This window comes from Emys orbicularis, chromosome 11 (genome assembly GCF_028017835.1).
Source record: "Emys orbicularis isolate rEmyOrb1 chromosome 11, rEmyOrb1.hap1, whole genome shotgun sequence".
NCBI classification, from domain to species: Eukaryota; Metazoa; Chordata; order Testudines; family Emydidae; genus Emys; species Emys orbicularis.
In genome coordinates, this window is record NC_088693.1 from 35,780,009 (window position 1) to 35,924,187 (window position 144,179).

At 41.8% G+C, this 144,179-nt stretch overlaps 2 protein-coding genes across 2 annotated transcripts in view; one reads left to right on the forward strand and one right to left on the reverse strand.

Moving 5' to 3' along the window:
• The first annotated feature begins 49,092 nt into the window (after nt 1-49,092).
• CSRNP3 (cysteine and serine rich nuclear protein 3) lies at nt 49,093-95,482 on the forward strand. Its single transcript, XM_065413757.1, has 4 exons — nt 49,093-49,240; nt 78,950-79,209; nt 92,591-92,887; nt 94,448-95,482. The coding sequence occupies exons 1-4, from the start codon at nt 49,093-49,095 to the stop codon at nt 95,480-95,482; spliced, it is 1,740 nt and encodes a 579-aa protein (XP_065269829.1).
• Nucleotides 95,483-123,075: 27,593 nt separating this feature from the next.
• Nucleotides 123,076-144,179, reverse strand: part of GALNT3 (polypeptide N-acetylgalactosaminyltransferase 3) — a 21,632-nt gene continuing 528 nt past the window's right edge. Inside the window, exons 2-10 of the mRNA XM_065413258.1 lie at nt 141,511-141,683; nt 139,702-139,851; nt 136,392-136,626; nt 134,181-134,298; nt 133,526-133,726; nt 128,924-129,055; nt 127,829-127,930; nt 123,797-123,949; nt 123,076-123,198 (exon numbers count right to left, since the gene is read on the reverse strand). Of these exons, the coding sequence (XP_065269330.1) occupies nt 123,076-123,198; nt 123,797-123,949; nt 127,829-127,930; nt 128,924-129,055; nt 133,526-133,726; nt 134,181-134,298; nt 136,392-136,626; nt 139,702-139,851; nt 141,511-141,683 (1,387 nt within the window). The remainder of the gene's footprint in view (nt 123,199-123,796; nt 123,950-127,828; nt 127,931-128,923; nt 129,056-133,525; nt 133,727-134,180; nt 134,299-136,391; nt 136,627-139,701; nt 139,852-141,510; nt 141,684-144,179) is intronic.

The following is a 144,179-nucleotide window of genomic DNA, read 5'->3' on the forward strand; positions in this document are numbered from 1 at the left end:
AAACTGGCATTAAGCTTAAATGTGCAGGCTTCATACTGAAATCCACATTTTTTTTATAGTAATGCAAAAGAATTCATGACTTCTCTCCTTGTCTCTATTTTTGGCTAGTTTGCCTTATCCAGTAAGAGTGATTATTAGGGATCCTTCGTATAGCCCCTTTCATCTGAGGATCTCAAATCACTTAATACATTTTAATTAACTAAGCATAAGACCACAACAGTGACCTAGGTAACAGAGGGTGGTGGTATTTGCCATTTTACAGTTGGCAGAACTAGGGTACAGAGAAGTTAGTAACTTGCTAAAGGTCAGACAACAAGTCAGTCATTAAAGACAGGAACAGAATCGGCTCCCAAGCCCACTCAATAAGCTTCCTCCCTCTTATACTCAGAAGTAATATTTTGAACTGTAACCACTGTTAAAGTGTTAATGAAATCTGTGTAACAAAAGTAAATATTGTGCTGGGATTCACAGTAAAGGCATGGCCCATACTTTACGGTTCAAAACTTGTTTGCAAGAATACTTAACACAGTTCTCAACCTCCATTCCCAGTCCCATTCTCTTTCAGAACTTAAGGTTATAGAAGGACAGTGTAATTCTCTTTTGACACATACTACAAGGAAGAGTTAGAAATTATTGAAACAGATATACTTGTTCTCTCCAAACTTTACTGAGTGGCATGAACCAAAGATTCAATGCCTTGACCCCACTATCTTAGTTTCTTTTTGTCAAAATCAGAGCACAATACCAAATTATGCATAACAAGGATTTGTCCCCCACCTTTACCCATTTAACATATGGTTATGACAGACATTGGGCCAGATCCTCAGCTAGTATAAACTCCATTTAATTTGATTTATACCTGCTTAGGATCTACTGTAGTTCATTAAGTTAATGATCTGGGTTCAAATTAACTTGTCAGTCCTTTGCTTCTTGAATATGCCCTTTTTACATTCACAGTGAGATTTGACTCTCACATTTCAGTTTTTCTGGTATGCTATGAAGTGCACACACTGAAAATGTGTTAATATTGCCTCAACACTGCACAGTGATAAATGCTCATGTGATTTTACAAGCATGTTGGTTTAGTCTGCCAGACACAAGTTATATCCTTGCTTAACTAGAACCTGGAATTCTCTTGAAAACTCTATTATGAACATAAAGCAGGTTAAGAACAGCGGCTAGAACTGCTCCCTGCACTGTTTCCAAAACAGTCTGCATGTATGTGTAGCCTCTTCTCCATGCACTCTTCAGTCTTGACTGACAGCTCTCTAACTGTTGGAAGCTCAGACAGCTTAGGGAAAGGATCTTAATTCTGATTCTTTATTAGAGTTTATAACAACTTCTGCGTTCAAATTGTATGTACATGTTTTACCCTTTAGATGGGTAATAGTACAGACAAAATGTACAAATATAAAAAAGATTGATTTGATAGAGCAATCAATGCATACAAGGTTCAAAATTAATTCAGTACTTGAAACTTCTATACAAACCACAGAGATTACTTGTTGAAATCAAAGGGGTTCTATGTGGCCGCAGGAATCCCTCTGCACATAGCAGTTTGCAGGATCAGACTTAATGCCACAAGTTAATAATAATAAATATTTCTAACTTTGGGAGCTTAAAACTTATGAGACAGACCAGAAAAAAATGTGAATTGGTTTTTAAATCATAGGATTATTTAAAACAAAAACAAAAAACACATTTCACTTCTGGTTTCTCTCTGGATTTTTTAATTCTTAAGAAAGAATACATATTCGTGTTTTGGTTGAAAATTCAGAGTGAAATGCACACAAATGAAGGGGGCCTCTTCCTTATTTCCTGACTGATTGGTATGGGCCTTTCCTCCCCTCATTCATTTCCCCTAGACTCGCTCTCTTTCTGCGCATCCTTCTCCATCTTTCTTTCCACTATAGTAGCAGCTGATGGGAGAGTAGGGGGGCAGATGGTCCTGCAAGATGCTGCTTTCTTTGAAGGAACTGTTTATAGAGATGCTCTTGGGATAATTTTCCCCTGACAGGGTTGGAAGTCCATTTTGCTAGACACTAGACAAACCATAAGAAGTCATGGGGAGAGAGTGGCCTCTGATTGGGGGAAGTTGGAATTGTGTCCCAAACAAATATATCCAAGATGCCAGCAGCTGTTAGTGTGGACACAAGTAGCCTGGAGAAATAGCTCAAAATATTAATAATTTCCTACTTTTCCAAATATATATTATCTTTATAAGCTTTCAATAAACAAAGTAAAGCATTCAGTATATATTATGTATGTTTTTAAAAGTATGTGTCTTGCTCACAATTCCCACCCTAACTCACTATTTCACTTGCAGAATATAGGATTGTATTTCCTAAAATATATTTAATACAGTAACTCCTCACTTAACGTTATCCCGGTTAATGTTGTTTCATTGTTACATTGCTGATCCATTAGAGGACATACTTGTTTAAAGTTTCGCAATGTCAGTTATAATGTTGTTTGACCCCTCCCTGCTAGTACAGTACTTTGTCCACTACTTGTGGGATTCGCTGGAAGAGCAGCCTGTTGGAGCTAGTGGGTGGGGGCTTGGAACCAGGGTGGGCCAGCAGCCCCCCTATCAGCTCCCCTCCACACACACACCCAGCACCTCCTGCCCGCTGGCGGGCCCCGCGGATCAGCGCCTCCCCCCTCCCTCCCCACGCCTCCAGAGAGACTGGAGAGGAGCAAGGATGCAGCACGCTCAGGGGAGGAGCGGGGGCAGGAAGAGGCGGGGCAGGGGCAGGAAGGGGCGGGGGAGGGATGGGGCTTTCGGGGAAGGGGTGGGGGCAGGTCTGGGGCAGAGCCGGGGGTTGAGCACCCCCCAGCACTTTGAAAAGTCGGTGCCTGTGCAGCCGTGCAAGCGCTGTCTGGAGGAGGGAGTGGTGCACTCCAGCGGAATAGCGTGGGTTCATCATCGCATTCAGTTTCTGCAGGGAAGTGTTTGCAGCCGCTGTCATGCGTTTATTGTGTCTCCTCCCTCCTGCCTCCATTGGTGCTGCCTTGTAGAGTGTGTGGCTACATTAACAATGTGTTAACCCTTGAGGGCTCAGCTGAGTGCTAGTTCATCATTTAGCAGCAAGGCATTCCCTGGAAAAAAATTTCCCTGGAACCTAACTCCGCCCCCCCTCCTTCCCCCATTTACATTAATTCTTATGGGGAAATTGGATTTGCTTAACATAGTTTCGCTTAAAGTTGCATTTTTCAAGAACGTAACTACAGTGTTAAGCAAGGAGTTAGTGTAGAGTGGCAGGAACTGTTCTGTGCAAGCGCCTGAGGGGAGTTGTATGCACAATGCATGTGTCTTTCTGTCACTTCATGTGTTCACTGAAGGTCTAGCCTGTCTTATTTTAAGTCCATGGCAAATCTCCTATTGGGTTCAGTGGAACAGGATCAAGTCTAATCAACAGAGGGGAGAGGAGGAACTTCCTGACAAACATACACAATCACAGAGATGAGTTTTTACTGAGATTTAGTATTCTGTAGTTCCTGCTACAGGTCCCTCTTGACATGAGTTCACTAAGCAATAAAGATTATGTTTACAAGGGAGGACAGGATTAAACAGAAATACTATGAAAAGGAAAAACAATACAGTGATAAGATGGGAGAAGATGCTATTCTATAACGCCACAGCCAATGAGCAAGAGCATAGTAATCTGTAGTGAACTTTGGCACTGTCTGCAACAAGGATTTACCATCAATATCTGTGTGCGTGCGCACAGAGGCACTGGGAAACAGAGGCGAGAATCTAAAGTGTGTAGACTTTCTGTGGGGATTATTATTTTCTGTATTTTATTATTATCTATGGTGACCTTGTAAGTCATAAGGAGGATGAAAGGTTGCATCAGACAGGCTTTTATGGTTGCTTTTTCATGATGGTTACTTAATGCAGTTTTCACTGTATTCATCAATAGATGGTGTTTTGGTAGGCTTGATTCTGTGCTCCTTTACTCCACTGTAACGCCATCTAATTCAATGTAGTCTGCCTGGATTTACACCAATGTAGAGATCAGAACTGGTTCCTTTGTCTCCAGTTTGTAATTTTCTGGCACCAAGCTTCTGACAGCACAAACAATGCGTTAGATTTTTGTTAAGTGATGTAGCCACTCTATCATGGCAGCATTGTCCAGAGATGTCAAATGCATCTATCCACCATCAAGATGATAAAGAAGGCAGTCCTTAACCAGATGTTCTTGAGCTCTACAGGGATAGGACAGGGAGCTCAAGAAGCCGCAACTGTGAAGATGTTATTTAAGCCACCCATGATCACAGTGTATCCTATTATAACAAAGAAGGATCTTTCAGTTCATATGGTGGTTCTGAGCTATGTGAGACCTGATCCAGAGAGACTAGGGATGCAATTCTGAGTTGTCTGTCTGCCAAGAAATGCGCCATCAATCCAAAATGTAGTCCTGCACCACTAGTTGCCACTGTTCCTTAGAAAGGCAGTGTCTGATGTACTGTTTTAGCTGGTGTTTTTGATGTGACTTGGAGAGGAAATTGTGAACTAAGCTGTCTTGATAGTTGGTTGCACAAGTAATGTGATCATGGCCCTGCCTTCATGCCTAATCTGGTTTGTAATGTACTTTTTTAATATTAAAAGTACTTCTGGTTAACAATATTTCATTAATGCATTGTGCAAATAGCACTCATTAATATCCTCATTCCTCAACCTGCCCTTCCCCTTTGTAAATATCACTGTGCTGTTGATAAAGCAGCCTTACAGGGCTAATACATTTTATATAAACAGAAAAACTAAGATACTGAATGCGAGAGGACAATATGGATGAATTTTATGTTTTATATACAATAGATGCTTGTTAGTAGCAACAGATCAGTGACCTTTTGCTATGTTGCTCTTATGCAGCTGTTGCTGTTATGGGGAATGTCATCTGACCAAAGAGAGCCTGCAGTACACACTGCCAATGTATAATGATAACAGTGTGATGTATGTTTATTATTATTGCTACTGTATTACATTAGTATAGGTACTGTACATTTAAAACGTGCTCTGTTCTGCATTTGTAGCCTACTACCATATTGTATAAAGAAAGCGATATTAATAGTTAGTGTTATAAAAGTATCATTTTATTTTTGTTTTAAAAAGAAACAAACATCAGCCATGACAACAAACACAACCTCTTGCTCTTGTAAACATATTTTTTTATACTTGCAGTTAACTGTAATACTTTGTATGCCCTGGATAAGCACGTATGCTAGGCAAATAAAGAATACTGTAATAACATACATTTAAGTATTATTCCATATCAAGGTGTATTCTATTTATACAGTGAGTATCAACTTGTAAATTAATTAAGAATGGATAAACTCACTCATTTTGGGTGAAATAACTCTGTTAATTGGCTCTGCTTTTTCTCAGTAACAATTTTGTTTTGCAGATGGGATTCAGTGTCCCAAAGAGACCTGTAGACCCTATCACCAAGTCCCTCTAGCTGTGAAAAGTGCCTACTTGTGTTCAAAGCCTTCAACAGCTTGGAGTTTGTTAGAGGGGGAACTTCATCAAAATCACCCTCACTTTCTTGATATGTTTCATCAACACAAGCCCATTTTTCTGGCCCTGCAGCACTCAGTAATTTCTCATGGCGTACCTCTCCGAAAGTGAGTGTAGCGAGGTGACGACTCACCGGCGCGGCGCCTCCTGCTGGTCGTCCTGGGAATTAGCTCTCCAGCTCCGGAGCATCCTCTGTTGGCTGATGTTGCCTTCCACTGGCCCCCATGTCCCTCCCGGACCTCGGTGCCCCTTTTGTTGGGGTTCTGCCCACCACAGCACCCCCACAGTCTCTGGGTCTCCCCTCACAGGGGAACCCCCAACTCTCTATCCCACCTTGCCTCAGTGGCTACTGCCAGTCATCATCTAGCCCCCGTTCACTGGGGCGGGCTGCAGTCTAAACCACTCATCATCTGCAAGGGGGTTTGGACCTGCTGCCTTTGCCTAACCCTGGGCTGCATCTCTTCAACCCCAGTACCTGCTTTGAGCCTTTAGCAAGGCCTGCACCCGGGGAATTGTCAGGCTGGAGCTCCCCGCTCCTTTGCCTTTCCCCAGCACTGCTCTACCTCAGGCACTCTGCTCAGCTCCCAGGCAGCCAAGTCCTTCTCTCTCCACCGCTAGAGAGAGACTGCCTGAGCTGCTGCCTCACAGCCCTTTTATAGGGCCAGCTGTGGCCTGATTGGGGCATAGCCCCAGCTGTGGCTGCTTCCCCAATCAGCCTACTCTATTGGCTCCCTGGAGCAGCCCTTTCCCAGGGCTGTTTTAGCCCCTTCGGGGCCGGATTGGGGTAACCGCCCCGCTACAGTGAGCAAATCCTTATCCATAACCACAGCAGCTACTAAGTTCTCTTTTTCCATGTTGACGGAAGGGGAACATCTTCAGGGGGTCATCAAACTCTTCAATATCCTTGCTTGCACACCTTCCACTGATACAACAAATTTACTTTTCCTGAAACAGTTGGAAATTGTTGTTGGCTTTACATCTTGCCATGCCTCAGCAACAAGATGAATGCAATCTAGCAAATATACAGTTTTCAGAACTTTCTGAACATCTGCGTTGGAATCCTCTTAATAGGCAGCAGGTTTAAAACAAATAAAAGGAAGTTCTTCACACAGCACACAGTCAACTTGTGGAACTCCTTGCCTGAGGAGGTTGTGAAGGCTAGGACTATAACAGCGTTTAAAAGAGAACTGGATAAATTCATGGAGGTTAAGTCCATTAATGGCTATTAGCAAGGATGGGTAAGGAATGGTGTCCCTAGACTCTATTTGTCAGAGGGTGGAGATGGATGGCAGGAGAGTGATCACTTGATCATTACCTGTTAGGTTCACTCCCTCTGAGGCACCTGGCATTGGCCACTGTCAGTAGACAGGATACTGGGCTAGATGGACCTTTGGTCTGACCCAGTACGGCTGTTCTTATGTTAATCCACATCAAGAACAACAATAATCCAGTTTGCAATTTTTGATTGGTAATGTCCCTTCATGTTCTTAATCACACCTTGTTCTGTAGGTTGCATCAAAGATGTAGTGTTATGGGGTAAGAATTCAAGCTGAATGCTAGTGAGAACCATTCCTTGGGGATGTGGGAGCAGTTATCCAGTAAGAGGCATATGTTATGGCTCTGCAAGTGAAGCTGACAATCCCACTTTTTTAGCCAGTTGATGAAAAACTTACCTGTCATCCAGGCATTCGCTGAACTGACATAACTGAGGGGAATTTTCCTGAAATCCTTTGGAATGCATGTGGTCATTTTGACTTCCCGATCATGAACAGCGATTGTTTGTCACTCCCATCCATGTTGGCACAGACGAGCAGTTGCCCTATCCTTTGAAGCTTTCCTTCCTTCTAGCTTTTCATTTTTTTCTACATGTCCTCTCACAGAGTCCTTTCAGATAAAGTCCTGTTTCATCAGCATTGTAGGTATTAGCTGGGGAAAACCTTTCAAGAATGTGAGGAAGTTTTTTGCACTGCCACTACTCAGCTGCTGGCTTGTGCACCGGCTGGTTTTTGCCATATTCTTTTTTGTAAGCAACATTGAAGCGTTTCTTCCATCTGGTAAACCTGCCATCACTTGCCTTAAAATCATTCAATCCAAGTGAAGCAGCAAGCTGAAGGGCTTTTTTCCTTGATTTTCAGGTCCAGCAAGCAGTGCTCCCTGCGCCCTCTTCTCCTGGAACCATATAAAGAGAGCCTGGTCAACATGAGGGAATTTTCCTTCATGCCCACGCTTACAGCAGCTATTCGACTGTCCATCTTCATATTTAGTCAAAAGCTTATCCTTCAGCTTCCACATTCTGCGTACAACCAACCTGTGCAACTCCCACTTGACTGTAACTTGGATTTGAGTAGCCCCTGGAGTTTGACAGACTTGGATAATATGTACTTTTTCTTTAAGTAAGAGACTTCTTGGAATTTTGTCTGTTTTTGCCACCAAAAATTATGCAAGTAAGCAGAGTATGTGATGTCACAATATCACAAATATTGCTCTTATGCGGTGGCTATGTTGCTGTTACTAAGTGGACAATTCAGGATAGGGAGGATATTCCCAAGGGAAATTGGGTCGTATTCTGGTTCTGTAAATATAGCCAAATTTTGTAATGTCGTGCTATGTAACAGGGTTTTCATTAAGCATTATTAGCCTTCTATAACCAAATGTTACACACAAAAAGGCAGTTTCTAAGATTATGTGAACTAAATGCAACAAATTAATTTTAAAATATAAATATGACCAGTCATATTCCCATTCTAACTATGCTGCCTTCAGCCATCTAGACATTCCCCTTTGGGAATCTGTAGCTGCCTTGTTAGAGAAATAAGAAAAAACAAGAGAAATAAGGGAGAAAAGGCCTATCATGTAGACGGGAAGTACGTGCCAGAACACAACAAAAAGCAAAACCCTGTGCCCTTGAAGGCACCTGGATTCCACTAGTTCCTTTTGGTGACAGGTAACACCTAGGCTGACTAGCTGAGTTGATAGGACCTAATGTCAGTGGCATCTAAACACAGATGTTTATGATTCTCTGGTTCTGTGTTCAGCTTGGCCTGTCTCCATCTGTCTACCTGGCGGTAGACTGGTTTGCAATGAGGTTAGTGGCCACCTGAACAGTTCACTTGGCAAATTACAGCCAGAAACAAACTAAGTTAGATCCTTCCTCCCTTGCCCTGTTGCAGAAAATTCTGAAGACCGCTACAGGAGGTGGGAAATCATCTTTTTAATCCTAGTTTTAATCTGGGTACTCTTTTGTTTGTTTGCGTTCAGAACAGCTGCATCAAATCCCATTTCTATCCAATAGTCTGATCATTTTCTTGTTCTCGCTAGATTGTATTTGATTTTTGTTAGTAGTATTTTACACAGTGCCGTAAGAGCGGACTGTTTAGTTATCTCACCATCGGGGCCATCTAGAAGTTAACCTTTCAAGGGGATTGCTTGAATAGGGGCCATGCAGAACAGATCTGAGGCACACTGGTAGGGAAATGTGAGAGGTTTGCACTGCCACTGACTATGCTGCATGTCCTGCCACAGAATTTGAAGTAGTGTTCTAGAGGTTCTGTACCTCATTGTATAGGCGGCTGGCCCTTTACGGGGAGACAGGCCCAGCATTACGTGTGACATTCAGCTACCCTCCCAGCTGATTTTGATTGGTAGGTAGGAAATGGCCCTGTTCAGTTAACAGACCTAGTTAGAAAGGGATCATGGGATGCCTACATAGGATGACAGAGCTCATTTATCAGGGGAAACTGCAGATGGATGATTGGCTCCTCTAATAGGTGCTGGAGAAGGGTAGCTCCCAGGCTGATGGTCTGAAGGATGACTGAGGAACAGCAAGAGGGAGACAGTGGGCCCTGAAGCAAAAGAGACTGAGAATTGCAAAGGGAAAAAGTAGGGTTACCATATTTCCTCATTAAAAAAAGAGGACGCTCCACGGGGCCCCTTCCCCGCCCCAACTCCGCCCCCTCCCCTGAGCGCCCCGCATTCCCCCTCCTTCCTCCCAGCCGTGAAACAGCTGCCCGAGCGCTACCGGCTTCATGGTTTGCCGGGCAGCCCCCAGACCTCCAGACCCTGCCCCCGGGCCGGGCGCTTCCCCAGCGCAGCCGGAGCCCGGGAGGGGAAGCACCATCCTAACTGGCCCCCTAGGATCCTACCCCCTACCTGTCCCCTGACTGCCCCAACCCTTATCCACACCCCCACCCCCAGACAGATACCTGGGACTCCCACGCCCCATCCAACCACTCCCCACCCCCTGACAGCCCCCCCCCCCGAACTCCCGACCCATCTAAACCCCTCTGCTCCCTGTCCCCTGACTGCCCCCTCCTGGGACCCCTGCTCCTAACTGCCCTCCAGAACCCCACCCCCTACCTAAGCCTCCCTGTTCCTTGTCCCCTAACTGCCCCCTCCTGAGACCTCCCCACCCTAACTGCCCCCCTAGGACCCTACCCCCTACCTGTACCCTGACTGCCCAAAACCTTACACGCCCAACCCCCAGACAGCCCCCCCCCGAACTCCCGACCCATCCAACCCTCCCCCTGCTCCCTGTCTCTTGACTGCCCCCTCCAGAACCTCCCTGCCCCTTCTCCGACCCTCTGGCCCCCTTACCGTGCCGCTCAGAACAGCGTGTCGGGCTCCACGTGCAGCCTGACACGCTGCCGCGCTCCCCCACGGAGCGCATAGCCCGGTTCTCGCCCTCGCAGAGTGCTGCTGGGCAGGGGGAGGAGCTCCAGACTGCCGGAGGCCCATTGCGAACGGCCGGCCGGCTGCGAACGCAGGGGGGGGGGGGCAGGGAGGGAGAGAGAGGAGGGGAGTGATCTCAACTGCAGGGGAGAGCAGGGGGAAGCGGAGGAGGGGTTCTCTCTGGCTGCCGGAGCCCCATGCAAGTGGCACCATCCGGCCGGCTGCCCTGTCAGCCGCACGTGCTCTGCATTTACAAATTCCCCCCGGACGCTATTTTTAACTGAGAAAAGCCGGACATGTCCGGGGGAATCTGGACGAATGGTAACCCTAGAAAAAGCCTCATGGAGCTCTAGCTCAATATGGGTGGAAGAACTGTTTTATGATTGAGTTTTTGCCTAAGTTTTATGTTTGGAGCATAAAACTGTAGATGGAAAAAGACTCTGGGTGTGACAATCAGTCCTTCATGGGCTGGGGAGACAGGTCCAGCAGCCTTACATCTATGATCAGTCCACCCGATCTTATCTCCAATCTGAAATACTTAGCTTTTTGAAGCTTTTTTCCATTGCCACATTAAACAGACCTCAGTAAAGAGCAACCATGCTCCCAATGCGACCTTTCATTAATATTTATTAATAGGAAGGGATGGTGTAAGCCTGTTTATATTCAAATTTTGACTTAGTATAAAGCTGATATAATCAGGTGTGAAATTTACTTTAGATTCTAAATGAACATATACCATGATCCTGCTCCCCTTGAAGTTAATAGAAGCTCTGCCTTTGACTCCAAAGGGAGCAGGATCACGACCATGTTTTTACGGGTCGGGAGGAGATCTTCTTTGCTGTTGTTGAGAAATAATCCCCTTACTTCAAAACTACACTCATTGGGCATATGACAAAAAAGCAGTGGTTTTTGTGCTCTGCTTGTAAAGAAAGCTCAATGTAAGTCCCAGAGCTGTTCTGACATTATTGATATTGCTGGCACACAAACAAGGATGTAAATTAAAATTTGTGCTAATTTCAATCTCTGTTGAAAACACATTGGGGGGGAGAGGGGGGCGGAAACAATTTCAGCCAAATGGAAATGGACAGAATTATTAAGGGAAAATCTTTTGTTTTCAAGATTCTAAGAGGGTATTAGAAACAATGAAGTTGTAAAAACAAAGGACTTGAAAGTACCAGTGTCAGTGTCCTTTTAAACTTTAAGTGATTGCTTTTAACAGGGTATGTGGGACACACAGTGACATGGAGAAGTACAGTGATATAGTCAGTACTTTTCCAGTATAATGGTATCATAAACAAACCTTAAGCAACTAATTTAAGACCAACCACTTTCAATATGAGACATTTTCTTACTTGTAGAAATAAAATTTCCACGCTTTGTGTACTTTGTAATACAAAAGTGTGTTGACAATTTGCTTGCATTATTACTAGAACTCTTCAGTAAACTAATGCCTTGCTGTGTAACATTAAGTCTACATTGTTATTCCACTCTATCTTTATGCATGTCGCTTTATATTTATCTGTATTTAGACTTTTGTGCTTGGGCATGTGATAGAGACGGACACAAATTCACATGAATGGTGATGAAAGATTTGTTCTTTGGTGGAAGGAGTTTCTAGCCTCTCACAAAAATCAGAGATGTTTCCTACTTTAACTATATTGTGATCATCTGGAAGTAAGGAGATCATGTTATAATGTTAACAATGGTTACAGTACAGCTGCTGATGCCAGAGATAGAGGGAAGCAAGTTTCAAAAAGTCCTATTGGGAATAAGGGTCAGTGATACAGACACTGTGGACCTGATTCCACTTGCACCAGTTTTCCCCATGTAACTCTATTGATGTCAAAGGATTTCCTTCTGGTTTAGTATAGTGTAAGTGAGATCAGAACCAATATATATTTGTCTGCCCTTTCTACGGCTGTCAAGCGATTAAAAAAATTAATTGCAATTAATTGCACTGTTAAACAATAATAGAATACCATTTATTTAAATATTTTTGGATGTTTTCTACATTTTCAAATATATTGCTTTCAATTACAACACAGAATACAAAGTGTACAGTGCTCACTTTATATTTATTTGTAAGTATTTGCAAGTGCAAGTATTTGCACTGTAAAAAAACAAAAGAAATACAGTAACTCTTCACTTAACCTTGTCCCGGTTAACGTTGTTTTATTATGTTGCTGATCTATTAGAGGACATGCTCGTTTAAAGTTGTGCAATGTTCGGTTATACATTGTTTGGCCGCTGCTTGCTAGTACAGTACTTTATCCACTACTTGCGGGATTCTCTGGAAGAGCAGCCTGTTGGAGCTAGTGGGTGGGGACTTGGAACCAGGGTGGATCGGCAGCCCCCCTGTCAGCTCCCCTAAGTTCCCTGTGCGGCAGCCGCTCAGCAGGCTATCAATTGCCAGGCAGTTCAGCTGTCTCTCCCCCACATTGTCCTGTGCTGCTCCTGCCCTCTGCCTTGGAGCTGCTCCCGGGAGCCTCCTGCTTGCTGTGCAGGGGGAGGGGAGTAAGATGGGTGCTAATCTCAGGATGCCTCCCTCTCCCCGCTCCTGCTCCCCGCTCCTGCCCCCCATCTCCACAGAGTGTAGGGGGGAGGACACGACAGGGCTCAGGACAGAGGGAGCTTGCTGGCAGCAGCTGCTGTCTCAACTTGCTGATCTACTTAAAAAGACAGTGTACTTAGCATGGGGTCAGCATACTTAAAGGGGCAATGCTTGTCTGTCTCTCTCTCACACTCACACTCATTCTCACACACACACATGGTGCGTGTCTCTGTCTCTCTCTGCCATGCTGTGTCTCCTACCGCCATTTGTGCTGCCTTATAGAGTGTGAGGCTACATTAACAACAATGTGTTAACCCTTGATGTCTTAGCCGAGTGCTAGTTCATCATTTAGCCATAAGGCATTCCCCGGGAAATATCCCACCCTCCGACTCTACCACCTCAACCAAGCTTCATAATCATCATCGCTGTGTACAGTATTAAATTGTTTGTTTAAAACTTATACTGTGTGTATGTGTATATATGAAATTCTTTTACACTATGCTAGAAGAATAAAGCTACATGACTTTAAAAATCATATTAATAATAAATTAACATCTGTTAATAATCTGTAGGGATTTGGGATTCTATATAAAAATTAAAAGTCTAGAACTAAAATTGGAACCAATGATACAGAAAAGATAACTACACAAACAAAAGAAATTGGTTTACAAAAAAAAAGGGGGAAAACATTGGAAAAAAAAGGTCTTAATGGTTAAAATAAATAAATATAAAATAGTGCATACTGAACTGAAGTTTCATTTCTATTGCCCCACGAATGTCCAGTGGTACTTTAAGGAACATAGAATTAGGCATGGTTCCTGTTGAGAGGAATTATAATCTAATACAAACAAGACTAAACACAGGACAGCAGTTCAAGAAAGAAAGGTTGCAGAGAGATCATTAAAAGAACAGGAGTACTTATGGCACCTTAGAGACTAACAAATTTATTAGAGCATAAGCTTTCGTGGGCTACAACCCACTTCTTCGGATGCATATAGAGTGAAACATATATTGAGGAGATGTATATATACACACACATACAGAGAGCATGAACAGGTGGGAGTTGTCTTACCAACTCTGAGAGGCCAATTAAGTAAGAGAAAAAAAACTTTTGAAGTCATAATCAAGATGGCTCAGTACAGACAGTTTGATAAGAAGCAAGTGTGAAAATACTTACAAGGGGAGATAGATTCAATGTTTGTAATGGCTCAGCCATTCCCAGTCTTTATTTAATCCTGTGTTGATTGTGTCTAGTTTGCATATCAATTCCAGCTCAGCAGTCTCTCGTTGGAGTCTGTTTTTGAAGTTTTTCTGTTTTAAGATAGCCACCCGCAGGTCTGTCATAGAATGGCCAGACAGGTTAAAGTGTTCTCCCACTGGTTTTTGAGTATTATGATTCCTGATGTCAGATTTGTGTCCATTAATTCTTTTGCGTAGAGACTGTCCGGTTTGGCCAATGTACATGGCAGAGGGACATTGCTGGCACATGATGGCATATATCACATTGGTAGATGTGCAGGTGAACGAGCCCCTGATGGTATGGCTGATGTGATTAGGCCCTATGATGATGTCACTTGAATAGATATGTGGACAGAGTTGGCATCGGGCTTTGTTACAAGGATAGGTTCCTGGGTCAGTGTTTTTGTTCAGTGATGTGTGGTTGCTGGTGAGTATTTGCTTTAGGTTGGGGGGTTGTCTGTAAGCGAGGACAGGTCTGTCTCCCAAGATCTGTGAGAGTAAAGGATCATCTTTCAGGATAGGTTGTAGATCTCTGATGATGCGCTGGAGAGGTTTTATTTGGGGGCTGAAGGTGACAGCTAGTGGTGTTCTGTTATTTTCTTTGTTGGCCCTGTCTTGTAGGAGGTGACTTCTGGGTACTCGTCTGGCTCTGTCAATCTGTTTTTTCACTTCAGCAGGTGGGTATTGTAGTTTTAAGAATGCTTGATAGAGATCTTGTAGGTGCTTGTCTCTGTCTGAGGGATTGGAGCAAATGCGGTTATATCTTAGAGCTTGGCTGTAGACAATGGATCGTGTGGTGTGTCCTGGGTGGAAGCTGGAGGCATGTAGGTAAGTGTAGCGGTCAGTAGGTTTCCGGTATAGGTTGGTATTTATGTGACCATCGCTTATAAGCACAGTAGTGTCCAGGAAATGGACCGCTTGTGTGGATTGCTCTAGGCTGAGGTTGATGGTGGGATGGAAATTATTGAAATCATGGTGGAATTCCTCAAGGGCTTCTTTTCCATGGGTCCAGATGATGAAGATGTCATCAATGTAGCGCAAGTAGAGTAGGGGCGTTAGGGGACGAGAGCTAAGGAAGCGTTGTTCTAAGTCAGCCATAAAAATGTTGGCATACTGTGGGGCCATTCGGGTACCCATAGCAGTGCCGCTGACTTGAAGGTATATATTGTCCCCAAATGTGAAATAGTTGTGGGTGAGGACAAAGTCACAGAGTTCAGCCACCAGGTTAGCTGTGACATTATCGGGGATACTGTTCCTGATAGCTTGTAGTCCATCTTTGTGTGGAATATTGGTGTAGAGGGCTTCTACGTCCATAGTGGCCAGGATGGTGTTTTCTGGAAGATCACCGATGGATTGTAGTTTCCTCAGGAAGTCAGTGGTGTCTCGAAGATAGCTAGGAGTGCTGGTAGCGTAGGGTCTGAGGAGAGAGTCCACATAACCAGACAAGCCTGATGTTAGGGTGCCAATGCCTGAGATGATGGGGCGTCCAGGATTTCCAGGTTTATGGATCTTGGGTAGCAAATAGAATGTCCCTGGTCGGGGTTCTAGGCATGTGTCTGTACAGATTTGTTCCTGTGCTTTGTCAGGGAGTTTTTTTAGCAGATGGTGTAGTTTCTTTAGGTAATCCTCAGTGGGATCAGAGGATAATGGCCTGTAGAATGTAGAGAGATCATTGGAGAGGAACTCTTTATAAGAAGGATTCATAGCAGAAATTAGTTTTGATGTGGTGATTTGAAAGAGATGGATGGCATTTGGTGAACAAGATGTGTTCAGTAGCCAGGCTAAGAGGGGGCCATCAGTACATTATTAACTGAAAACTGCCTTTATAGTTCCTCCTTTCTCCATCCCTGCTGTGTAGCTCTGAATGATGCCCCAGCATGCATTATACTCTGATATCTGAGCTGTCATGGAAACTAGCTGGAGCATGGAGCTGGCTTATGAAGTGGATACAGGGATGTGTCAGGCAGACCCTGTTTTAAATGTATTTGGCTTTTTTCAAAGTCTCTCTTTAAACAAAACAACATCTTATCTTTAAAACAACATGATCCATTGTAAACAGACACCATGCTCCATTGAGATTCATGAAGGCACAAGAGTCATATCTGGCTGGCTCTGAAGGGGGTGGATGTGGTTGTACCTTTTATCTCCTTCATGCCTGATTTATGTAATTTTTAGACATGGTCTGTTCAGGTGATTGCATAATGACTGGAGAAGGCATAAACCTCCACATTTTTTCTCCTGGTCACATTACAGTCAGAATTTGTTAATTCATTTAAGTACGGCAATTAATTTTATTTTCTGATGCTGCAGCAGTTAGTAGCTTCTTTGTCACCTACTCCATGTCACTCAGTACAATAGTACACCTGCCACATTGCTAATGTGCACTATTCTGGTAGTCTAACCACCTGTGTTTAGGAAGCATGTGAGAGAAAACAGAAAGTGTGCTTACAGAAGAGTATCTGTTCATTGTCTGAGTATGCTAGCTCTTCAAGCTCATACAGCTTCCCCTGCAGTATGCTGGATTAGGGTGCGCGGTTCTTATCTCCCTTTACATTTGTCTCTCAGAAATCAGACTGGCGGGAAGAGCAGTTTCATTTTGATTTATGGTACCTGAATTGATCTGAGGTAAGAAATAGCACACCCTTTTTGATAAGTAAATATAATGAAAATTTTGTTGTGTTCAGGAATCATAGTATAAACAACAACAAAAGAAACTGTGATAGTGCATAACTTATTTTTAATGTTTAATTCAATTAATATTAAGAGTATCTGTTCATTGAGTATGCTAGCTCTTCAAGCTCATACAGTTTCCCCTGCAGTATGCTGGATTAGGGTGTGCAGTTCTTATCTCCCTTTACACTTGAAAGGTCCTTTCCAGTTCTAGGAGATATAATTTATTTGGGGGGGGGGGGTGGAAGGGATAGCTCAGTGGTTTGAGCATTGGCTTGCTAAACCCAGGGTTGTGAGTTCAATCCTTGAGGGGGCCATTTAGGAATTTGGGAATTTATTTGGAGATTGGTCCTGCTTTGAGCAGGGGGTTGGACTAGATGACTTCCTGAGGTCCCATCCAACCCTGATATTCTATGATTCTAGAGGGGATGTCCTGTGTAGTGGACAAAAATGGAGTCAGCCTTCGCTTCCATGACTGCCTAATCTAGGCCAGGTTTTAGGGAGACCATGTGACATTATTTAAACAGCATAGTGTCAGGACCAGGATGTGTGCAACCTGAACCTAGTGATTGGATCAGGGTCAGAGTCTCTGTGCTGGGGTCAGAGCCAGAATCAGAATCCAGCGATCAAACAAGAGTCGGGTCTGGAGCAGCAGCCAGTCAGAAAATCTCTCAGTTGCTCAGACCACTTCCTGTGCCTCCTTCTGGCTTAGATAATATGGAAGTGTCAATCAATAGGGCCAGTCATCATCCCCAGTCAGGATCCTCGTGGTTTGTGCTAGCCCCTCACTTTCAGTAGTTCTGGATGAGCGGGCCAGAGGTGGCCAGAGTATGGAGGGCTGCTTAGGAACCTGTAGGGCCTGGATTTGAGATCCATGAGCCCTTACACATAGATTAGAAAGATTCATCCCTATACCAGTGCTAGCTCTGGGACAGAAGGGAGGAAGTTTACACCTTCCTTTTTCAGATGCTCCCAGAGACTGGTGCAGCCCCTGGCACACATTAGCACTTTTCTAACTTGTGCCCCTGCTGCAGTGGCCTCTATGGGTCATTGCAGTGGCGCAGAATTGTTGGACCATAGGCCCTGGCCACTGTTAGTCCTGCTCTTGACACTGCCTTGACATGTACCTAGTGCCAGGGCCTCTTGCAGGGGATCATGGACCCAGTGGAGCTGCCTCTGTGACTCTTGCAAAGATCTCTTGCACCAGGGATTACTCCCCCAAAGGGTCCTGTAGCCCCTTTGTACTGGTTATCTGGCCATAGAGCAAGAGTCAGCTCTCCAAGCTGTGTTCAGAGAACCACGAAAGATGGAGAGATACACATGGTCTTAACAAAGAATCTTTCAATATATTCATTATAACCAAGCCCTGCCTCTTGTCTACCATGAAGGACACTGCAGAGACTACTGGAATTGTTAACTTGCTTAGTGACAGAGTAGAGACTGACAATAGGCCCAAAAAACAATAGCTATGTAAATATATTAATTGAATTAAACATTAAAAATAAGTTATGCACTATCACAGTTTCTTTTGTTGTTGTTTATACTATGGGTATGTCTACACTACGAAATTAGGTCGAATTAATAGAAGCCGGTTTTATAGAAATCGGTTGTATACAGCCGATTGTGTGTGTCCCCAGATAAAATGCTCTAAGTGCTCTAGTCGGCGGACCGCGTCCACAGTACCGAGGCTAGCGTCGACTTCCGGAGCATTGCAGTATGGGTAGCTATCCCACAGTTCCCGCAGTCTCCGCCGCCCATTGGAATTCTGGGTTGAGATCCCAATGCCCGAATGATGCAAAACAGTGTTGCGGGGGGTTCTGGGTACATGTCGTCAGGCCCCTCCCCCTCGGTCAGAGCAACGGCAGACAATAGATTCGCGCCTTTTTACCTGGGTTACCTGTGCTGACAACATACCACGGCAAGCATGGAGCCCGCTCAGCTCAGCTCACCGTCACCATATGTCATCTGGGTGCCGGCAGACGTGGGACTGCATTGCTACACAGCAGCAGCAGCTAACTGCCTTTTGGCGGTAGACGGTGCAGCATGACTGGTAGCCTTCATCGGCGATCTGGGTGCTGGCAGCCGTGGGGCTGGCAGCCGTAGGGCTGCATTGCACCAGCCTTTTGCCTTTTGGCAGTAGATGGTGTATTACGACTGGTAACCGTAGTCTTTTCCTGTTACAAGTTGGATCATCGCACATTAGCAGAGTCTTCCCTGAGCAGCAGATCGTGCAATAGGCCTGAAGGCCATCGTCATCATACAGGAAAAATGTGGCTATCAGTCTTAGTACACTAACTGCCAAGCGCCCAGTATTTGCTGCCAAGCACCCAGAAGATGCCGAGGGCTATCAGTCATGCTGCACCGTCGTCTTAAGATGTAAAAAATAGATTTGTTCTGTATTCATTTGCTTCCCCCTCCCTCCGTCAAATCAACGGCCTCCTAAACCCAGGCTTTTGAGTTCAATCTTTGGGGGGGGCCATTCTGTGTGACAGTTGTTTGTGTTTCTCCCTGATGCACAGCCACCTTTGTTGATTTTAATTCCCTGTACCTGTACGCCATGTTGTCACTCGCCCCTCCCTCCCTCCCTCCCCTGGTCCGTCAGATACTAGTTTCGTGCCTTTTTTCAGACCAGACGCCATAGCTAGCACTGGGATCATGGAGCCCGCTCAGATCACCGCGGCAATTATGAGCACTATGAACAGCACGCGCATTGTCCTGGAGTATATGCAGAGCCAGAACATGCCAAAGCTAAACCAGGACCAGCCGAGGAGGCGATTGCAGCGCGGCGACGAGAGTGATGAGGAAATTGACATGGACATAGACCTCTCACAAGGCACAGGCCCCAGCAATGTGGAAATCATGGTGTTACAGGGGCAGGTTCATGCCGTGGAACGCCGATTCTGGGCCCGGGAAACAAGCACAGACTGGTGGGACCGCATCGTGCTGCAGATGTGGGACGATTCCCAGTGGCTGCGAAACTTTCGCATGCGTAAGGGCACTTTCATGGAACTTTGTGACTTGCTTTCCCCTGCCCTGAAGCGCCAGAATACCAGGATGAGAGCAGCCCTCACAGTTGAGAAGCGAGTGGCGATAGCCCTGTGGAAGCTTGCAACGCCAGACAGCTACCGGTCAGTCGGGAATCAATTTGGAGTGGGCAAATCTACTGTGGGGGCTGCTGTGATCCAAGTTGCCAGGGCAATGAAAGACCTGGTGATATCAAGGGTAGTGACTCTGGGAAACGTGCAGGCCATAGTGGATGGCTTTGCTGCAATGGGATTCCCAAACTGTGGTGGGGCGATAGACGGAACCCATATCCCTATCTTGTCACCGGAGCACTAAGCCACCGAGTACATAAACCGCAAGGGGTACTTTTCAATGCTGCTGCAAGCCCTGGTGGATCACAAGGGACGTTTCACCAACATCAACGTGGGATGGCCGGGAAAGGTACATGATGCTCGCGTTTTCAGGCACTCTGGTCTGTTTCGAAAGCTGGAGGAAGGGACTTTCTTCCCGGACCAGAAAATAACCGTTGGGGATGTTGAAATGCCTATCGTGATCCTTGGGGACCCAGCCTACCCCTTAATGCCATGGCTCATGAAGCCGTACACAGGCAGCCTGGACAGGAGTCAGGACCTGTTCAACTACAGGCTGAGCAAGTGCCGAATGGTGATGGAATGTGCATTTGGACGTTTAAAAGCGCGCTGGCGCAGCTTACTGACTCGCTCAGACCTTAGCGAAAAGAATATCCCCATTGTTATTGCTGCTTGCTGTGCGCTCCACAATATCTGTGAGAGTAAGGGGGAGACATTTATGGCGGGGTGGGAGGTTGAGGCAAATCGCCTGGCCGCTGATTACGCGCAGCCAGACACCAGGGCGGTTAGAGGAGCACAGCATGGCGCGGTGTGCATCAGAGAAGCTTTGAAAACAAGTTTTGTGACTGGCCAGGCTACGGTGTGAAACTTCTGTTTTTCTCCTTGATGAACCCTCCGCCGCCCCCAGTGCCAGGCCACAGATTTCAGCTTGCAGGCAGCCATGGTAAGACAGTCTTTTGGCTTTTTTAACCTTCTTAACATGTGGGAATGGTTTCAAACAGTAGTGCTCTCATTTCCTATACCAAGCACCCGTTGGGTTGGCCATTTAAAATGGGTTTGCAATGTAAAAGGAGGGGCTGCGGTTTCAGGGTTAACATGCAGCACAAACCCAACTAACTCCCCTCCCCCACACACCCAATTCTCTGGGATGATCACTTCACCCCTCCCCCCCACCGCGTGGCTAACAGCGGGGAATATTTCTGTTCATCAGAGCAGGAACGGGCACCTCTGAATGTCCCCTTAATAAAATTGCCCCATTTCAACCAGGTGACCGTGAATGATATCACTCTCCTGAGGATAACAAAGAGCGATAAGGAATGGATGTTGTCTGCATGCCAGCAAACACTGGGACCATACGCTGCCATGCTTTGTTATGCAATGATTCCAGACTACGTGCTACTGGCCTGGCGTGGTAAAGTGTCCTACCATGGCGGACGGGATAAGGCAGCTCTCCCCAGAAACCTTTTGCAAAGGCTTTGGGAGTACATGAAGGAGAGTTTTCTGGAGATGTCCCTGGAGGATTTCCGCTCCATCCCCATACACGTTAACAGACTTTTCCAGTAGCTGTACTGGCCGCGATTGCCAGGGCAAATTAATCATTAATCATTAAACACGCTTGCTTTTAAACCATGTGTAATATTTACAAAGGTACACTCACCAGAGGTCCCCTGTGTGCCCTCAGGGTCTGGGAGCACGCCTTGGGTGAGTTCGGGGGTTACTGGTTCCAGGTCCAGGGTGATAAACATATCCTGGCTGTTGGGGAAACCAGTTTCTCCGCTTCCTTGCGGCTGTGAGCTATCTACATTTTCTCCATCCTCATCTTCCTCGTACCCCGAACCCGCTTCCCTGTGTGTTTCTCCAGTGAAGGAGTCATAGCACACGGTTGGGGTAGTGGTGGCTGCACCCCCTAGAATGGCATGCAGCTCCGCGTAGAAGCGGCCTGTTTGCGGCTCTGCCCCGGACCTTCCGTTTGCTTCTCTGGCTTTGTGGTAGGCTTGCCTTAGCTCCTTAATTTTCACGCGGCACTGCTGTGCGTCCCTGTTATGGCCTCTGTCCTTCATGGCCTTGGAGACCTTTTCTAATATTTTGTCATTTCGTTTACTGCTTCGGAGTTCAGCTAGCACTGATTCGTCTCCCCATATGGCGAGCAGATCCCGTACCTCCCGTTCAGTCCATGATGGAGCTCTTTTGCAATCCTGGGACTCCATCACGGTTACCTGTGCTGATGAGCTCTGCGTGAGGGAGAGAGGGTACGGGGGTCTCTGTATGGAACTGTGACTCGCCGCCGCCGGGCAGCTTGGTATCCTTTGCTGCCTGTGCCCTCTCCTGCAGGCTGCAAGCCTGGGCTGCCACAGCATCTGCTGCCTACGAAGCTCGGTATGTGTCAGCAATGGTGGGGGGGGGGGGCGCGTCTTCTGGGGGTCCGCAGTCACCAGTTTAATAATACTGCGTATGGCCACATAAATCCTAAGGACGGCCCTGCCCAGCTCATATATTTTTACTGTGGGAGGGAGAGTTTTTAGCATCTTGATTGTAATTTAACCTTTTGAGAAATCCCAGTGTTGAGCATAAAGGGATAAAACATTTTTTGGAACGGGACAGGAAGGGTTGACTGATGTTATGTATTTTGTGTGGGGTTAAGACAGGTTGCTGCTATTGTCTCTTTGCAGAACCAAAATTTTCTTGTTAAACTATTTAACTGTTTATGTTGCTTAATAATTTTTGCTCTAACCTCCTATTAGGTTTTGTTTTTTTTTTTATTTTTTTTATTTTCCATTTTCTGTAATGGTCTCCAGGAAATGTGACAATAACTTTCCTTTTTCTTGCTTTCCTATTGTTCTTCTCCATCTGGTAAACCTTTTTATTTTTCTGTTTTCCTACTGCTGCAGCAGCAAAAATGTCTGCCTTTTGTTTATTTCTCTCTACACTAGCATCATGACATCATCAATTGTATTAGCAGGGGGAAAAATAGGCATAGCTGTAGCTAAACCAGCTGTTCGTTAGCAACCTGTCTAGTCTGCCTTCATTGCTACTTATTAATGTATACAGCTATAGTGTTTCCTGCTTAAGAGCTCCTGAAGGGTCCTCGGCCATGAGCCATCTGCTCAGCCACTGTCTTTAGGTATGTTGTGTGACCATATCAGAATGGTGGCATTTTAAAAAAAATTGCTGACAATGGAATTCTGAGTTTAAAGAAAATAAATGTTTAGAATCTGGACAAGATTCATCACCAGATTAATCTTTTAGTTGTGAGTAAATTTGGGTCATATCCTAGCAAATCTTATCTTTCAAACTGCTAATCAGTTTGGTAGTAAAATTTCTGTATGTGGAAGCTTTTTATTAAACTAGATAGCCAGGTTATTTTATTTGCGTCTTTAAACATTATTCTGATTGAGTTTTCATTATAACTCACAAACAGAGACTGCCCCTTGGTTGTATTACTTCAGGTGTGTGTTTGTCACAGGATGAGCCTGTTTCTGATGCCAGTGAAGTCAATGGGAGCTTCACCATTGACTTCATTGACTTGAGTGGCAGGAGGATCAGATCCATGGTTCTCAGTGTTCATAGGGTCCGGTCCTATTTCCACAGAAGTACATCACAAAACTTCCATTGATTTCAGTGAGAACAGGATTGGGCCCTTAATGAGCAACAAGCTGATAATTATGTATTCTAAAGAGGGAGTTGTTGAAAAGGATAACAAGTGGGTATTTTTCATTTGTAGATTGTTAATGAATAAACAGCATTCCTGTTTACTCAAAGTGCAATAAATAATTCTAGAGTTAATTAACTACTTTTATAGAAAACCTGTACCTCTGCCCTGTAAATATCATGATTAATTATTTATGAGTTACTAGTTTTCAGAGAAATAGAGAGGAATTCTGTTATCACCAGCACTGTGTTAAAATTTTAAATAAGAATGTCTCATGCACTCTTTTTGAAGAAGAAATTAGGCTGTCTCAAAATGTTCTGAAATTAATCATCTGTAATAATAATGTTAAGAATAGTCATTAACCATGTATCCTTTTTTATGTATGTGCTTTTAAAATGTAATTATCAGCCCCACGTAAAATACCTTAGGTGAATGGCAAAGGAAGTTAACAAACACAAATAAATTGATTTTATTTCTTTGTATAATTGTAACTAAAATACAGTAACTGGATATCATCATAAAAAGTAGATTACAATCTTCATGGTAGAGTACAATTTATCATTTAGATTCAGGGCCTGATTCTGAAAACTTTATTTAAATCCTTACTCACCTGAGTAGTCCTATTTGAAATCATTCAGACTAGTTGCATGAGTAAGGGTTGCCAGATCAGGCCCTTGATTGCTAACACAAGTCTGAATTATGATGTTTCTTTTGGGGGGAAATAATCATTCAGTAGCTCTGGTCTCCATAAAGGGATACATATTGGCAGCCTAAGTGTTTTGATAAAATAACAGTTAACAGGAATATTATCTCTTTAGAATATTAATAGAAATGTATGTTATATGAGGAATAACATAGTGCAAATTATCACCACAAAAATTATAATTCACTTTTAAAAACTCCTCTGAATTCCACCTTTTCTGTAATGGAAAAAAAAAGGTTATGAGGGGATTTCCATAATTTTTGCTGCCTTAATGAGTTAAAGCAGCTTTATAATTTGTTATTCCTTCCTCATAGTAGACCTCAGCTGATAAAAATATCCATAGATAGTGAAATCAGTGGCATGCCTGGCTTTCTCAGACAAAACTCCCATGTGATCATATAGGCAGCCTCAGTGAGACTGAAGCTGCTCAGCAAGCAGTAGGTAATGAGTCTTTGTGCAGAGTGAAGCTCTTGTCGCTGAACAATAAAGCATATGGTACCAGCAATAAAACACAGTGCTGGGAAATTTAAGAAGATTCTGTTGGAAGTAGGAAGACAGTGAATATGTCACACGTTATAAAATGATGATCAATCTATTTTGGTTCCTAATTAATAAAAAGAGTGCATGGATTGGAAAAACAACAATTTGAACAGGTCAGTTATTTTATAGATTATTAAAATGTTTCTGTGTTTTGAATTTAATCAGTGCTTTCCTACGTTTGCTTTTTTTTAAAATAATTTTTTTTTGCATTTGGAAAGGTGTGGCTTGAGTGATGCACATCATTTTGATATCTAGCTAAATAAATTGGTTAAGTACTATAATCAGATTTGTTCTACAAATATTTTTACTATAACTCCACATCAGACTTCATTTAGTCATGAAATACTGAATAGTCAGTAAAAAATAAAATTAATGCTAAAATGGATCTGTTGCCAGTATAGAAATATAAAATATTAAATAGCAACATCCATTATTCTTCTATGTCTTCAAGCTCAATATTTTCTTGATAGGAAATGTGTTGCATCATTGTTATTTATTTTATTTTAAAAATGATTAATTTTGGAACATAAATAACAATGAACTTAGATTTTTCACGTTGTTTTTTCTGGAGTATCTTGAAAATGGCCCTTATAGAAATATAAGTATCTATACACACATGAATGATTCATTATGAAACTGCATTCAACAAATTCAGACAGTGTTAGCAAGATGGATTATATTTTACTTTGTATTTTTCAAACAGGTATTACTTTCAGTTAGTAATTCATATAGTTGATGTACTTTTTATTTTTAAAAACGGTCCCAATGATCCTAATGGCCTATGATCACCTTAATACACAGTATAGATATAGAGTTTCTCTGCCACATTAGTGGTCTAGAGATTAGTCTTATTAAAACTTCTTTGTTTTTAAATGATTTTACAGTAGCGTTTTTCTCATTGCACCAGCACTTTAAAAGACACAAGATGCATATACTGGCAAATCTGAAAGAATTTGAATTGCTAATTTTTAGAGAGCGTTTCAGCAATAGGGAAGTTGAATGTTTGAATAGGGAGGATGCTGTCTGTAGGAAAAGAAGTAGAAAATAAAACATTGAATCTCTTCCTAAAGCCAGATCAGCATTTTTACATTCTTTGATATAATTGTAATGATCTAAACTAAAATATGTATTTCTAAAAATAACATCTCAAATGGTTTAAAAATTTAAAATACTTAATATCCATGCATCCACAGTTTTGGCACATTATTTGATTGTGATTTATACTTGGGAGGATTAGCAGTCATTTTATTGCTGATTATTAATTATAGTAATGATCAATAAATGTAAATCAATCTGTATATTGCCTCCTTACATTAATACAGTTTTACTATTGTATCTGTAACTGATGCTAATTCATATCAAGGCATCTGAATCAAGGTGAGTATGCATTAAACTCATGAATTTCAAAATACAATATTGAAATAGATCCTTTTAAAAATAAAACATCTGGTGAGCTATATTTAAAAAAGCAGAGGGTAGTTGCTGAGACTTGCATATCAGCCTTCTACATGTATTTAAATGAAGTATTTGACTGTTCTGGTCACCTTGGAAACTAGCTGCTGCAGACTGACTGTTTTTTGGTGGGTGCTTAATATACTTGAATTAAAATATCTGCCTCCTAATAATCACAATAGGAGATATGCTTTTGACTTATCAGTATGTAGTGGCAATAGCTTTTTCTCTCCACCATCTCCTCCCCACCCCCAGCTCTCCAGTGATTCAGGTATTCCGGCTGAACTGCAGCTCTACAATTTCTTACCCAGCATTCCCTTTTTGTTGCTGGCAGGCCTTCACCAGCCTTATGTAAATGAGACAAGCACAGTAGCTTTAACTGCAGAGGGGGGAGAAATGAGTTCAAAGGTCACGGGGCTGGTGGAAGGCTGTAACAGTTGACTGAAAAAAATATACTGGATACTGCAGCAGTCTGTAGCTGCTATAAAATGAAGCAGACTTTTTGTTTTCTGTGTTAGGAAGTTCTTACAGCTTTTCTGCAACAATTGTAGTACACTGTCTACAGGTATGGGTTGAAAGATTATATGTTCTGCATCATTTGCTTTGATTCATACATGAAGTTTTTTTAAAGTTTTAATTGGTTTGCATTTGTTGCTTTGGCTTTGGAGTTGTATTTCTTCTGCTGTGCTGCTTTCAGGTGAAATGCTCATACTTTGTTGCCTTAAATATCTTCTGGTTTTCTCCTAATTTGAAAAACAAGGTTTTAAAAATGTTAAATGTAATACACTCTAATTTGATTTAATGGTATTTAATTATGTATAAAATATTTCCTTACCGTTTGAACCTCTTGGATGAGCGGGGGGAGGGAAAACCATTCCTTAACTGGATGTGCAGTTTTTTAATCATAAGACAAATAAATCAAAGTACCTGTGAATGGTTCTCATTTGGCAGGAATTTTTTAATACCTTATTGTTTGTTTTTAAATTAGGGGAAAAAATTCTAATTGGTATTTCTTTTAAAAATATAGAATTCCCTTGTATACATCATCATTATTATTGATAGAATTTAAGTGCAGATGCTGTGAAGTCATCAAAGAAATCATGGTTTTCTTTTGCTTCATATAAAATCAGATTTTTTTAATTTAAAAATTTCCTTAGACAAACATCTTAATTTTGGGAAGAGTTTTCTGTATGATATGTATATTGCTTTTAATTATACAATGTAGAGAGAAATGCCATTTTATTTATGTTATGCTGTCTACCTTATTAGTGAAACCCTTTTTAACTTTGAAAGACTGTTAGTGGTTTCTTGATAACCATTTATTTATTCTCTGAGCAGAGACCTTGTTTTCATCTTAACATATTAAACTTATCATGACTTTTTAATTTATCTTTGAGCTCTGATATGTTTGCTTTGATTAAAAACAGGTGAACTCTCATGGTTAATTTTGTGTGGTATGCTAACAGAACATTTAGTGCCAAATCCTGCCGTCCTGACTCAGTCAGCTTCAATAGGATTCAGACAGAGTCTTTCTTGTATGTCTTGTAAACTGTAGCCATACAAGTAGTCCTTATTCAGTGGTCCCAGCGTAAGGTGGTTGTATGACTAAGCACTGCAAGATTAGAATCTACTTGCCTGAGTAAAGTGAGGAAAATCCTGCCTGAAACGTAACTTTTCATAAAATATCTGACTAAATTTTACTTAATATGTGCCACATCCTGTAAAGTGCTTATCAGTCTGGCCCTGACCCAGGAAAGTCATGTGTTTGATTAAGTGCTTTCCTGGATCAGGACCAGAGTAATCAGCACCTTACAGCATCAAAATATATGTCCTGTACATCATTTAGAATCCAATCCTGCAAGCATTTTCACTAGGATCTTCAAAGATGCTTTAGGAAGGTAGATGCCCAACTCCCATTAAATTTCAGTGGAAGTTGGGAACCTGAGTCCCTGAGGTGTCTTTGAAAATCCCAGCATCTACATCTGGAGTGCCTATCAAAGCCAGTTTGGAACCCATGCAGGATCAGGCCCTGAAATTTCTTTCTCTTTTGTACTACATCTTACATTTCAAATAATCTTTGGGAGGAGGGCATATATTTTAATGAACAGAACTGAATGAGAAAAAATGCTCTAAAGAACTGTCTCAAAATATATTGTGTATATTCAACCATCACTTTATATGAAGCATAATACTAATGAACAAATAGGAGTGTTATCTGCCCTGTTCACTGGCAAATTTTATTGTACAAGATTGAAAGAATCTGTTGCACAAGAAGTAACAGAAAAAATAAAGCTATATCTAGCCATGTAATTACCATATTTGTAATTACCATATTTGTGTAAAACAAACCTGATAAATTTTAAGATTAGATTTATGAGGTTGTTAAGTACTTACAGTAAACATACACTCATAAATTTAACTGCTTCTTCTAAAATTACAAGAAAAGCATCACTGTAGAACAGCATCCCCGTAGTTCTAATGAAATCATAACATTTGGGTATGTGTCTCCTTTATATATATATATGGAAACAGATGCAGAACAGTCTTCCTTTGGATACAATCTAAAGAAATTGTTGTGTTGTATGTTCTAATAGACTGGGTCTTTTATTCCTGTTCTGGATGTTAGCTTAGAAAATGAAAGAACTGATTTCAGATTTTGTTCCGTTTTTGTTTTGTTCTGTGACTAGAGCACACAGATGTGCCATGTTTTGCTGACAATTTCTGATAGTTTCCAAAACATCCTACATTAATAATTTGGGCCTAATGAAAGATAAATAGAGTATCTATATTTTGAATGCTAGCTAATAAGATTTTTTTTAAATCATGATAAAATACAATATTTTGTTCACCATAGTACAACATTAGTGTGAATACAGAGGTTTGATTCTAATCACAATTACTGTTTACACTGTAATACCATTGACTTCAGTGGTTTTATTCATGATGTACACCATGTGCAAGAGGTCAGAATCTGGCCCAGAATGTCTTAGACTGGGTATTCATAAACCAAGAAAATAATCTAATCTTGTCCAATGGCCTCAAGAAATTTGGCCTAGTTTATTTAACAAAAGGAGAAAAGCACCATTGTTTAGAACTATCTATCTTATTTGGTCAGATAGATGGATTAATCAAAAATAATTTACAGTTTCATGATTAATTCAGAGGCTAAAAGCCAAATTTTAAGGTGCATCATAATTACATTTTTCCATATTTTTAAATACACTTCGTTTGCAATAATATTTACTGAAGAATGTCCCTACTTGTTGGAAGGCTCACCCCCTCAAAAATGGACATTTTCTCCTTAACAAAGCAGTAAATGAATTTGCTGTGTATAAAACTCTTATTTGTTCTCAAAAGATACTTCTAATAACTGAACCTTGAAGTTTAAGCACTTATCTCTTTAAAGGAACAGATGGCAGATCATGCTGAAGTGAGACAGGTGTAATCTTTTGTGAGATTGGTAAAGGTTTTTGAAAGATAAATTGTCTCGTTGTCTGTCAGCCATCTATCTTTGTCATCACTCTGAACCAGTTACAAAGTTGAGACAAATTGTGCCATCCTCTCAGCAAAATATCACGGAACACCATAAAATCTATACAATTTTGTTTCCATTTGAACAGTTTTGCTAAGTGAGCTTACATTATTGTTATCTCACTTCTGCTATGTTGCTCTTGGTTCTGAAGAATGGTTGAAAATAGCTAGAAGACAAAAATGACCTATTTACAAGAATACACAAATAGCAAAAATGATGTACCAGGTTAAAATGGATCCTGCAAAAATGATGTGGCTTTTATTTCTCCTGCTCCCTGTCATATTTTAGGGTTCAACCCACATCTGTGACAGATTGTATCACCACTTGTCCTGCGTGCCTTAAAATGCTCTGCTGCTGTAGCTCCTTGTCCGGATGCTCCCAGCCAGCAGACAAGCATCCACTGAGTGTCTGTGTTGAGCAACCTAAATTTAGCAAATCTGACTCCAGCAGCCTGTTTGTTACACCACTGCTGCACTCTGGTCTCCACCAGCTTTGGTTATTACTAGCCAAGTGACCCCAACACACTCCCAGTCCTGAATTTCCCCAAACCATCTGTCCTGAAATGTCCAGCACTCTCCTGGAACATTTAGAGGAGTAATAAGGTCAATTGCTCCTTTAAGGAGACAAAAGCACAGCAGCTTGTTGTTTTAACTGGAAATAATAATCACTTCAAGTTAAACACAGCACTGGGTTGATTTAGAGTAAAAGTAAAATAAGTTTACTTCATCAAAAAGAGATTTTAAGTGAGTTCAGGTATAAGGGGTAAAGTCAGAAATGGTTACAAACATATAAAAGTGAAAAACTTTCTAGTGACTAAGACTAAACAAAACTACAGTATTGGGTCACGGTAAGATTTTTACCACACTTCCTTTGACCAAGATGACTGACCCCTGCTGTGATCAGGATCTCCCACAAAGTCCAAAGTGCTCAGTTCCTTTGTCATCTTAGGTGAAAGATAACTTGGGGTTCTCTGCCCCTGTTTTATGGTCCAATGAACTTTTGAAATGTATTCTCAATGTCCAGTGGCACAGTTGTGAGGAAAGGTGCCATGGAGTCTGATGGAGATGGTTCTATGCTGGTTTCTTCCCTGCTGTTGCTTTCTATAATGCAAATTGATTTGCCCCTGCAGCCTCCAATATGTCAATGAATGTCCTCTTGACTGTGATTGCCAGTTGTCTGTGATTGCACCTCGATGAAGGCATCAGCCTTTCCTTTGTCTGGAAAAAAAGCTGTTTACCCACTCCCCAGATTTGTCTGGTTCAAACACATAAGAATGACCATACTGAGTCAGACCAATGGCCGGTGCCAGATGCTTCCATGGGAGTAAACAGAACAGGACACTTTATTAGATAATCCATCCCCTGTTGTCCAGTCCCAGCTTCTAGAGGTACCCAAAGCATAGTAGTGCGTCCCTGACCATCTTGACTAATAGCCATTTCCGTGAATTTATCTAATTCTTTTTTGAGTCCTGTTATACTTCTGGACTTTACAGAATCCCCTGGCAAGGAGTTCCTCAGGTTCACTGTGCGTTGTGTGAAGAAGTACTTCCTTATGTTAGTTTTAAACTTGCTGCCTGTTATTTTCATTAGGTGACCCCTGGTTCATGTGTTATGTGGAGGGGTAAACAACACTTCCTTATTCACTTTCTCCATACTGTTCATGATTTTATAGACCTCTATCATATTCCCCCTTAGCCTTCTCTTTTCCAAGCTGAACAGTCCCAGTCTTTGTAATCACTCCACATATGGAAGCTGTTCTATACTGGTTTTCCAATGATACCTTGCATGATGCTTATTAGATACAGATTATAACATAAGTGAATTGGGGTACAATGAACTAGTCAGGCCAGTTGAAACTCACTACCTGACACCAGTGAACCTCTTGCACTTGGGATGCTCTTAGAGTCACACTTCCCCTAAAATAGCTGTATCATACTAATGAGACCTATGATTAACATAACTTGTGAATAATTAAAAAAAGCAAACTCTGGAAAATAGCCATTAATTTCCTACTCCAGGCTTGGATGTAATTCTTCCCTGCACCTCTTCCCACCACTCTTACCCTCAAAAGAAAGCTGTAATTCCAGTGCGTCTGCTTCTCTCTTTCCTATCACTTCATACCAGTTTTACACAAGGAAACAGTGCAAAAAGAAAGAGAGGCAAATAAATCTGGGTCAGCATAAAATTTGTGATGAAACATGCCCAAAATGTAAGTTAGAGGGCATCTACAAGGGAAATGTGGATGTACCCATCAAAAGATACTCAACTTGTTTAGCTAAGTTTCACAAATAGTTTCATAAACTTTTTAACTAGGTTTCTTGACTTAATTTGGGGCTGGGTTGTAGTCTCTTCCCCCAAGCAGAGAAGCTAGGGAGTCGATCATCCTTACTGGCTGGTGTGAAATAGGGAATGCTAGTTCCAGAGTATTGACTATGGAAATCTGATGGAGAGCTGTTGCTTCTTAAAGTACTACCCAATTGAAGCAGCAGGAACTTCCCACTAGGCTCCATTGCCTCTGCTGCCACACAGCAAAGAGGGAGTCAGAAAATGAGTTGTGTTATCGGCAGGGCCAGCTCTAGGCACCAGCCTAGCAAGCATGTGCCTGGGGCGGCAAATGGGAAAGGGCGGCTTCCCGGGCGGTCTTAGGGCGGCAGCTCCTCCGGCGGTCCCCTCTTTGGCGGCACGCCGGTGGCAGCTCCTCCGGCGATTCCCTCGGCGGCGGCATGACGGCGGCAGCTCCTTCTCTGGTTCCGGCGGCGGTGGCACGACGGAAGCAGCTTTTTTTTTTTTTCCCTTCGCTGCTTGGGACGGCAAAAAAGGTAGAGCTGGCCCTGGTTATCGGGAAGAAAAGGGGCCAGAAGAGTAGCACAGCAGGCCCCAGCCTCCATATTGCTGCCTAGTTCAGCATGTGACTGGGGCTGCATTTTTGAGCAGATCCCCAGGATCCTCGGGACTTTGGAGCCTCTACATACTACCCACTGTGCAACCTTAATTCTTGGAAGCTCTGTGGGTTCTTGCTGGCCCAGCTGTGGGTTTCTCTGTGGGAGCAGATTATTCCTTTAATAGGAAAGGCAGTTTTCAAAGCTTAACATATCTGGTTACGGTTCTGTGATTTTTAGACAATTATTTTAGATTAATTTTCTTTTTAGAAATAAATAGTGCTGTCTAACTTTTTAAAGAACAAAAATATTTTTAAAAAATCAGTTTTGATTGATTGCAAACATTTTCTGTTTCTTTGGCTGTGGGATAGCGCTTCTTAGCAAATTTCATTTCTTTACAAATAAAGAAAAATATAAATAATTGTTTTTTACTTTTCACATCCACAGAGAAATGTTAGTCCTGGCAGACTTTCAAGGAACAATTCCTTGAGAGTCATGGTGAAAAGGAAAAAAGTCATGGACTATAATAAAAGAAAGTCAAAGCAGTAAGCTTTGTCTTATGCCAGTTTCTTTTTTTAAATCTTTTTCACTTCATTAGTGCAAATGACAAAATCAAAGATACCCTTTCCAATGTGAGGTTTGACAGCTGATCGCTATAATCTAAAAGTAACCCTCTGTATTTTCAAAATATTTTCTTGGGAGAGGGGGGACTCTCATGACCCCTTGGGAAATTAAAGTTCTCACAGAAATTCCATTCATGTGCTCTTTTGTGTTGCCAGAATCATTGCGAAGCTCCTGCTGGTTATTAACTTCCAAATCAGCCCAGGGTTTAACTTTGTGGCTTTCAGTTAAGTTGATTCAACTGCTTATCATCACATCCTCCCACAAACACATTACTTGTCATATGGGAATCGCATTTCTTGTCATAGATCTTTCTTTGTAAAAGCAAAATGAAACATGAAAATTACAGACTATTTAACATGCATGACAAAGTTGAGCCCTTTAAAGGTAAAATTGACATGGGAATTTGAGAGAGAGAATACAGAAAAATAAATATGAACAAAATATCTAGTGAGAGACTTAAAAGTACAGCTTCTATAACTTGGCATGACAGAATTTTATTTTTCATAATTTCAACAAATATTATTTTTAAGCTTTTTATTTTATTTAAATTTGCATAGTTGCACAAAAGTAAGCGTTTTAAGCATTTTAAATTTTTTTATCAATTTAAATTTTCTCAGTTTTGGGAAATTATGAGGGGGGGTGAGACAAACGAAGTCAGACAATTATTTAATAACAGCAGAGATTAAGATTCAAAAAGTTAAAGTTTTATAACCATTAAAACACAAATTGTCAACATCACAAGTCAAAACATACAAAGTAAATATCCTTAAATCAACTCTGAACTTCTCAAGCAGCATTTTTCTTACTTTGCCTATATGTAAATTTCAGCTATTATCAATGGAAATATTTTTTTACTTGTGTATGTACAGTGAAATCAATGTTTACCGACATTTACCAATAAAATATCTAATCCTTCCAAGAGTACCCTACATACTTCCACAGTAATGCTTTTCACCATGACATGGTGTAGATAATTAATTTTGTCCCAGCAGACTCCTCTGAATAAGATGATGTTGGACGGTCATAAGGCAGTTATAAGTCAGCTAGCACAGTAGGAAATGGGTTAGTGTTTAGTTTCTATTCATCCCTGGTGAAAACACTGTTTTTTAGGAATTGGGTGAATGCACACTTCTTATTCAAACTGAGCCTCCTCTGTAAGCCCTCTGAAAAGGTTTTCAGCTTTGAGTTTTAAAACACAGTGAAAAGGATTGTAAGACATTTCATTTTCGAGCTGCCAGCTCATTTGAGCTACAAATGTAAGATTTTGCTCTTTATTGCAACAAGGAGGATCTCCTCAACATTCACGTTCAAAACAATTTGGGTCTACAGTACTTCTAAGTCAATCTCATCCTGGTCTCTAACTTTGCACATGCACATCAGGCAAATACCCGTTTGTACATGCAGTTGCATGTCAAAATGGGAATTTTACTCTCCTTTCTATACAGTAACTTTTCTGGCAGTCATGGGAGATTAAAACAGATGCATACACTACATCTTACCCCTGAAACCTGAGGGTCATCTCATTAATCTGTGAGTCCCGTAGCCCAAATCAACTCAAGAGGCTGTAGTCACTAAATATAACAATTCATTATGCTACCATTTGAAACCTTAATGTAGCTGATAAAATGTTTTTTTTTATTTGAAACTTAAATTGTGCTGGTGATTTTTGTATAGTTAGAAGAGTCACTAAACATCATATGTTTAATACACAAGGGGAGGCTTATTTTCAGTAATAGTTTCAGATAAACCCAGTGTTGTTAACTCTTGTGATTTTTAGTCTTTTTCTTAAAGCCTGAGCTGATGAAATTATGCTATTGCATGAAACTCACAGCCTTCATTTAAAAAATAACTTTTCAGCCTTTGTGGTTGCAGAGAAAAGTTTGAACATGCGAAGTAAGTGCACCCTAAAAGTTAAAAAAAAAAAAAAAAATAACGGAAGGCAAATAAAAAGAACTCCACGTTTATTAATTTTAAAACCTTCTATTTTTAAGCCACTCATGATTTTTTGGGGTCTGGACTCATGATTCTTGAACATTTTGGGTTGGCGATAAAACTGTGAGTTGGAATATTACATGTTGGTTGTATGTTGTCTTTGATTTGGACATGAAAACTTGTGCACATAAAGCCACTTTTAAATTTTGAGCCTATTATTAAAAAAAAAACCTCATGATCTTCCAGTAGACTTAAAAAATTATATTTTCCATTATGAATAGTTTTTATTGGATTCATCCTCTGAGGACAAACTAACCCCATTCACTTAAATATCTTTTTACTAATTGCTGTTTAATATGGTAAGCTCTAGTTGGAAAAATAACTTTTCTCAGATTCAGAGGTAAATAATAATACTTCCTCTCTACTGATAGAAGTGTGTGTGTACTCTAAAGTTTTGAACTCCAGTTTCCAGTTACTTCTGTTCACAAAATCATGCCTAGCATTTTCCTCAATCATTGCTTGGCATTTCAGAGGAATGTAGTCCAAAATCCTGAATGGAAATGCCTTCTAACAGTTGATTTCTGGATCCATACCTCAATTTTGCAAGGTGCGTAGTAGTTTGACCTCATGCAAAATCAACCCCCTACTGATCATTTTAGATTTGTTTATGGGGAACCTGAAAGTAATTCTTTTGGTTCAGATACCATTCCTCAAATATTTCTGCTAAGGACAAGAACAATTCATAATGTATCTCTGAGCTACTATTTCATCTCTTCCATTTTTGGTGGCTAACCCATATAATTTCCCAGTAGGACATCATCCAAGACAACCCTACAAGTCATAGTAGAGCTACTAAAGAAACAGTGACCACTGACCAAATATGTAATAATAACTGTGCAGAATATTTCTTCTCTGTCTCAAAAAATGGGGACAGGTCTGCCCTATGTACTAAAGAACTGGGCTATATCAGTGTTCTTGTCTATTTAACAATTTGTACAAAGATACAAATGTTAGGTTTTAGTATTTCAGAAGATGACCTTTTCCTTTGTTTAAGAAAACTAACTTCATTGCCCTTATATTTCAAAACACAAAGAGAAAAAACCACATTATCAGTTTAAAGTATATAGTATTTTAAATTAAGGAAAACAAAGAACAAACAAAAGTTTCATGAGAAAACACCCTGAGTGTATATCCTCTTTAACAGATTGCAGCAGCTCTGAGCGCACAATGTCTGCTGTCTGTGCAAAGAGACAGCTCTTAGGAATTTAAAGGTACGGTACACAAAAAATAAAAGCTCATTTTCAAGATACATGCATTACAAGTTGCCAGAACAAAATCCATTTAGGCCCTTTAAATAATGTATATATTAAATGTATATATACTGAAACTATATAATACATCCAAAAATCTATTTTAAAAGACAATTAAAGTTGCAAGGTCATGCTCTCAGAAGTTAAGAAATGCCAGAATTAAGCTGGCCGATGCTATCTTAATTCAGCTCCTTTCTGCATATTCATTATGATACCATCTTTATTTACATGATCACGTGCTATTTTTTCCACCTGCCTCATTCAGTGAACAGAAAGGTTGGTGCTCACTGAATGGGTTGCTATTCCATATTTCTCTTTATCTTCATCTTTCAACCTGTAATCCCATGCATTATTTATTGTGCACCATATAAATCCTACACTGAATACAGAAATATTAATTTCTTCCTGGGTTTTTCTATGATGCTATCATCATAGCATCTCAGTGCTTTACAACTAATTAATTTATTTTCACAACAGCCCCAAAAGGTGAGGTGGTGGTATCCCCATTTTACACATGGGCACTGAGGCAGAGATTAAGGGGGAAATTGTCAAAAGTCTTGATTAATTTTGAGTGATCAATTTGAGACATCTGGGCCCTGATTTTTCAGAGAACTTTGCATTTTATAGCACTTTATATGTTCAGACCAGAGCTCCCATTGACCTATGTTCCAGTTGTGAATGCTGAGCACTTCTGCAAATCAGCCCCCAGGTGTCTCAAGTTCAGTATTCAGAAAATAAGAAACACCTCTGAAAAGTTTAGTTTGTGACTTGTTCATCATCACATGGGAACTCTATAAGGAGTGGGGGGAGGGGTGTAGAATCAAATTCTGCAGGATGACATTAAACTGCCTTAACTACAAGGCTATCCTTTATCTTACTGCAATTCCCTTCTGTATTCACTACACACTTTCCAGTTTATCTTCTATATCGGGGTTCTCAAACTGGGGGTCGGGAACCCTCAGGGGGTCATGAGGTTATTACATGGGGGGATCGTGAGCTTTCAGTCTCCACCCCAAACCCTGCTTTGCCTCCAGCATTTATAATAGTGTTAAATATATTAAAAAGTGTTTTTAATTTATAAGGGGGTCGCACTCAGAGGCTTGCTATGTGAAAGGGGTCACCAGTACAAAAGTTTGAGGACCACTGTTCTATATGGACCTGCCTCTAGAGGAGGGTGGAGATGCATTTTGCCAGTGAGCTTCATGCCTATTTGTCAAACAGTGAATGTTGAGACTCGGGACTCCTGTGTTGAATTCCAGGATCCGTAGGGGAGTATTCCCAAGTGGTCATAAACCATTAATAAAATAAATAATATATAAATCTGTTAGTCTTTAAGGTGCCACCAGACTCCTCATTTTTATAAACCATTAATCCTCTCCTTGTCCCCTTTTGCTCTGAATCCCTTCTCTCCAGCTCCTGCCCTTGTTCTCCCCCCACTATTATCTCCCCCTCCTGTCTCCTCTGTTCCCAATCCCACTACTGTCTTACATCTGACTCCTGCCACCCCTGACCCTTCAGCCCCTGCCCCTGTTCCCCCTTCCCTGGCTGTTGTCATCATTTCCCTTCTTCCAGTGCCATATCCTGCTCCTCTCCTCCCTTTTCCTTCATGTTCCTACCCCGTCCCCATCTTTTACTTCCCTCTGTGCTTGTCCCTTCTCCCCACTCCTGCTCCTAATCATCCCATCCATCCTGAGCGCTGCCTCTCTTCACATTTTACATTTTTTCCCTTTCCTGCCACTGTTTCTTGCTCCTCTGCATTTGAGTCAGGCCACATCCTTCTCTTCTTCACTTCTCAGATGCCAGTAGTGGGAGAATTGAAAGCACAAGAGACACTGTTCTGGTACCTTACACCAGAGTCCCCCTTACAGGGAAGGTCTGTCTGCAGTCACAGAATGGAGCATGCTCAGTTGCTCTGTGGGGATCAGCACTTAGGAGCTGTGAGGAGATGGAGCATGCTCAGTGCAGACAGAATCTTCAGAGAATTCAGCTGCCAAACTCTAACAATTCTCTAGTAAGCATGTGCAAACTGCAGTTTTTCAGAGGCTTATAACTTGGCCAAAGGGGGTGAATTTTCACATCAACAGCAAAAGACACATCCTTGACACCAGGGAGATGTCCCTGCCAAATTTCAAGTCCCTGCTGCAAAGCATGAAGTCCTAGAGCTTTATAATGAAACAATTGTAAGATTTTTTTCCTTAAATTATGTGCAAAACAACTTTTTCCCTAACCTTGATCTTGGAAATGGTTGAACCGTTTTAGCTGAAACTTCCTCCCCTCCCCCCCCCCCCCCCCCAAAAAAAAAATTAAGCTTGAGGCAGACACCCAGTGTGGTAAATATCAACCTGAATGGTTTAAATTTGGCAGAGTACAAACATTCCTTGGCACTGAAGTAATCCCCTGCTTGAATTCTTAACTTCTTGAATTTAGCCATCAGGTTTTTAAACCCGTATGAACAGACTTCTGTGGAGTACAACCTATGCAAATGTGATGTGAGTGAAAAGAAAATGAAAGAATAGAAGAGGAAGTTCCTTATGTTCTCCTTTCTAGTTAAGCATATTTAGAGTCCAGAATGGCCAGCATAATTGCCAGAGGCAGTGGTAATTTATATCTTTACCCTTGGCTTGACTTTTAGCCTGCTTCTGTGTCTATTTCTCCTGATTTCCTCCTTAATATTTTCCTCCCATTCTCCCACTAACTGCTTGTTCTCTATAGCTTTACAGTCACAAGAGTTTGAAATTTTTTTGAAAAGCAAATGTAACATACATCTACCACTCTGCAGCCCTTTAACCTACATTTTTAATTCTTTTTTTCTTTGAATTAAGTCTAGCTTTGCTTAAATATATATTTTCTTCCAGGGGAAAGTGCCAACTAATTATTTTAAATTGTAATAATGATTATATGGTAACTGTATGTTATATACAAATCTAATCTTCTACAGACTTGGGTAAGGAAGTTACGGATAACACATTTATTTCAAGTTGATCAGGGATTTCAATTAACTTTTATCAAAGCAAAACAAAATCAGTGTTTTAGAAAAAGAATTATAAAATGAACAAGGCAGTAAATGTTACTGTGGAGATACTATTATTTAATACAGCTGCTTTGTTTTCAAACTTTCTTTTATACTGTTATCAAATTTATCTGGGATCATTTTCTTCTGAATAAAACTGCCAGATTGGGCGTCTTGGATATAGCTCTCATTAGTTCTATGTAGGGTACCACTGGTTAAGAATTAACTAAATTCCTATGTTTTGTAATGTAACAATACTAAAGATTTTCCAAATGCAGTACAGTTTCAGTGGAAGTCTTGGGCATCCGCTGTATTATGGTTACGATGCAAAATACTGTCAGAGGGTGGACATTGTAATGGCTTTGAAGGCTCTGTTGATGTGATATGCTGTAATTGAAAGGTCATTTTTTATTTTATAAAGTACTATGGAATTAGCTGCCTTAGGAGGCCATTGAATCAAATGCTTAGTTGATTCAGGGAAGGAGAACATCCAACTGGAGCAGAGGGAAATGATCCCATAGTTGGTAGCCTCCTTCCAGATGATGTTGTGGTATCCTCTCACACTGAGGATACCTCTCGGGGGGGAGGGAACTCCAGTTATTAGGAAGAGACAGGTATTAGTAATGGGCGATTTGATCATTAGAAACATAGATAGCTGGGTTTGCAATGACCAGGAGAACCGAATGATGACTTGCCTGCCTGGTGTGAAGGTTGCAGATCTCTCGAGACATCTAGATAGGCTTCTGTGTAGTGCTGGGGAGGAGTCAGTGGTTGTGGTACATGTAGGTACCAATGACATAGGGAAGGATAGGAGAGAGGTCCTGGAGGACAAATTTAGGCTGCTAGGTAAGAAATTGAAGTCCAGGACCTCCATGGTAGCATTCTCTGAAATGCTTCCAGTTCCACGTTCAGGGCCAGTTAGACAGGCAGAACTGCAGGGTCTCAATGTATGGATTGGATGATAGTGTAGGGAGGAGGGGTTTAGATTTATTAGGAACTGGGGAAACTTGGGAAAGGGAGAGACTATACTGGAAGGATGGGCTCCACCTAAACCAAAATGGAACCAGATTGCTGGTGCTTAAAATTAAAAAGGTCGTAGAGCAGTTTTTAAACTAAGGGCTGGGGAAAGCCGACAGGTGCAGAAGAGCATGCGGTTCGGACATCCTTTAGGGGCGGATCTATAAATGGAGATTCCCTATGTCCTAATAAGGAGGAGAGGATGGAAGATTATAAAATACAGGTAGGATCTGATGAGAAACAGTCAAATGCAAAAAAAGCCCCATTCAATTACATCATGTAATGGCAGACAGCTAAAAAGTGACAAGTTTTTAAAGTGCTTATATACCAATGCTAGAACTCTAAATAATAAGATGGGTGAACTAGAGTGCCTCATATTAAATGAGGATATTGATATAATAGGCATTACCGAAACTTGATGTAATGAGGATAATCAATGGGACAGTAATACCAGGGTACAAAATATATTGGAAGGACAGAACAGGTCGTGCTGGTGGGGAAGTGGCACTATATGTGAAAGAGAGCATAGAATCAAAGTAAAAATATTAAATGAACCAAACTGTACCCTGGAATCTCTATGGATAGTAATTCAGTGCTTGAATAATAAGAATATAGCAGTAGGGATATATTACAGACTACTTGACCAGGAAGGTGATAGTGACTGAAATGCTCATGGAGTAATAAGTCACCAGGACCAGATGGTATTCACCAAAAGTTCTGAAGGAACTCAAATGTGAAATTGTAGGACTACTAACTGTCATCTATAACCTATCATTTAAATCAGCTTCTGTACCAAATGACTGGAGGATAGCTAATGTGATGCCAATTTTTAAAAAGGGCTCCAGAGGAGACCCCGGCAATTAAGGCCGGTAAACTTGACTTCAGTACCAGGCATACTGGTTGAAACTATAGTAAAGAACAAAATTGTAAGACACATAGATGAACTAATTTGTTGGGGAACAGCCAACATGGTTTTTGTAAAGGGAAATCATGCCTCACCAATCTAATAGAATTATTTGAGGGGGTCAACAAGCATGTCAACAAGGGGGATCCAGTGGATATAGTGTATTTAGATTTTCAGAAAGCCTTTGACAAGGTCCCTCACCAAAGGCTCTTAAGCAAAGAAAGCAGTCATGGGATACGAGGGAAGGTTCTCTCATGGATTGGTAACTGGTTAAAAGATAGGAAACAAAGGATAGGAATAAATGGTCAGTTTTCAGAATGGAGAGAGGTAAATAGTGATGTCCCCCAGGGGTCTGTACTGGGCCGAGTCCTATTTTACATATTCATAAATGATCTGGAAAAAGGGGTAAACAGTGAGGTGGGAAAATTTTCAGACGATACAAAACTGCTCAAGCTAGTTAAGTCCCAGGCAGACTGTGAAGAGCTACAAAAGGATCTATCAAAACTGGGTGACTGGGCAACAAAATGGCAGATGAAATTCAATGTTGATAAATGCAAAGTAATGCACATTGGAAAACATAATCCCAATTATACATATAAAATGATGGGTCTAAATTAGCTGTTACCACTCAAGAAAGAATCTTGGAGTCATTGTGGATAGTTCCCTGAAAACATCCACTCAATGTGCAGTGGCAGTCAAAAAAGCAAACGGAATGTTGGGAATCATTAAAAAAGGGATAGATAAGACAGAAAATATCATATTGCTTCTATATAAATCCATGGTACGCCCGTGTCTTGAATACTGCATGCAGATCTGGTTGCCCCATCTCAAAAAAGATATATTGGACTTGGAAAAGTTTCAGAAAAGGGCAACAAAAACGATTAGGGGTATGGAACGGCTGCCGTATGAGGAGAGATTAATAAAACTGTGACTTTTCAGATTGGAAAAGAGACGACTAAGGGGGGAATATGATAGAGGTCTATAAAATCATGACTGGTGTGGAGAAAGTAAATAAGGAAGTGTTATTTACTCCTTCTCATAACACAAGAACTAGGGGTCACCAAATGAAATTAATAGGCAGCACGTTTAAAACAAACAAAATAAGTATTTTTTCACACAATGCAAAGTCAACTGAGGAACTCCTTGCCAGAGGATGTGTTGAAGGCCAAGACTATAACAGGGTTCAAAAAAGAACTAGATACATTCATGGAGGATAGGTCCATCAATGGCTATTAGCCAGGATGGGCAGGGATGGTGTCCCTAGCCTCTGTTTGCCAGAAGCTGGGAATGGGCGACAGGGGCTGGATCACTTGATAATTACCTGTTCCGTTTATTACCTCTGGGGCACCTGGCATTGGCTACTGTCGGAAGACAGGATACTGGCTAGATGGACCTATGGTTTGAGCCAATATGGCTGTTCTTATGTTCTTTAGAGGTACTCTAGTCTCATGCTTCAGGTGAAAACCGATTTCTAGGATGAGGTAGCATTGCATAGCAAGCAAAGAGCATTATGTAAGCTATGTTGGGTGTGTTTCACTGCACCTTATCCTGCAGTAGTTCCAAAGTCGTGAGAGGAGCTGCCGCATGGAACATTTCAATGTCCTTCAAGCAGCCCTGCTGGAAGCCATAGAATGAAACAATTCCCGGTTGCTGCTGGCAGTCCCGCAGCAGCTGAACACGGTGGAGACCTGCTCTGACAGTGGAGAAGCAAGTGGTGATCACTGTGTGGAAGCTTGCAATGCCAAACTGCTATTGGTCAGTGAGGAATCAATTTGGAGACTGGTAAATCTACCATGCAGGATGTTGTGATCCAAGTATGCAGGGACATTAATCTCCTTTTGCTAAGAAGGGTTGTGACTCTGGGCAATGTGCAGGAGATACTGAATGGTTTTGCTGCATTGGGGTTCCCTAACTGCGGTGGGGTGATAGATGGCACCTATATTCCTTGGCACCAGACCACCTTGCCAAAGAGTACATCAATAGAAAGGGATACTTTACAATGGTGCTGCAAGTACTGGTGGATCACTGGGGGCGTTTTACCAACATCCATGTGGGATGATCAGGGAATGTGCATGTCGCATTCATCTTTAAGAACACAGGTCTGTTCAGAAAGCTACAAGGAGGGACTTTCTTTCCTGAACACAGAATAACCATTGGTGAGGTTGAAATGCCAGTAGTGCTCTTGGGAGACCCAGCCTACCCCTCCCATAACTCATGAAGCCGTACACTGAACATTTGGACAGCAGCAAGGATCGGTTCAACAATAGGCTCAGCTAGTGCAAAATGGTGGCTGAATGTGCCTTTGGCCATTTAAAGGGTCGTTGGTGCATTAGCCCCATGGTTATAGCTGCCTGCTGTGTGCCTCATAATATCTGTGAGTCAAAGGGAGAGAAGTTTCCACAGGGGTGGGGCTAATTTTGAGCAGCCAGATACCAGGGCTATAAGAAGAGCTCAGCATGGAGCATTGCATCTCAGGGAGGCTTTGAAAATCCATTTCAGTAATGACTTAGAGTACTGTGTGCTGCTTCTCTGTATTGTGCCTTCCCATAGTGTGAACCTTGCTGTGACTGCTGGGTTTTTGTCTCCAGAACATCCTGTCCATTGCCTCAGTTTCCTTGTCCTTCCCTACCCACCATTTTAAATTAATAAAGATGATTTCATTCTCAAGACATGGACTTTTATTGAACAAACATACTGAAACTAAAGATCACAATAAGAATTTAACCTTGGACATACAGTGGAATAAAATTGTGAGTGGAAACACACATTGATCTTGTCTTTAAAAGCTTGCCTGTCACACATCGTCATATGTGCGGCTTTTATTCTTAGGACCCTTCCCCAGGGTTGCGTGAAAGAGATATTGCATTTTTCCCCCTTGCCTCCTGAAAGTTCGGTAGAGGGGAGGGGAAATATGTCGATGTTGGAATGACGTTCTGCAGGGGCTGCAGAGGGAGGCTAGCCTCAAGTTGTTTCTCCTGAAGGTCAGCCAGACGCCTCTACATGTCTGTTTGGTCCTTCAGAATCCCCAACATCTCCTGCTCATTCTCCTGGGTTGGTCTCCTGCTCACAATGTCGATGTCCAGTTTTTCAGAGAAATCCTCCATGCTCTCTGCTCAGTGTCTCCTGTCCCAGGGGCATTCATAATCTCATTAAACATGTCATCATGCAGTCTCTTTTGCCTTCTTCTAATCTGGGACAACCTCTCCGCCAGTGTGGAGGAAGAGCTGAAGGCCATACTTGCAGCTGTAAGCCATGGAAAGCACAAAGCAACCATTGTCAGTGCAGACCCAAGGTCTAGTGGAGACTTGCAATATAAAAATCACTCCCCTTATTTCAAAGAAGTTTAAGGCAGAACATTTTCATTTACACAAGGTATTGATTGAACTGGTTTGCTGTCCAATGTTGAGTATGGCCCTGGGGCATGGGCACTGGACCATCAGCAGCATTGGGTGGGCAACCTGTGATGGGACCAGAGGTGGGCAGAGGGCCATGCCACCTCCCCTTTGTAACATGGACATTGTCTAGAGATCGGGGAGTAGTGTTCACCCTTCCAAACTGCAAGCATTGGGAGAGGCTGTGCAGGGGGTGGGGGGAGCGTCGTGCTTGCAGTGGCAAGTGGGCACCACAAAATATCCTTTTCCCCCCAACCTCCCTGGTGCTGCTGCTGCTAGCTGTTGCCTGAGGCTTGCAGTTACTAAGGTCAGCCCCGACCACTGTCACCCAAATTACAGCCATATTTTGGAACCCTTGGGTAAAGGGGCAGAAAATCACAATGGGGAGAGCACACAGGCACTATTGTTTGTGGTCCGACCAGTTAAAGTGAAGACTACCACCGTTTTCCCCTAGGTGATCCTAGCTGATATCACTCTCCTGAGGGTACCAGAGGTGGCAAAGGAACAGATTCGGCAAGCGTCCAAGTACAGACTGGGTCCTTATGCTGCCATGCTATGTACTTTGACGATTCCAGACGAATTAATAATTGAGTGGCATGGGAAAGTGTCCTACCGTGGTAGAAGAAATAAGGCAGCCCTCCACAGAAACCTTCTGCAATGGATTGCAGAGTACCTCTATGAAAGTTTTCTGGGGATCTCTATGGAGACTTCCCGAGCCATCCCTGCATACATAAACAATCTCTTTCATGGGGCAACCTCTGCCTAGCTGCTGCAGCCACTGGGAAGCAGATAGCCACTCTCTACCTCACCTTGTTAATTTTAATTAAAAATAGACTATAAGAACATGTGACCCCAAAATATTACTTGGAATTGCATAATCACCAGAGGTTCCTTCCCCAACGTCACACTCGGCTGCAAAGCTGTTCTGCAACTGGGTGGACTGTTCCAGGGTTACAAACAGCTCCTGACTCTCTGGGCGAATGGAATCACATTCTCCTCCTCTTCCTCATCCAAGACAACCTCCTCAGTGTTGCCTGTGCTGGCCCGGGACTGACTCCTCAGAGGTATCCATGCTGCTCTTGGAGTTTGTGGTGGGGTTGCCACTGAGAATCTCATGCACCTCCTTGTAGAAGCAGCATGTCTGCGGTGGTGCACCAGAGTTGCTGTTCGCCTCCCTTGCCTTCTGGTACGCCTTCTGCAGTTCCTTGATTTTCACTTAGCGCTGCTGAGTGTCCCCGATGTAGCTCTTCTTCTCCATGCCCCATGCGATTTGCTCATAGATGTCTATGTTTCTATGGCTGGATCGGAGCTGTGCCTGCATAGCCTCTTCTCTCCACAGACCAAGAAGATCCACCACCTTCTGTGTACTCCAGGCTGGAGTGCATTTGGAGTGTGGAACTGTCATGATCAGCTCTCCACACTGAAAAAACAGGACATGGAAATTCATAAGTTCCTTGTCCTTTGACGGGGAGGGTCTGTTTCCTGTGTACAGTAACTCCTCACTTAAAGTCATCCCCGTTAACGTTGTTTCGTTGTTACGTTGCTGATCAATTAGGGAACATGCTCGTTTAAAGTTGTGCAATGCTCCCTTCTAACATCATTTGGCAGCCGCCTGCTTTGTCTACTGCTTGCAGGAAGAGCAGCCCGTTGCAGCTAGGTGGTGGGGGCTTGTAACCAGGGTAGACCGGCAGCCCCGCTATCAGCTCCCCCTATGAGCTCCCCGCTCCCCTAAGTTCCCTGTGCTGCAGCCACCCAGCAGGCTATCAATTGGCAGTTCAGCTGTCCCTCCCCCCACTGCCATGTGCTGCTCCTGCCCTCTGCCTTGGAGCTGCTCCCCGAGACTCCTGCTTGCTGTGCGGGGGGAAGGTAAGGAAGAGGGGGGCTAATGTCAGGGTGTCCGCCTCCCCCTGCTGCTGCACCCCGCTTACCCCGTCTCCCATAGAGCAGGGGGGACACACCAGGGCTCAGGACGGAGGGAGCTTGCAGCAGCTGGTCTCAGCAAGCTGATCTAATTAACAAGGCAGTGTACTTAAAAGGGGAAATGTGCATCTCCCTCTCACACATACCCCCTCCCTCCATTCCTGCTGCCTTGTAGAGTGAGAGAATTAACCCTTGAGGGCTCAGCCAATTGCTAGTTCATCATTTAGCAGTAAGGGAAATATCCCACCCTCTTACTCCTCCACCTCAACCAAGCTTCACAATCATCATCACTGTGTGCCAGTATTAAATTGTTTGTTTAAAACTTATACTGTGTGTGTGTGTGTGTGTGTGTGTGTGTGTGTGTGTGTGTGTGTGTGTGTGTGTGTGTGTGTGTGTAAAATATAGTCTTTTGTCTGGTGAAAAAAATTTCCCTGGAAGCTAACACCCTTATTTACATTAATTCTTATGGGGAAATTGGATTCGTTTAACATCGTTTCGCTTAAAGGCGCATTTTTCAGGAACATAACTACAACGTTAAGTGAGGAGTTACTGTACCTGGCTGCTGTGCAGTGGAGTTGAAAACATTTACCAGCATGGTCATAGTGGAGCTTTGTGAGAAACCTCCTGGAGGCCAGTTAAGTTGATGCAAGCAATACAGTGTGTACACTGCCTCTGTGTTGACCTGACAACATCGAATTAAGCACTCTGCCTCTTGTGGAGGTGGAATAATTAAGTCAACGTAGCAGGCGAGTTACATTGGTGGAAGGGGCCTGGTAGTGAAGACACATGCATTATTAGGTAGATGTAAGGCAGCTTACATCGACCTGACTATAGTGTAGACCAAGCCTTAATAGGCAAACAATCCATTATAGCAAATCCTAATTCTTACCATTAAATAAAGCAGAAAACAAAAAAAACCTCTTATAATAAAATAATGTCCATGTCTACAGTTTCTGCTTTACACTTATAAAGGCAAGGTTATGTAGAGCTGCTGTGCTAAAATTTATCTATAACTCATTCCTAGGTGTTGGCTTTGTGCAATGCTTTGAAGCAAGGCAGAGCAGAGAAGCAGGTCTAACTCTCTATTTTGTCACTTTGGTTCATTGAAATCGGATTCACGGGCCCTGTTCCTGCAATGTACTGCAGATGTGTGGAGTGCCATTGAAGTCAATGGGTTCTGTACAGGTGTAGGGGGTCTACCCAAGTGCAGCACACTACAGGATCAAAGCCTTAGTGGTTACACAGCTGATGTGCTGTACTGATGTCTTGCCCCCACTACCTTCTTTTAAACTGGAGGAATGTGTTTTTTTTCCCTTAATTTTTTGAATAAACCCTAAAAACTGCTTGTCCTCATATTTTATGTGAAAACTCTATTCAAAAAGGATTATTTGTTTATATGGCAAAGTACAGTCCTGTTGGTATGCAAAGGGCACATGTCCTCTGAGCCAACTCTGGGTATCCTTGCCTCTCCCACCTCCAACTGTACAACATGGGAGCCAGGGCAGACTTTCCCTTAAAATGATTCATTTTATAATACCTGTTAAAATTATTATGTGACTAGTTAACTTCCTGGTTTTCTGTACAAAATCTTATCTCATGAGACTGGAACGTATTAGGCTTCCCACCATTTCTTACCATGTGGAAAGGTGAGGTATGTCCTATTAAAAATAAGACCGTATTCTTTAGTGATTAGTGTAAGTGACTGGGAGCAAGGAATTCCTGAATCCTAAATCTGACTTAACTACTGATTTGTTAAATAGCCTTTGGAAAGGCATTGAACCTCCCTGTAAAATGGCAATAATTGTCATTTCTCAACTGTATCACACAGGAGCAATGTGAGAATTGATTAATTAGTTAATTTATGTAGACCACTTTGAGAACATGAGTGCTAAATACTATTTCCTCCCTTTTGAATCCCTTTGCCCTGTGCTGCAGTGAACTTCTCTCTGTTGAGAGAGGTTAGCGGCATCTCCCCCCAGAGCCTGTCAAGGCCACTCATTCAGTCAGCCTGAGGAATTCTGAAGAGAAACTCAAGGCCCAATCCTAAAAGGTACTAAAATCAGTGGACGTTTACGGTGCTCAACACCTGAGAATCAGGCCCTTAATGAGATGCTTTCGCATTTCTGTGTATCTCTGTTGGCCTGAGAACAGCCTGTTTTCAAATTAGATTTTAGTGCTTTCCATAAAAGGGGTAACTGTTGTAACAAAAGATACCTCTCATCGTGAAAAGCAATCTGTTGTATCTCTTCTTCATGAATAGCAAATTACTACTGGGTTTGGTTTTGTGTTTCTTTCTTTTTACTTTCCTATAACATATACAATACATCCCAATAAACAGTCATTCAGGAACAAAAGTGATAGTCTATCTTGTGTATAAAAATCCCCATAAAATTACATTGTAGACCTTGATTGTATGGTCAGTGGTCAAATTTTTCAATGCTTCATTGCTCTTGTTCCTGTTACAGGTACATGTGACAGCGTTGCAACTATGAGTGGAATTTTAAAGAGGAAATTTGAAGAAGTTGATGGCTCCTCACCCTGCTCCTCTGTGCGGGAATCTGATGATGACATTTCTAGCAGTGAAAGTGCGGACAGTGGTGATAGTGTCAATCCATCCACTTCTAATCATTTTACCCGTAAGTACTAAAGTTGTATATAAGACCCATTATTTGCTCTACAAGAGAAACCATATTACGTGGTGACAGGTTTCAGTGGTAGCCGTGTTAGTCTGTATTAGCAAAAAAACGGAGGAGTCCTTGTGGCACCTTAGAGACTAACAAATTTATTTGGGCATAAGCGTTCGTGAGCTAGAACCCACTTCATCAGATGTATGAAGTAGAAGATACAATAGCAGGTATAAATACATGAAAGGATGTGGGGTGTTAAGTCAGTCTAATGAGATAAATCAATTAACAGCAGAATACCAAGGGAGGAGAAATAACTTTTGAAGTGGTAAGAGAGTGGCCCATTACAAACAGTTGACAAGAAGGTATGAATAACAGTAAAGAGAAATTAGTATTGGGGAAATTAAGTTTAGGTTTTGTAATGACCCAAACACTCCCAGTCTTTATTCAGGCCTAATCTAATGGTATCAAGGATCTACAACCTATCCTGAAGGACAATCCCTCACTCTCACAGACCTTGGGAGACAGGCCAGACCTCGCTTACAGACAGCCCCCCAACCTGAAGCAAATACTCACCAGCAACTACACACCACACAACAAAAACACCAACCCAGGAACTAAACTCTGCTACAAACCCCGGTGCCAACTCTGTCCACATATCTATTCAAGGGACACCATCATAGGACCTAACCACATCAGCCACACCATCCGGGGCTCGTTCACCTGCACATCTACCAATGTGATATATGCCATCATGTGTCAGCAATGCCCCTCTGCCGTATACATTGGCCAAACCGGACAGTCTCTGCGCAAAAGAATAAATGGACACAAATCTGACATCAGGAATCATAACATTCAAAAACCAGTAGGAGAACACTTCAGTCTCTCTGGTCACTCAATAACAGACCTCAAAGTGGCAATTCTTCAACAACAAAAACTTCAAAAACAGACTCCAGCATGAAGCTGCAGAGCTGGAATTAATTTGCAAACTAGATACCATCAGATTAGCCCTGAATAAAGACTGGGAGTGGTTGGGTCATTACAAAACCTAAACTTAATTTTCCCAACACTAATTTCTCCCTACTGTTCCTCACACCTTCTTGTAAATTGTCTGTAATGGGCAACTCTCTTACCACTTCGAAAGTTATTTTTCCTCCCTTGGAATCCTACTGATAATTGATTTATCTCATTAGACTGACTTAACACTTGGTAAAGCACCCCACATCCTTTCATGTATTTATACCTGCTACTGTATCTTCTACTTCATACATCTGATGAAGTGGGTTCTAGCCCACGAAAGCTTATACCTAAATAAATTTGTTAGTCTCTAACGTGCCACAAGGACTCCTCGGGTTTTTTTTGCATATTACATGGCTTAATAATAATTCCTAGCACGTATACAGCACTTTTCAGTAGATCTGAAAGCACTTTACAAAGGAGGCCAGTTTCGTTATTCCTATTTTACAGATGGGAAAGCTTAGGCATAGAGAGAGGCAGTGACTTGCCCAAGGTCACTGTGATGGTCTCCGGTTCACAGTGACACAGCAGGCTCAGGCATTTTGTCTTCATATTTTTAATTCACTTTAATATCTGTACAAATTCTTTATTAGTCTGATATATTTTGACTAATATAGGAACATAAGACATAGGAAGGGACTTTTCGGGTCATTGAGTCCAGTACCCTGCTACTGCAGGCAAACATTATACACTGCAAGCCCTTTAAAACATGCCATTTGGCTTAGATAGCTACATATTAGTAGTCAGATAACCTCAGAATGTTCAGTATTTCGGTGTATCTTACAGTTGGTATAGAGAAGTACAAAAGGATAATTTTGCAAGATACTGCAGGTAAACCTATCTATTTGTTTTGGATAAAATTGGCAAGTTTTTAAGGGCCACATTCTATGCAGCCAGTATCCTGAAATATAGTGCTTAGTATCATCTGCTCTGGTGTACTATGTATAATAATACTTTCTTTTTAAATCAGAATGGTCACACTATAAAGGACTTACTGAAATATGTTGCAGATCAGACAGTGATCCTGGCAGCCACTGGTCATAACAGTGCCTGCTCCAAACAGGAACTTGCTTTTATGCAGTGAACAAATATTTTGTGGAGATAAGTATTTGCTTCAAGGTTAGCAAAAATGGGCAGTTTGTGTTTAGAATATCTGATGAGAATGAATTTGTTTTTGGCAGTGGGGTGTTGGTTGCATTGAGGGTTTTTTTAAATACCGGGTTGAATATTTTAAACAATCTAGGGCCAGGTTCTGCAACTCTCCTTTGCACAAATAGTCCCACTGAAGAATTCAATTGCTTAATTTTTAATTGGTTCATTTAACTGAGCTGGAGCTACCTGCATGATAACAGTTGCAACTCCTGATTTATTCAGGTTTTGTACATTATTCCCCTTTAGTTTATACATGAAAAGTGCATGAAATTCTAAATTTACACAGATCCTAAACCATTACATTGAACCTTGCGTTCAGTGTGTTCAGTTCTTCCTCTTGTACAATATACCCCATAACCATTGCAGAATATAGGAATGAAATTACTGTATGATTTAGAGGCGGCATTCCTAGATCTCATCAAATCTTTATGCTAATTCATTAGTGGGAAAAGCTACCTTACAAGTCACTGAGATTTTTTTAGTGTACACATATTACTTTATCCCGCTAAAGGCTATCCATAATTTATCAGTTTGCCTCATATGCAGAAATAAACTACATTGTATATATTGTATCCTAGCTTTTTCAAGAAAACAACTCCATTGTGTGTTGATCATGTGATGTGAAACACCTTTCTATAGAAACATATCTGTTTTAAGGAAAATATAGGTTATATGTTCATGTTATCATATGGAAAAAATTACATATATAAAATGAAAAAAATCCCAGTCGTGTGTCATTATGTCCTATTTATGATTATGTATATTGAGTGAAATGGATTACTATGACTTGGTTAAATATAATCATTCACCAAACTAGTGAAAAGCATTTTGTGTAACTAATGTGAAGAAAAATGGGGGAGGGGAGGTGTGTGTGCACGCGCGTGCTGACATACAATTTAAACACATTTTTAAGAGAGAAAATTATGTGGGTTTTGACTTTGCGATAGCTATTTCAGCCCTGAATTATAATTCAGATGTTCTGATGCTGTTTTTTGATGGCAGTACTCATGTTGGCAGATTCTCATTCATGCTGGCAGGTGATAAAGATGTGCAAGTGTTTTTGTGCTGAAACTGCCTATTTTCTCCTTTCATTCATGCTTTTTACTTCTGCTGATGTCCAGCACTCATCTCATGTGAACGTGTGTTCAGCTGGCTAAATTAGACTTAGGAAAGGTATCCTATTAAGTCTGGTCACATATTTTCACTTCCAGCCACTCTGCTCATTAGAAATATGGACACCTTTGTTATATTTTAGGTTCTTCTTCGAGTGCTTGTTCACGTCCATTCCACATTAGGTGTGTGCGTGCCGCGTGCACGAGCGTCGGAAACTTTTCCCTTAGCAGTACCCATCGGGATGGGCTCTTTTCGAAGTGTCTGGGCTCTTTTCGGACCAGACGGATGCATAGCTGCATAGCCTCAAGGACTTGAGGGCCACACTCAAGTCGCTGGGTATGCACACCCCGGCAACCCAAAGAAAGCCCTTCAAGCCGCAGCCTCCTTCTCAGTGTCACTACCAACCTCGTCCTAGGCAGGAGCCCTACCGCAGGCGAAATGGGGATAACAGGAGGCGGCATAATAATAACAACAATAGCTCCAATAGGCCGGGCCAGAGCCAAGGCCAGCATAAGTCTCAGCCCGGCCCTAAACCCGGCTTTTGAAGGTGCGCTCGAGGACAGCGTACCAGACCAATCACCGGATCCATCCTCTTGTTTCCTGAATCGCCTGTCCCACTTCTCCCATGCGTGGTCCAGCATTACGTCGGACCGTTGGGTGTTACGCACGGTGCGAGGCGGTTACATGCTGCAGTTCTCCTCCCTGCCTACCCACCCACCCCCCTTCCCCGTCCCTCTTCAGGGACCCTTCTCACAAGCACCTCATGGAAGAGTTGGTTCGCACGCTCCTAGAGGCGGGGGCAGTAAAGTTGATACTGAAGGACCTAAGAGGGAAAGGGTTCTATTCCCGCTACTTCCTCATTCTAAGGCCAAAGGAGGCCTTTGACCCATTCTGGACCTGCGAGGGCTCAACAAGTTCCTGGTCAAGGCCTGGTTCTGCATGGTCTCTCTGGGCACCATCATCCCTTCCGTGGATCTGGGGGACTGGTACGCTGCCCTCGACATGAAGGACGCGTACTTTCATATCGCCATCCACCTGGCACATCGCCGATTCCTGCGCTTCACTGTGAACCAAGAACATTACCAGTTCACGGTTCTCCCGTTTGACCTAGCTGTGGCCCCACAGGTGTTCACAAAATGCATGGCGGTAGTGGCGGCCTTCCTACGGAGGCAGAGGGTCCAAGTTTACCCGTACCTCGACGACTGGGTCCTGGCGGGCCAGTCCGAAGAGGAGGTTCGGTCCCACGTGCAAGTGGTCCTGAGACTAATCCGCACGCTGGGGCTCCTGGTCAACATCCCCAAGTCCACCCTCATTCCAACGCAGAGAGCGGAATTCATAGGGGTGGTCCTAGATGTGGTACAGGCAAAGGCGAGCCTCCCAGTATCACGATTCCTGGCCATCCAGCAAGCAGTGAACTCCCTGTGCCAGTTTCCCACTACAACGGCCAGATGCTGCCTGAGGCTGCTGGGCCACATGGCAGCATACACGCATGTGGTCAAGCATGCCAGAGTGAAACTCAAAACGCTGCAGGCTTGGCTCGCCCGTGTATACCTCCCAGGCAGGGACCCCCTGGACTTGGTAGTGACTGCCCCGGGGGACGTATTAGACTCCCTGCTGTGGTGGCTGTCCCAGACCGTGGTTTGCGAAGGCATCCCCTTTGCTGCACAACAGCCGTACCTGACGCTTGGGATGGATGCGTCAGACCTCGGATGGGGTGCTCACCTAGGGGACCTCAAGACTCAGGGTTTGTGGTCGGGAGCGGAGCAGTCGCTCCATATCAATGTGAAGGAGCTCAGGGCGGTTCATTTAGCCTGCCAGACCTTTCACGCCACTTTGAGTGGTCACAGCATGACAGTTCTGACGGACAACACGACTGCCATGTTTTACATAAACAAGCAGGGCGGAGCCCGTTCCACGCTGCTCTGCCATGAGGCTCTCCTCCTCTGGGACTTTTGCATAGCCCACGCCATTCATCTCGAGGCGTCACATCTCCTGGGGGTGTGGAACGAACTGGCGGACCACCTCAGCAGGTCGTACCGCATGCACAAGTGGACGCTCAGAGCGGACGTCATGTATTCGCTCTTCCGTAAGTGAGGGTTTCCCCAGGTAGACCTGTTTGCCACCAGGGGCAACGCCCAGTGCCTGCAGTTCTGCTCATTCCAGGGCCGCAGCCCGGGCTCAGTAGCAGACGCGTTTGCGATCCCGTGGGGAGGGGAATTGAAATACGCCTTCCCCCCGCTTCCTCTGGTGCACAAGCTCCTGCTCAAGGTGCGCAGGGACGGGGCGACGGTCATCCTCATCGCCCTGGCCTGGCCCCGCCAGCACTGGTTCACCATGCTCCTGGAGCTGTCCGTGGAAGCCCCGGTAACCCTGCCCCTACACCGGGACCTCATCACGCAGGACAGAGGGCGGCTCCTCCACCCCGACCTGCAATCACTGCATCTAATGGCGTGGAAGCTCTGTGGCTGAATGCTTTGGAGAGCCAGTGCTCCCTCCCTGTGCAGCAGGTTCTACTTGGTAGTAGGAAGCCCTCTACCAGGGCGACTTACCTGGCCAAGTGGAAGAGGTTCTCCTACTGGTGTGGGCCTCAACAGGTTCAGCCACTCCGGTGCCTACCATTCTAGAGTACCTACTGCACCTCAAGCAGCAGTGGCTGGCCCCGTCCTCGATCAGGGTGCATATGGCGGCCATCTCCGCCTTCCACCCGGGGTTTTCAGGGGGCTCGGTGTTTTCCCACCCAATGGTGGGGTGGTTCCTTAAGGGGCTGGAGAGGGTGTTCCCTTACTCACGCCCCCCAGTGCCTCCATGGAATCTCAACTTAGGCCTTTCTAAACTCATGGGGCCCCCGTTCGAGCCCCTTGCTACCTGCTCCCTCCTCCCTCCTCCACCTTTCCTGGAAGGTGGCATTCCTGGTGGCCATCACCTCGGGCCGAAGGGTATCTGAGCTGAGGGCACTCACCTCGGAGCCACCATATACGGTATTTCGTAAAGACAAGGTGCAGCTCTGCCCACATCCCAAGTTCCGCCCAAAGGTGGTCTCACAATTCCATCTAGGCCAGGACATTTGTCTGCCGGTGTTTTTTCCCAAACCCCATGCGGACCCAAGTCACCACAGCCTGCACACCCTGGATGACCGTCAAGCATTGGCGTTCTACTTGGAGCGCACCAAGCCCTTTCGTAAATCCACGCAGCTGTTCGTGGCCGTGGCGGAAAGGATGAGAGGCCTCCCGGTGTCGGCGCAGTGAATCTCCTCCTGGATTACAGACTGCATTCGGGTGTGTTATGACCTCGCAGGTGTTCCGGCCCCAACGGTCACGTCCCACTCAACCAGGGCGCAAGCAGCTTCAGCAGCTTTCCTGGCACAGGTCCCAATCCAGGAGAGCTGCAGAGCAGCCAACTGGTCGTCGGTGCATACCTTTACAACCCATTACGCGGTCAACCAGCAGGCCTGAGAGGACGCGGCGGTTGGCTGGGCGGTCCTCCGATCAATTGTTCCATGACTCCTACCCTCCTCTGAAGGTAAGCTTGTGATTCGTCTAATGTGGAATGGACGAGAACAAGCACTCGAAGAAGAAAAAACGGTTACCTACCTTTTCGTAACTGTTGTTCTTCGAGATGTGTTGTTCATGTCCATTCCACCACCTGCCCTCCTACCCCTCTGTCGGAATCGCCGGCAAGAAGAAACTGGAGGGGGTTGGGCCAGCGGGGGTATATATGCAAGGCGCAGTGGCGCTGCTTAGGCGGGGGCCCTGCCGGCCCGCCGGGTACCGCTAAGGGAAAAGTTTCTGACTCTCATGCACGCGGCGCGCGCACACCTAATGTGGAATGGACGTGAACAACACATCTCGAAGAACAACAGTTACGAAAAGGTAGGTAACCATTTTTTCCTTGGAATGCTGGGGAGCTCTTACATCAACAATATACTTCAATTGTCCAGCAGTTCACTAAAAGGAAATAGTATACCTTATTATAACAATATATATATTTGGTTATATTTCAATAAAAAGGTGGTTGAGTGATGGAGTGAACTGTCCTGTGGGTGATTTCAACCTACTAATAAATCTGATTACCACTACAGGGGTCAGAACTGGTTAGTTACATTACCTCTTTCCTACCAATTGTCTCACAAAGGGCAGGAAAAATAGTGGGCGAAATGTCTTTTTTATTTATCCTGTTTTCCAATTAATTTAATTTTAGCACAAGGATACTACAGCCTTTTGACCTCTTAAACACAAGAAGATACATTTGCTTGGTCAAAATTAACAGTAATAACCAGATACCTTTGTAATTTACTGAGGCATTCTAAAACTTCTGTTTCTTACTGTAGTTTTTTTAAAAGCTATGACAGTTTCTCTGTTTTACAATAGAAAGTGTTTGTTTGTATAATTCTACAACTTTGCACAGCTTTCTGTAAACTAAACTGATATAAGACATTCTTAAAATAAGAGTTTCCACACACAGATTTGTGCCAGAATAACAGAAAGTGTGAATCACAAACTGTGACAGAGTAGTCAGCCCCTTAAGGATAGTGGTGCCTAAGGGTCAGCCCACCCCCGCTGCGTGGTGTGGCCATTTTAAGTTTTGAAATGTCTGACCTGCAGAGTTGGCAATAGGCATAAGCAGACTAAGCAAATTACTTAGGGCCCCAAGCAGCTCGCGGGGGGAAGGGGGGCACTATTAATTGTTGGTATGTGTTGTGGATGGGGAAGGAGGAAAATATTCCTGCTTAAGGCCCCCAGTCGCTAGCACCGGCACTGATGACAAACAGGGACCAGGAGATATTGGTAGAAAGAAAGCAGTCCTGGAATAAATGGTGTTTTGGAAAAAATCCCATCACTGGGATTTTTTTAAGGACCCCAGACCTAGAGCCTTGCAGAGTGGGTGGGACAAGGCTCCGCTCTCTCCTGACCAACGGAGATATGCTGTTTCCCCTTCCTTAAAGCTCATATGCTGCCTCCTCCCTCATAGCAGGACAGAAACCAGCAAAGGAAGGTTTGTATGCTGAACCCTCGGAGCCCAGGGACTGATTGGGGAAAGGAGCCAGCTGAAGGAGAAGCTAGTTAAGGCCCTATAGCTGACTTAAACTGCAACCCAGCTCCAAGGAAGAGAGCTGGAGACTCCTGTCTTAAGGAGAGAGACTATTGAAAGTACGGGCCAGCTCCAAGGAAGAGAGATGCAAGAGCATTGTCTTCAGACATTGTTTTTCTGAATTTGGTCAGCAGCAGTACAATATTACTGACCATATCGGGGACCAGATTCTTAGCTGGTATAAGTCAATATAGTTCCACTGAAGTAAAGGGATGGCTATACCAATTTACCCCCCCCCCCCCCCCCCGACTTGCCTTTTGCCCCTTCTCAACCAAGCAGGATTCAAGCACAGCTTTTCAGACCTTTTTACTTGTGGCAATATTGGTAGTATTTCACTGATATGCATATATTACATTTAGGGTATAATGTTGATAAGCTAAAATGCAATAGTTACTATGACATAAGATATTATTTCTGAGTAGCCCCACAGGGGAATATTGAAGTGACATAGTAACTTTCGTTACTGGTAATATCTTGATGACTATGTACCCGTAAGCTGATTTGTGTTACCACTGCATCTACTTTAGTGTATATATGATTCATCATAGACTGGGTTTGAAACAATATATTTACATCAGATAGTCACCAAAATAGAAAATAGCAATTTGGTTCTGAGTGCACCAGTTTATAAGACAGATTGTCACTAGTGTTCCTTATTTCTGAATATATTAAATTGTCAGATTTAGAAATAGAAACTTGAAAGTTTTAACACAAGTGCATAACATTAAATCTTGATTGTTTTTGAAATACTGTTCTAAATATTGTTCTTTAGCTTCAAGATCAATGTTTTTAAATATAGGCATGGGAAAACTACAGCTTTTAGTATTGTGAGTATCAGAGGATCTCAGAAATATTTGGCCAGAGCCAGAAATCTATATATCTATTGGCAATATGGAAATATGAAAAGTAAGTTGAATGTACATGCTTTAATTTTACTTTTGCAAACAGTGCCCTGAGTTCATATGGCAAGGGTCTAAATTCCAAGAAACATATGTACAGTATCTTCAAACCAGCTTTATACAATATTGTGAATAAGCACGTATTTGACAAGCTTCATTGCCTTCCAGGTTATGTTAGAATCAACACAGCTTGGAGACCCCAGAAGGAGGTGGCTATTGTATGTTGGTACTTAGTCAGAAAGTGGCATATATTCAATTTCTAGAATTCTGCTGTATGTTTTAGTATATACCGTATATGTATACAGCTATAGGTACAATATATTTGTAATGGTTTGATAGGGGAGACAGCATATTTGTTACTAACAGTAATACTGGGGACATTGATCTTCTGTGTCAGATGAAATATCAAATGGAAGGATGACCTTGAGCCTGCTCAGCTGTTTACATCTCACATTCAAAACCCATTCAGTTCTTCTTTGTTGTTTCTTAGCTTTATCAGTCAAACATAATTTAAACATAGTGTAATTGATGGGAAAATTACATTTACTTAACAGTTAGTTGCTCAGACTAAATTCAGAACTTAATTTTTTCACCCTTAGTTCTGATTTGGATCAATTTTCACTATATTCAGTCAATTAAGGTCTAGCAGTTTCAGTGTGCTTCAACATCATTATTAGAAAGTTGAAACTAGCAGAGCTCCGTGCTGGCCTTAGACATGTCTTCTACACGTTTGTTATAGAAAATGAGCCTATCTGATGATGTATGCTAGTAAATATAAACTGGTATATGAGGAAAGAACTGATAATATTTTTAGGAAAGAACCAACTTAACTTTTTTTCTAGCACTTAAAAATAGATATAAACAAACCTTTTCCTGTCTTGCCATTTAAAAGTGATTTACATTTTAGATAGTTACCCTGTGCTTAAAAACATTTGATTAATTTAAATATGCCAGTAAAATGCCTAGTTTTAGAAAAAGCCAAGCTACTCTTTTCCAGAACTTTGTGTTTCAGTGAGAAATTAATTTCCTATATTTTATCACTTCCACAGTTTCTAGGGAGAGTCTTTATGCACTTTGGTTCAAGAAAGAAAATATGTTAATTGAGACAATTGATGAAACAGGTTATGTGCAGGTAGAAAAAAATTTCATTTTAGTCAGCTGCTTGTTGCCTTGATATTCCTACTTTGACCTCCCTATACTCAGTAAATTTCCCCTGGTGGTCATCCAGTCACCTTTGGTTGTCTTAATTAGATTGTAAGCTTTCCAGAGCTGGGAACATTTCTCTTTCTGTGCGTTTTAAAATGTGGTTTAAATTTACAATGCCATATAAATTATTTAAATATGAAAACACTATATTATGGGCTTTAGATTGTGGTGAAAAAAGCAATTTATTTTCATTGTAATGCTTTTACATTTTCCATGGTCATATAGGTATATAGTTAAGTTTTATATAAGAGATTAATTTCGATGTTTACTTTTGCTGCTTAGTACAGTGTCATCCCTAATGTACATCATACAGCCTTTCTGTCTATTAGGAGATTACCTGGGTGAGGCAATGGGGGGAGTTGACATAGAGCCAGCATAACTGCCTAACACCAAGGAGAAGCCGCTGCTGCTTCAGAAAGGGCTTTGAATGGGAGTCTCATCTAGTTATTAACCCAGACAGCAGAGAGACCTTTTCCCCCATGGGAAGCAGTTATAAACCCCAGGCACTTGGAGTGCATTTGGTTGTTGCATTTCAAATAAGCTTGTATGCTAAAGTAGGAGAATAAAATCCAGCACTGTATAAACTGGAGTGTTTGGTCTCTCTAACCCAGTCTGACTTATTTCACTTGACTCGCCGCTAATGTAGATGTTTTACATGTACAACTGATCCATTAAAACCTTCCACTAAAATTAAATGATGGTTAGTTGGTAGCTATATCCAAGCATTATAGTAACAGAGTGAAGTCTCTTTAAAATATACATTAAAAATATATTTTCCTCATTCTCTTAACCCATCCATCTACACAAAGAAATAATGGAATATTTCACAGAGGGTTCTATGAAACTCATTTGAGCTAGAACGTACACTGGAAATAGCATGGGCACATCATACAGTCAGCCAGTTGCACTGCCTGTATCACACTTGCACATTTCCTCTTCTCTGATCCCATGGAAGCTTTTTCCTTCCTTGATTTTTTTTTTTTAAATATTCAGTTGCTACTCATTGTTCTGTCATTTCTTGATTACCTTACACTGTTTCCTTTCCTCTTCTGCTGGATCTTTGATCATCCTACTGCGTGCCCTTTGTATAGCTCTTCCCCCCCCCTCCCCCCCACCATATGATAAAGTTTGATTTTAGATACAAATTGTCTTTCAAAGACCAGCAGTTTGGGGATTGTGGAGCACCTCAGTGTTTTACAGTCAGCAGGCCCTTCTATATACTATTTCTATTATGGTAGCACTTAGAAACCCCAAGTGGAGATCTGGACCCCATCTTTGAAACTTGTCTTCCTTTTCTAATTAATCCCATGAGTTCTGAATATTAGAGAAAACCTCATGGACTAATTCTCTCGCTCCTCTGAGATAGAACTGCAGTAGATTAGAAGGAGGTAATTTTTGAATCAGTAATGGAACTGCAGCATATTAGCAAGCAGGCAGTGTGTAGAAACCTATGCAGGGTAGCTAATGCATCTCAGTGGCACTTACAGTACGTATTGGATCAGATTCCCCACCATATTCCAGCTGCTCTGCTCCACTAGCTATAAACATAGTTTAACTGGCCAGAGCCAGTGATGCAGAGCAGCCAGTTGAACTAGGTTTATGGCTGCTTTGCATCACTGGAGTGGTGCAAAGCAACCAGAGCATATCAGTGAATCTTGAACCATTATCCTTACAGGTGAAATTCTCTACTGAGGTGCCAAGGAGCTTCAGCTGGCTTTAGTCTCTAGCCACTGCCGTTACCAGATAATGAATTAAAAAACAGATTACAGTAACTCCTCACTTAAAGTCGTCTCTGTTAACATTGTTTCGTTGTTACGTTACTGATCAATTAGAGAACATGCTCGTTTAAAGTTGCGCAATGCTCCCTTATAACGTTGTTTGGCAGCCACCTGCTTTGTCCACTGCTTGCAGAAAGAGCAGCCCGTTGGAGCTAGCTTCGGGGGGCTTGGAACCAGGGTGGACCGGCAGCCCCCCATCAGCTCCTCGCTCCCCTAAGTTCCCTGTGCAGCAGCCGCCCAGCAGGCTTATCAATTGCCGGCAGTTCATCTGTCCCTCCTGCCGCTGCCATGTGTTGCTCCTGCCTTCTGCCTTGGAGCTGCTCCCGGGAGCCTCCTGCTTGCTGTGGGGGGAGGGGGGAAAGAGCGGGGCTAATACCAGGGTGTCCCCCTCCCCCCTGCTCCTGCCCACCCCATCTTCACCGAGCGGGGGGCGGGGGACACGACAGGGCTCAGGATGGAGGGAGCTTGCTAGCAACAGCTGCTGTCTCAACTTGCTGATCTATTTAAAAAGGCAATATACTTAAAGTGTGGTCAGCGTACTTAAAGGGGCAATGCGCATCTCTCTCTCACACACACACAAGGCATGTGTCTCTGTCTCTGTCTACCATGCTGTCTCCCCTCCCTCCATTTGTGCTGCCTTGTAGAGTGTGAGGCTACATTAACAATGGGTTAACCCTTGAGGGCTCAGCCGAGTGCTTGTTCATCATTTAGCAGTAAGCCATTCCCTGGGAAATATCCCACCCTCTACCACCCTCTGACTTCACCATCTCAACCAAGCTTCACAATCATCATTGCTGTGTACAGTATTAAATTGTTTGTTTTAAACTTATACTGTGTGTGTGTATGTGTGTGTGTGTATATATATATATATATATATATATATATATATATATAGTCTTGTCCGGTGAAAAAAATCCCCCCCCCCCATTTACATTAATTCTTATGGGGAAATTGGATTTGCTTAACATTGTTTCGCTTAAAGTTGCATTTTTTCAGGAACATAACTACAGCGTTAAGTGAGGAATTACTGTATTTTTTTATGTAGTTGGTTTCATTTAAAACATCTTCAAAAAAACAAAACACTAGCTCAAGCCATTCAAATCTTTGCAGGAGGGAAAAAAATCATAAACTATCTGGAAACAAATGGGCAAACAATGCAATTACAGAGTGCTGGTATAATGTGTTTCCAGAAAGATGCACTGCTTAATAAACGGCTTGATGCCTGCTGAATGAGCTTCCATTGCATGGTTTATTTAAGATGGAGCCCAATGCATAGAACATCCAATATTTTGAAAAAGAAATCCAATCCATTCAAAAAGCATGGGTCACAGTTACCAGGTACATAGCCAAAAGAGATGATTGCATTCTGTTGGCCAGACACAGATGGGAAAAAACCTTTGTGGTCTAATATGATTGGGCTGGGCAGAATTCATTATTTATGTTTTTATAATTTCAGTTGGTACTAGTGATGTTTGTACTTCAACAGTTCTTAAAAAATTATTTTTATAGACTTTTAAATTTTTGCAGTTGCAAGAAATTATGGGGGAAGTCAAACAATGGGGGGATGTCAGACAGTAATTGGGGATACGATTTTTTATGGTAAAATTATGTTTAATTCATGGCATAGTCATGATAAAAAAATAGATGATTTTACACTATGATTACAGCAACCTTGTGAACCCTGCTGCCCGCTCTTTAACAGTTCATTAGTTTACTTTGATCTGGTCTCCTTTTGAAACGGTCAGAACTAAATCTAAGCAAAAAAACTGTTACTCAGTGCTCAACTTATGGGCGGGGGTTCCCCTATCCTATCTGTCCCCCCCATTCCACTCTGTCTCCCATCCCCACTCTGCAGATCCTTCTTCCCACTGCAGAGCTTCTACAAGAGGCAGGGCTGGGTCTTTGCCCCTCTCGTCTCCCAGGTCCCTTGTGGTGACAGCTCCCATTCTTTGCCCTCTTTTCTCCTTGTAGGTGCCCTAGTCCTCGCCCCACCTCCCTCCCCCATCCCTGTTTGCTACTGGCTTGCCTGATCTCCAACACACACACCCCGCCACCACCAACCTCTTTTCCCAGCTCTCTCCCCAGTCCATTGGTGGAGAAGGAGTAGTCAGGAGGGACACAGCAGGCACGGGATAGTACCAGTCTCTGCCAAGCAGTGGGCCAGGGTACTGGGCCATGCCTCTCACTTCCTGCCAGGATGAAGGGATTCTCCATCAGAGATCATCAGAGCCTGGGATCTGCCAGTCAAGGTCCAGGCCTGGGCAGCAGGTCCCACCCATGGGCTAGGGAGAGAGATGGAAAAGGAGGATGGGGAGCTGGAGGCAGAGGGGACCATGGGAGTTTGAGGGCCAGGGGACCTAGAAGGGAGAAAGAACCCAGAGAAAGTCATCTGTTACCACTGGGACATGAAGGGGCAAAGACCCTGCCCCTTCTAGGAACTGCACACTGAGGTGAGGGGTTTGCAGGGAGTCAGAATGTAAGTGGGGGGACAGAGATGGGGAGGGTCTACAGCAGAGCTAGGAGAGGCAGAGGGGGTGTGAGATGCCTGGAGCTAGTGGGTGTTGGGTAAGTGCAGAAGGCTTGGTGGGGAGGCAGTGGTAGGGTCTGTTTGTGTGTGTACAGCGTATAGACATTTACTGCTAAAACTCTAATCTTGCTAAGCCTGTCTGATCAACTAACGACAGCTTCCCTACACTATCTGCAGATTATAAACTCTAGTAACAAATGGTGGGCATGCACCTTTAATAACGGGCAGGTATAGTGCTCGCCGTATCTCTCAGTTACTTCTGCCAACAGCACCATCTCATTCTTATCTGGATTGAGTTTTAGCCAACTGGCTCTCATCCATGACCCCATGTAATCTAGACACAGGTATCACCATCATACTGAAAACCGCACAACCCACATCTCCTCATTATCCCTCCTCACAGCCCCTAATACACATTGAAAGGAAGGGTTCCATTTGGTCTCCCTGCAGAACTTCACATGTGAGTGCCCTAAGGGATGACAAGCCATTGCCCCAGCCCTCCCTTTGAGATTGCTTGCTTAGGAAGGAACATTAGCAGTCCTGTCCACTCTTGCATAGACCTGACACATTTTTTTCCATAGTTAACTGAAACTTTGTAATTTTATAAATGTTTTGACCAATTTTTCTCACCAATGTTAGTTTTTAATTTTAGCATCCATTAATACTATATCCCCACTGCATATCTTTTCCCTCACCCAAATGATATATGTCCTCATGGAACATTCTAGTTACATGTGACATCATACTGAGTGTTGTGTTCCACTTCCTTGTCTTTGTGGTGGATTGAGAATGTTGAAGAGTAATATCACATTCTTTGAAATATAGTATCAGAGGGGTAGCCGTGTTAGTCTGGATCTGTAAAAAGCAACAGAGAGTCCCGTGGCACCTTTAAGACTAACAGATGTATTGGAGCATAAGCTTTCGTGGGTGAATGCACATGCATCCGACGAAGTGGGCATTCACCCACAAAAGCTTATGCTCCAATACATCTGTTAGTCTTAAAGGTGCCACAGGACTCTCTGTTGCTTTTTGAAATATAGGAGTATCTAAATTCTTCCATATTATATTTATGTAAAGGAAACAATACATGTTTTATTTGGTGAAAGGATCCAGAGCGCCAATCATTACCTGAACCTACAGTTTTAACTAGTTGTTTAATACCACTTAAAATATTTAAACTTAATTGTTGATCAGTGATAGTAGCTTAAATTAGTTAAACTTGGTGGTGCTGGGTCAGTATGGGCTTAAAAATATTTAGAAGGTGAAGCTGAAAACCAGGAACTTCTTTTCTTTTTAATGGCATCATGCAATCATCTATATTACCTGCAGCCATGTTTGGAAATTGATTGATAACTTCCTGGAGCCAGCAGGTCTAGTGCTCTTGTCATTAGCATTGGTGCAAAATGTATTAGCATGGTGTGAAATCCCAGTATTTTGAAGTGTTTTCAAAGATGGAGCAGATCAATATGATTGTTTTAAAAACAGTGGTTTCATCTGGATAATGTTAGTAAGTAGAGGAAATTCAAGAAATTGACTGCAGACAAATTCAGTGAACTGAAGAAGAACTCTGCTAAAGCTTAAACACTCCTATAAATTGAAAGAAGATGGGATTCCCTTGTGGCATGTCCTGCCCGATATGGTGGTGTTTTTTTTTATGATGGACAATAAAAGGTAGTTATTTTCAAGGGGATTTGTTTGCCTATTATTATTAATAATAATAATATTTTTATTTGCATTATCATAGTACCTAGGAATCCTAGTCATGCAGCAGGATCAACCCCATTGTGTTAGGTGCTGTACAAACATGGAACAAAAAGACATTTTATGTCCTAAAGAGCTTGCAAGCTGCATAGACAAGAGACAACAAATGGATACAGACAGAAAGGTGAATACAACGAAACAATGAGACGATGTTGTTTGGCATGATAGGCTGCAGTCTCAATACAGCAGCAGAAAATCTCCCCTCTAAAATATTAGTGAATTTCACCACTTCGTGTGATCATAAAGACAGTTTTTGACAGAAATCAGAGAGGGTTTTGTTATTGTTTGCCTTAAATAACTTGCAACAAAAGTCCTGTGATGGAAGTATAACAAATATGCAAAAACATGTTTGAAAATGTACATGGATGGGTGGCTAAATGAATTGAGGCATCCTTGTATTGAAATAAATAATTATTGAGGTTACTGAGATCTTGGAAGAGAAGGATAGATCACAGGGCCATAGGAAATGCACAATATACAACCATAATGATATATTGTAGGACTGAAGTCACATGAGAGTAGTCATTGTCAATCAGACCTGTAGATTTCAAGTTGCACAGACTTTTTAGACATTCTTTCACATGGAAAAGAAAGATGCTGCAAAATGTGATTTGGTTAAAGTAAAAAAAAAAAAAAGGAGAGAGAGAGAGAGAGAATACTATTGAGAAGAATAAGACGTTCTGGAAATTGATGTAAAGGTTTGAGGAGGATGAAAGGTTTGAGGATGAAATGGATCACAACTATTTTTAAATGGCTCACATATGCTAGCTTTTAGTACATTGCCCATTCTGTAATATTAAGATCTCCCATACTACTGGGATTCTGAATCTTTTGAAATCTGATCTAATGGTTAGTTGAAGCATTGAGTATAGTACTGTATTTTTTTTCCCAACGGGCCTCACTGAAGAATTTTTTTTTAAATTTGTGTTGTAATTAATAACTTGGTACATTGTGCTTGAACAGACATAAGCCTATAGAGTATATACTGGCCATTAATAAACTTTTTAATAAATAAAATGAAACATTCACATCCCTGCAGCTTGAGTTGTGTCTATAAATGTAACACCAGATTTGTTATCATATTATTTTTCTCACTAATTAAAGCCCAAATGTGACAAATATAAGAATTCTTAAACTTTACCTTCAAGTTAATCCTAGTAGGATACATGGTGGTAACCTGTTTTCTTACTCAAAAGGAAACTATGACCAGGACAATAATAACCATCCAGTAATGACAGCTGATGATTACAATAATTGGTAGACCTGTAGGTTGATCACATTTTCAAAGTGAAAAACTGGAACAAAGGGGCACCCTCTTCCCTCTCCCACAGCCTTTCCTGTTTAGAGTAGAAATCTTGAGACACTTTACTGTAAAGGCAGTGTGGAAGAAAGTAGTTTTTATCCCTCTATGACCCCATCACTGTCCTTGTCCCAACTACTCTCACCCTATCCCCCCACATCGTCACCAATTCGCTCTATTCTCCCCACCTCCATATTCAACCATGCCAACCTAACCCCTCCCAGCTCTGCATCTCTCCATGCTCCCTCCAGCCCAACTCAACCCCCTCTTGCTCAGAAATACCACATTCCCTATCCCAAAGGGTGAGAACAAAAGCTGTTTAACATTTTTACTTTTGCGGGGGCAGAAAATTCCTTTTTTACCTAAATTAAATTTTTCATGAAAAGTATTTTCTTTCCATGGAAAATTTCAAGTTGTCATCAAAACTTTTCAACTGAAAAACTGAAAACTTACAGTTTTCAGCTGTAAAGTTTTGGTTTTCAACTAAAAAGGTGAAAGTTTCTGCAGGAACCGTTGACAAAAATATATTTTTCCCCTTTTGTCAAAATTTTCCACTGGAGGGGAGAATCATTTCTGACCAGTTCAAATGAGAACTTGTCTTCTTTCTTCCTAACCTCTCCACATTTCAAACTAGCCCCCTTGGCCCCAAAACTTCTTCCACTTGACACCCCCAGACTCAAGAGTACCACACACCAGAGACATATGTAGCTCTCCAGCCTCAGAAAAGCTAAACAGAGGTCCTTCTTTATGTAGGAGGCTGGACTAAAGGTTTTCAGAGGACCCTTCCAAACTAACATCTGTAACTATGGCATCAGGCAAACATTTTCATGAAGAACCTCTCTTAGACTTGGCTGCATAAGAGAGGGGAAAGTGCATTAGGGATATGAGAAGCCTGCTCAATTTGGTTTTGACAATCTTATTAGGTTAGAGGTGGAGCAATGCAGTGCTATTAGAAGGAGCAGAAACGGTTGCATTTCTGTAGCATGGATGAGGGCTTATCACCATTGCCCCAGTCATGCCTAGTTTCCGCCCCCCAGCTGGCTCCCTTTGGGGTCCTGCACAGTCAAGCAGTAATGGATATGGCCTTCTTGATCTGCTGAGCACAAATCCAATTTCTCTGCACTATGTAGTTGATGCATCCATGGATGCACAGCTTCTGTCTACACCCCCCACTAACAATAGGGAAGGTCTTGTGGGCTCAAGCCTCTTCTCAGAAAATTATATTGCCTGTCTCTAAATCAATATATATTTTTGAGGTGGGGTAGGGTTGTGCTGCAATTTTTCTTCTAAACTTAGATTTTGAAGCCCAAGCATGTAGAAGTAATTAAGGATTCCCTCAAGGAATTGGTATTGTGAAAAGAGTGTACAGAAAGTAGTATCAAAACATCTTTTTGTGGGGTGGGGGAAGGGGCAAAGTTCAAGAGCATGAACTCTTGCCCAGTTTTTGCTTTCTAGGGTGATTGCTAAGAAGACTTGGACTTTTTAAAATTTATTATTATTTTTTAAAGTGATATTCTGACCTGGATTATCATGATATATTAGGCTTGACAGTTCTATATTGTTAGACTTGATGAAATTCTGTGTGGGAAAGTCATGGAGCAGGTGGAGAATGGTGTTAATCCTTTTTACCATAGTGGCTCATATGGCATTGAAAATATGTAAAAAGCAGGAAAATAGGTTAGTGGAGTTTAAGAATAGCAATGTCTCCTTCTGTCACTATGCTAGAATTTTAATTAAATGGGCTTTATCTAGTCTTGAGATTTTCATGTCCCTAAAATATTTCTATGATGGTGGTAATGAATTGCATTGCCCTCTTGATTGTCAGAGTGCTAGCATTCTCCTGAGGAGCCATATGGGTCACATTTTTTTAGTGTGTCTTTGACATCAGGAGAATAGCTGAGACAGCAGAGGAAAGTGCTTATGCCTTGGATTTCAGCCAGAACTGAGACTATGTATGTTTAGTAACCAAAGAACTACTCCTTTTTCAATAAGAAGTGTTTGAGAAACATTATAGGCTGATAATGTCATTCAAGCTAGGATTTTGTAAAACTAGGCGGCATGCTTCACAGTCCCTTTCCAGAAGTTATTTTTAGTTGAAGTTAGAATTCCCTTCCTGAATGTGGAGTTCCGTGTTCTATCTTTGGGAAGTTTTTAAATATACACAAGGGCTCTACATAGGCATAACCTCACTGACTGGTGAAAAGGCACAGACTCCAAAATCAGTCTGTATAAAGGTAGAGTTGTGTGGATGTGTAGCGTATTATTTGTCTACTGGGGTCCATTGAGGCTGATGCTGTGTAACAGTCTCATATTCCCATTATTAATTTATCTACAATTTAGATAATTATTTGACAATTACAGTTTATTCCTATGCAAAGGAGACTTGGATCTGTATGGTAGACACATTGTATTCGTTTCTTTGTTCTGGGTTCAGTACTAGATTCAAATACTCCCCAGATTCTTGTGATTTAGGATTTGGGTTGTAGTTTAGACCTGTTACAAAGGCAATCCCAAGTCACTGACCTGAACTTTCTCAAAATTGGAGTGTGTGGGAGGAGGAATGGTTTTCACATCCATTTTTCTGAATTAGCAGGGCTGGCCTTACCATGAGGCGAACTGAGGTGGCCACCTCAGGTGCCAGACTGTGGGAGGGAGCGCCACTAGGACCCAGAGTGTAGAAAATTGTGTCTGCTGCTGGTGCATATGTATTCGCTCTGCTCTAGATGCACAGAGATGGTGGAGTGTTTTGCTGGAGGAAGGAGGGCACAAGAGACATAACAGGCAGGAGAAAAGGTGAGGGGGAATAACAGAAAGCAGCAGGAGCTGCAGGGAAAGAGAGAGGAGGAAGAGCCTCTTATGTACCTCTCTAGCACCCCCAGGAGCCTGGACTGATTAACACCAGCTTCTCAGGGAGCTTCCTGTTTCCTGATGCTTCCCTGAACCCACTTGAGGAGAACAGGCAGTCAACTAAAGTAGTAGGAGCCAGATAGGCCTTTAAGACTCTGATATCTTCCCTCACTCAGGCCCTGCTACCAGGCTGCTTATTTGTCCCCTTCAATTGAGTGTTGAGAGCCACTATAGCTGGCACAAAACAGACGTCATGAGTGAAAGAAGAAAACGCCCGTCTGGGACAGCATTCAGAAAAAGAAAGAAAGCAAAGGAAGCTTTTCTATCTAAGCAGGAAGGAGCTCTCCTGAGATACATAGACACAAATGTTCACGGTGAGCCTTCCAGCCCCACTGAGGATGTGAGTGGTGAGGAGATGCCTGATCTTCCAGTTAGAGTGCAGGTGACCTGGCAGCTACTGCAGCATCCATATCTCCATCTCAAATGGATGTAACCATGCACATTCCTGAAGAAAAGTGTAGATCAGAGTAGAGTGTGGTGGAAGAAACAGCTGCTGCTGAGTTTAGTCCCTTAAGTCTAGATGATCCAGGAGTGTGGACCCACTTGAGCAGTAGCCTGTGGGACTTCCTTGTACTGCATGGGCCACAGTAAGTGAAAAACTTCATGTCCCCCCAAGACAATGAAAATAGAAGTTTCCATCCAACACATTAATGGCGTGAAATCCCCAATGGTGACAAAGTAGAGAGGCCATGGCTTATGTACTCAAAAACCCAGAATTCTGCATACTGTTTTTGTTGCAAACTCCTCCAGTCTAATGTTCCAGCCACATTGGGTTCTACAGGAACAAAGGACTGGAAAAATCTGGCTAGAAATCTGGCATGCCATGAGAAGGCAGCAAATCACCAGAGAGCATTCGATAGGTAGAAAGAGCTTGAGATGAGACTAAGGTTAAAGGCTACCATAGATGATCAGGATCAAGAGAAGATTGCATCAGAGTCTCTTTACTAGCAAAATGTTCTGAAAAGTCTCATTGCCATTGTGAGAATGCTTGCTACCCAAAACCTAGCACTGTGTGGCACTTCAGATCAGTTGTATGTGCCAAACAATGGAAACTTCCTTAAAATTGGGGAGCTGATGGCTGAGTTTGATGCTGTACTCCAGGAGCATCTAAGAAGAGTCTCCATCCAAGAAATGTACACACACCACTACCTTGGAAAAATAATTCAAAATGAGATCATACAGTTACTGGCAACAATAGTCAAACAGATGATTGTGGCAGATCTGAAGTCAGCAAGATATTACTCTGTTATTCTGGACTGCACACCTGACATCAGCCATATGGAAAAAATGACTTTAATGGTGCGTTTTGTAACAACAACAGAACCTAGTGAAAATGTCCCTGCAATGGTGACTATTAGAGAGCATTTTCTAGAATTTATTGACATTGATGATACTACAAGAGCTGGTATGACAAATGTGCTTCTTAAAAAGCTGGAAGATAGGGGAATTGCGATAGTTGACATGAGAGGTCAGGGCTACGATAATGGTGCCAACATGAGAGGAAAGAACAGAGGATTGCAGACACAGATCTGAGAGTTAAACCTTCAAGCTTTTTTTGTCCCGTGCAGTTCTCATTCATTGAACTTGGTGTTCAGTGATACAGCATCAGCGTCTAGTGAGGCTGCTGAATTTTTTAATGTAATTCAAAGCATCTATGTATTTTTCTCTGCATCAACTCATCGATGGCAAATTTTGAAGCAACATCCGGGAACATCCTCTCTGACACTGAAACCACTGAGTGCCACATGATGGGAAAGTCGAGTGGAGGCGAAAAAGCCTATCAAACACCAAATTGCGAAGATAGATGATGCCATAGTTGCCATTATGGAGGATAATGCTATTACAGGAACTGTTCGTGGGAGAACAGTGGCAGAGGGAAATGGAATCACCAGAAATGTACATAACTTCAAATTTCTGTGTGGCTTAGTGTTGTGGCATGACATACTGTTTGAAATAAATGTTGTAAGCAAGAGACTCCAAGGTGTTGACCTTTGTTATATCTGGAGCAATGGAACAACTGGACAAAGCAAAGTCATACCTACAGTCTTACCGGTCAAATGAGGGATTTCAAAACGTTCTGAAGAGTGCACAGAAGTTGGCAGAGGAACTTCACACTGAAGCTATTTTCCCACCCATTCAAGAATACAAGAGGCACCGAAGAAGAAGACATTTTGATTACGAGGCATGGGATAATCCCATAAGAGACCCCAAACAACAATTCAAAGTTGAGTTCTTTAACCAGGTGCTAGATTGTGCAATACAGTCAGTTGAAGAACGTTTCATGCAGCTCAAGGAACACAGCAGTGTATTTGGGATGTTGTATGATATTCCAAAATTCCTCACTATACCTGAAGAAGACCTATACCAGCAATGCAGGGCACTAGAGACAGTGTTGACACATGATGACATGCGCGATATTGATGCGAGTGATTTAGGTGATAAACTGAAAGCCCTTTCAAGATACATTTCAGCAGGATCAACTCCAAAGTCTGTTCTGCAATATATGTGCACAAATAAGATGACCACCCTCTTTCCAAATGCTTTTGTTGCTCTGCGCATACTTCTAACACTTCCTGTAACAGTTGCCAGTGGAGAACGCAGCTTCTCCAAGCTGAAGTTAATAAAAACACATCTTCGCTCCACAATGACACAGGAGAGGCTGGTCGGCCTTGCAACCATCTCAATAGAGCATGAGATGGCCCAGACTGTGGACCTTCAGGAAGCAGTTCAAATCTTTGCAACCAAGAAGGCACGGAAAGCACCACTTTGATTATTCAAACAGATAAAAATGCCAGTGTTTACTATGCAGACAAGAAAAGTTACATTTGCTGTTCAGGTTTCAGAGTAGCAGCCGTGTTAGTCTGTATCCGCAAAAATAACAGGAGTACTTGTGGCACCTTAGAGACTAACAAATTTATTAGAGCATAAGCTTTCGTGGGCTACAACCCACTTCTTCGGATGCATATGCATCCGAAGAAGTGGGTTGTAGCCCACGAAAGCTTATGCTCTAATAAATTTGTTAGTCTCTAAGGTGCCACAAGTACTCCTGTTATATTTGCTGTTCAGGCTTTTGAAAGTTAAGTGTTACTTAAAATTTTTGAACAAGGCATTTTAAGTTGTTAGTTCTCCTTTATTGGGGTAGGTAGCAGAGCAGTATCATGAGAGGAGTAGAAAATAAGATAGAAAGAAAGAAAATTAGAGATACAAGTTGGAAAGTAAAAAAAACGTTTTACTTAATGAATGACTTAGAACAGTGGTTTTCAACCTGTGGTCTGAAGGCAGAATAGAGACCTTTCAAAGTTTTGGCCCAAGCAAGGGGGCATGAGGATGTCATTTGAGCTCCCTGCCTCAGGTGCCAAAATGTTGTGGGCTGGCCCTGTGAATTAGGCCCATCTCTGTTTGCAGTTAATATTTCTGCATGAAGGTACCTCTTTTGTTTTTTTGTTAATGTGAGGATTTTTCTGTTTCAGTATTTAATATCAGTAGAAAAAGACAGAAACCCAAACAATGAAATATATAGAGAAAGAGGATATGCATTTCCTAATACTGTAAAGATCCAGTGATGCTAAAGTCATCTGAGAAGGGAAATAATTTAGCTGTCTCTTTTTTGCACTGGTGTAAATAAGGAGTAATGGAGTTAATCTGGATTTATACTCATGTTAATAAGATCAGAACTTGCTCCTTTGGAGTTTGGACTGGTACATTTTCATGTAGCTCAAGGTGCCTGGACATAGTTCTGCTTTGAATAACATATAGAAGGACCAGTTAGTACTCAGATTCCAAGCAACCAACAGCTGCCAACTTCTTTCACCATCCCTAGTCCCAAAAAACTAATATACCTGGACACCTGGGTGAATTTTTAATTTTTCCTGCAGATGATCCCAACACTTAAATATATGGTGTTGAATGTGATAGATGTAGTTGACTATATAGTTAAGCACAAAGTTATGCTCTGTAGTGATGTACTATGATTCTTATTCTGCCTTTTAACAAAAATCTGACATACCATAAAAAGATATGTTTTCTGTTTTTTATATTCACAAGAGCTAAAGATGCTTGTGATATTGGAGTTAGTTGTATAGTATGAGCTGTTGTCTTTTTTCATTTTCTTTTAATTATTAAGATGTGTTTAACTGTGGATAAAACTGCACTTGGCATCATTGGAGGTTTTTAAGCCACTCATTCAGTATGCTTGCCACTAAACAATAATGTCAGGAAATCCCAGTGCCCATGGGTAAAAGCATTTCCTTAACCTTAATCCCCTAATACACTGTAGTTACAATGCTTAAAGACTGTGTTGATTTGGGGGATCTGTCTATGGACAACTTACGAATTCTGTTCGATGTTGGGGCCCCTGCATTTCTGTGTCAGACCACAAACTATTTTGAATGTGCGGTATTGCTGACCTCAAAACATCAAAAATCTAAAGAAATAAAGTCAGATTGGTCCAAAAACCATGTTGTTGTTTTTTTAAAGTGTGTGTGTGTGTGTGTGTGTGTGTGTGTGTGTGTGTGTGTGTGTGTGTGTGTGTAAAAAATATACATTTATGGTTTCTCTTGATTTTTGAACTACACCTGCCCTTCCCCAGTGTGTATGTGACAATTAGTGTTGCCCACTCTCCCAGATTTATTGGGTGAAGTGATTTAGGCCCTTGCTGAAGGAGCTCTCACTCCCACATCTGCCCAGCCCCTTCCCAGTGATTAATTCTGCCCTCCATTCATTCCCCTCCCCCATCAGTTCAGCCCACTCATCAGTTAAGCCACCCAATCCCATCTCTCTTCCTGGATTTCTTCACCCATCTCTCCTACACCTGAAGAGAGAGCTGCAGCAAGCCCACCCCATTTCCAGCCTGGGTGGCTCTTTACTCCCTTCTGCCCTTTCCCAGGCAAGGTACTACAGGGTAGGGGAGGAGCAGAGGTGCCACCCTATTCCTGTTGCTCAGAGTGGGGAGGTGGCAGAGCCCCTTGATCTGATGGACCCATTAGCTCTCTCCTCCCCCATCCCTTTCTATAAGAATGACTTCAGATAACTAGAAGGGGGTGGGGAGGAGAGCTCTGCCTACAGCAGCTCTGATTGGTTCTTCAGCCCCAGGAGGTGGCCAGGTGGGACAGTTAGAGGGCTCAAATTTGCTAGAGGGCTGGGCACAAGACTGGTTCCAACCCCAGCCAAAATCATGTCGCTTGTGAAAAAATCATGAGGGTTGGCAACACTGTGTGTGGGGCTGGTTGCTTTTTCTGTTGTGTTTTTACCTCCATGTTGGACTGAAGTTCTAAAGGGTGATGACACAGGGAGCAGAGCCTACAAGTCTGGTCTTTGAAAGAGACTGTCATTAAGGACTGTTTATCAGTGATCAGACCTGACCCACAGAGAACAATAGGATCTCTGAAGGCTGGGGGAAGCTAGTTTGCCCTAACTTTTCTGCAGGAGGTTGAGGATTGGAAAATGGAATTTCCAGAGCAGCAGGAACCAGATGGTGGTGGCGGTGGGATACGTAAACTTGTGGGACACACAAAGCAGAGACAGATTCACTCACTTCATGATTTGGAAGAGAAGGCAAGGGCAGGAGGAGAGATCCTGGACTCCTTAGAGGATTCTGCCCAGGCTCAAAAAACTCTCCAGAGTGGTGAGGAAACTGAGCCAGGGAAATGTCTAGATCTGTGTATCTCTTGTGCTATCTAAGTAAAAAGTAATTGTGTTTAGGAGCCCTTACAAAGCTAATTTGCTTTTTGCTATCACATGTCCCAGAAAGACAGTGTAAATCAGAGTGCCCATGTGGCTGGAGTTCTGGGAGAGGGTGTGTGTGAGCTACTAGGAATCTGAGGAGTTAGCACTGATCCTAGGGGCCTCAGGCTGCTGGACCATGTAGTCCCATTTCTATGAAAGTATAGCAGACAAAGCACCTGTGCTCAGGAGATGTGCCAAAGAAGTCAAGGGGAGAAACAGTGCTGCAGCCTACTGAGACCCAGAGCACACAGGTTCTGCAGACTGGACCCAGCACAGCAGCCTGGTGTGTGTCCAGCAGAGGGAGTTCTATTAGGGATGTGTGTGTGACAACCATGTAATCAAAAGTATTTAGTGTATGCACTTTAGAGACATGTACACTTTCTTTTTTCATTTGTGGACCCCTAAAAAATTTCAAATGGAGGTGCTGCCCCCTTTGGAAATCATAGACATAGTCTGTGGACCCCCAGGGGTCCGTAGATCACAGGTTGAAAACCACTGTTCTAAGTCATTCATTAAGTAAAATGTTTTTTACTTTCCATTTTGTATCTCTAATTTTCTTTCTTTCTATCTTATTTTAATCTTTAACCTAGCCTGCTGTTGTTTCATTCCTGTTGGTAGCTGTAAACACTGCATTTGTTTACTTGGTTGTGAGGCAGGCGTGCAACTACTACTAAGGATGAAAGATAATATCAGTGCTACTCCACAGATTCCCTGCCACCAATTCCAGAACAGCCCACATGACTCCTCCTTTCAGTGTGTGAGAGCAGGATTTCTGGGATGCTCCCGCCTGATAACTTGTGCTGGTTGGAAAACAAAATTTCCATTCTGCAGGAAATTGTGACATTTCAAAATTTGTTTGCATTTTGAATCTGAATGAAAAATTGAAATTTCAAAATGTACTGTTTTATCTCATTAAACAGTTTTATCTCAATAAGGCAAAGATTTTTGTTTTGATAATGTTTAAACATGATTTTAGATAAAATACTACATACAATATAATGCTACAAGTTAAATGCAATGGGTCAGTTTGATAAAAGTTAAAATGTTTCAGCATTATCAAAATTAAACTAGAAAGCTAAAATGATTTGTTTCAACTTTCTCCAGTCAAAAATTTTGTTAAAATCAACACGTTCCTGCAAATATTTTGATTTCAGCAAATAGTGCATTTCCTGGGGAGGTGTGGAAACTGTCCCATTGAAAAATTTTAACCAGCTCTACTAATAACAGAGATCTTCATATTTGCATCCTACCTATCTTTGGCATAGCACTATAAAGTTGTTTCAGAGTTGCAATTAAAAAAAAAAGTAATAAAATATCCTCTGTAAAATAATATAGGGCCTTTGGGATTGTACTCAGTGGTTATATATGATGCCAATTAAATGTAGCACACCTGAAGGACATTTCTTGAGAAGTATATTTTATTGGACCACACAATAATTGTAACAAAATCATATTTAGTAGAAGTGAGAATGTTTCATGGCAGTGCTGAGAATCAGAATATTTTGGGTCTGTGTGTGAAATATGAAAGGTCTACTTTTGTTAACAAGGCTATTGATATTTTTAATGAAAGTCAGTTTTTCTTAGCACTACTATTTTAAGGAGAGTGAAAAATGTTTTATTTTGTTGTCTGTTAATTTCCTCATGTAGAATTGTTCTGTTTTTATTTCTTATCACAAATTTTTTGTTCCATAACTAAAGAGTTGTGGTGAGGAGTGGGGGTTGGGGGCTGGGAGCAGAGTCAGGGCAGCAGCTGCGGCCAGAGGCTGGGGCCAGGGGCGGGGCCAGAGAGGAGCGGGGGGCAGAGTGGGGCTGGGTGGCGCTCCCTTCCCACCCCCCTGTGGGGGTGGTCTGGGCTCTCCTGGACCCACCTGGATGTTCCTCCACTCCCCACTAGGACGGTGCGCCCTACAGTTTGGGGACCACTACTCTATTCTTTCTGACAGATAGGTTTCTCATATCATACCTGTGCAATTGTTGCATCTAAATTGCATGGCTGTTAACACATCATCTAGTTTCTTGATTTCCTATAGTCATTTTATAATCAAATCAAATAAAATAAGCGGTCATATCTTAAAAAAGTCAAGGAACTAGTTTGTTGCTCTTATTTTGCTCTAATGGCCAACCACAGCCACTTTTGAATGTCAACTACTGAATATCATTACAGGAATCTCTAAATATCTGTATAACAAAGAACAAATATTTAAAGATAGAAACAAGACCTATGGCACCATTTTTAAATTAGTGCACATCTTGTAGAGCTACATTTGTGTGCAAGTGAATTAAGGAAGGAGGGAAAGGAGAGGAGTGTGAGAGAAGGTGAAAAAAGAAGAGGGGAAATAGGCTTACGCTGACTTCACATGTAACAATGAACTGTTCACTGGGTGGCAGCAGTGGGAAGGGTGGAGACAAAGGAGAGGAGTGTAGTTGTAAATCAGTATTATTTATATAGTATCATCCTGTGACAGGTTTCCCATTATTATTACGGATTTCTAGGTCTCTGGGTGACAGTAAAATGTTGCTTCATAGTTTTTTCTAAAGCTCAGTTCTCTTTTTCTGGAATACAAAATAGTGGTACTTGGAATCTTCCCTTACTCCTAAAAAGAGGGACAATAATTCCAACTATAAAATACTAGAAATCTTCAACTAGAATCTTATAGACACAGTGGTAGTAGATCTATATTACATTGTGTGAGAAATTGGGCCACATTTCCCCTGCCTCGTGTCATGCAATCCTATTGACATCAATAGGATTTTCTGAAGTGTAAGTCAGTGCCAGTGTCTTTCAGATGCTAAGTTACACTGAGATGGCTTCTTCCGATCTTCATTTATTTTCCTGGTGAAAGATAAAACATTGTGAAAAGAGTATGGACTAACCTGAGTGTCCTGGCCAACATTATCTCCACTCTTAAAATAGATGACAGTGTCCACAAGTGTATGGTTTTGTAATAGTGCAAGCAAACACAGAAGCTGTCTGACTTCTTACTTTGTTTAAACACTTTGGCTTAACTTGAGTAAGAAATATGTCATATATTTATTAGCCAAATTCTGTTGTCTCACGTAAAATGTTTATTGCAAATCTTTACGGTTATTTTCTAATAATACCCCTCTCACAGGAGACCCAATCCTGCAAAACTTTGCTTGTGTGAGTATCCCATTTGATTTAAAGTTAATGGGACTACCCCGATAAGTAAAGATTTGCTACGTAACCAACAGGTTTTTCATTAACATTATAACTGGCTTCCATTTTAGCTTCATCGATCCTGAAGAGGGAGAAGCGGAAAAGGACAAAGAATGTTCATTTTAACTGTGTTACTGTGTACTACTTCACAAGAAGGCAAGGCTTCACCAGTGTCCCGAGTCAAGGAGGAAGCACATTGGGCATGTCCACTCGTCACAACAGCGTGCGCCAGTACTCCCTTGGAGAATTTGCAATGGAACAGGAGAGACTTCATCGAGAGATGTTAAGAGACCATCTAAGGGAGGAGAAACTTAACTCTTTAAAACTGAAGGTAAGAATGGCAAGGAAAGCTTGCTTGCTCCCATCTCCCACATTTTAAATGGATACCATCAAGACACCATAGGCCCGACATTTAACCTGATCACTTTATCTGACTTCATCAAATTTAAATTCAGTAGAAATGTTTGGTCTGATTTTTAATAAATTCCAATTAAAACAGGTTTTTGTTTGGATTAGATACATTAGTCTACAGGCAATGCAATCAAAAAATGGCAGCATGGTGCTAGTGATGAGATATGGAAAGTGAAACTGACCAGTTTCTTTTCTTGACCAACTTGAACTAAATGCAAAAAGCAAACATTAATGTTGAAAAGTACATTCCATTTTAAAAAAAATCAGTTTAATCTTCCACCATATTATAAGCAGCATAGGTATGGATGTTTATTTAAAAATATATATATATATATATTTTTTAACCAGAAAGTATGCCTTTAAAGAAGAAAAATTGCAAAATTTCAGCTCTTTGTTTGACATAACTGCTTGATGCTGGTGCTTAGCTTATCAGTACCAAAGATTTCTGATTATACTAATCCAGTCTCTACAAATTGGAAATATGGTCCTGGGTTGGCTTTTGAAATACAGCATAGTAGATGTTCAACATGTGTGTGCTTTTTACGTTCAATGTATCATTGAAAAATTATGTTTAGAAACACTCATCCTATTCCCGAATCTTATTAAAATTAGTGGCAAAACTCCCATTGAGTTAAATGGGAGCAAGATTGGGCAAACTAAGAATATGTATTAATTGTTTCTGTTATTCATTTATTTATTTTGGCATGGTTGCAAATTAATCAATGTAATTAGCTCTAAATGATTTTTAGAATTGTAGCCTAACTGCAGTCCTTTTCCCGCTATAAAATTATGCTGAGATTACATCTCTCTGTTTCAGATACCACTAGAAGGCAGATTCCCAAAACAAACTGGCATTATTCCGAGTTTAGAACATTACTCATATTGCCTCTTGGGCATTTTTTCACAGGTTTCTGCCTGACCTCCTTAAGAAGTCTGTGTGGCTCTTGCTACACAGACACTGTTGTAATTACTCTGCTGTCTACTAAAGTTTCTAGTTGAACAGTGAACAGTTTTTTTTAATAACTTCTAACCCTCAACTCTCATGGTGTTTAGGACACATAGGTGAATGAAAGACAGACATTGGAATGGATTTTAGGCAGCAGACCACAACTTTATTGACATTGGTAGGGGCTATATATTCCCTCCCATCTCATACACCGGGCATTTACCTGGATCTCATGTGGGATTATGGGGCTCCCACCAGATAACGAATAATTTGGTATAGACCTGTCCCTGAGAACTCAGCTCACTTCTGAGTCCTCTAACCCTCCCACTGCCCAGAGAGTAGAGGTTACCAACAGGGGCTTCGGGCTTCCCCGTCTCCTTACAGGCACAAGATCCACCAATGAAAATCCCAGATCTCATTTACCTCTAGCGCTCTCATCCCTTTCTCTCCCTCCTGGGAGTGGCAGATACTCATTTTTGGTCCATTGACCATGCCCCCAACCCGATGAAGCAAGAGGGGAGGCACAGTTTTTTGGGGCACAGATTCTCTAACCAACCAAATCCTCTCTTGCTGAGACTAGGCGTGGAGCTGGGGAGGGTTGTTTAAAGTAGACAGTGACCTGTAGTCAGGATTTTAAATTCCTGTAAATTCCCTTTTCAGATATTGGTGTAGTAATAAAAGTTTGATTTCCATTCCATGCACCCCCTCCTCCCAGTCTCTAACTACTGGATTAATTCCTGTAGCCAAATGGAAGGGCCTCACCTACAGATGGAAGGTTCTTCCCTCACTATTTCTTAGCAGCTGGTGGTGACTGTGGGGAATCTGTTTTGGGGTAGTAGGTTTACTTTGTATTGCCATCCGCACACATTCAAAACTCATGAGTCAAGCCCCCAAAATCATGAGACTGATTTAAAAATCATGAGATGTTTTTTAATACTGGTTCTTTTTATTTGCCTTCTGATTGTTGTGCCTTTGGCGTATGTTTGGGTTTGTTTTCAAGATTTTCTCTGCAACCATGAGAACTAGAGAGGTGAGAGTCTTCCATAATCAGTTTAATTCAGGACCATGGCTTTAAGAAAATAACAAATGTTGTGAGATTCACAATAAAACCACGAGAGTTGGTAACACTTTCTGTCAGAATATGTATTCCAGATACTAGTCCTGATTCTCTTCTCATTTAAAGCAGTATAGATCACTGAAGTCAATGGAGTTACTGGTGTTAAACCGTTATCAATGAGAGGAGATTTGAGCTTAGTATGTTGAGCTCATAATGGGAGCTCCACTCCCATTGATGCTAATGAGCACCATGTTGAACACTTTACTCCAATATTACTCATTCATGCCAGCTTCCTTTTTTCAAAAAGTGGTTGTGAGGAGGAAGAGGGGGAGAAATAATGTTATCATTGAATCCCATTCAGTCACAGTCAACGTTAGAAGTTTGAGGGAACATTCATTGTCTAGCCTTTTAGGCAGTCATTCTGAAGCATCAAAGATGTTTTGTTTACTTATGACAGTTGGGCCTTGTTGATTTCTATTTACGGAGATGGAAGAGCTGTTTTGCCATTTGAGCTGTATCTCAATGAACACAAGGAAGAAAGACATTACAGTTCTTAGGTGATAATATCAGTGATTATGATCTTGATTTGAAGTGTTCGCCCAGGAGTTACATGTAAATTGCTATACAACTGCACAGAAAACCATTTCATAAAATTAAGTAGGGAAAGTTTTTGTTTGAAAGGGTTTTTTTTTTAAATTACTGTAAAAGCTGTGTGTTAAAAAAGAAAAAAATTAATAGTTTTATTTCAGTTCTCCTCGTTTGTTAATTTCTACATTGCATCAAATATGTGGACTCCTAGGTGGCAAACATGACATATTGTGGGTCTCATTCAGAAATGAAAATGTCTGACAAAAGGAGTGAGTATCTATGTTAGGTACTTTGTTTTACTTGCTGGGAATAGTAGTTTCTTATTTAGCTCCCCCATATTATTAAAATCAAAGAAGAATTTTAAAAAAAACAAAGATTATTTTAACCATTTAAGCACGGGGCAGGTTTGGCACGCCAGCATTAACAGATCAGCAGTGGTTTGTGAAAATTCTAATTGCTGAGTCAGAGCATAAAAACTATCCCGCATGGGAGGATTTGCTTTAACAAATTGTCATTTGAGGAAACATTAGTAACCTCAATAAATTCACCAGCATGACCTGAGTGATATGAAAGTTCACCGATCTGGGAACCAACATGTGTCAGCACATTTACCTTGCACCAACCTAGACTTTGCTTTACACATTGCAGAGGTGAGCCTCCTGAAAACAAGAGAATCCAAAGCAAAACCACCAGAAAAGAACTTAGTTGTCTACTCTACCACAGTATAGGAATAGGATTATTCTAGCAGTCCTTTTCCCATTTTAAAAAAAAAAAGTTAAAACCATTATTCCAGGCCTTCTCCATCTTTTTATGAGTATCTAACAGACATCAGAGAATGGGCTTAAAGAATAGATGACAAGGAACAGTATATGTTCAAGTCCAATTTTCTAGTCTCTGAATATCTGTAGGGAAGATCTCTATGCTATTTTGTAACTGCTATATAAACTAGGTAAAATGGATAAAAAAAGACAAAATGGTATGAATATGATGCATTTACCTTTAGCTTGTGCAGATATGTGTTTAGCACTTTACTAGAAGAGCTGTTAGCTGCATAGTAACTGCAATAGACAGGTTTGAAAGGGCTCAATTCATTCAAATCTGTCTTGGAAATGTCAGTAATGGGTGAACTGATTTAATATTTTCAATATTTGGATTTCAGCATTGCAGCCGTGCAGCTCTAAAAAATTTCATTAACCCTTAAACTCAAGAATATATATAGTTCAGTGCACATAGTTATGGACAACTCCTGTGATTTTTAGGAAGGTCTATTAGATTCCTTTGATTATATTATGAATGTCCCTATTTTTCAGCCACTCCCCCTCATTTTGAGTGTACTATGCAAGTAGATGCCAGGAGTTCTAGCAGCCAGAATCAAAAGAAAAGAAATTCACCTGCATTATTATTTTGCCCTGTTTGCACTCTGGTGAAACCTGCTGTAGAAACTAAGTTTCCTTCACCTGATTCCGTTGTGGAGAGAAGTTTTCAGCTAAGGGGGTGGAGAGGAGTGTGGCATAAAGTTCAATTTCTCAGGTTTTATAGAGGCGAAGCGAATTTCACACCAAGGCCTTAAGTGTATATCAGCCCTTGTTTGGTCCTTTGCACTGCCATGAATTTCACTCTGATAGCTTTAAAATATAGACTGTTATTTCTCCCTATGCCATATTTTACTCAGATTAGCAATATTGTGATATTCACAAAAGGATTTAATGCTCCTCTAAATTCTTTCATGAAAATGTATTTTGTGACAGTTAATAGTCTCAAGCTCCCCTTTGTATTTAGCTGATAAATTGCTTATTTAGGAAGTGGTCTACAGTAACTGGGAGAAAGTGTGTCACTTTTTATTCTGTGGTTATTCTGTGCCAACTAATTCAGAGTTGCTGTCACCACACAGAAGAAAAGGTAACAATAAACTTGCCAATGAACCTTGATTATTAGCAGTTGAAAGACTTAACTATAAATAAGAAGTCACTACCTGGCCTGAGGTATAGAACTGACTTTCGTATGACAGACTTGGGATTATGTGATCTAAAGGCTGTGATCCAAACGTTGCAGATTCTGACTTATTTGTTGACAAGAACACAATCCTGTTAGGAGCATGTGCTGGTTACCAATCACCCAGTTCAAGTTCAATTTCACTTGCAAGCATTCTGAGAATATAAAAACTATGAAAATATTGGCATGAAGGCAACAGGTTATACAACTCAAAGAGCGAAATCAAACTGGTATGAGCGTAATCTAATGGGATGAGCACAGGACTGGGATCAGGAGACTGGGTTTAAATCATGGCACTGCCACTGCATGTGATCTTCAGCCTTACTTAAGATTGTTTTCCCACCTGTAACTGAGAAGAAGTCTGGACACCAATGTAATATGGGAATGTTTAGCAGTATTAAATTCATTAGAGTCAAATCAGTGGTTTTAGGACTGATGATAAAAGCAGAGGAAAAATTAAACAGGAATAAAATCTTGTTTAGCAATTTTTCCATATACTTAACTTTTTACCTGTCACTGGATAATTGAATTATTTATCTTTTTTGCTAGAAAGAAATTGATTAGCATTTGATAACTGAATAAACCATGGATCATCATCAGTTCTTCGTTGGTCTTTGGAGGGTGCTAATCAAAAGTCACCAGAAACTAACCCAGATAAGAGAGATTCATTCACCTGGGAGGGGAGATATGAAGATACAGACATCTTCAAATCCCCCACATGACACAGGAACATGTTTGTGGCTAAACTGTTGCAGCATAGAAACAGATTTTATTTTTATTTCTACTAAACATGAGCCCAACCTACAAAATTCACCTCCAGATCCAAAGTCTGTGAATGTTCAGATCCAGGGGCCAGCAGAGAATATCTGTATTTTATCATTCCCTACCCTATTGTATTCATCTCCAAACACATACTGCTCTATCAGATACAAACTTCTAGCTAGCAGCTTGAAAATATTTCTCTTTCTGAATAAAAAACCTTATTTTTCTACTGTCGTAGCTTTGGACTCAGAAGAGGCAGAGGAAGAGCACCACATTTTATATAAGTTAATAACTGCTTGTTGTGGCTAACAAAATTATTAATAGTTTGTGGGCAAACAGAACAAAATACAGATTTCTATCACCTCAGGTAATATAAAAATGTGTGATGTTCCCTACGCCAGCACAACTTTCTTTATTAAATTTCTCCTTTTATTATTTGTATTAAACTGCTTTTAATAGCCTTTTTTTTAATTGGCTGCCACGAGTAGGAACTAAGTTTTAAATCAAGAATTATATTTTAATTTCGTACAGGCAACTGAGCAACATGGCTCTGCTTAGTAAGTGATCTGGGGAGTGTAACGAAGTGGGACTGTTCTTAATGTTTTCTCTGAATACTGTGTGGGTGCCTCAGTTTCCCCTATGCAGTTCTTAAGTATCTAGGTGGTGGTATAAGGGTGTGTGATTGTCGCAGAGTCCTAGAAGGCCAGTGCGATGCTGTCTGCACAGAGAATGGCCGATGCCCTGTCTCCTGGCAACTGATGGCCTCGGCCCCTCCCCTACAAAGGTGCCAACTGAAGGTGTTGGAGAACAAAGAGATCAGGTGACCTCCTGGCCCAGGAAAGAGACAAAGGCCAGAGGAGGGGCTTGGAGAGTTTCAGTTTGGAGCTGGCTGGGGAAATGGAGAGAGGCCAGATGGACCTCTGACTGAGGGGTCCTGTTCTCTGTAACTACAAGCTGTTTTGGACTGTGTTCCTGTCGTCTAATAAACCTTCTGTTTTACTGGCTGGCTGAGAGTCACATCTGACTGCGGAATTGGGGTGCAGGGCCCACTGGCTTCCCCAGGACCCCGCCCGGGCAGACTTGCTGTGGGAAGCGCACAGCGTGGAAGGGGATGCTGAATGCTCTGAGGTCAGACCCAGGAAGGTCAAAGCTGCATAAGCAAGGCCGGCGCTTCCACTAGGCAACCTTTGGGGGGCGGCATTTTGCCACCCTCGGTAGAAATTCAGCGGCGGGGGTCCTTCCGCTCCGGGTCTTCGGCAGAAATTCAGCGGCGGGTCCTTCACTCGCTCCGGGACCCACCGCCAAAGTGCCCCGAAGGCGGAGAGCGGAAGGACCCCCGCCTCCGAAGACCGCAGACCCCCTGAATGCTCAGAGGAGGAGCGCTGCTGCCTAGGGCGGCAAAAACCCTGGCGCCGCTCCTGTGCGTAAGCTTCTTGCCATGGAGACAGTCTGCTCACAGAGAGGAGGCTCGCCCAGAGTCCTGACTGGCTTCGTATGGAGTAGTTCCAGAGCATCGCCCCGGTGACTCTGTGACAGGGGGGAAGGGAAAGTAACTGCAATGTGTTAATGTAGAAAGTTCTGTATGCTCAGGTTAGTAAGACTAGTATAGATGGGTCCATAGTGTATACTGGGCAGAGAAAACATGCTAGCACCTCTCTAGCAAAAAATGTGTTAAAGCATAGTTCACAAGGGAGGTTTTACCTTTTGCTAGTTAGTGCGGAGAGGGCTGACCTCTAGGGAAACAGAAAAGAAGAAGAATATGAAGGTTTTTCAAGAGAAGTTTTAAAGATGCCTATATATAACTGTGAAAAGAGAACTGGAAATATCAGAGCATAAAGGATTTGAATATTATGGGGCTAACAAACACGGCAGCTGAAATGAAAATCACTGGGGATTAAACTCTGAAGGTTGCAATTTGTTTATAAAAGTTAAAATACATTGGAAAGAGGAAGAAATAGTATGTTGTAAGGGAAGTTCTAGAAATGGCAGTCTAACTTTGTAAGAAGTACAGGTAGTGATGAAATATTAACAGAGGACATACTACTGTACACTAAGGAAATGTCTTCTTGTTTGTATATTAGTAAGTATGCCCACCTGCCAGTCGGGAATTGGGGGTCAGCGTCTTGATTGGGGCAGGGAGTTCCTTTAATCCTGAGTTTGCAAGGAAATGGGTGAATGATCTGTCAGATCTTTTCAGTCTTTAACATCTATGATTGTTACTACTCAAGACTGGAGGCCACAAAGACAGTAAACTCTTGATAGGAATTCACTTTCTAGACTACTTGAACAATGGCATGAAATGATAGCTATAATCCAAAAGGTTGTGCAAAGGGCAAACTGTTAACAGAAGTGGGAGACTTAAGGTACCTAAGACCAAGCAGAGCATATAGTAAATAAATGCAGCAGTAGTTATATGGATACGATACAGGACTGCTTCCTTATACAGTATGTAAAAGAAGATACAACTAGAAAGAGAGTAACAGAGATGGCAGGATTAAGTAGTAGAGAAGGGGGAGTATCTAAGCAACAATGGTAACTTTACCATATATAAACATAAAAAACCATAACAGAATTGGAAGCACATGCACTGACTGAATTTAAATATAATGCATATACCTGAAACAAAAATTCAAAAGTGATAGCAGGTTGAGCAGAAAAGGATGAAGAATATCTGTTGTTATAATGAAAGTGTAGGGCATGTATTTGAATATATATTTCCTTATGGATAGGAAAATATTCAGATAAACTCACTGGGTACCAGATCTTGAGGTCCTTATGCTGATTTAACTCAATCCTTACTCAAGCATGCTCCCACAGGAGTACAGAATAAGCTAATATGAAAAAGGCTTGAGATTTTGTCTGAGTAAAATTGGAATGAGAACCTCAGGATTTGGCCCTGAGTTTGTTTATTGGTGCCTCAAATTGTGGCATCAGAGATCTGAAATAATAAATCCAAACAAAAGGTGCTGTATTGGTGAATGTGTGATCAAAGTTGTCTCCTTTACATTCAGTATTTTTTTAATTTAGTGTCAAGTAGCCGTTAGTAACACGGCTACTACGGGGTAGCCGTGTTAGTCTGAATCTGTAAAAAGCAACAGAGGGTCCTGTGGCACCTTTAAGACTAACAGAAGTATTGGGAGCATAAGCTTTCGTGGGTAAGAACCTCACTTGCATCTGAAGAAGTGAGGTTCTTCCCCACGAAAGCTTATGCTCCCAATACTTCTGTTAGTCTTAAAGGTGCCACAGGACCCTCTGTTGCTTTTTAATTTAGTGTGTAAATGTGACATTAGGTGAGGAATTAAACCTACAGAAGTCACAAATTCAGAGATATGGGCCCTGATCCTCTGCGAGTGTAAATCAGCACACCTTCATTGAAATCATCATGCTCAGGAAAGATGAAGACCGGGAATGTATGCATTTGGTTTTCCACTTAAACAAAATGTTTTTTTATAACAATAACAAAGGAAGCCTCACTTCACAAAACAAATTTGTATTACTGCACTTGCTGAAATGTTTATGCTTTGTTTGTAAAAATATATTGACTATCTCAGTAGCACACCACAGTGCTCAATTTGTTTATCTTGAAATTGGAAGGAATGTACAATTTGTGGGATCCAGATGTGCCCTCCTTGGGGAAATGTTTTTAAATACTTGCCATTTGGTCCACTCTCAAGTCAAATAGTTTTCTCTTCAGAAGTATTTTTATGAGCCCCAGAAATGTACTCTCTGGTAGGGATAACTAAGCAGTGAGCTCCATCATAGACAAGGAAATTAGTCCAATGCTACCTTCAAACTGGGAAGCCAGGCATACGTTAGAGCAGTCTAAAGGGCTGGGCTGGTCCTTGGATCCAGGGAATGTTAAGGTGAATTAAAGCCACCTTTTCCCTTGCAATCCCAGTCTTTCACCCAGGCAGCTTGGCTGGAACAGCGAATCTGGACCAGGGCTCTCACGTGAGGTGCTCTTACTCAATTGTGGTGGTGCTTGCTGGATTGGAGTGTTATAAATTTAAGACAAAGAGTGCTAGTATATGAAAAGGTGACATTTGGATGGTTGTGTGAAGTCCTGCCAGATATCTTATTCTAAAATGATGTATTAATGAGAGGAAGAAGATACATTAGAAAGTAACAGAATATCATCAAGAACTCTTGAGGTTCTTAACAATACTCGTCTATCCCAAAGGATATAGCATGGTTTCTTGAGTCTTTATATAACTGAGTTCTCAGAGGCATATATAATTCAGAAAAGAATAGAAATTTAATATATTTATCCCTGCACCTTACACCATTCTCCTTGAATGTATACAATTGCATCCAAAGGGCTGGTATTCTCAAAAGGCCAAACACTGAAGTTCTTACTCAGCTTTTACTAATGTCAATGGTTTCTTTGCCTAAGCAAGGACTTCAAGGTATCTGTGGCCAAAGATACTCCTGGACTCCACTACTGTAACTTTATCATTCCTTCTGTAACTTGCTCAGTATTTTGTAGGTCAGTCAAAAGATTACTTCCATGTCCTCCATCATCTTCCGGTCCAGCCCTGAAAAACACACACAGCCAGAGCCTAACACTTAGCACCCTGTTGTAGCAAGAGGAAGAAAACATTATGAAAACATTAATACAAGTTTGTTTGTTTTGTTTGTCTATAGAGAGGGGCATGAATTTTGGAGAAAGAAAATTGGTAAGGGATCCCCAAGCTCAAGAAGTTTGCAGTATGATATGAGAGGGTATAGCCAACACAGTTTCTGCAAGGGAAAATTGTCTCTCACTAATCTCTTATAATAATTTGACAAAGAAGAACTGTTTGACATAGTTTCTTTAGATTTCCAGGGGGGCTTTGACAAGTTTGCGCACAAGAGGCTACTAAAAAAGTTAAGTAGTCACAGGATGAGAGGCAAAGTATTGACATGGATCAAAACTAGCTAGAAGACAGAAAACAAAGAGTAGGTTTAAATAGTCAATTTTCATTATGGTAAAAGGTTACCAGCAGGAAGCCTTGAGGTTCTGACTAGTCTTGTGTTGTTTAATATAGTCATTAATAATCTCAAAAGAGGATGAGTGGTGACATAACCAAATTTGCAGATGACACAAAGTTTAATTAGATTAGTCAAGACCAGAGAGGACGGTGAGGAATTTAAATGAGGGAGACCTAAATAGTCTCGGTCAATGGGCAGCTTGGTAGCAACAATGAATTTTGAAACTACTTGTACTCCTATTAATGTTTTAAATTAACTATATAGGCTCAGGAAAGGGACCTGGCCGTCACTGTAGACAGCGCAATGAAAACCTCTGCTTAATATGCAGCTGCAGTCAAAAGAGGAAACAAGAAGTTGGGATGCATAAGGAATGGGATGGTGGGATGCATAAGGAATGGGAATAATATGGAAAATATAACCATTATATAAATCCATAGTAGATCCAGATCTAGGATATTGTGTGCAGTACTGGTCATCCCCTCTCAAAAAGAATATTGTAGAATTAGAGAGGGCTCTGAGAAGGGCAGCAAAAATGATTGAGAAAGATTGAAAAGATTGGGATTGTTTATTTTAGAAAGGAGATAAATAAAATGGGACTTGATAAAGTATATAAAATAACGAATGGTAATGAGAAGGAAGATCAGGAAATTCTGTCCTTGTTTCATATCACCAAAGGAGCATACGATGAAATTAAAAGATGGCAAATTCAAAATTGATTAAATGCTTTTTCACACAAAGTGTAATTAGATTGTGGAACTCACTGCCACAGGAAGTCATTGAGTCTTAGGACTTCGCAAGATTCAGAAAGGGATTGGACATTTATATGGTTAATAAGAATATCCAGAGCTGTTATAATTAATGATAATACATTTTTGGAAGGGATTTTAAATCTCATGCTTCAGAATTTAACCAATCTCCAACTATTATAAATCAGGACCAAATGACATGGGCCGATCACTGCACATCTGTATATTGCAGGATTCTTGCACCTTCTTCTAAATTATCTGGTACTGGCTATTGCTAGAGGCAGGATACTGGATTAGATGGACCTCTAGTCTGATCTAGTACAGTAATCCCTTTGTTCCTATACAGTAATCCGTGTGTTCCTAAATGTAAAGCACAGTACTATATACTTTGACCTTTCTCTGATTCCATGTTGTGATGAGATCCCCCGGGGATGCAGCCTGGAACTGTGGGACCGCTGTGCCCCCTTAACTCTCTCCAGCCTGGGCTGTCTCTCACAATGCCTTGCTAGTGACCAGCAGCAAACTCCTCCAGGAGCTGTGATCACTCAGCACAACCGCATGTGGAGCCCCACACCCAGCTATATTGCATGAATGCTCCCAGAGCCACTCATGAATCACACAGAGAAAGGCACTAGAGCTAAGTCCTCCCAGCACTGTACCTCAGGAATATACCGTCTTGCACTGCTCAAGATGGGCAGTGCAAATTTATTAATTGGTTCACCGCTTCAACAATTGAAAGTGGATATACACCAGCCTTTGCAAAACCTGAACAGATTTGCCCCACACTTCATACAAACTCACTGGTAAAGATAAACAATTAAACAAATTTATTGACTATAAAAGATAGATTTTAAGTGATAGGCAAAAAGTCAGTTAGTTACCAAAAGTAATAAAATATAAGCACGCAGTCTAAACTCTCAACCCTATTAGACTGGGCAACATCTAGATTAAGCAGTTTTTCTCACCCTGATGGATATTGCAGTCCTTAATATACCTGGGCCAATACCTGAAACCTGAGCCAATCTCCTCTGTTGGAGTCTTGTCTTCTTCTCAGTGTCTGAGTTGCTTGCAGTGTAAGTGGGGGCAGGAGAAGGGCCCAGCATGTGGCCACTGTGTCTGTTTTATACCCTCAGTCCATGTGCTTGGAAAACACAAGTCCAGGCATGTCTGGGTGCATTGCTGAGTCTCCAGGCAAGGTTGAGCAATTCCCCTGGGGTAACGTCATGCAGGTGAGTCATTGCATTGTTACTCCCTTGCTGGACAATGGTTGTAGATGGGTTGATTGATACCCCACCCAGGTGTTGGTTACTTTCCTTGCTGTTGCCTCTGGGGAGCTAATATCTGGCTAATTCCCCAATTTACAGCATGTTTTAGTGACAACACAATTCTCATAACTGCATATGCATTAATGATATGCATATATGGATAGAGAAATGACTTTTAGCAGATCATAACCTTTCCCCTGATACCTTACAAGGCATGCTTTATATGTAAGATCACAATTATTTAAAAATGAGGAATATGGGGGTTCCAGGATGCTGCCTGAAGGTATAGAATGTCACAGACGCACACGTACTTTGCATACAAATTCTAACTCTGGTAATGTTTTCCTTGGGTACTTGTGTCTCAAATGCCAACAACACAGTACATAATAGTATTTTTCTTCTGATGTGTTTCTCCATTTTTACTCCACTGATGGAGTTATTATTATTATAATAATAATTATTATTTCTGCAAAGACAGTTTAGTTTGTGAATAGCTGTCATGATTTCAGCCATGATTGTATTGTCTATACACAAAAGGGCATATTGATCCTAACACTAATGTTGCCCATTGGTTTTAGTTAATCCTTGTCCAGCACTTTGCTGTCACCATAAAGCACTGACGAATAATTTTTAAATGTCCACTACTAGCAATATGGGGGATAATATTATTGTTTTTTCTTCCATATTTTGCAACTATAGGTAAAAATCTGAATTCTCAATTATTCATTTTTATTTCCATGACAATTCCGAAAGGAATGACATCTGAAATAAATTAGTCTCTTCAGAAGAAAATCTATTAAGAATCCTGACTTACTGAATATCAGTTTTACAGAACCATGTATAATACTGTATATTCTTACTGTTCTTATAGTTCACATACAAACAAATACATTATAATTAATATGTTCTCACTAAAAATCTTAGTTTCAGGAAGTGTATAGTCTTAATACTGTGTTAACTGCTCTATATCATAGATGACAAAGAATGGTACAGTGGAATCTGAAGAGGCTAATACTCTGACGTTGGATGACATTTCTGATGATGATATTGATTTAGACAACACAGAAGTAGATGAATACTTCTTTCTACAACCCCTACCAACAAAAAAACGTAGGGCGCTGCTACGAGCCTCTGGAGTGAAAAAGATTGATGTGGAAGAAAAACATGAGCTGCGGGCTATCCGCCTATCCAGAGAGGATTGTGGCTGTGACTGCCGAGTGTTCTGTGATCCAGAAACGTGTACTTGCAGCCTTGCAGGCATAAAATGCCAGGTAAAGATCTATATTACAGACATTCCTTACTAGCAGGGCATAAACAACCCACAACAGAGGTATTATGGGTAATGAATTACTAAGTGCTGAAATTTGTGGGTCTCAAAACCAGTAAAATAAATATATAGATATAGATATATAGATATAGATATATAAAATATGGTTTTTATTGTGATTAGTTTGAAGACATGCAATAACTGGCATTTTCCCCTCTGAATACAAATGCTCAGCTCCTCATATTCTTCTATGGGCCTTTAACCAAACATCCAACAGAGGAGTCACTAACCTATATGACTGCTGATTTCACAAGATTAATTTTTATTTTAGAAATACTGTACATCTTTTCCCCTGAGTATAACTCTGCAGTTACTTCAGATTGTATGTTTCCTAATTTATAATCACAAGTAGTTTTGAATCAAATATTAAAATCCAAACTCAGAGTAAGAACCAATAAATGAAGCATGTTTTACCGTCTTTCAATTAATACGTGTGATAGAATCATAAATGTTAGAGCTGGACCATTGGTATTAGGTCATTTAGTCTATCTCTCTGACAATCAAAAATGTATTCCCTAATGTACATTTACTGGTGGTTTCTACAGGATCATTTTAAGTGTCCCAAGGAAGGAGGCTTCATCAGTTCCATTGGGTCACTATTATACAGCCCAGTAGATCTCACCATCATTGAGTTTCTCTAAATTTTCCTTTTAATAATTTCTTAAATCTGCCTAAACTCATCCTACTACCCTCAGGTGTTTACCCTCTTGAATATTCATAGACTGTTTTCAGTTCTGCGTTGACAGGGATATGGACTAGATCACCTTGGGGGGCCTCTAATTTTGCACCTGCATTTGAGTGCAGGTAGGTGAAAATGATAAAATTTAGGCATCTAACTACAGTACCTGATTTGTGGATCCAATCAGGTGGGTAGATATCTAAATTCTCTTCTTTCAGCCTACAGTTCATTGTGTCTACAATAGTGTATCCACAATTGACTGAAGCCTCGTTTAAAATGTGTCCCAGTTTCTATTTCTAACTTCTGTGGTCATTTCTCCCCTTAGTTATTGTTTTGTCAAGCTGTCTATATTTAATTTAAAAAAAACCCACCTTTCTGCACAAGCCATTCCCTCCTAATCATTCATCATTTTTGTTTCTTTTGTCTGATTTCCATCCAGTATATCAGCTTCTTTCTGGTAATGAGGGCCCAAGGAATGAACACAGTATTTCAGGTGTGGTTATAGCAGAGCCATAGAAAGATAAATCATTTATCCCTTGATCCACATTGTGATGTATGAAACCTAAAACTGTATTGTCTTTTTGTTTTCTGCTACACCGCATTGTAAATCCATGTTTAACTTTCTGTTTTGTATGATATTATTGCTTTCCAGGTTCTCCCTCCCAATTAATATCTTTGCTTTGGTTTATTTTTCCATATATGTTGTACTGTGCACTTTCCACAAATGAATCTCATTTTGCTATTTTATGCTTCTAGTCTCTCTAGTGTCTGTTGCATCATTGGGTTTATTGTACATATGGTTAATCTATATTCTCTTTTTAAAAGGTGGATCGTATGTCTTTTCCATGTGGTTGCACTAAAGAAGGGTGCAGCAATACAGCAGGTAGAATTGAATTTAACCCCATCCGTGTACGGACTCACTTTTTGCATACAATAATGAAGCTTGAATTGGAGAAAAATAGAGAGCAGCAAGTTCCTGCACTAAATGGTTGCCACACTGAGGTAAGTGCTCACACTAGTTCTCTGAGTACAGCACCCCACCCGGTAGAATATTCACTTGCAGAGAATTTTGAGATTGAAACTGACCCCCAGGCTGCAGTGATGCACCTGCAGTCTGCTGAAGATTTGGATTGTCCTGGGGAAGAGGAGGAGGAGGAAGAAGATGGAAGTAGCTTTTGTAGTGGAGTTACAGATTCTAGTACACAAAGTTTAGCACCCAGTGAATCTGATGATGATGACGATGATGAAGAGGAGGAGGAGGAAGAAAAAGCAGATGATTTTGTGGAAGGCATGGGGTCCCATGCCGATGTGGTGCCTCTTCCTTCTGTCCTTTGCTATTCTGATGGCACTGCAGTACGTGAAAGCCACTCTAAAAATGCCTCATACTATGCTAACTCTTCAACTCTGTATTACCAAATAGAGAACCATGCCCCTGGCAGTAATAACCAGATCACTGAGACCTATTCAGAAAGGGACACTGTTAAAAATGGTAGTCTTTCTCTGGTGCCTTACAGTATGACTTCAGAGCAGTTTGTTGACTACACACGGCAATCAGAGGAAAGTTACAGCAGCTCTCATTACCCTTCTGCAAACCCCTCTGTGATAGTTTGCTGCTCCTCTTCAGAAAGTGATAACAGTGTTCCATGTAATAGTTTATACACTGAACATAGGCCAAGCCACCCTCAAGTGGAATTTCACTCATACTTGAAAAGTACCTCTCAAGATGGATTTGTTTCAGCTTTGAACGGTGACAGTCGCATACCAGAGCAAGCTGCTGAGAATTCTATAAGCCTTTCAGAAAAGAGCAGACTGCATGAAGAGTGTATCAAATCATCTGTAGTGGAAACAGTACCTGTTTAATTTATTAAGATATTCTAGGACTGAATCCCTTTATTTAAATGCACTCCAATTGGATTTCCTAGAATCATAATTTTTTAAGCTGTGGACTAAGAAAACTTGGACTATGGTTAATATTCCAGACACATTTTGTTTTTTTCTTTCAAGCTACATGGCTGTGGCATTGCACAAAAACAGTTCATGTAAAGATTAAAAACAGAAATCAAACTGTCTTTTGATAGAAAATGTATAAATTAAAAATATATACATATTTCAAAGTAGCCTACCTGTCAAACTATGTGGAACCTGCCAAGCTATCTGAATCAAAGCTTCATGTTTTTGATTGTTGGGCCTGTGCAAGATTGTTAAACCGATACTTTGAAATAATCATGTTTAGAGTCCTACATTTTCAACATATCTGAAAAAGATAGTGACTTTTTATGTAAAAGTAATTAATGTATGAAAAAGGTTTAGGTGTTCTGTACTGTATTTTATTTATGGTAGTTTAGTACTCATGTTTTGATAAAAATGAACAGCATGTTCATTTGAGTTGAAGATCCATAGCTAGTTCTGCAGAGCATGCCCACGTAAATTTCATCTGGCATACCACATACATTTTTTATAACTACTTTTAGCAACTGATCTTAAAATACATTCTTTACAATTCAGTACGTCTGTTTTTACTCTTTTTGACAGACAAATCTGTGAGTAAGGGGGCATTTATATTTTGTATAAAGGTGAAAGGTAGGACAATCCTCCATTAATGTCTGAATCAATGACAACCCACAGTTAACGCCCCCTAGAGAAATTTGATGTTGTGTATAAGGACAAAGCAGTAGTTTATAAACTTGCACAGCACCTTTTAGCCCCACAAATATTCAGCTTACTAATGCACTTTAGTGCCATTTTGCAGTACCTTATTAATTGTGAGTACTGTGAACTATTTTGGAGATATGCCATAGCTCCAGATTGTGAGATCTATATAATAGACAGGCATCTTACAATTCATTGTAATAAAACTGATACAAGTTTTCCCAAGCCAGTATATGAATGCTTAAATAAGTAATTAGTAAGAGCAAAGAGTCATTCTGTTAGGAGGTTAAAGGAAGCATGGAAAACAGTTTACGTTTTTCTAGATTCTTCTACCTATTTAGCAATCTTTACAAAATAAGAGCCTGATCCAAAGCCCATTGAAGCCGTTCAGTGGGCTTTTGATCAAACCCTAAATGTACAAAGTCACTTAATTACTCTGATGATAACAGTATTAGGTACCAGAATCTGTATATTCAACTAGGACACTAGTGTCAGAAGTTTTATAGTTGTGAAAATTTGTAGGCAAATTCTAATGCATTACATGCATCATTCATTGTAACCTGATTTTCATTTTACTTTTTAAAAGGGACAATGAGAATTACAACACATGCTGCATCCCAACCCTTAAATTATCTGGACTTAGTTTTTCTAGAGAAGAACTTCTTCTAGGAGTTCATTTTCTACACGTTTATTAGATATACCTAGCTGTGCATTGCCTTATTTTAAAATGCAATAGGACACTTCTTAAACTGTTTTGATATTTTGGTCCTTCTACTGATATTGAAGTATCATTATATATCTGTTAGTTGGAAATGATTGTCTTTTTTGTCAAATTACAGCATCTGCTGCTTAATTTTTATCTCTGTCAAATTTAGTTTTTTTAGGGGTACAGATGTAAGCATATTGTAGATTTCAACTCTGTACCAATTACTCTTCTGCTGAATCACTTTTTATAAAATCAGCTACAATGTTCCAGGTAGAAAAACTATCATGCTAAAAAGATGTTCTCTGAAAAAGAAGTTGTGACTTAATGGCTCTTTTATGAAACCATTGCACACCATTTTCAAGTCAATTGTTTTACACTAAATTGGCAAAATATTTTTATATTTTCTCGTAACATGAGGGAGCTGTTTTGTTTATTTGTTCCCACATTGATTCATGAATGTCTTCATTGGGATTCCTTTGAGATAAAAGCCCTGGTTCAATAAGAATTGCATACTTCATTTGCATGGCATTCCTGTCTCCTGGGAAAGTGCAGACCGCTTGGACTTGCTGTCTAAAGTAGCCATTCTAGCAAGTCATCTGTTCCTTGTTCTCAGTAGAAACTTCTTTTCTTTCCCCGAAGGGTGTGTAGTCAGTTCAGACAGGTGTTCTCAGCTTTTACTCAGCAAATGGTATTCTTTATTTTTAAAGAGAAACAGATTAGAAACATTTGATAAAAAGAAGTATGCAGGTTACTGATAATATTGTCTTGATAACAGAGCTCTCTTAATTTACAGAGCCCCTGTAACAAATCACTGGGCACATGTGTACACATCACGGAAACCTGGCACACGCCACACTAGCACTTAAAGCACAAACCTCTAGCTAACACAGTAACTGTGAGTGAGTAGCAGGTTCTTAACTTCAGTGTGGATTGGCCACTAGAGGGAGACATAATTATGCACATTTAACCAATGTATTACGTTCAGGTGAAAATAAGATTTTCATTATTCATTATTTGCCCTGTTATGGAGCAACAAGAAATTATTTTCTTAGTCTCTAACTTTCCACATGAAGAAAATCTTCAGTGACATTAGAAAGAAAAACACTCAGAAAAGTAAGTAATTATGTAAAGCACATCTCAACTAGCTTTAAAATAATGAGATGGCTGCTGCTGTTCTTCTTCGTTACCATTTATATTGCAATAGAGTTCAGGAATCTGATCAAGATGGGGCCCCTTGTGCTAGGTGCTGTATAACCATCTCTAGGTCCTGAGACCTGCTATTATAGTATTAGAACTAAACATGGGCACTGCCCGCAAGAGCTTACAATCTAAGAAGACACACAACATACAAAGGGATGGGAACAGGGAGGTGATTAAATAATATTTTGCTATGATATTTTCCACAAGTAAAGTTGGGAACAGTTATGAGGAGTCAAAGGACATAGTAGCTGGAGTTTGAATTTGGAGGAAAAGAGCCACTGGCTTAAGGCAGTGCTTTTCAACCTGTGGGCCACAGACCCCTGCGGGGTCACAAACTATTTCTAAGATTTCCAAAGGGGGCTGCACATCCATTTGAAGTTTTTTAGGAGTCCGCAAATGCAAAAAGGTTGAAAACCACTGCCTTAAGGAAAAGCTCTGTTTCGTGGTTTGGCTAAAACTTGAGATTTGTTAGTGCTTTTCACTCTCCTTCCCTTGGCCAACCTATAGTGCCCTACTGCTCAGTTAATAGTAATAGATTTCCTGTGTTGGTTGCTAATACTTTCACTTTTGTGAACCTTATTTCCATGTGCTAAAAGGGTTATGTTGTTAAATTACAAATAGCCATGTGTGTCTTCTGTACAGATTTGGCACGTCATTTGTTGCCGCATTTATGTTAATGATTGGTCTCCATTCCTTGTTTGTGCTTAAAAAGCTTTACATCCATAAGATACTTGATGCTGGTAATAGACATTGACAAGAAACAGGATAGTTTTGAAAGTCATTCTGTAAATTGAGACAAGGTGGGTGAATGAGCTATTGGTATTTATTGGACCAACTTCTGTTGGTGAAACAGACAAGCTTTTGAGCTACACAGAGCTCTTCTTCAGGTCGTGAAGAAATGTCCTGAAGAAGAGCTCTGTATAGCTCAAAAGCTTGTCTGTTTCAGCAAGAAAGTTGGTCCAATAAAATATATTACCTCCCCCACCTTGTCTCAGCAGTGTCCTGGGACCAGCACAACTACAACAACACTACAAACAGTCTGTTAGGTGGCAGACCATGCTTTCTTTGGAAATGTGTTCCTAGTACTCTTTTTCCCCTAATAATTTATGTACTTGTAACACTAAAACATTTTCTTCTGGTACAACATAAAAGAATTTGCACACTGAAGATTAGTAAAAACAGCACAGAACTGACTGCATTTTTTCCTAATGAAGTAAATCTAGCTTCTCTTGGAAGATACAACCAACTAGCTTGCATATTAAGCTTTAACTAAAGTTAAATATGAAGCTAGAAATTTGCTGGCAAAATTATGGCAATTGTAATTGTTTCCAAGGAGCTATAACTCATTCCAACTGGAACATTCACTTAAAAGGAGAATTGGCCAGGGAAAAAAAAGCAACAATTATCTAAAATTTTATTGTTGTGTTTCATAAAAAAAATTCTGATTGAGTGCATGCCAGAGAGATGAGTAAATTTTGATTTAAAATTATTATTGATAAAGACGGCCATTTAAAATTTTACAAATTACTAATTCTTTGTTGAGTTCTAACAACAATAGTTCCATTTTATACCTTTGCATTTGCCTTGGGTCAGGGAAATTCTGATCAGTTATCAACAAACAGCACTCACACCTGCAAAGCCTGTTGCTCAAAGAACCCTGTTATTAATAGTTATATTTGGTTCAGTCCTTCCATTGATTTTTTTAAAGTGCTCGGATTTCTCTAAAATGTCATAGTACTGGTTGTAATAACATTCTACAAAATGTCCAGTATTCATGGTTTTGTTACTCACTAGAATGTTCATAGATTGGGGGCCAAATGCTCAATTTAATTTTGTGTGGCCTGCATCACCACATGTTTTGAGAAATTCATTCACGCAACAGTAACCTCTCAGCTGGGAGCAGACTCTTCAATAAACCAAACCTGGCTGTTACAGGTTACATACAAACCTCAGCAAGACAGAGAATTTATTTTGTCATGGTTTTTAATATTTAAAGTTGTGTTTGGCATTGTGGGAGGCAGCATTGCCTAGTGGAGCACTGGACTGGGATTTAGGCGACCTAGGTTCTATTCCTAGCTCTGCCAATGGCCTGCTTTGTGACTTTGGATAAGTTACGTTACCTCTTTGTGCCTCAGTTTCCCCATCTGTAAAATGGGGATGATGATACTGAGTCTTGACTCTGCTCCCCCTCCCCAGCACACTACCCAGCATATCTGAGCCAGGGCAGGGGGGAAGTCATCTGCTACCAGCATAGATCACTAGCAGATTCCTGCCCCACTGGAGCAAGGGAGGAACCAGCCAGGGCAAGAATTATGTCTCTGGCTCAATTCTTTCCCTGGACTGCTCTGGGGTAGTGCAGTTGTGCATCACTCAGAGCTAGAAGGAAAGAGACAATCTGGCCCATTGTAGTGTTTTAAGAGGATCTGCTGAATAACAGATTAGCCTGGTGGGTTAATGATCGTGCTCTACATTGTAGCCTGACGACCTGGGCTTGATTATTGCTCTAATTGTTTCATTTCCTGAATCATTCAGGGCTGAAGGCTGTGTACCATGGGGATGATAAAAAAGGCAAATCCTCAGGTCTTAGTCAGGGATGTGCAGCTCCCCTGGTGGGGCCAAAGAGTAAATATAGCCTTTATTGTGCTTACAAATCATTTGATGTAAAATATTAATAATAATAAATGGTAAAATTAACTCAGACGATAATATATTCTATAGAATTTATTTCTAAAATATAAAGTCTGAGCAGTATTTTTTTAAAATTCATAGTAGAAAACTACTGTTATTTTCAGAAAATAAAACAGATGTAAGCAAAGAGCCCAGTTCCTTAACATGTTCCATAATGAGTATGAGAAATCTCAAAATTTGCTTCTTAAAAAAATTTCCAACATTCTTTTTAAAAAAAATGCACTTTGTTTAATTTTGCTGTTCTCAGTGATCACTTGACATGCTAATAATTCTCTTTTTTTCTCCAAGAGGGATGCAGTCCAAAGCAAGAAAATTGTGATGTAAGAAACAAGTTTTCTTGATTAGTTAGAAAATAGAGTATATAAAGTACAAGAGCTCTCCAGGGGTCTTTATTTTCCCCTAGAATCACAAGGCAACTTCCAACTTACTTGGTATTAATGTGCCACAGGTAGCATTGTTATCTGGGGAGAAGGGTTTTAAATTCCTTTTATGAGAGCTGCTTGAGTTCCCTGCCTCCCAAGCAGCCTACATTATAGCATTTACTATAGACATCTCCAGTTCACCTGGCACACACGTTTTGAAGAATTTAGTGTTTTGTAGCTTTGCTCTGTTTGTATCTTCCCTGAAAAAGTTTTGCTTTGAGATGAGTCTTTACATTAAGGAAGAGCTGAAATGTGGGTCTAAAATGAGGTATGTCTCTCTGAAAAGGGAAGGTTGAGAGGTATATTGAGTGTTGGTGTTCTGGAGGACCCAAGGTTGGCAGATGGTGCATCAGGGTGCCCAGTAGCACAGAGGGGACACTGTCGTTTGCTCCTGGAGGCTAAAGAGCCACACCCAGGGAGCTTTACAGCTTGGCTTCTCAGATGGAAAGTCTCCCGTTTTTCAAATAGACCCAGAGAAAATGAAGAGGCAAATGTATTATTTATTTGTTTAATCATTTTCACTTACGCCTCAGCAGTGATTGAGTCTGTCAAACTGTTCATACTGTAAAATGTTCAACAGATGCTTTTGTTGAACCTCAAGTGGTAACAAGTCCACAAGAAAATTAAAAGAACATGTTGCCCTGTGTTTAATATATGTACTTCCTTTCCCCCATTCCCCACTCCTGCATAAAAGGTTTCCACAACAGCCAAGGAAAGCCTAAATAGTTTTATATACTGTGTGGAGGAATAATGGAAAATATATTGACAAACATGGCTCCAGTCTTAACCATGCACCCAGTTAATGCATCTGCGCTGACATGGATTTTTTTGGAAGAAGGCCTTCGTTATCTTGATGGCAAAGGAAAAGTTTCATAAAAAGGGCAAAAATTGAGATAAAGAGGGGCCCAGAGCAGGCACCATAAGTCTGTCTTCACTAGAAATTAAGTTGTGTTAGAACATGACATGAGTTGTGTTAACTAATGTTGTTAAACACAACTTTGCAGCAAGTATGTACAGGAAAAAGACGTTTAACATCATGTCAGCTGGTCATGAGCAAACATCAGTGAAACCATAGGTTTAATCACAACCAGTGGATAGTGTGAAACACAGCTTGTCCCTGTCTACCCTGACTGCAAAGTCATGTTTAACATTGAGTTAGTTAACACAGCTCCTCAGGATCCTGTTCTAACATGACCTAATTTCCAGGTAACAACACACTGTAAGAGTAAAGAAGACATATAGGTCCTCCTGAGTAAGGGAGTTAGGCATTCAGCTCCCAGTAAGAGTCAATGCTAGTTGGACACCTAACTCCCTTAGGCTCCTATGAGCCCTAATTTTTTCTGGATTACTGACATGGGCCTACAGTTTTGTTTTGGATTATGTGTGAAAGCCAGCCCTTTTGGTATGCTTGGGGTTTACTGTGAAACCACCTACCCACAAGTGAGTCTTTGATATGTAGGCTAAACCTGGCGTTTCAGGCTTCTCAACAGGGTTATATTTTTGTGTGCACTGCCAGCTGCTTCTCTTAAAACAAACAAACAAAAAAATGTCTTGCTGTTACGTGAACATGTGCCACTGTACTTTATTTTCAAATTGTTCCGCACAAAAGAACTATTAGGGTAATTTTATGTGTAACTATTTCAAAATATGAAGTGTTGTAGTGAATGTTCACATAACAGCAAGACTTTTTTTGTTTTATATATATTATATATATAATGCCCATAACTGGGCCCTTCTTTTAATTGACTGACTGTAGGCACTTCTATGGAAATATGTCTGAAGTGTAGTTTGTGAAAAATGTTTTAAAAGTGTTTGATGTAAAATAAGCGCTAGACATTTAACAGTGCAGAATTAGTCAAATCTGTAGATTACAAATCTGTTCCTAACAGCCTCAGCCTGTAATAGTGTCTTAGTAAAGTTGATCTGCGTTATTTTAGTTAATCGCATTTCTGGTGTAATAGCCTTTTGAAAATAAAATTATTAATACATATGTACTGGTTAATACCTGTGAATATAGAACATGGCACTTTGTTATTTTGATATGGTTTCACTTAAAACTGATAGAGTATATCAATTTTGTAAGAAAAGTCATTCAGCATTTATTATAAAGACATTTTTCATGTTAAAAATACCTTTGGTTGGTCGAACAAATATCTGCTATGTAAAATTTATATTGTCTACCATGGCCATATATTTTAAAAGATTCAGCAATATATGTGCAAGAATATTAATGGTGCTTCTGAAACTCTGTGAGCTCACAATTGGTGATAGAAAGACAGTAAGTTAATATGGTTAATATTATATTAAACCACAGGTTCAAAAGCACTTTGAGATATTTGTCCTTCAAACAGATATAACCAATTCAATTGTTAAATACAATGGGAATTGCAGTGTAACAGTATAATTATACAGTAGTAGTTGATTTAAAAATTGTATATAACTCCTAACTAACAATTTTTGAGAAAAATAGTTGTACTGCCATATAATTAAAATATTTTATTTTCCATTATAACTGATCTTACATGCTAAAATTATGAGGATTTCAACAGTAAAGCAACATTTTATTTATTGGACTGTTTTCAAACTGAGAAGTGAATGGAAAGAGAGTTCATCTTGAAATCAAAATACCTACGTACATGAAAATCATTGAACATTACAAATTCATGATGAGTTACACATTTCCTAGATTGATTTCCTTTGTTTTATAAATTGTAAAATCAAAGATGCCAAAGGGTAATATAAGCTACAATAACATTCAACAGAACTTAACCTAGACCTTATGTTGTAATAATTTATTCAAATTACCTGTATTCTTCTGTATTTATATTTTCAGTATTTATTATGAATGATATGGAAATTGATGTATTTATTGTGGCTTATTACTGCAATGTACATATTATAAAATTAGCATTTTTAAGTCTTAACATTAGGTTTCTTTTTGTTTATTAGTGGCACTCGTATTCTCCTGTATTTTTATTATATATTGTACAATATATATTGTCCATTTGTTTGCAACACAGTAAAACAGGTTTCTACGTTACATCAGCTACTGCCATTTTTCCAAGTGCATCTTATTTCTAATATACAATTTCTAACAGTTTCCTCTCCTATCTACTGGTACCATAATTAATGCTGTATCTCCTCTCCAAGCGGGAGGAGCAGCATAGGGAACCTTAGAATCCTCCCTTTTCACGCTGATTAGTACTTCTTCCTTTCCCTGTACAGTATTCTGAATGCATGTTTTCATGAGTTGTTTTTAAACCTTTAGTGTAAGCAACCTTCAAATGTAAAGAAATGAGCAGGAATGCCATATTTGGTATATCTGTTTGCATCTTAGTGAACAGTAGCACATACACTTTAATTAAAATGGGCAGAAAGAGAAATTGCATGATTCAGCTGTACTTATTATCCTGGTAACTTTGTCATGCCAGTTTTGTTTAGGCTGAGGAAGAAAGATTTTCTAAATTCTGCTTGAAGTAACTTTGGTGTATAAAATTACTGCATTATGGTCAACAGAGGGAGTATTGCAAATACATTTCAAATAGATGAAGGTAGGTAAATGGCAGTGTTAACTTTCAGCCTATTGCCTAATTATTCCGAAACCTACCAACTAACAAACATAGCCCCTTTAGGGAATTTATATTTTTATCATAGTGTTTTCTCTGGTTATTCTATTATTATGTTTATTATGTTAATTTGAGTTTTATATTTTTAAACGATAAATCTCCTATGAATCTGATTTTATAATATTTAAAATGATTATTAATTGAAAGATCAGATGTTGTTCTCTAGTAAAATCTGCTGTGAAGGCCTTTTCATAAAACATCATTTTATCTTAGCAGGAGTTATGCAAAAGAAAATAGAGATGAACATCTGTTACCCGTCTGTGGTTTGCTCTTCCATGAACTATAATTAATTGCACTCCAGGGCTTGCCACTATAGTCAAGACATACTGACACAGAAAAAAGGATAAACAACCTTTAAAACTAGTCCTCTAATTAAAGAAGGCAGCACTCCAGTTTCACAAATAAACTAGATTTAAGCTTGTAAAATAGGATTTATATTCATTGTAAACATATAGTCTACACTCACACTGGTATAAATCAGAAGTAATTCTACTCAGGTCAATGGGTCAGATCCTCAGCTGGTGTAAATTGTCATAGCTCCATGGAAGTTAATAAAGCAACACCAATTTACATTGACTAAGGATCTGGTCCAATGTGATTCTGCTAATGTCAAACTGGTGTAAGTGAGAGGCGAATCAGCCCATATATTTTTGTAACAGTTAGAGCCTCTGTTGTCTTGGAGTAAGACTGAGCATTCTATAACTTAAATCAAGCGTGCTGCAAATCCTGTTATTTTCCTAGAGGTTTGGAAAGGTGGGTGGGTTAACAGAGAATGGTGAGAGAGAAAATGACTGTGGATGTTAGTTTTGTTGGCAAATGTTAGTGGCTCATATAGCAGTCTGATCTAGTATATTTCCATCTGAATACATTGTGTATTTGGTGGTTTTAATCCCTTTTGGAGAGCAACAAACCCAAGAGAAAGTGCTTTAAATTAAATCAAAGGAAATAAAGAGCCCAAGGAAACTTTTTGACATACGCTGAATTTCAATCCTCTATTTAAATGAATCCCTATACTTAGCAACAGTATCCTGTTATGTAAAAGAAAAGTACAGTAGCTAATGAATGGTACATGATGACCTTTTATTTTGTGCTTAAACCTTTTTTCTGATATAGATACTTATGCATAAAAATCTATGACCAGGAGGGAGCACTGGTATAAGAATTTACAATAGGAGCACAGCCAAATATTTTCAAAAGATGGTGTCGTTATTTAAAAAATTGCCTACTGACGAAGCTAGGCAAAAAGGGTTTCCAAAAATATTTGACCTGACATAACAAGCATTGGGAGGCCAGGATTAAACTTAATACATCATAGTGAAACCTTGCCCATACTCAAATTGCTTATTTGTTCTAGGTATATTTATTTCCTGCACTATAGCATATGTATGCTAGAGAGTAGTATATCATTTCTGTACTTTATTACCTCATTAAGTAATTCAAAGCTCTATTCAGAAACCAGTATTTCCTGGGACACTAAGCATGCAGTCAGACTGAGGAATGCTGTTTCATTTTTGTTCATTGGTTCGTTTTATATGGTAGCATGATGTGGATAATGGCAGAGCAGCATTAGAGGAAGAAGTGCTTTCCTGCTGTAGGCTGTATTGCAAATCATCGTGGAACAGGATTTGTAACTCTCTCTTGGGTTTGGAGACTGGTGAACCTATCTAACTGTGCACTCAGATTTTAGGATTAATTACATGGCTTCCTGTGCTGGAAGAGATTGTCACGTTGCCCCAGAAATTTGAGGGTGTTATGCAGGACAAGGGGATTAAAAGGGCTACAGCAGTGGTTCTCAATAGTCCAATGTTACAACACTGATGTTTCACCTCTCCCTTAGTTTTAGCACCTCCCTACCACCTGGCCAAAAAGAGAGGGTAGTCCTAGTTGCCATGGCCCTATTGGTGACTGCCTCACCAGCCATGGTGAGAACCTGCAGGCACACATCATTGCATAATAGCTTTCCAAACAGGATTGCAGCCAGGCAGAAGAACCATAGTACACTCAGTAACTCCTCCCAGTGCTGGCATATTACAACTAATGTTTTAAAGAAAATATAATAGGCTGACTCTATTGAAACTAAGATTTAGCTATAATTCACTATACTGTAGATCTCTGTTAATTTCACTAACGTGATAAAGTAATAGAAATGATTTACTATCATAATGTTCTACGGATTTAATATTATAAACTGGCTGAATACTAAGATAATTTGTGAGGACAAAGTCAGGGCTGAGGACTGTTAGTAGCAACTCTATCAATAGTAAAGGACAAATGCTTATATTAATGTCTTTTCAGGTCAGTGACAGAATGGACTGTCAGCAAAAAAATAGCGTTATGCCTCTGCTGAGCAGTAATAGATTAGCGTTATAACCTGGTGAAGGTGACTCTGCTGCTGCTTTTCTTTCTCCTTGCCCTTGCGCAGGCGGGATGTTTTTTGTGTGAGGTGTGTGTCACAAGCAGGGTGGCTAGATTCCCCTGGGAGGGAGGTGATGGATGTGTGTGAGACGTGGGTTTCAGAAGGAGGCTTTATGTGCCTAACTCAAACAATTAGCCACCATGGACATTTACAAACCCCCCAATGCTGGAAGTGCTGAAACCCGCGCGGTGGCTGTTTTCATTGTTAATGTCTTGAGGGGCCTAAATTGCAATGGGCAGCTGCTCAGCTACTTGGAGCCTATCAGTGCCCTGCAGCTTGGTGCCTAATTCACGTCTAAGCTCCAGTAGCATCCCCCCGTCCATCGTACCTGTGGGACCCAATTCAGTGCATATGCTCAGAGCATGTCTAAAACATCCAGAGGAGAACCTGCCTTCCCGTGAGCCTTTGGCCCAGTGGTTAGGGCATGCACCCAGAAGAGGTTTGTGGGGGGAGAACTGGGATCCAATTCCACATCCTTCCCCCAACCCCTGCCTAGTGGAAGGGAGGTAAATGTCGTCGTGCACCACTCACGAGCGTGCCCTGACCACACTTGTAGGCTGGAGCAGGTTCTTCAAACTCTTGTGTTGAAACTTTCCTACTGTGTATATATAATTAGCTGTGTGTTGGAGAAGCAAAGGATGCTTAATGCCTGACGCCCACTGGTTAGTGCACTTATATATGCTGTAGAAGCCGGCCTGCAGGATCCTGGGTCTAAGCCATGTCACTCATAAAGTATTGGGTAACTTGCTCTACTTGGGTTTCATGCAGTCCAGCCCTCTTGTGGAGGCTGTCTTTTTTTTTTTTTTTTTTTTTTTTTTTCCTTCAAGAAAAATGGAGATAGCGAAGTCCCATGGCTCACAGCTTTTAGTACCGCCCTTTACTTAGGTTATGGAAGACATGGTGTGAGTGCTCCAGCCAGCTGAAGTGGTGTAAGGCCTTGACCATAGGTGGCCTAGGTCCCAAGAGAATGCCCTAACCACATGGCTATGGGATAGCCCTGATGTAGGACCATCTGCGGGGCAGGGCCTCCACAAAGCTGTTACACAGTGTATAAGTAATAAATATACCTGGGACCAGCTACAAAGCACGGCCCCTGCTGTACCCCAGTTGCTGCAGGGAAGAGGGAGGTTCACCTACGAGGTGGGAGACCTAGCATCCAGGTCACTGCAGAATGTCTAAACTCTAAGCCTCACACTGGGGTAGGTGCTTGTAGCCACTTGGGCTACACAGCTGTGAGCCCTCTCTTGGAGTCAGGCCCCTTAGCCAGTCATTTAAGACAAACAAAAGCAGATGCCCACCTCCCTCTGGCCCCCCAGAGTTTACAACCTTTGGGTTTGCTCTGCAGGCATTGCCCCAGAACATGAGGTAGCCACAGTCAAGGTCCTTTCACTGCCTAAGGTGGAGTGTGGTGTGACGTGGGGGGTCACTCGCTATATAGGAGACAGTCCTATCCCCCCACCGCTGGGAGACTGCAGGGCTGGTCAAAGTTGAAGCTGATCCACCATGTATAAATAGGTAACTATGCATTGAGACAAAGAGGTGCTCAGCTTTACTCCATCGCCCAGGTGCTAGTGCACCTGGCTGGCTTCGGTAAGACCTTTGTGCCACTTTCCTCCAAGAAATCAAAACCATGCCTGCAAAGGGCACTAGGTGACTGCAGTATGCCGCTGTCAACCATCTCCCAGACGTCAGTGCCTTAGCCCTTTCTGGGTTTTTCTGAGAAAAGCAGAGGAGGATGCAGCAGGTCCCTTTAAACACGGTCATTAAGGAAGTCACACAGGGTCTGAGAAACCTGCAGGCAATGGGCCCGTGCCTGGTGTTGCTTAGAGAATTGAACTTGAGTTTCCCACAGTTCATCAGTATGCTCCATATACTGGGCTAGGGCATTTTAGAATGCAACTTTGTGTATAAATAACGACCTGGACCTTGGGCTACAAGAGTGATGCACTAGCTCTGGGGCAGGGGCTGGTTCAGGATCTTAGAAGACAATTTTCCAGGTTCCTTCTGGGACCTACAACATGCCCCCCTCAGGAGGGCCATGACTAAGTGTGAAGAGGTGGGAAGTGCTCCTTGATGTTTGGCATTCATAGCTGAGAGTACATTTACCCAAGCTCTTCACGGCAGGAATCCACCAATCCCTTACTGATGTGGAGCGAGACATTTACTGAGTGTTAGGACACCCATATTTTGCATGCCCTAACTCCAGGCCTATTTACTATCCCTGACCGGTGGGGTTCCTTCTCTACTGTTGAAACTGATCCCCTGTGTATAAATAATTAACTATGCATTGGCCCAAAGAGGCTCACACCATTACACTATAGCCGAGAGATTAGATCACTCACCTGTGATGTAGGAAACTTTGGTTCCCATTTCTTACAGGAGCCCTAATCGTGCCTGCACAGGCAGTTAGGTGCCTACACCATTAGGGTGTGTCACTCTGACCCTCCCCCACCTTCCAGGCTTAGGTGCCACACTCCTCCTCTGTTTTTCCTTGTGGGGGACAGAAAGGGCTAGGACACCTACATGTTGCACACAGGAACCCACCTTGATAAGATCTAACACAAGATCCTTAAAAACCCTTTTATACCACAGTCACACCATCCTTTACATCTACCTTTATGTCGCCCACAGCCATGAAATTATCATTACCCCATTTTCCTCCCATCCGCCCCATTTCTTGAAACACCTCTAAACCCTCAAATTCTGATGGTGAACTAATTACTATCCCTACTCCTCAGCAGTTCACCCATGAATGCCAGACTGCTAAATTAACCCATTACGCTGCTGCTCCAAATCACCTAGCATGTTCCCCAGTACATTTCATATAAAAGGCAAATGCTTACCGCTAATGCCTAAGTTGTTCAAGTGGCTGTACTTTATTGGTCAAGTGCCTAGGTTCAGTCCTACCTGCTGCTTTCTGGTTCTGCTGAGTCATGGATTCAAATGCCAAACAGGCCGTGAATTTAAACCCCGGCTCACAACTCCATTAAATGGCAGTAATTGTAGGCCCTTTTCGGATAATCCTTTCAAAAGGCCACAACACACTCATCCAAGATGTTACCTAAAATAGTGCTTTTTTGGGGTGGTGTAATATTGTTTTCCTTGCCTCATGTTTCCCTTTCTGCTGCTTTGAGCATACTAACACAGCTGACCTGGTTTGAGAAACCCACCAAGGAAGAAATATAATCACAGTGAATTTATTTCAGCATATTACATAAGCGCATAAGAATGGCCATACTGGGTCAGACCAAAGGTCCATCTAGCCCAGTATCCTGTCTTCTGCCAGTGACCAATGCCAGGTGCCCCAGAGGGAATGAACAGAGCAGCTAATCATCAAGTGATCCAGCCCCTGTTGCCCAGTCCCAGCTTCTGGCAAACAGAGGCTAGGGACATCATCGCTGCCCCGCCCAGCTAATAGCCATTGATAGACCTATCCACCAGGCATTTATCTAGTTTTTTTGGAACGCTGCTATAGGCTTGGCAACATCACCCTTCACAAGATCCTTTGGCATGGAGCTCCACAGGTTAACTGTGCATTCTGTGAAAACAACATTAAAATGACTACTAATTGTGCCCTAGTTAAATATTTGTTTTTTTGAGGAAATTGTGAAAGTGCTATAAAAACATTACATACAGTAGATCAATAACTATTTGAAAGAGAAACTGGCGTATAGCAACCAACTGGAAAAACAGAATGTAACTCCATCATGTCAGCCAGTTTCTGTCTGAACAGCTGTAAGAGCAGGTGGGGATGTAAATGCCACCTTATTTTGTGGTAGAAAAATAAAAATGTCAAATTGAACTGCAATCATACTGTGATTATGGCCTGAAAGGCTGTGATTGTGGTTTCACATTCAGGGCAATGCCAATGTGGCGGAAGAGTACTGTTTTGCTTTGTGGCTTGAACGTTGAATAAGAACAGGAGGAGAAAGCCATACTAGAAATGGTAAATGCTAGAAGAAAAAGATACTGAACTCATAAGAGGAAGAAACAATAGTGTTATTTAAATGTCTGACATAATATGAAATTAATTTTTAACTTTTAAGCCAACAGCTACACTAAGGTTTTAATATTAACCATTTCGTAAAACAAAAAAGGTGATGCTTTCACCCCCCCCCCACCCCCACCCATGGCCACACCAATTGTGGTTTGTGTTTTTGTTTTTAAATACAATGTAGCATTCACTGAAGGGCCAGAAATCATCTTTTTATCCACAAAATAGGCAAATTACTTGCAAAAGCGGTGCAAGCTGCCCTCTCCCTCCCCCCCCCCACTCCTCCACCGCTGTATCTTAATCCTGACACAGAGGGACCTCTGCTTTAGAGAGTACTATAATTTATAGTCTATGATATGAGATTGTTGGGGAGGTGGCAGGGACTTGTTCATACTGGTAACTGACCAGAAAGCACTAAGTTCATTTCACACAGGCCCATTGCCAAACCCTCAGATGGGGGTAAATTTTGAAGGTGGCTGGGTTTGAATGGGGACTTACTGTAGAGGCAAACAATTTATATTATATCCAAAAAAACCTACATTTGTAGAGGCTGCAAAGTCGAGCACTCAAAAGTTAGGAAATGCCCAATTTAAGAGAGCCTGTACAACCTTAATTTGTCCCTCTTGTGTACATGCTTTATAATACAGCCTTTAATTACATAACCGCAGACTGTTTAGTCCACAGACCCCCCTGCCTCCTTCAGTGCACAGGACAGCCGATGCTCACTGACTCGGTAACTATTCAATATGTGGCTCCTGCTGCTGCATACTATACAAGCCATGTATTGAATATCAAATTATTCATTTCCTCATGGGCTTGTCTATGGTATTCTCAAAACAGTATGTGTTTTACAAATATTAATGCATTTATCTTCACAAGACCCCTTTGAGATGAAGGGGTATTATTTTTAAGCCAAAAGTATAATCTAACTGTGGGTGCCCAACTTGAGTAACCTGGGACTTGATTTTTCAAAGTACAGGGCATTTTAGAGCACTTCATATGTTCAGAGCCGAGCTACTTCAAGTGCAATTGTGAGTGCTCAGAAACTCAGACCCTAGTTGTCTCAAATTGGGTACTAGGAAAATGAGGAATGTGAAAAATTCAGTGACAGAGGCCTCCATCTTCTGACTTCTGCAATGAACAAAGCAGGGATCCTACAGCCCGCACCTTATTCACTAGAAAATGCTCATTCATTCTCAGAGCATTTTGTCCTGTGCATTGACTGAGGTAGAGGAACATTCTGTGGTGGTTCGTCTTTGAGTGATGGTACCTATATGGATTCCAGACATTGGTGCGCATGTACACCATGCATTGGAGCTGGAAGTAGTTGTAGCAATGTCTGTTGACCTGCATGTGTGTCGACCATGTGGTGCTGTCCGAGGCTTTAAGAGGCTGTGTGGGTCGACGCTGCTCTGGGTCCCTCTTACCGCTGCATGGCCAGAGTTGGAACCCCCATTCCTCGGTGCTCTTAGCTTGCTAGAATGCTTTGTCTGTTCATACTTTCTGTACATAGTTTTCTAGTTTTACTCCTCCTGTGTGAGGAGATCCGGGTGGGTGGCAATCACAGAGGTGGAGGAGACAGGTGAACCAATACTGGTGAGGCCAGAAGGGGGCTATGAAAATGACTGTCACGCAATTCTGCCACACCTTGCACGGGACAATTGTGGGAATAGGGAAATGGGCAGGAAGGTGTAGCAGAGTTTGGTGGTCTAGGGGAAGAAAAGGGCATTGTCCTGTGAGCCCAGCCCGAGGGCTCCTCTGTAGCAGAAGAGGGAAAGTTTGTGGTTTGCAGCAGTCGCAAAAAGGTCCCAGCACCGTCTGTCTCACTGGCGAAAGTGAGTGAAGTGTGGGGTCTGGAGCTTCCATTCGTGATTTGCATAGAAGGATCTGCTGAGCATCGCTGCCAGAGTTGCTGGTGCCCGGGAGGTGCATGGCATGGAGGGCGACCCCATGCCTGAGGCACCAGTTCCAGAGGAGGATGGCCTCAGTGCAGAGGGAGGGGGACCAAGCGCCACCCTGCTTGTTGATATATATATGATCAGTGTCATGTTGTTGGACAGCAGTTGAATGTGTCAGGCAGGAATGCCTGACAGGCAAGGCAGGCGGCCAGCAATTCTAGTATTTTGATGTGCATCCATGCCTCTTACGGTATCCAGACGCCGTCCAGATGAGCGCCTGACCCAATGAGGGAGCCGTCCGTGGTGCGAGTGCTGTGAGGAGAGCAAATGGGATCCCCAGCCAGAAACTTGGACAGGTTGGTCCACCACGTGAGGGAAGCTAGGACCGCATGGGGGAAGCAGAATCTGCTTGCCAACGTGGTCTGCAGGCAGGCATGAGGCGTAATGGAGGTGCAGGTAGGGTGACCAGATAGCAAATGTGAAAAATCGGGACAGGGGTTGGGGGATAATAGGAGCCTATATGAGAAAAAGACCCAAAAATCGGGACTGTCCCTATAAAATCGGGACATCTGGTCACCCTAGGTGCAGGCCATCATGTGGCCAAGGACAGAAAGGCACTGACGCATTTGCGTACACGGGTGGGAGCGGAGCTGCGTGGTGAGTGAAGTGAGGGCAGCAAAACAAGCCATTGGGAGAAAGGCACGGCCTGTGAGAGAGTCCAGACATTCCCCGATAAGCATGAGCATACAGGTAGTGGCAATGCGGACTTGTCCTCATTAACAGAAACCCAGGCCATGGAGGAGGGCACAAAGGGTCTGGATAGTGGAGAGGAGAAGAGTACGTGCTGGTACAACGAGGAGCCAGTTGTCCAGGTAGGAAAACATGGAGTGGCCAAGATGATGCATATGGGCTGTGACAAAAATCTTCATGAACGCACACAAAGCAGTGGTGATACCAAAGGGGAGGACCCAGAATTAGAGGAACTTCCGATGAGCCGGGTGGATGTTGACATGGAAGTAGGCATCCTTCATATCGAGAACCACGAACTAGGCCCAGTGAGCGAGTGAGATGGGAGAATGAGAGGGAGCATGACCATGCAGAGAGAATTTGCATATGAATTTGTTCAGTGCCCAGAGGTCCAGAGTGGGGGCAGCAACCCGGCTTTATTGGCATGAGGAAATAAGTGGAATAGAATCCCTGGGTGTGGTAATGGTAGGGGATGCATTTGATGGTGCTCTTCTGGAGGAGAGTACACAGGAAGAATCCCCACGGCCACCAAGGGGAACTCTATCTAGTATCCCTGATGGATACATCCAGTACCCATCCATCGGTGGTGATTTTGCACTAATTGTGGGTGAATAGGGCAAGGAACACCCCCCCCCCCCCCCCGAAGATGATCTGAGGCACCACAGCAAGTGGTTTGTGGGTCTGAAGGGGAGATTCAAAAGGGCTGGGTGGAAGTGGTGGAATAACGGGGTCGCTGGGTGTGTGGGTGATGGCAAGAGGGCTCCTATGGGCGCTGGAAATAGGGGTGGTAGGCAGATCAGAGATGGGGGCGGAAAGACTGTCTCCTCTGTCAACAGGTAGGAGGTGGGGTATAAATGTGGAGCAACTTCAGGGTGGCACGAGAATCCTTAAGAGAGTGGAGGGATTCATGTGTCTTTTTGCTGAAAAGTTTGTGGTTGTCAAAGGAGAGGTCCTTCTTAGGGAAGCTGGAGGATTGGAGCCAAGAATCCCAGCAGAATACAAGCACTGGTCGCTAGAGTGCAGGATGCAGCGTCAGTGGCGGCGACCACGGGTGGAAGGACGACCTTGGCGACGAGCTACGCCTGGAAGTCCTGCTGTTTGTCCACCAGAAGGAAGGGTTGGAACTCTGCTAGCTTAGAACAGGACAGGGAATTGTATTTCACCAAATGGCCTGGTAATTGGCAATGTGAAACTAGAGGCCCATGGAGGAGTAAACCTAAAAAAACCCTCTCTGGACTCCATCTACATTCCCACCCTCCCAGACTGCGTTCCCCACCTTTGACAGTCGGGCCTCACACACTCCTCCGTCTATGTCCAGCTGGCAGCACTCATTGCCTTCTTTTCCCTGCGGATGGTTCTTCTGTCTTCACTCACCCGACCACTGCCCACTTCCTTCACGGCCTTCTCAACACCTTCCCATCCATGTGGAAACCTACCCCCCCCCTTTTGGGACTTGAATCTTGTCCTCGCCGCCCTCACTAAACCACCCTTCAAACCTCTTGCAACATCCTTTCTCACCCATCTCTCCATGAAGGTGATCTTTTTGGTGGCCATCACCTCAGCACCACAGGTTAGTGAGCTGGCAGCCATGATGGCCAACCTACCCTTTACCCACAAAGACAAAGTCTCCCTGCACCTGCACACCAAATTTCTCCCCAAGGTGGCCTCACCATTTCACCTAACCCAGTGCATACACCTCCTGATCTTCTACCCTAAAACACACACCTCCCCCAGGGCACAAGTGGTGCACTCTCTCGCTGTCCGCTGGACACTAGCCTTTTACCAATGCACCCGCACCTTCTGTGCCTCACCCCAGCTCTTCATCATGGAGCGCTGCTCAGGTTGCGCCTGCTCCTCGCAACGCCTCTCTGAATGGATCTCCTGTTATACTGAGGAATGCTATGCTCTCGCTCATGTTCCTTCCCCCCTAGGAGTCACCGCCCACTCCACGAGTGCACATGCTACCATGTCAACCTTCCTCGCAGACATACTGTGGCAGGACAGTTGTAGGATGGCCACGTGGTCCTCCGTCCACACTTTTTCCACTCACTGTACCATCACACCTGTGGAGGTGGTAGTGCAGCAGTTGGCTGCACTGTCCTACAGACTGTGATGTGCCAGTCCTCGCACCCAACTCCATGCTGAGCACTGCTCGCTACTCTGCCACGTCTGGAATCCATATAGGGACGATCACTTGAAGAAGAAGAGGAGGTAACTTACGTAACTAGAGTTTCTTTGAGCTGTGTGGTCCCTATTTGGATTCCAGTACCCGCCGTCCATCCCCTCTGCTGCAGCCTCCTTTGCTTGCTGGTAAGAGGGACCTGGAGTGGCAGCGACCTGCACAGCCTCTTAAAGCCTTGGAGGCACCAACACATGTGCAGGTCAAACAGACAGTTTCAGCTCTGATGCATGGTGCGCATGTGCACCCTCCCCTGGAATCCAAATAGGGACCACACATCTTGAAGAATCTCCAGTTACAGCGGCGGTTCTCAAACTTTAGCAACCCAAAGAACCCCATTTTGATTTAAAATTTTTCAGGGATCCCCAACCCGCCCCCTGCTCAGCCCTTGCCCCACCCCCTTCCCTGAGGCCATGCCCCTTCTCCGAGGCCCCACCCTCTGCTCACTCCATCCCCCTTCCCTCCATCATTCGTTCTTCCCCACCCTCACTCGCTGGGGCAGGGGGGGTTGGGTGCAGGAGGGGGTGCGGGCTCTGGAAGGGAGTTTGGGTGCAGGGTGTAGGCTCTGGGCTGGGGCTGGGCAGGGTTGCGGGCGCCAGCCAGTCTGCGCTTCCCTCAGGCGGCTCCCGAAAATGACCAGCACATCCCTCTGGCAGCAGCTCCTAGGTGTGTGGGGGGAGGGCGGGGGGGAGGGGCAGGGGGTCTCAGCGCACTGCCCCTGCCTGCAGGCACCACCCCTGCAGCAGCTCCCATTGGCCGCAGTTCCCGGCCAATGGGAGCTGCAGAGTCGGCGATCGAGGCAGCGTGTAGAGACCCCCTGTTCCCCCCACCAGGGCTGGGAGGGAAGGGGAGGAGTTGATCAGTGGGGCTCATGCATCCCTTGGGGTACCCTCAGGGACCCACAGACCCCAGTTTGAGAAATGCTGAGTTACAGTAACCTCCTCTTATAGACCCTTGCACACCATGCCTATCTCTGACTCCTGTGCTGTTATCCAACACCTCACCAGCTCCTGTTCCTTTCCCCCCGCCCTCTGACGCCTGAAACGCTCTCTCCTCCCTGCCCCTTGTTGTCAAGGCAGCCTGCCTCATCCCATTCTTCCACGCTGGCTAGGACCCTTGAAAGCACAGCAGAATTTCAGTTCTTGTGCCCAGAACCATAGCTGCCTCTGATTACCATGATGAACTGCAGGGAAAGTTGCTCAGCCCCAGGCTTGAGTATACCCCATATAGATAGAATCTTCAGAGATTTTAGATGCCAAACTGTAACCAGTCTCAGCATGCCTGAATTGAGATTTTTCAGAGATTTATAATTTAGCCATAGTTGAGCAAATTTGCACCAGGACAGCAACAGGCATATATGTGACACCTGACAGATCCTACCCAGGGCGGGTGCAAGGATGTTTCACGCCCTAGGGGAAACTTCCACCTTGCGCACCCCCCCCTCCCCGAGCCCTGTGGCAGCTCTCCGCCCCCCTCCGCCCTAAGGCGCCCCCCGCCCGCGGTAGCTCGGCCCGGGGAGCCGTGCGGCAGCTCCCCGCCCCAGCTCACCTCTGCTCCGCCTCCTCCCCGAGCACACCATCGCTGTGCGGCGTACTCAGGGGAGGAGGCAGAGCAGAGGTGAGCTGGGGCGGGGAGTTCCCCTGCGTGCTGCCCCCCCCCCTTACTTGCTGCAGGCAGCCCTCCCCGCACCTCTCTGCCCCAGCTCCCTCCACCTAAATGCCGACAAGGACTGGGGCGGCCGAAGATCCGGCCGCCGAAGGACCCGAAATGCCGCCCCCCAAATGCTAGCGCCCTAGGCGACCGCCTAGGTCGCCTAATGGGTTGCACCGGCCCTGATCCCACCCACGCCACGTTCCAAGTCCTTGTTCCAGAGCATGGAGATACTAGAACTTCTCAGTTAAATGATTGAAACAAATTTTTACAACAAGGCGAAAACAATGCATTTTCCTTAATCTTGTTCTTGGAAATGGCTGAACGGTTTTAGCTGAAACTTTCCAAAAACATTCAGCCTGAGGCAGATGCCCAGTATGGAAAATTTTATCCCTAACATTTTGGCATAGTTACAAACTATTGGGGGGGGGGAAGGGTTAAAAAATGGGGAGTGTAAGGGAACTTGAAGCAGCATGAACAACCTTACCTTTAATATGCCCTTTGAAACCTCCCTCTGCCCCCAATCCAGGGGGTTCTCAGACTTTTTTCTTCACATGGATCACATCTTAATAAAAAGATTGGCTTGAGTACCCTCTTCTCCCATTCATAATCACATCTTTAACCTCCCATGATTGCATACTTCACCATGGCAACTACAGTAATTTAAATGGAAAAGCAGTGTTAGGAAAACACATTTGTATTTTTGGTTGTCTTAATGTGAATTGTTTTGTCCTTTTTAAAAATAAGTCCATCATACCATTTACTTTTGCTATTCATTTCCTCTCCCAATCTTGTTTATTCTGTTCCACCATCTCCTATGCATACACTTTTCTGCCACCAGGTCCCCCTTGCTCCTGCAATGCACTTGCATATGTTTATTAGGTATCTGATACCCCTCTTCCTCAGCACATGCTTCCTTACCACTTAGTTCTCTTCTCCCACAACAGGCCCAGCAGCCCAGCACTCATCTCCCTGACACATACTGCCCAGCTGCCTTGTTTTCAGTTCCCACAGAATTCCGCCCTTGGTTAAGGCAGCACTGCCCATTTCACTGGCAGAAACTTTCATCAGGAATATCAGCTGTTTCCTTTCCTCCTCCTTTTAGGCAGCAGCAGCCATTAGTAATGGTCTCCTCTTTGTTTCTACTTTCTCCTATTTTTAAATCTTCCAGGCTCTGGTTCTTCTTTGCATTTCTCCCTTCTTTATGTCAAATTGAAGAGACACAGTGTACACTCAGGGACGACATACCTGTATTTAAAGTTATTTATTTCTACTTTTTCTGAGGTGATTGCAAACTCTTATCTTTGCATTTATAATAAAAGGATAGAAAAAGCTTCTGTAGACTTAATTTAAAGGCTTCATATAACAAGCCATATTGCTAGTGTTTAAGTGGAAGTTCATTTATTGTGACAAAGCTTTATTGCATTAAAATAAAATTGATGGGTGATTTTTAAGCAACACTTTAATAGCATACCACTATTATTTCTATTATGGTTGTGCCTAGATTGCCAAATCAAGGTGTACAAATCTCTTATGAAACAGGGTTCTCTTTATAAAAATGTAATTTCTGCATGCTCTTAGTCTCCTCAGATCTTGGACAGGGCCTAGTCTCGCTTTCATTTCCCAAACTAGGAATTTGCAAAGAGTAGTACACATACTCTTGGTTCTTGAAAAGGGATTTCTTGGCTGAAGAAGAAAACTCCACTAGAAAAGGATTATAGGAGTAAGAACATAAGAATGGCCCTACTGGGTCAGACCAAAGGTCCATCTAGCCCTGTAGCCTGCCTTCCGACAATGGCCAGTGCCCCAGAGGGAATGAACAAAACAGATAATCATCAAGTGATCCATCCCCTGTCACTCATTCCCAGCTTCTGGCAAACAGAGGCTAGGGACAACATCCCTGCCCATCCTGGCTAATAGCCATTGATGGACCTATCCTCCATGAATGTATCTAGTTCTTTTTTGAACCCTGTTATGGTCTTGGCCTTCACAGCATACTCCAGCAAAGAGTTCCACAGGTTGACTGTGCACTGTGCGAAGAAATACTTCCTTTTATTTGTTTTAAACCTGCTGCCTATTAATTTCATTTGGTGACCCCTAGTTCTTGTGTTATGAGAAGGAATAAACAACACTTCCTTATTTACTTTCTCTACACCAGTCATGATTTTATAAACCTCAATCATATCTCCCCTTAGCCATCCCTTTTCCAAGCTGAAAAGTCCCAGTCCTATTAATCTCTCCTCATACAGAAGCTGTTCCATTCCCCTGATCATTTTTGTTGCCCTTTTCTTAACCTTTTGCAATTCCAATATATATTTTTTTGAGATGGGGTGACCACATCTGCACACAGTATTCAAGATGTGGGCATACCATGGATTTATAAAGAGACAACATGATATTTTCTGTCCTATTATGCCTTTCTTAATTATTCCCAGCATTCTGTTCGCTCTTTTGACAGCCGCTGCACATTGAGTAGATGTTTTCGGAGAACTATCCACAATGACTCCAAGATCTCTTTCTTGAGTGGTAACATCTAATTTAGACCCATCATTTTATATGTATAATTGGGATTATGTTTTCCAATGTGCATTACTTTGCATTTATCAGCAATGAATTTCATCTGCCCTTTTGTTGCCCAGTCACCCAGTTTTGAGAGATCCGTTTGTAGCTCTTTGCAGTCTGCCTGGGTCTTAACTATCTTTAGTAATTTTGTATCATCTGCAAATTTTACCACCTGACTGTTTACCCCTTTTTCCAGATCATTTATGAGTGATATCTTTCATTTATGAAAGGGGCAGTACAAGTAGTTGCAAGGGTAGGGTTACCATTCGTCCGGATTCCCCCGGACATGTCCGGATTTTTGAGCTAAAAATAGCATCCGGGGGGAATTTGTAAATGTCTGGACTCCCCCCCACCCCCCCATGCAGAGCGCGCGCAGCTAACAGGGCAGCCGGCTGGATGGTGCCACTTACATGAGGCTCTGACAGCCAGAGAGAGCCCCTCCTCCTCTCCCCTGCAGCTGAGATCACTCCCTCCCTCCCTGCATTCGCAGATCGCCTCCGGCAGTCTGGAGCTCCTCCCCCGCTCCTCCTCCCCTGCCAGCCAGCCTGCCGGGACGAACGGCTCAGGTTCACAGAGACATTAGGCGAAGGCCAACAACAAGGGGGCCAGGGGGTCGGAGAAGGGGCAAGGAGGTTTTGGATGGGGCAGTCAAGAGACGGGGGGGGTCGGGAGTTCGGGGGGGGGCTTTCTGGGGGAGGGTGTGGATAAGGTTTTGGGCAGTCAGGGTACAGGTAGGGTCCTGGGGGGCAGTTATGGGGGGGGTCTTAGGAGGGGGCAGTTAGGGGATAAGGAACAGGGAGGCTTAGGTAGGGGTGGGGTTCTGGAGGGCAGTTAGGAGCAGGGGTCCCAGGAGGGGGCAGTCAGGGGACAAGGAGCGAGGGGGGGGGTTGGGAGTTCTGGGGGGGCTGTCAGGGGGCAGGAGTGGGGAGAGGGATCGGAGCAGTCAATGGGACAGGGAGCAGAGGGGTTTAGATGGGTCGGGAGTTCTGGGGGGGGGCTGTCAGGGGGTGGGGAGTGGTTGGATGGGGCGTGGGAGTCCCAGGGGTCTGTCTGGGGGTGGGGGTGTGGATAAGGGTTGGAGCAGTCAGGGTACAGGTAGGGGGTAGGGTCCTAGGGGGCCAGTTAGGATGGGGGGAGGGTCTCAGGAGGGGGCAGTCAGGGGACAAGAGGCAGGGAGGCTTAGGTAGGGGGTGGAGTCCTGGGGGGCAGTTAGGGGCAGGGGTCCCAGGAGGGGGCAGTCAGGGGACAAGGAGCGGGGGGGAGGGTTGGGGGTTCTGCGGGGGGCGGGAAGTGGGAGGGGCAGGGGCGGGGCTAGGGCAGGACGGGGGCGGGGCTAGGGCGGGGCTCCTCCCGTCCTCTTTTTTGCTTGCTGAAATATGGTAACCCTATGCAAGGGGAAATTTGGAGGAAAACTCTGATTTAAAGGTGTTTAAGACCAGTTTATGTAATCAATTACCCAAGGGAGAACATAGGAAAAATACTGTACTTCTAAAACACATATGGAAGAATATGAATAAAACTACAACTGTGCATCCAGAGTATCACCAAACTATATTTGCAAATTTATTTTCTATTAAAAGGCAATATTTCATTATAAAATTCTGTAATGCAGTTGGACTCTCCTTCTGAATGATTAAAAACAGAAATCAGACACTCAAGGGAAAAACATAAAAGGAATTGCATATACGCATTAGAAATCCATACAGTATATACTACATGAATCACTAAGACAGGCAGACAATATAGTAACATTTATTGACAGAATAAAAGAACAGTAATGAACAGAGTGCTAGCAACAAAGAGTAGGTTTATGTTCTGCAATTTATGAAAACCAACAAGTACAAAAAAATCTTCAGTTTAGGAAATCTGTGACAAATGCTGGCAAAAATGGTAATGTGTATTGGATTCAAATAAAAAAAAGCATATAAGATTAATACCAGGACAATACATATTTTCCATTTAAAGAATAGATGAATTACATACGTCAATAAAAATTCTGAAGGATTTTTTTCTTGCATTCAGCAAAGATTGATGTGCTAGAAATTGAGTGGGTTAAGATTTCCCATTGGCTTTATCTCCGGGTCCAAATATTGTTTTAAGTGTGTAAAATTGGAGAGAGAAGTGCTAAGAATGTTTTTAAATTTTTCCTTTCTCATTTACTTTTCTTTAAGTGAAACTGTCAGCAGAAAAGTCAAACAACTGAGTGCTAAAACAATATTACCACTTATAAAGGCACAATAGTTTCCAGACACTGTACGAAGATCCATCTCCTAACCTTCATTGACCAGTTTTTCTGCAGTCATTACAAAATGAGAATATATAAAACCCTACACTTTATCCCAAAATAGAGGAGATTACAATATCTGTAAAATCAGTGGTTAACATATATAAAAAGCTAAGCTTATTGTGGAAATTACATTTCCAACATATTGTAAACATTTTTCCTACCTGTGGAGACCTCAAAATATTCTTTGGTATTTTCTACACAGACGCTTAAGGGATCTTTGCAACTGTGCAATTTTATACTTTTTTAAATAAGAAAATTGCTCTTGGAATATTTTACATTAGCTAGCTTTGCATCATTTTAAAAAATGAAGTGTGCATATATGGTCACAGTTTTAAAGTGGATATATCCTTTTCACAAGGCAGATGTATCTTTTTAACAAAGCGGATGTTTCCTTTTAACAAAATATTTCCTATTTATAAGTAGCTGTACTTAATTGTTTTGGCCAAAAACCCATTTTTGGAATAGATCTGATGGATTACATGATACCAAACTTGGATGTTCTCCGTTTCCCGTTAGGCACGTATTTAATGCTGCATTATACAACAGTTGATCCTAGAGAGGAGAAGGGAGAAAAACAGCACACAGAGTAAGTTTAAATATTTTTTTGTAATTTTTTGTGAATTTACTGCTAGTTTTTTAGGGTAGAGCCCAACAGGTAAACTCAGAGACTGAAACCCTATTTATTCAAACAGGTAAAGCACCATGCAATAGCACAACAAACTGCCCCACATTGTCCCACAAATTTATATCAAGCTGTCAGGGAGGGGCCACTTCTAGGGTTGAAAGAAAAGTCCATTCTCTATGCCCAGCTGATCCTTGGCATTTCCGCCAAGAGAGTTCAACATGGGTGCTAACGCACCAATTGTTTAAGTTTTTTGTGATGTGGCCATTTCTCCGCTGGAACTGGACTGAGGCCATCATTTTACATTTGCCACAGCATAGCCAACAGAGTGGGCTGTATTTTAATCTGCAACCTAAAGGTGAAAATGTCTATACATGTTTTTTTCCCCAGAGCTGAGCTATCCATTCTTGTCTTTTGCTATAAATAAAGTCATGCTAACCCTGTAGCAACTCATAATTGACCAAAAAAATCTTTCTTTCAATTAAAATAGATGCATCTTTATTTACTGCATAAATTGCTTGGAAGTACCTTTCGAAGTTCCCACTTCTCTTCTCCAGGGGTGAATGTTTTTTGACCTTTGTAGTTACAGACCCGAAGCTGCACTGGTCCTTGAGAAGCATACAGACAGAGCTCCTTCTGAATGTTATGTCGAATCTCAGAGTGTTCAGAGTATTCAAAGTACTATATAAATAAAAATTAAATTCCTTTTTTCATATATTAGGTGGGAACAAGCAACCACAGCTACTAAATTCATCCCTTGAAATTCCATGACAAAAACAAGTCAAGTTTTAAAAATATATTGCATCATTCTAGAGAGACAAGGTGGGTGAGGTAATATCTTTTATTGGACCAACTTCTGTTGGTGAAAGAGACAAGCTTTCGAGCTATACAGAGCTCTTCTTCAGATCTGGAAAACTAACTCGATAGCTTGTCTCTCTCACCACCAGAAGTTGGTCCAATAAAAGATATTACCTCACCCACCTTCTTTCTCCAATATCCTGGGACCAACACTCCTACATCACCATTGCATACAACATTGTATCATTCTGTTATCTAACAGTTTAAATATAGAATCCAGGTTCAAATATTTATCATGCATGTTATGCAAATATTTACATAAGTAAAATATTCATATACTTCGCTTACATGGAAACGTATTAAGTATTACAGCTAGTATTTTTAATTATTACACAAAAAACTATGTTACAATCTTAATTCAGCCCCCTGAATTATGATAGAATCTTTTATTACATGATCACATTACTATTTTTCCATAGGACCCTGCCTCATAAAAGGGGCCAAATTAAGGTTGCATGCACTACTTTAATTTTAGCATTAAAGCATAAATTTAGCACTTTTGATTACTTGACTTTTAATGTATTTTTTCTATGTAATTTACTACCATTTTTTTAAAAAGCAACTGAAAACAACAAATTTCATCATGTGGAAATGTACTGATTCCCACTTGGTTCATTAGCAGGGTTATAACCTTTATGTCCACAGCACAGATCTCAGCCACTTGACTTCATAGAGTAACTGATAACAATAGTAGATTGCTGTCCTCTATGGAGGCTAGTCACTAAAAGGATATGTAGGCACACATTTTGCCAGTGTGTTTCACAACCATTTCATGACCACAGAGGAATGAGGAGATGCAGGAATCCTGGGTTATTATGGGAGTGTACTCTAGTTATTAAAAAAAATTCTGCCTATGTCCCCACCTAAAACCTAGCCCTTCCAGCCAGTGCTTGTTACAGTTCCAGCCTCCTCTATTCTCATCTCCCTCATTATACCAGTCTGTTCATCAGCGCCAAGTCACGGTCTCCCACACCCACATCTCCCCAAGGCTCTTCACCCCAGTCTCCCCCATCCCCTCAGCCTACACCCCTAAGTTTGGTTCTTCACTCCTATGCACTCCAGTCAGTCAGCTTCCTCCTCCTCACTACCTGGGCCCTAGCAGGGGGAGAATACAGGGAAAACAAACAGTCTCTTTGCGCTCAGCTCCTGTACCCAACATCACAAAGGCCCCTGATCTCCAGGAGGAACAATTGCAGAGAAAGTCCTGTCCAGCCCCTGCTGACCTGGGATGCAGCATGCAGTGTACATGGAATAGTCACAGAATTTAGCTCACAAACTCTAACGTATCTCTACTGAGCATATGCTTAACAGAGATTTTAGACGCTCAAAAGTCAGCCAAATTTTGGCAGCTTTTTACAGGGATGGTAAAGGCACATCCCTGACATCAGTATGACCACCTTTCCATATTTTAAGTCCCTGCTCCAAAACACTGAGTTGCTAAATATGGAGTTTAGTATTTTTCCCTAATCTCTTTTTGAGATATAGCTGTACCATATTTTGCTGAAATAAAAAAAATCACCTTGAGGCAGACACCCAGCATGGAAAATTTCAACCCAAACTAATAAAGTTTGGAAAAGTTTATAAGCAACAGAAAATGCATTGTTATATTAGGAAGTGCTGAGCATCTTTAACTACACACATCACTACCAGCACCATTTACAATAAATACAGATCTTAAAAGAATTTTAACAAGATTCAGAATATTATGATTGAGCAGAAAAAATGTGGAATTTTGCTTCACTTCACCAAGACAACTTATTAAAGTAGATATGGCAGAATATGCCTTTGTGTGGCAGATCTTTTAATACCATGCTTTTGTACCAAGCTTGTGTAAATTGCTAAAGAGATTAATATAGAATCATAATCCCTCAAGTAACATAGTGAATGGGATCCAAAGGAAAATGCTGTATAATAGAAAAGACTAACATAGCAAGTCAGCTAGCAAAGACCTATAACTGCCCTTTTCTCATTCAAATTAATAGGGAAAATTTCCATTTACTTTAATGGTGCAGGATCAGACCCCCTAGGTTGTGCAGCTGTTAAACACTGTTAACAACTGAACATACCATAGATAACATCCAATGATTTTACTGAGAACAAGAGGAAGAGAGAATTATAAAAAAAGATTTGATAAAAGAAACAGGTACACCTCTACCCCGCTATAACGCGGTCGTAAGGAGCCAAAAATCCCTACCGCGTTATAGCTGAAACCCCGTTATATCGGGGTAGGGGCGGCAGGGCTCCGGCGGTGATTTAAAGAGCTCCAGGCTCCGCTGCGGGGAGCCCCGGACCCTTTAAAGCGCCGGCGAGCCCCACTGCCACAGCCCCGGGGTAGGGGCAGCAGGGCTCCAGCGGTGATTTAAAGGGCCCGGGGCTCCCTGCAGCAGCCGGAGCCCTGCTGCTACCGCGCTATACGCGAACCCGTGTTATATCGGGTCGCATTATAGCGGGGTAGAGGTGTATCAAATCAGCAGTGAGATAACTTGTCAGTTACAACTATTTTTATTCAATGTACTGATGTTTACAGTGTTTTTAGTAACATTTACTACTAATGACTGTGTGAGGCAGCATTTAAGAAAGCAGCATAGACAGTTCTTTTTTGTTTTGTTTTTTAACGCTACAGTAGTGGCTAGAGGACTCAGTATCAGAGATGCACTGTGCTGTAACACACATTAAAAGGCAATTCGTGCCCCAAGAGCTGTGTGTCAAGGAGAGCTCCTGTTGGGAAATTCAGCAATTTAAAATGTTATATTTCTCAAAAAGCTAGATTTTTATTGGCACAGGGCAGACCACTCTGACCTCCCACTATGAGGCTGTAAGCATGACAGGGCAGGTAGCTCAGGTCTGGCTGTTCGATCACCCACTGACAGTTTCCCACCGGCTTCCTCCTTGACAGCGCGAGTCCTGGTGACAGAGAAAGAAGCAGTAGGAGGAAGAATAAGAGAAAAGAAGAATCAAGATAACATTTACAAAGGAAAAGTGAGGAAAAAGAAGTGTTTCTGTAGCAGAGAAGTCAAATGAGGAAGAACTGCAAGTTGCATGACAGAGCAGTGAACTGGTGTCATGTGGCTGAGATATCTATTCTGTGCACTTTCTGCATGTGTCCAGAAATTTTTTCATCCAACTGCCCCTGTAAATTCCACTAAAGGAAGGCCTACTGAATAGCCCAGACTCAGAAATGGAGGTTCAATTCTTCCTGAGAATATAGTTATACTAGAAATTTGCACCAACAATTTTCTAAATTAAAAAAAAAAAAAAAAAAAAAAAAAAGGTCCTCTGTAATACAGTTTGCAATTATTACAGTGTCAGCTTCTGCTATTATAGGTGAGGATACCCAAAGTTATTTCTTTTAACTAATTTCAAACCACTTCTACGGTAAAAATACCATTGTATGTGTATGCAATTTCTCACTTGCATGAATGCGCCTGGGTATTTGTCTGTCTAAAGTTACATGTGCAGTTTTTGTGCAAGCAATTTTGGAGATCTGAACCATAACAGTGAAAGATCACAGAAACTTCCTTACAATTTTTATATTTACTGTCCTCTCATGCAAGAATAATATAGGTAACAAAAACAATTAGCTTATCTTCATACTAAAATATGTATGCCAAAACTACTAGAAGGAAAATTAAGCTTTGCATAGGGATATGTTATATCTGTGTGGACCAGTTGCGAAAGAAATTAAGTATAACAACATTTTACCTGGTTTCCCCCAAGTCCATGACAGGTATACATAATCAATGGTTTGCCACCATGGTTATTTTCGCCAACATCTAGACATAGACGTCTACCTACATTTTTTAACTGAAGAAAACAAGTTATTTTTGCATATAACTAAGTTATTTAAAACTTGCCAACAATTAAAAAGAGTAAACAGCTATTTTACTTAAAGTTATATCTTTAAATGTACAACCCTGTCCACACAAGAAGTTAAATCTTTGCTAGACTAAACCTCATTATTGTATTCTGATAGTACCCACAATAGGTTAGGCATTGTCCACACACTCAGGAAGACATATTCTCTATTCTGAACAGCTGGCAATATAAGAAGGCAAGCAACCTATTAAGGTTGTATGAGAAAGCTAAAACAAAATAGTTTACAATAAACATTAACTACTCCCAAATGCACCTGAACTTAGCCAATATTAGTAGGCTAATATCTTATAGGACTATAACACATGAGGAGTAATATGGTGCAGGAAAACATGATGGCCTTATAGATAAGTGCTGAGAAAGAATCCACATGCAAGAGACAGTGTGGAAGGAGCCAAAGACAGTTGTGGGAAAAGCTAAAACAGGATTCTAGCACAGTTTCCCTCATCAGTTTGAGCAGGGATTTCTCTCTGAAAACCATGTTACAGACCATCTAAAGTTGCATTTATACTGACAATTTCTGGAAAACCTCTCACCATTTAATTAACACTGCTGCTGCAGCCACTTCAGAGCTAGAAACTGTAGGAGTACTAATGTTCCTACCATCTGAACAGGGTTGTGAAAGATCAGTCAAGTAAAAAGTGCACTTGTGGAGCTACATCAGTGCTAGTCATGAGGGAGATTTTCATAAAAAATACAAGTATACACAAGCTTAAAGAATGAGTCTAAAGAATGTTCTTCTAGCAAAATTTGGAGAAAAGAATTCCCACACTAGTCAGGGAAATTCTAGAATCATGCTAACAATAACTGAATTAAACTTGCTAGTACTGTTGTTTATACTACTTTAGGGTTGAAATCAGGCAAACTTCAGTGGTAGGATTATATAGTGAAACAGAAATTAACCAAAATTGGAAATACACTCACAAATCCAGATAATGGAGGATTCAGGTCTGGTACATATGCCTCAGGATAAACATTATTTAGATACCAAGTAAAATTTTTACACTGTAGCCGCTGCCTTAAATGAAGTCTTTTTGAGATGTCTCCAAATGTGCTCTGTTGGGAAAAAACACCCCAAAACAATAACAAATTAGATTTATATAACTGTCTGGGAGATGTCCTGGGGAGTAGCACTAAACAAGTGTTTGAGTTTAATATTTAAATCTAAAAAAATACTGGGTTTAAACAAAACACAGCAATACATTTAATACATAAAAATTGCATCTATTAGACTTATAGAGACAAAGCACCGTTGACCTCTTGCACACACTTCCAACTGCTACGGGCAGAGCAAACCCATGCTTCCTCTGAAGCAGTGCTGTAAGGGTCCTCAATGGCAACAGGGAGCAGGGAAACGTAATACTGATTACGTTAAGAAAATCCAACACATTATATTAGGTTAACAATAAATTAGTCTAAGTGTAAATGTGAGGCTGTCAAAGTAAGGCAATGTAGTGGAAGACACACACATATGCAGTGCAGTTTAATGCTGTGTGTATGTACTGTTCATGAAATAAAACACAGCATTAAACTGCTTCTGTTCTGATCTCCGATACAAAACTAATGAAGGAATACCTTCTGTTCGTTGCTAAGCAGGGAGTGCTGCTGTCAAACTGCGAAGGCGTATCTAGTGGGGCGTGCATGGGGTTAGTCTTGACTTGGATAATAGCTGCAGAGTGTGCTTATAAAATCTGCAGATGACACCAAATTGGAGGAGGAGTTGCAAGCACTTTGGAGGACAGAGTTAGATTTCAAAATGACCTTGACAAATTGGAGAATTGGTCTGAATTCAACAAGAACAAATTCAATAAAGATAAGTGCAAAGTACTTCAATTAGGAAAGAAAAATCGAATGCACAACTATAACATGGGGAATAACTGGCTAGGTGGTAGTACTGCTGAAAAGGATCTGGGGATTATAGTGGATCGCAAATTGAAGAAGAGTCAACAATGTGATGCAGCTGCAAAAAAAGGTTAATATCATTCTGGGATGTATTAACAAGAGAGTGTTGTATGTAAGACCAGGGAGGTAGTTGTCCCACTCTATTCAGCACTGGTGAGGCTTCGGCTGGAGTACTGTGTCCAGTCCTGGGTGACACACATTAGGAAAGATGTGGACAAAATGAAGCAAGTCCAGAGGAGAGCAAAAACACAAACAAAACAAAAAAACTTTTAGAAAAACCTAACCTATGAGCAAAGGCTAAAAACAACAACAACTAAGCACATGTTAGGTTAGGTTAGATAAATGTCTATCAGGGATGGTCTAGACAGTATTTGGTCCTGCCATGCGGGCAGGGGACTGGACTCGATGACCTCTCGAGGTCCCTTCCAGTCCTAGAATCTATGAATCTATGTTTAGTCTTGTGATTGAGGGGAGACATGCTAACAGACCAAATATACGTTAAGTGCTGTTACAAAGAGGATGGTGATTAATTTTTCTCCATGTCCACTAAGTTAGGACAAGAACTAATAGGCTTAATCTGCAGCAAGGAAGGTTTAGGTTAGATATTAAGAAAAACTTTCTAACTATAAGGGTAGTTAAGCTTTGGAATAGGCTTCCAAGGAATCCCCGTCATCACCTAGCATCTGAGCAAGGGGGATGTCACCACTTCCAGGGAGCCCCCCAGTTAAGCGCTGCCCAGAGCCCGCCTCACCCCCATCTGGTGCAGCAACCCCCTGCCCCCTCCCACACCCAAACTCTGCTGCTGGGGGGGAGGAGGGGTCGTGGTGGCCCGAGACTGCCCCAGCAGCGGCCGGTGCGCGTGGCGCAGGGGCTGCCTGAGCTGCCCCTGCAGAAGTCACGGAAACTCACGGAATCTGTGACCTCCGTGACAAACTCGCAGCCTTAGTGATGACTTCTCGAGGTCCCTTCCAGCTTCACATTTCTATGAGTCTGCACCATGAGGAAGGTCAAGAAAGAATCAGAAACTGTATAGAAAATGAGAGAAGACTCTTTATCAGGGGCCCAAATAAGTTTTTGTTGTGTAAAGGATAAGAGACAGACCAACTGGCTGAAGGGGAAAAGTAGAGGTTATATGATAAGTAAAGTCCATAGCAATATTGAATGGCAACAAAATTGTTGCTGTAAGACTCCTCCCCCTCTTCATCTCTCTCTCTTCAACACACACACACACACACACACACACACACACACACACACACACACACAGGACACACGTATCCTAAGTATTTGTATTTACTATGGAGTGGTAATCACCTGTTTGGTAAATGTAATTAATGTATTGGCAACAAGTAAAATGAACAAGCCACTCCTGATAATAACTGTAACCAAGTGCAAGGAACAGTTTCCAGCTATAAATCACATTTCTTGGGCTCAAACAACAAAGGGGCAACACAAAGCCCAAATGAACCTTAGAACAACAGAATAAAAGTCAATTAGTACAATGAATAATCAGTTTCTTTACAATATGCAATTAGCTAAGAAGGTTGTGTTTTAAATAGAAACCTGTTACATTCTATTTAATGTAAGACGTTAAATAGAAACGTCTTACATACTTTTGTCAAATAAAGGGATATTGGACCAAATTCATTCAATAGTCAGTGGGGCTACATCAGGGATAAATTTGGCCCAATGTTACTAAGCATGGTTCAACTTACAGCCTAAAAAGGTACACATGGACAAGATTCAATCTCCCACTAGATACTTTGTTAAAAAAATTAATAAATGTGAAAATGCATCTAAACAGATTATTCTATTTTAGATGTTTTACTGTATATTTTGATGTGGTACAGAGATTCTCAAGCTGTGATCCAGGGACTGTTGAGGTTCACAAACTATGTCTAAGGGGTCTGCGAAAGACAGACTGAAAACTAACTGAACAGAATTCAACTATATATATATATATATATATATATATACACACACACACACACACACACACACACCAGATTTCCAAGGGGTCCGGACCTTCATTTGAAATTTCCAATGGGGTCCGCACCTCCATTTGAAAATGTTTAGGGGTCTGCAAATGAAAAAAGGTTGAGAACCACTAATGGAATAGATACGGTAGAAAACAATTTCAATTAAGTGTCAGTGTTTCTTCTATCTCAAGGCAAAGATATTTCAGTAGCCTGATGGTTGCCTGATAAATTTCCACTGTTCAGGCACTTAGGTGTAGTTTTTCTACAAACTTTCCCTTCACAAATCATTTGCTTAAAAAAAAAAAATTGCTTTATGAAAAAGTCACCAAATTTTGGTCAGTGAAACCATTTACCAGTTTCCAGCATTTTCATAAAAATATGCCAGTTCAATTTTTTTTTGCTTGCAAATGGCTGTCTCAGCTGTATTAATGAACAAAAACTTTTTTTGTGATGTAAAAATGGAATTATGCTATTTGGCAAAATGAAAGGCCTGCAAAAACTGTTTTTTGAGATAGCAGAAAAAACACGAGGGACAAACAAATCGAATTTTTCACTTTTTATTACTCCAACAAAAATATGTTTTTAATAATCAACATTTTTCAAACAGCTCTTTGATGGGGTTCAACCCCTTACCTAATAGGTGATAGGCAGAAGAGCCAATTAGTGCACCTGTGATTGATAGATTAATTGCCTCCTGGGCTGAGGGTGCAGACTTAGGTAAGGATCATTAGGCACCTGAATCTTATAAGGAATCCAAGGAATTTCAGTAGAAAGAAGACTGGACTCTTCCATGGAGAGAAACCCATGGGGGCGGACAAAGATAGGGTTTAAGCAGGCAAGAGGCTCCACAGGGAGAAGGTTAGGTTCCTGTAGGGGAGGTTCTAAGTTAGGGTAGTTAAAAGCACTTCAATGGAGTGAAAGAGGGATTATTTCAGAAGAAAAAGGAGAAGCTGGGAGTATCTAGGAAGAAGCTAGGGGCCTGAGAACCAAAGGGAGGCTGTGTTAAGCACAGGGTGTGGGGAAACAGCACAAGGAGGCTTAGAGGTAGAAAGTGGCGCAGGGAAACAGCAGCATGTCTGAAGGAGCAGAGCTAGCTGCTTCATACAGGGTCCCTGGGTTGAAAGCCAGAGTAGAGAATGGGCCTGGTTTCCCCTAGTAGCCCCTGAGGAAGGGGCACGAAAGCGCAATGGAAAGCATATTAAGCCCAGGGTGAGACTGAAGACTGACCCCAAAAGACAAGCTTAAGAATAACCCCAAGCGGTTTTTGGATCTTGTTGTTACCCTGGAAGGGGACTTGGCTGGAGGACTGAGCCACAGAAGACCCAGTGAGAGGTATAACGGTCTACAGGACAGGCTGGTGACAAGGATCCCTTGCAGCATTGAACTCTTGACACAAAGGTGTGGTGAGTACCCTACCTTACACGCTCTAATTATAGGTCTTTAAAGAGCAAACAATCAGAATTCAAGAGCAAGTGAAACACCTATCTTTATTTACTAGATATTTGAGCAAATAAAACATTGTCCTGCCTAGTACTTTTGATTAGACTATCTAGACGTCTTACATACTTTTGTCAATAAATAACTTTTGCTCACCAAAACTTTCAATGCAGCAAGAGTGATTTCTAATACCACCACCACCACCTACTTGTTTCACAATTTTTGCTGCTTCTATGTTTCTCCGGTAAAATATTTCTTTATATTCATCCATCCAGACTTCTGCAAGGCGAACTTGATTACGTGTGATCACTTGAGTGCCTTTTGGAAAAGTATGGGGGCTCTTGCTGCGAAAGACATGGCCAACAACAGAGCAAGGCATGATCTCCAATTGTCCACCACATTGCCATACCTGGTGATAGTATTTTTGTATAAGTCCATTGAAGTTAGAATTTTTACAAGGTCTAAAAACAACATCTACTTTACAATTTTAATGTTTCATCTTAAACATCCAGGTAAGAGCTCTAGTTGCGTTAGAAAATGGGATATGTTAATCAAAACTCAAGTCCACAGGTGAATGTTGGAAGCATAAATTTTGGATATCAAATCCAAACACACTTTCTTACTATAGTGAACAAGCCTATTATTTATTCTATTATTTTCTGCCCATAGATTAGTGATAGCTCAGTCTTCATGTTCTTTCAGTCCTTGACCTCTCTGGTGAATCGGGCAACTAGGGCAAACATCTGATACCGTGGTTTCAGGGTGGGGTGGGATGGGATGGGGGGCGGGGTTGTGTGTTTTTTTGAGGACACATTTACTGGACTGATGTAAGGCCAGACATATGATTATATCTCTAAACTTACTCTGAAAGACATTTCTATATTTTCACCTCCCCATATTTCCATTTCTTCATCATAGCTTCCAATATATTCAAAATAGTCTTTCGATATTGAAAAAAGACCTCCAGCAAAAGTAGGTGTTCTGCAAAAAGAGAAACCATTAAGTAAGTTACTGATGCAAGGTTTAAACTGGCTGAAGGGCTTCTCTACCTGGGGAAATTCACTAGCATAATTATACCACTGCAGTTATACTAGTGTAATTCCCTGTGTGCATATGCTTATTCCAGAACAACAAACTAAACTGGAAAAAGGCATTCTTATGCCAGAATAAGTGTTCAAACAAGGAGTTATGCTAGAATAACTATAGCTGTATATTTATATCAATAAATTTTCCTAGGTAGACAGGTCATTAGTTAACTTTATGCATTTTTCCATCCCTGTAAGTAACTAAACTGTGTTGGCAGCACCTTGTGATCCAATGAACAGACAAAAAATTGCTGAAAGGGCAGAGAGCATCAGTAAAGATGTCTGGCCTTTCTCCAATGTATTGAGATCAACCACTATGTGTGTTATTCCATACTGGTACTCAGCCTAAAGCCTGGCCAGGTATGACTATTCAGTACCATGATACGAAGCACCCCAGCTGTTCTGGAATTTGGGGGAGATGCACCTTTCTTTGTGGGTATTCTTCTACCAGAATTCAGTTATATTGTCTCTGAGAAGGATTGCTCAGAAAAATTTCTTAAACCATATTAAAAAGGGTCCGTTTGCCCATTTGCCATCTTCTCGGTGATCCTTAATATTTTAATTCTGGTTTTATTCTGAAGGGTGCAACATCAGTTCATGTCACTCTGCGGAAGATGTAAGAAAAATAGTCTTATGCAGATGTGGAACTTTCTGGATCAGTAGCCATAAATAACTTTTAGGCTATTTCTCTCATCAGTTTAAGAGGTTCTTCAATTGTATCAAAATGTTTGTGTAGCACATCTAAACTTTTATTTACAAAACATTTTGAAAGCCAAAAAAGTACTTTCTAAATATAGAAATTATTATTATGGACATAGTAGTTGATGGATATGGGTGTCTGCCATCTTTGTAAGATGATGAGCAGCACACACAACAAGCTTGTTTTCTCAGTTTGGACATTTTAACAAACTTGCCACCATCCATAAAGTCCCCACTTAAGGTTTTTTTTTTTTAATTCTTGAAGCATTTCAAGATGTGAAATATGAGCAAACAGAAAAAGCTGATGTCCGGGCAGCAGAGCTAATGAAAAGTATGTATTTCCTCCTCTCTTTCCCCCCCGCCCTCCACCTTTTCAATGCGCGTGTCATTCAAGTCTATTTTACATTCCCACGATGAAAGGTACAAAACACTATAAATAGGCATATAATAATTAGCCATTACTAATGAGTTATGACAGACAAGACATCAAGAGTTCTTTAAGATATCAGGATGGATGGCACTTAAACAAACCAATGCAATGAACTTTAGAACTAAACACCAGAAAAAGAGAGAGAGAAAACAGAAAACATACTTGCATTTCAGGAAAATTATTTTCACTCCACCCACATTTATACCCTATTAGTCCTCCTTTGTCTAGTTTTTCTGTTAACGTACATGGGATGGTTCTGCTATATTTTTGTTACCTTGCTGTGAAACAGTACTATGCCCCAGTATGAGTTTAAATAAGTGCCTTACAATGAGACAGTTTCAACCAGTATACGTTATGGAGACTAACTGTGTCTACACTAGCATTTTTCTCTCAAATTTCTTGTAGCTGCAGATCCACCATTGGGAGTTCTAGCATAGACAGGATACTGGCATTCTAACCACCACATTATCTAACTCCATTCAGAACAGAATTAGATGATGTAGTAGTTAAAAATTTAACTGATAGAAGTGCTCACGTAGGCAGACTAACACTGCTTCCATTGCTGGAAGCAATTATGGGAAATTACAAACAAAATCTACTGGAGAAGGACAATGTGTTTATATTTATCATTTTAAAGTTGTTTGTAAAAATCTGATTTGTAAAAAAAATAAAATCTAGAGAAAATATTCCAATAAGTGAAAGACCTCAAATCATAAGATATTAAGACTTCTGATTCCAGTGCTGCTATTCCCATCCTCAGGCAAAGAAATGCTTTGTTTAGAAGTTGCTAATTAGAACTTTTTTAGCAAACCATTTGCAAAGTGAAGAATTTCAAATATTCTACAAGCTCAACTGTTTACCTAATTGGATAGGTTTCATCTTTTCTTCTTTTATTTTCATGTTCAGGAAGAGATTCCCATCCAAATGATAAACTCCAGTCAAAATTTCCTCTGTTATGGTTATGTCCATAAGGAGAAGGCTTGCTGAATTCAAAAGTATTAAGATCTATGGATGCAATATCAGGGCTTACAACAGCAGTGTAGTTCTCAGCTATTCGTGCCAACAATGGCTCTAACCAGCCATAAAAACATTCACCTATGGGAATGAGGGGCAGGAGAGAAAAGAATTAATTAAATGAAGCACTGGAATTTTTCTTCACAATGAAAGTATAATTAAGGGACTATTATTGAACAGTCATGTTTTGTAGAATCCACACTTTTTTTTCTTTAAAAGATTAAATGTTAGCTTAGAGGCACCTAAGCGGACCTTGCTGAGTGGACTTAGATTTTGGCATAAGTGATCATGTGTCTGGAGGGAAAAAAGCAAGTGCTGGCATTAAAAAAAATAAAAATAGCAAAACAAACTTTTTCGAAGAAAAGGGGCCAGGAGGAGGACAGAGTAAAGTGAAGATTGGGCTAGGCCCTGGGATGAGAGCAGGCATGAACAAGAGAGACACAGTGAAAGACAGTCTGCAATCAAAGAGCTAAGGCTGAAGATAATTAATGAAAGATTCAGCCCTATAAGTTGTGACATCAAGTGTGATGTGAATCAAAAAAATTTATTTCGAACATGCAATTCTAAGTAACTGAGAAACAAAATATACGTTCTTTCTTTGTTACTTTGCTGATCAATTAGGGAACATGCTCGTTTAAAGTTGTGCAATGCTCCCTTATAACTTCGTTTGGTAGCCGCCTGCTTTGTCCACTGCTTGCACGAAGAGCAGCCCGTTGAAACTAGCTGGTGGGGACCAGGGTGGATCTTGGAACCAGGGTGGACCGGCAGCCCCCCTATCAGCTCCCCTAAGTTTCCTGTGCAGCAGCCGCCCAGCAGGCTATCAATTGCCTGCAGTGCAGCTGTCCCTCCCCCCACTGCCATGTGCTGCTCCTGCCCTTTGCCTTGGAACTGCTCCCAGGAGCCTTCTGCTTGCTGTGCAGGGAGGGGCAGGAGAGAGGGGGGCTAATGTCAGGGTGTGCCCCTCCCCCCTGCTCCTGAACCCCACTTACACCATCTCCATTGGGGGGCCACACGACACAAACAGGACTCAGGATGGAGGGAGCTTCCTGGGAGCAGCTGCTGTCTCAACTTGCTTATCTATTTAACAAGGCAGTGTACTTAGAGTGGGGTCAGCTTACTTAAAGGGGCAATGTGCATCTCTCTCTCTCACACACAGGGTGTGTGTCTCTGTCTGCCATGCTGTCTCCCCTCCCTCCATTTGTGCTGCCTTGTAGAGTGTGAGACTACATTAACAACAATGGGTTAACCCTTGAGGGCTCAGCCAAAAGCTAGTTCATCATTTAGCAGTAAGGCATTCCCTGGGAAATATCCCACCCTCTGACTTCACCACCTCAGCCAAGCTTCACAATCATCATCGCTGTGTACAATATTAAATTGTTTGTTTAAAACTTATAGTATGTGTATGTGTATATATATATATATATATATATATATATATATATATATATATATATATATATATATATATATATCTTTTGTCTGGTGAAAAAAAATGTCCCTGGAACCTAACCCCCCCGATTTACATGAATTCGTATGGGGAAATTGGATTCACTTAGCATCGTTTCACTTAAAGTCGCATTTTTCAGGAACATAACTACAACATTAAGCATTTTGGAATGATTTTCCATAACAATCATTTTAGAATTTGTAATGTTTCATGAACATTAAAATACTTGGTAAATAATTCTTGATTATGCTAGAAATTCTTTTTAAAAGATTTTCCTACTCTTGCATCGAATTTCACTAGTATGATCTAGCTGACTAATGTTATTTATGTGCCTATTTAAAAAGTAAGTGTTGATTAGTACTTTCTTAATAGTTAACAATTCAAATGGGAAGAGAGCCTTAAATGTAAGCCAATATAAACTGATCATCATATCTGAAAGTTTGTCACTGTTAAAATTTATAAATTACTTACTCACCATATATACCTGCTTATGGCCTTTGCAATTCATGAAACCCCCACAGCCATGGATCTCACAGTTTTAGCAAGACCCCCAAATCAATTCACAGTAGTAGTAGGCTATGCTATAAGTGGTTGATGGTACCCAAGATCCACAAGAAGCTCCTTCTCAGCTACCACCAACTGCCTACAACCTTGCTGCTTCCTGATGAGCTACCACTAGGGTTGCCAACTCTCCAGGATTGTCCTCGAGTCTCCAGGAATTAAAGATAATGTCATGCAATGAAACCTCCAGGAATTCATCCAACCAAAGTTGATAACCCTAGCTACCACTGTAGCCGAGGGTTCCAAGGAGAGTTAGCTCGGCAGTATGAGAGCTCTAGTGAACTAGCATGGACCAATAGCAAGAGACTCCTGGGTTCAATCCCAGCTCAGACACTGACACCCTCTTACTCTAGTCACTTAATCTCTCTCTGCAACCATTTCTGTATATGTAAAATAGGAATAACTGTACTTAGCTACTGCACAGGAAGGTTATGACAATTAATGTATGTTTATAAAGCACTCAGAAATGCTATAGTTCATCAGAATGAACATGCAAACCCTCCAGAGCCTATGCTCCCCCTTTCCTCGTCCAGACTCCAAGCTTAGTTAGACAATTTTGTCAACTCTTTAGAGTCCCTGGCACAAGCAACTGAGCACTTCTTCTAGACCAGTGCTTCTCAAAGCCGGTCCGCCGCTTGTTCAGGGAAAGCCCCAGGTGGTCCAGGCTGGTTTGTTTACCTGCCGCGTCCGCAGGTTTGGCTGATTGCGGCTCCCACTGGCCGCGGTTTGCTGTCCCAGGCCAATGGGGGCTGTGGGAAGCAGCGCGGGCCGAGTGATGTGCTGACCGCCCTTCCCGCAGCCCCCATTGGCCTGGAGCGGCGAACCGCGGCCAGTGGGAGCCACGATCGGCTGAACCTGCGGAAGCGGCAGGTAAACAAACCGGCCCGGACCACCAGAGGCTTTCCCTGAACAAGCGGCGGCCTGACTTTGAGAAGCACTGTTCTAGACAGCATTACATTAACTTTCGCCAGGCTTATTTTATATTAAAGGTAAATTTGGCAAAGTTTACATTTCTAACACTGAGAAGGAAATTAAAACAAAGTAAAATTGAAAACGATGGTTTATAAAATGAACACAATAGTTTCCTAAATATTTGATATTTTAAATACTACTACTATATATCATACAAGTAGCACAGATGTACTTACAATGTGCATCCAAAAAAGTGAGCGTCTCTCCTGTTGCTACTGAAGCTCCTAATAATCTTGCAGTGATTAGACCTTTTCTTTCCTTTTGTCGGACTACCTTAACTATTTGAAATTGTTTCACGTATTCATCTAGTTTATCATGCAAGTATTCTGAAAAGACAAATAAATTTCAGAGTATTCAATAGAAACCCATTGCCTGAGATTCCTTAATTTTTTTTCTTTAACGTCACGATCAACTTTGCATGCTAGTATGTTAAAATATAACTTTTGAAAAGGTTAAATTTTGCTGAGTAGCCTATAATTAAACATATTTTGGAATTTGAGGTTTATAAAATATATATTTAAAGAGAAACCATCCCAATTCTTAAAGCTTTAAAAGATGAAAACAATGGGTACCCATTTCATTTAGATGAGACTAAAATAAAATCAGTATTTCTGTCACAGGTAGCCTGCATTCAACTTTATTACTATTGTGTCCATGTGATTATTAAGATTCTATAGTAGGCATCAAAAGCCAATGCAAGTGTATGCAATCCAAATAAAATACATTTTAAAGGATTTTGCAATGTGGAAGCAAGACTTAAAACAAAAAACAAAAAAAACCCTGAATTCGTCTCTGACAGGAGTGACTTCTACTAAAGAGCAGTTCCTGTTGGTCGTTACTGATTCTACTTTACAAAAAAAATGATAAAAGCATTCACAGTGCAAGGGACATTTCCAATAGGCCTGCATTTTGCATTTGTATCACCTAATGTTGCAAGCAAACTCAGTAATTGTGCACCTCACCACCCAAATTACATACACAAATACACATAAGTGCAGGTTTTGCATGTACATATGGGTGCATGTGCACATCTTGCAAGCATAAACAATCAAGAGCTACAATGTTTACCCACAGTAGGAGCCCTAAATATACAGATGGGTAAAGATCTTTAAGAAGATTTATTTCCCTCTCAGGTTTAATTTTTCTTTTAAGTTTTTGTAACTTCTCACTTCCATATTAATATTAAGTGGCCTTCTGCTTCCGAATGCACCCTATCGCCAACTTTGTTGATATTCCAAATACGTGGACTTGCAAACAACCATAGGTGTGTTCTTTCAGATGTCTGCCTCAGTATTCAGTGTATGCAAGTTTGTAAAATTGGCTTTGTAATCATCCAAAGTATATGCACCTGTGATTATTTAGACAATTACCTAGAGCTCCACCTTTTAATATGTAATCATTTCTTCTCATATTGTCCCTTATCGTCAAACACTTAGTTTAATGAGACCATTTACAGGCCTAAAGAGGGATACATGTATAAATGTTTGCAGATCATTGTAAACATTGCCTATAATCATAGATTAGTAGTAGGTTGCTTTATCCTAGGACTCCTTTTTCTACAAAGTGCAATATAACTTGTTGCCCCAAGGGTTAATGTGGTCACTAATCACAGTGGCACTGTTATGCAATTTAAACAGTAATAAACCATTTAAACATATAAACTTTGTGTTAGGGAGGTATAGACTTAGAACACTGGGATGAATAGACAAGAAATCCATATTTGCCAAATGGAGTTAAAAACAGAAGGGAGAAAAACCTTCTATTTTCTATCTTGCATGTGAGTATTAAAACTAATTAAGTAAACTTAATTACACACACAAGTGTTTACAAACTGAAACACACACACTAAGCAAAGAGATAACGGTCTCTCTCATTCTTTCTAACCATTATTGATGCAAAACCGATGTCACGGACTGATTAATCCCGAATGTAATCTTAACATGGATTAATTAGAAAAGTAAGATTTGAAAAAAAAAAATTCTTACCATCTACACTGGCATCATCCACCAAAATAACTTCTTTTAGGAGTATGGCAGGGGAAGTATACATCACACTGTGAACAGTTCTTAGCAGAGTAGACCATGCTTCATTGTGAAAAACTATTATGATACTTGTAGTAGGCAGTGGTGGGCAACGTTTAAATTTTTGCTCAATACATCTAAAGATTAAAAGAGATTTTAGACATTATATAAAATTTAATATGAACTCTAATTCAGTCTTTAAAAAAACACCCTTTTTGTAACAGAGAAATTACTGACATTTTATTTTTTCCCCTCTTATAATTTCTAGTTCCATCCAAACGTTGGAAAATAAAGAAATGGAAAGTGTCATACAGCATCTCAAATAGAATTCTTGATGGCCAATTCTTAATACCTCATGAATATCTATTTGGGCAATGAAGTCACTTCTGACCCCAGGAATGTCAAGTACCTTTGAAATAGAGTCCAGTTTTCCTCTTGGATACAACCATATATCACCCATGGAAGTCAATAGGAATTGTGCATGCAGGTTTTGACTCATCCAGTTTCTCATAGGCATTATTATTACTTACTAATCACTGAAGTGAGCATTATAGATTTAAGGGGACATTCAATTCAACTGGAAGGTGGCATACTGAAAGACAATACTTTCTGGAATGCAGTCAGTCAGTCTGTGGAAGTCATTGAGTCAAAGAGCTTAGAAGGGTATAGACATTAAGATGCATAATAAGAATATCCAGAGTTATAATAGTAAATACTGGGAGTGGAAGGGGAGGAAAAATCAAATGTTTTGGAAGGAATTTACACTCTCCTTCATAACCAGGCTCTAACTACTAAGGATTAGGAGAAGACTTTCCTTGGGGGCATTGTCTATAACTGCACCTATACCTGCATACCAAATAATTTCTTGCACCTTCCTCTGAAGCATTTAGTACTGGCCGCTGTTGGATACAGACTTCTGGACTAGACAAACTACTGGTCTGAGCCAGTACAGCACTCCTATGTTCCTAAAAATGTTGGCTGTCTACATGACATTACAAACAAGATGTCTTAACAAATCAAGGCTAATATTAAAGTTCATTTATGTATACTATCCAGAAAGAAACTATCTTCATCTAAAAGATATAGTTTAACAACTCCTAATTTCAAAACAATACGCACACAAATAAAGCCACATAACAGGCAACAACTCAGCAACAAAACAAAAAAGAAAAACTTTTAATTTGGTCTTTTACCCCAGATAAAAATGTTTGCGTTTATTGAAAATAAGAATGGTCTGGGACTGAAAATTACCAAACTGGGAGTCAGATACGGGTTCTGTTCCTGCCTGTGCCACTTATGTAGCCTGTATTTCAGCATCCCCATCTGTAAGTCGGGTTGTTCACAGAAGAGATGAAGCTTAATGCATTGACGTTTTAAAGTTCTTTAAGATACTTAAATGGAATTGTGTACAAGTGCAAAGCAGGAGCACAAGTCCCAGATCTGCTGGCCTACAACACTTGAGGGCTCAGTGTACCCAGCAGACAACTCCCAATGATGTAATGGAAGAAAAGATTATGTGGCATAGTTTACCCATGACTGGGAGGGTTGAGGAGAAGCAGCAGGAGAGGACGGAAGCTACATAACTTCTGGACAACGGAGAAGAGGAACTACAAAGAAAGGGACGCTGCAAAATCCTTCCACGCTCCATTCTCAAAAAAATCACTTCTACTGCTACTGCGTACCCACCGCCGAATTGCCGCCGAAACCGCGGGACCGATGGACCTCCCGCAGGAATGCTGCCGAAAGCCCCTGCCTGCCGCCCTCACGGCCACTGGCAGGCCGCCCCCCACGGCCTGCCGCCCCAGGCACATGCTTGGTGCACTGGTGCCTGGAGCTGCCCCTGAGCCTGCGGACCCTGGTTGGCAAGGGGCCAGCAGCCGGGACCCCAGACCGGGGGTGCAGGTGGGAATGTGTGTGTGTGTGTGGGGGGGGGGGGGGGTTTGCAGGAGCTCCCGTTTGGTGCTCAGGGTGGGGATGTGGGGGGGTGCAAGAGTCAGGTATGGGTTGTGGGAGGGCTGGGTATGTGTCGGTGTGCAGAATTCAGAATGGGGGCTGGAGGTGTGTGAGGGGGTGTAGGGGTCAGGGCAGAGGGCTGGGTGTGTGTGAGATGGGGGGGTTCAGGGGTCAGGGCAGAGGGCTGGGGTGCTCGGCTCGTGGGGGTGCTCACGGCAGGGGGCTGGAGGGGATATGCCCCGTCCCCACCTCCTTCCCCAGGGCCCCGTCCCCACCTCTTCTCTGCCACCTCCTCGGAGCAGTGAGCATGCTGCGGCTCTGCTCCCCCTCCCCCTGGCAAGGGTGATCAGCTGATCGGCGTAGGAAAGCACCACACTGGGGGAAGAAGCGGGGGAGGGGGGGAGCTTGGCTGCTGGCAGGACCAAGCTTCTGCCTCCTGCCCCTGGAGGAGAGAGCGGTGGGCGGGGGAGGGGGGCTGAGTGGGGCCGGGACCCCGGCAGGCAGACACGTGCCATTAAAAATCAGCTCACGTGCCGTCTTTGGCACGCATGCCGCAGGTTGCCGACCCCTGTTATATGACATCTGTTTGCAGTGTTCAGTGTATTTAAATGCTGCCCAAGTTGCTCTGAGAATATGCTGTGTCTCTCTATGTTTGATAATTATGTTATTCTCAATGTATG

Bases quoted from the DNA above. Each gene is read 5' to 3' on its own strand.
- CSRNP3 (XM_065413757.1), top strand. From the start codon at position 49,093: ATGAGTGGAATTTTAAAGAGGAAATTTGAAGAAGTTGATGGCTCCTCA. The intron at 49,241-78,949 runs GTAAGTACTAAA...CTTCCATTTTAG, and splicing joins CACTTCTAATCATTTTACCC to CTTCATCGATCCTGAAGAGG. The intron at 79,210-92,590 runs GTAAGAATGGCA...TCTATATCATAG, and splicing joins TTAACTCTTTAAAACTGAAG to ATGACAAAGAATGGTACAGT.